This window comes from Schistocerca piceifrons, chromosome 2 (genome assembly GCF_021461385.2).
Source record: "Schistocerca piceifrons isolate TAMUIC-IGC-003096 chromosome 2, iqSchPice1.1, whole genome shotgun sequence".
Lineage (NCBI taxonomy): Eukaryota > Metazoa > Arthropoda > Insecta > Orthoptera > Acrididae > Schistocerca > Schistocerca piceifrons.
The window spans coordinates 173,428,143-173,572,321 of NC_060139.1; the positions used below are offsets into that span (position 1 = coordinate 173,428,143).

Consider the following 144,179-nt stretch of genomic DNA (forward strand, 5'->3'; position numbering starts at 1 on the left):
TCAGGTACAGATTTAAATGTCAGGAAGCCTTTCTGTCAAGTGTAGATTTAACTGTTAGGAAGAATTTTCTGAAGGTATTTGTATGGAGTGTAGCCTTGCATTCATGGACGGACAAGAAGTCTGAGGCACAGCTTGACTAAAACAAGGGATCATTTGGTAGGACACTTTGAGACATCAATAGATCATGAAGTGGGGGAAGTAAAAATTGTACATGGAGCCCAAGAAATGAATAAGTAAGCAGGTTCACAAGGATGTAGGTTGCAGTAGTTATTCGGAGATGAAGAAGCTTGTACAGGATAGAGTTAGCATGGAGAACGGCATCAAATCACTCTTTGGGTCGGGGTCGAAGACCACAACAACATTTTAACATTTAAAATCATTTTTGAGGACCAAAGTAAAGGATAACGGCCCTTCCCTGCCCGTTGGATATCCAAAAATCCAACATTGTTGGATATCCTTGTCACATCTTCTTTCATGTGATAGGAAAACACCCAAATAATTAAACTTTTTACACATTTAATTTGATGTCTGCCAATGTCCAAGTCACTTCCCTCCTCTCTGCAACATTAATATTCTATCATCTCAAAATTAATATTCAAACTTGTAGTTCTGTATTCTTCTAACAACTCCCTAAGCAGGCAAGATAAATCCTCTTCATTGTTTCCTGCAACAGCCTGGTCAGCAGCATTGAGAAGTGTGTACATACACTGGTTCCTCACTTCAGTTCCCATGCCTGCACACTTTCCAAGCCAAAGATCCAGTGTCATCTGCACACACAACTTAAAAAGTGAGAGAGACAGATAGCACCCTTACTTCAGTCCTTTAGTTATTCTGAAAGTCACTCAAGAAATCACTGTCCCCACTTTAATGACCTATTCTGCTGACTTGTACAGCTTTATAATATTTCTTAAATAAATTTTTGATAGTTCCCCTGATCACAGCACCTCAAACAATATCGTGTCACTGTGTCGTATGGCTCCTCAAGACCCACGAAGACCAAATGACTGCTTCGATTCCTTTCCAATCTCCGTGTCTTTTTTAAGGTAAAGATATCATATACGTGACCTATCTCTTCAAAAGCCACTTTGTTCTTCCATTTCAATTATAATCTTTCCCATTCTAGATTTTAAAATCCTCCTCTACAGTCCAGAATTGAACACATGACACTTATGCAACAATCATTGCTACATACTTTCTTCCTTTCTTTTTGTGTGTTCAGCTTAGACACACTAAGTTTTACTCTCTGGAATTTCCTCCCCACACTACATACATTTATTAAATGGGCTGTACCTCACTAACTCTACAGATACATTTCCAGACCATGGTGATTTCCCCATTTTAATTTGTGTAGCTGCCCTCTGCACCTCTTTTGCGGTTATTTTCTCTACCTCTTCAACATCCTGGTTCTCTCTCATCTCCCACTTTATTTTCTTGTACTCTAACCTTCTGTTAGTGAGTCTTTCAAATTCTTCTCACATTCTATCAGACTGATACTCAGCAGGTTTGCTCTTTCTTTCAACTCTTTCCTCAGCCCTGCAACAATTTTCCATGCTGCTGTCACTTTTGTGCACCCCAGTGCATTTATCGACTTCCTCCCATTTATTATACCAAATTTCTTTTTTTCTTCTTTTTCTTCTTCTCTGTTCATTCTAACATGGCATTATCCTGTTTGTCCCTTGTTCTCAAGCAATTATTATACATCGTCATTTTTAGGTTTGCCATTTCTTCAATCCTTTGGATCCACCCTTGTGGGGGCTGCTTTTCTCCTCCTTTTTTTCTGCCCCAGTGTTTCAAATGCTGCTTCATGTATCCACTTTTTAATTTCTTGGTACATGTGCTTCGCTGCTTCTTCTTCTACAACATTTGTTTTTTATTTTATTTTAAAGTGGTAGTTGCTTTAAAAATGTGCCTTGTACAATAGAGGAAGGGAAGGTATAAAAAAACTTCATGGGAAGACTGAGACACCAACAAAAAACCCTATAATGCTCCAAAATTAAAAATGTATGAAGTACAATAATAAATATGATAAAATAATGCTAGCATTTGTTTCTTCCACATCCTGCTTTATTTTTCAGCTCGATACCTCCTTCACCTTCCTCATTCTGGCATAACATTCTTACTTCTTCTGCAGAATTGCTAGATTCATTTCTCAATCCCTCCATTTCATACACAATTAACAGCACCATCTGTCAGTCTATCTACTGTAGTGTGTTTACAACCTTTTGGTATACGGGACCACCTTCCTTTCTCGATCACCTGAGAGCTACTTATCGAACATGTGACACATTATCAAAGGAGTATTAAAAGTTGCATCATGCTTCAAAGTCCACATTTTACAGAACACTATCTTATCGTAGGTTTAGTGAAATGGTTCCTGTGTGAGAGGCAGGCACAATTCCTTCTCCAATAGAACTATGTCAAAGCCGACTAACAGGCTAATGACAGATCCACTTAAGTGATTTGTTTGACCACTTACATAAATGACGTCAGCCCTGCACCCAATTAGAAGGCACTTGTCTTCAGTTATATACATTAGCATTCTATATACACACTCCCACTTGTACAAGTAACACACAACAACCTGAACTAAGCAGCTTGCAACCCAACAATTGTCAATAACTGCACAGTTGAGAGCAAATTAATTGTACTTTACAATTATCCAAATGATTATATATGATTCTAATACCAGCTTGACATTAAGGATACACTGACCTTGATCTTTTCCATTTATCTTAACTTTCAACCAAAGCCTGCCTTTACAGTGTTAACAGCAACTCAAATCATGTTTCTGGTCCAACACACAATCCTAGCATAGCTCCACCCATGCCTGAATAGATGGTAAAATTCGGTCAAGAGTGGCTCTAGTGATCCTCTCCCCCACCCTAATATATACACACACACACACACACACACACACACACACACAAAATGGTGCTGTAAATCTCTAAAATAGCTTAATAGCTTCTAACATTGCATTATATCCACAGAGTGAAAAAGAAGTAGCACTACTCAGAATGATGCAAACTTTAAACAGAATATTGTCAAAGAAGGGGGAAACATTATGGGGAAAAAAATTACAAAAATTTTACCAATGGATGGCACTGTAAATGGTAGAATATGTTAAATAAAAGACAAGAGATACATGGGTGTTCCTCAGTTTGCATCTGAGGCACTTGGCACGACTGTCAATACAGAATTGCACACTGCTGGTAAAGCTCTTTTACATGCACCAGTAGCTCTGCACAAGTTCACCAGACAGTCAAAGGTATGAAATACACATTGGTCCAATGTTTGCCAACAGTCTGGAGAAATTGATTATGAAATTCTTAAAGACAGGTTCTTTTGATATGTGGTGTAGCAGGTAGAGGAAAACAACTGATCCAGCATCAGTAGATGTGTCCACAGTGTAGCAGGAGGGGGCAAGCTGTGGTGTGCAAATATGCAGTGCATGGTGAATTGCCCAAAATTTGGACATGCCTGTGAGCACAGTGCATAAAATTCTACAAAACATCCTGCATAACTTCCATACAAAATTGACCACTTTCAGGAGTTGCTTCATGCTGACCTGCCAGTAGGACAAACATTTGCTTTAAAATTACTTGCTCTCATTGAAGTGGACAATGAATGGTCATGGAACATTCTGTGGACAGGCAAAGCCCACTTCCATATCCAAGGATGTGGCAACACACAGAACTGCACAATACTGGCAACATAAAACCCTCTCACACACCAGCCTTGTAAAGCCTTTTTTTTTTTTTTTTTTTTTTTTTTTTTTTTTTTTTTTTATGCAAAATGGCACTCCTCCACACATTGCACAGCCCTGAAGCAGCCGCTGCAGAAGCATTTTGGAAATGCTAGAGTTATCAGTCATCATTTCCCCACAGCCTGGCTATACAGACCAACTGATTTTAATCCATGTGAGTTCTGGCTGTGGGGTTATCTGAAAGCTGCTGTGCTCAGTGCTCTGATCACAAACATAGCTGAATTGAAAACACGCATTGTGCAACACATTCTGAACATGACCCGAGGCAGTCTGATCTGTTGTGGAACATGCTGTTTCTCGATTTCAATTTATGGCAGAAAATGTTGGACAGCATGTTTAATATGTCTTGCATCAGTCTAAAGGCAGTTAAAAACCAATTTCATTATTGCTTTTAACGTTTTATGGGTTCAGAACAGTTATAAACCAGTGCTGTTATTGCTTTTTGGGCAGTTTTTGGCTTCAGGGCAATTACAACCACTTCTTCCTACTCAACGTAGTACAAACTTTCCCATTTCCATTGTGTATGGGCTTACCTAACTAATAGTCCACAGGTGTTGAATGCCAAACTTGTGTAGTCATGAACATTGTACAATTGGTTTAATGTGCAACTCACACCATAGCCTTCGTATTACAATTCACCTGTCGTTTGTAGCTGAACCCATCTGCATTACAGTGCTCACAGAACTATCTAGTGGGAGAATTTACATTAATTTTTTTCCCTCGTAACACTCCTCCCTTCATTGATAATATTCTGTTCAAATTTGACATCATTCCAGCAGCAGTTCCGTTTTTACAGGGTTTTGAAACTGAACTTTAATTATAATCACGGTGTATATTCTACAAGTCCGCTGCTCGTGGTCTCGCGGTAGCGTTCTCGCTTCCCGAGCACGGGGTCCCAGGTTCGATTCCCGGCGGGGTCAGGGATTTTTCCTGCCTCGAGATGACTGGGTGTTGCGTCATCATCATCATCATTCATCCCCATCACGGTCGGAGGAAGGCAATGGCAAACCACCTCCACTAGGACCTTGCCTAGTAAAGCGGTGCGGGTCTCCCGCATCGTTCCCCTATGCTCTGTAAAGAAGCGTGGGACTTCATTTCCATTTCAATATTCTACAAGCCATCTTACAATCTGTTACGGCAGAAGGTACTTTCTTCTCTTCTTCTTCTTCGGTTATCAACCCACAGGTTGGTTGGCAGCAGCACGCCATTCCGTTCTTTTGTCAACTTTCTTCTTCATATCTGCATAGGTCTGGCACCCGATGTCATTTATTACTTGTTGAATGTAGCTTAATCTAGGTCGTCCTCGGCGAGTTCTTCCTTCAATGATTCCTTCTAATATTCTCTTAATGAAATTGTTATGCCGTAAAATGTGACCTATGAAGGTTATTCTTCTTTTCTGTATATTTCGCCAAAGAGATCTGTTTTCTTTCACTCTTCTGAGGACATCTTCGTTTGTAGCCTTGTCTCGCCAGCTGATTTTTTCCATTCTCCGGTAGCACCACATTTCGAATGCCTCTAATCTTCTCTTTTCTTCTTTTCCACTAGTCCAAGTTTCACATCCGTAAAGGGCTGTACTCCACACATAGGTTTTCATGACTCTCTTTCTTACGTCTAAACTAACATTTCTACTCGTCAGTAAGTTTCTTTTTCCATTGAATGCTATTTTGGCAAGTTGTATTCTGTTTTTAATGTCACTTTTGCTCCTTCCATCTGCTGTTATTTTGCTACCTAAGTAGTTAAATTCTGTAACCTGCCCTAGTTTCTCTCCCTTTATTGTTATTCGTATGGGTTCATTGTAGTTCAGGGCGCCACTCACCATCACTTTAGTCTTTTTCTTATTTATTTTCATTCCATACTGTTCTTTTAAGGTGTTTTCCATTTCATTGAGTGCGGCTTCTAAATCTTCTTTCCTTTCTGTAATTATGGCGATATCATCTGCATATCGCAACATATCTATTTTCATTCCGTTAAGTTTTATTCCTACTTCAATATTCTCTCTTATTTTGTCTATTGCTTCTTGGATATATGCGTTGAAAATTACTGGGGATAGTGGGCATCCCTGTCTCACTCCTTTCCTTATTCTTGCTGTTTCTTCTTTGTTTTCCTTCTTAACTAAGGCTGTTTCATTTTGGTATATTTTAAAGATTATCCTTCTATCATTGTATTTCAGACCAGCCTTCTTCAGAATTCTAAACATTTCTGGCCATACAACATTGTCAAATGCCTTTTCGAGGTCTACGAAGGCTATAAATACTTGTTTGTTTTTGGAAATTTGTTTCTCAATTATTAGTCTTAAAGATAAGATTGCTTCCCTCGTCCCTACACCGCTTCTAAAACCGAATTGGTCTTCACTTAGAGTGCTATTCAATTGGTTTTCAACTCTTTTCAAAATTATTCTTATTAGAATTAAGTACCAATATAACTGGCGCCCAACTCTCTTTTCCTGATCTTTCTGTAAGTGAGGCATGGAAAGAACAACTGTCAGTAAGCCTCCATATTAAATCTGTGATGAAGCTTTCTTTGCCTTTGTGGCAGTTTTTTAACAACTACTGAACCACGGCAGGCCTTTCTTGTCAGCTGCAACATTGCTCAGCATATGCACATCTAAAGAATGTTATACAAAACACTTGAATTTTATCCCTTGATACTTCAGATTTTCAGACCCAGAGATTATTACAATAATCTGTTACTCTGGCTACAAAAAAGTATTTTCCTATCTTCCTTAACATTCCTTACACCCTATAGTCATTTATGCTGTAACCGATTTCATCCTCAACAGTTTCAAAAATTTGAGTCTGTCACCAGGAGAGCATGATGTTACCATCACACTTTAACTGCTCGAAGTCCCAGGCTCCAGCCAGAGTGGCCGAGCCGTTCTAGGGGTTTCAATCTGGAACCGTGTGACCGCCACGGTCGCAGAATCGAATCCTGCCTCGGGCATGGATATGTGTGATGTCCTTAGGTTAGTTAGGTTTAAGTAGTTCTAAGTTCTAGGGGACTGATGACCTAAGATGTTAAGCCCCATAGTGCTCAGAGCCATTTGAACCATTTTTTGAAGTCCCGGGCATTTGTTCTAATCACGTGAATCTGGCATTTCATAGCTGATAGGTTTAAGCCCACCCCAAGATTATTATAGCACGATTAATTCACACACAATGTTCTACAAGTATTTCCTGAAATACCCTGTCACTAATTCTCCTACATCTGGGTCAGTGGTCTATAAAAGTATTCAGTTGCCATGTTTTATCCACCTTCAGTGCTTGCTGTCACCCACAACAGTTTGGATTCCGAATCTTCAATAAACTCACTTTTTACAATACTAAAAAGTGTCATAACTGGAATACAGCATTTCATTGTGATATATATTCCAAACAGAAATTATGATTTTATTTTATTTGTTATATTCCAGTTTTAGCCATATGTCCATTTGTAGTACTATGGGAGCATTACTACTGTTTAAAAATGAGCTAATTATGTGACCTTCACTACAATGGAAGCTTCTGTAGATAACTAACACCACTATAACACTTTTTAACACGATAGGACGAAAGTTTTCCTTGCATTTAATGTGGCTAATCTCCCATAGAAAGCTGCACTGATGAAATTAAGGATAAAGAATGAAAACAAGAAAATATCAAATTAGCCTTGATGCATTTCACACAGCACTAACACTAATTTAATTCTTCAACTAAAGCAAAAATTAAAATTACTTGTAAGCACTGGCACTGAGTATTATGGTACAGCACACACACAGACATCTGAACTTATTACAGCTGATTGAGATAGAACAAACAAAGAAATGAAAGCAGTATTTGCAGTTTAAGTGAATCAATGATCACTTGAAGTCATTATAAGACTATTATTTACTAATAAAATAATTTAAAAAAAGACTCTGTTCTCCATTTATGTCTTGTCCACTTTTAGTAATTATCTGTTGGATTCTTACCTCTACTATTTGCTAACATTATGGGAAAGCATAAGAAAGCAAGGGCTAATATTTAATTGCTACAAATGGTTGAAAACAAATAGTGTTATTAACTTGTTAACACAATGAGTACATTCACACAATCAATCTGGATTTCATAGTTTTTTTAAATTGTATTTCCCACATCTGAACCTCTTTTTGGCACTACCAGGTTGTAAAGCATCCCACTGTGCTAATCTTCATGAGTTTACTTTCCGAGAGATATAGCCACTGTGGTTTTTAAATCATCTGAAGCAACAAATAAATACTCTTAGACACAATTGTTAGAGATCAACACAGCCATGTTTTGCACATACAAATGCCATATGCCCCAACAATTTGTGACAAATTAAAACTAAATTTTAAAACTTCACAAATGATCAACACAAATACTAGTAATGCCACATCCACATATCAGGTTTCAGCTGCATCCTTTTATTTTTTTTTTTTTTTAGATACTGTACTGTATCTTTTTCAAAACAGAATTGCTGTATCTTTAACAATATTCCTCAGCTATTAGCAATTTTTAATTCGCAGAATGAGCAATGGAATCAAGGAACTGTTCATACAGGCAAGAATGCATAACAGGTGTGGGACCCCAGTATCTGAAGATCAGAAGTAATCTCTCATTTTTTTCTCGGTGTCATACAGCAACAGAGCAATTATATGTCTAAATTGCGGTAATTACAAGGGGTCTTATGAACAATGCAGTGAAACAGTAAGCGGTTTTCATACCTCAGGCACTATCCAGTCAATTCATTTGAACTTTCCCTCATGTCCCCGTCCATCTTCATAGCTGCTACATAATCTGTTGAAGTACTCATCTTCACTGATTAAAGTTCTTACTTTCGCTCTTCATGGTCTCCTTATATACCTCTTCTGCCATCATCACTGTTCTGCCTTAATGCAGGTCTCCACATGTAGCTTTTCAAGCAGTCCTGTCATTTGCTACCCTCTTTGTTTTCTCATAGCTGTTCCCTATCCTTACACTATCCACCATCTGGTATCTTCTTCATCCTCTTCTTCTTATTCTTCTTTCTCCATTCAGTGTTCCTTCATTAGCACCTGTCAGTAAACAATCTCTTTTCATCCATCTGTTTTTCCTCTTCCTGACTGCCTATAAATTTTCTCTCTTGCCCCTCTCTTCTCAATGCCACCTCATTTCTCTCTTTGCCTACCCATTTTCTCTATTCCATCACCTCCAAATCCACATCTTAAATGCTTCTATTCTTCTTTCTTCCTCCATGTCTCAGCTCCATGTAATACCACACTCCACATAATCCTCTTTGCCAGTCTCATCCCCAGTTCAGTGTCCATGAACCGACATAGAAGCTTCCTCTTCTTATCAAATGCCTCCTTTCCAATTCCTACATGCACTTTCACTTCCTTATTGCATCTCACGTCTGCAAGTTTGCTTCCCAAATATGTGAAAGTATTAACTTGTTCTATACCTTCCAAATTTATAGCTGGTTTTTTTTTTTTTTTTTTGCATTTATCACCATACTTTTTTCTTTTTCTTATTAATTCGCATTCTGCATTCCTCGTAGGTATTATTTAATTCTTTTAACATTCCAATCTCAGTTCTTTTGCTCTCTGCCAATAACACCACCATTCTTTCTTGTTTCCAATTCTGACTAATACGCTCTGAATATATGTTAAACAGTGCTGTGGAGACTAACACATCCACCAATATTTGAAAAATTAAACATTTTCCCCTTCTTTCCAGTCTCATTCAATCAAGTCTTTCATATTTTGTTTCTAAACTTTCTTTTTCAGCCAGCCCCTGCAACTCCACTTTATTTTTGGTTTACAACACTGTAGGAAAAGACAGATAGCTACTTACCATAAAGAAGACACGTGAACTTGCAGACAGTTACAATTAAAAGACACTTATATTATGCCTGTCTGCAACTTGATGTGTCTTCTTCAAAGTAATTAGCAATCTGTCTTTTCCTACATTGTTGATATTCCTACCGGGAGTTTCCATTTTATTTTCAGCTTCGTTAATTGTTCATTTTGTATTGAGTCATCCTATCCAAGTCTGATAAGCCTCTTTTACAGTGTGTCATCATCTTATATGTGTGTTGTTGTTTTCTTCTTCTTCTTTTGTTAAAAGATTGGTTTGATGCAACTGTCCATATTAATCTATCCTGCACAAGCCTCTTCACCTCTACATTTCTACTACAACCTACACCCATTTTAACCTGCTTATTGTATTAGAGCATTGGTATCCCTCAACAATTTTTATACCACAGGCTTCCCTCCACTACCAAACTGTAGATTGACTGATGCCTCAGGATTTGTCCTATCAACTGATCCCTTCTTTTACCCAGATTGTGCCACAAATTTCTATTTCCCAAATCCGATTCAGTACCTCATTTGTTGTGTGATCTGCCCACCTAAGCTTCATTACTATGAATCTGTATGCTTTCAGCTCATTTTCTTCATAATTTATCTGTCAAGCTATCTGGATGGAGGTCACATTAACCATTACTTTAATAAGGCACCAGATATCATAAGAAGCCAGCTACCGCCACTTTATCACAAAGCCCACACAGAACAACAAAAATTATTAAAGAATATACTACATCAATGCATAAGGAACAGAAATAAGACAAATCCCTATATACATTCTGTACATAAGGCATACTTTTATTTACATTTCGAATGTTTACATGTATACAATACACACATTTAGAATTTGTTTCCAAATTAAACAGTCTGTAGAAGCCACAAAGAAAATATCACAATACTGATTGCAAGGCAACATTATTAATCTTCTATTTAGTCATTAATAGTAACAATAAAACATAATTTTTTATATTAACATCTAAAACATATATGCACAGAAGCAACTGAGCATATCCACTCACTCACTCACAATACCTCCATTCTCCTCACATATCAAAAATTTACTGTCACTGAATTTAACAACCTTGCCATCAAATTAGTTACATACATATGGCAACATAGCAGCCACACTCAATGACCAGTAACAAGTGTACGGTACTATTATGAAGCAAAGTTCTGGAGAATATTGAGGTATTCTTTACATGCCTCACCTCACTCAACACCACTGGATTAAAAGATAAAAATTTCCTGATTGAGAGAAATAAGAAAATGAACACACCAAGCTAAGTATATGTGTATTATCTTAACCAAGAGGAAATATGAGATGAATTATACAAATGAGATATTAGAAACTAGTAACTCAAAAGAAAGAATATATGCAAAAGTGAATAACTGTGACTGGTTTGAACCAGCCTCAAATTGATAGAGCCATCTAATGTTACATAACAAACAACTCGGTTCTCTGTATGAAGCAAATGTAATATATCCCTGAGTGTGATACATTATGTGGAAATATCACTGTCTTTCCAACTGTATCATTCACATTATATTATCACCTTTCTCCCTGTCAGACATTACGTAATTCATTAGTTCACAAATATTTCAGTTCTTTTTGCAGATCAGAAGCTTCTTCACCCTTTGTGTCTTTTCCATTAGCTATAGTGTGTCAAATGCTTCCATTTATCTTTAATACAGTCGACAATTTTGTCATACTGTGTGCTTCAGTTAACAGAGTACAATGATCTGTCACATTGAGCACCACACACTGCAAGTATCATATCAACATTATAGTACTCATTTTCCATATTTATAATTCTCTCTCTCTCTCTCTCTCTCTCTCTCTCTCTCTCTCTCTCTCTCTCTCTCTCTCACTCACTCACTCACTCCAATATACCAGCCACTCTTGAACAAACACTGCCTTTTAAACAATTTTTGGGGAAACAATTGCATTCATTCTTCACACTCTTCAGAATGCAGATGTACAATTGCAGAGGAACATGTTCATCTGATATAAACAGTCTGAAATAACTAAAATCCATGCATACCTTTCGCAGCAATCTGCAACAATTTTCAGTGGAGGGGTTAACTTGCATAAATGTTATACCACGTCTTCACTGAAATATCTTATTTGATTGTGAAAGGAAAGTAATCATTTCTTTCCTGTACTATGATAAGCCCACTAAAATTTACATTCTAATAGTTTTTAAGATATTTGAGGAGCACACAAGAAAAATTTACTGTAAACCACAAATAGTCTTTTTTTCATTTTCTATATTTTTTTATTCATGGGACCAGGATCCCTTCTACACACTGTTACATAAAATCTTGAACAGAGGTCATATACAGATATATTTATATCATAAACTGGTCACTGATAATATCTTTGTAGCTTCTCCAGTTGTGAACACACACAATTAAAAAGTGACTATAAATATCTTGATATAAAATTTCTCTGTGACAGATTTCATAAAATATCATAAATAATACCCTGTCACATTAAAAATCGCTTTTACAACTCAAAATAATCATAGGAAATATATAAAAGAGGACACAACAAAATGCAAAACTTAGTATAGAAAGGAATATTAAATTACAATAAACACACATCAGTCAAATAATAAAATTTTCTTCATTTCTCCATCTAATGTCCAGAATGGGCAATCAACCTGAAACCAAAATATCTGAGCATGACACTAATTCCAAGAAGGTTCAGGTTTATACAGATAGACAAACAAATTAGTTGTAAAATCACTGGATAACAGATAAGGCAGTGAACAGCCCAGTGGTTGGTTTGAACACCACATTGTTTTACTAGCCATGGTCTTATGGGAAGTTGTATGCCCTTGTCTTCCACCATATTCTGAGCTGATTTATCCACCCAGTTACAGGGGACCTACCATTTAATTTGAACACCAAGTCACAGTGTAACTTGACCCTTTTTTATATAAACAACATTACCAGAGGTGAAAATAATAACAAACCTAGTACTAACTGGGGCTCATATCACAGACATTTGGATCTTCAGTCTGGCACTTAGCTACTGATGCATCATTGCTGACATTTGTTGTATGGGCAGAAGGCCATGGTTCAAGACATAATGAAGGCAGGCTTAAGGTCATGGTTCAAGGCACAATGAGCTAACACTTACACAGCAGAAAACTGCTTACTTGTTAATAGCTATGGAAAGGATGAGAGAGAAAAAAACAAATTCAGCAAGTATTATGTACACGACATTCATTTGCTGTATCATTCTGGTCTGAACATGAGTAGGAAACTGAATCTAACTGGTCCTCACCACACTGCAATACTTGGGGCAGTGTCAACATGGGTAACAATTTCTCCCATGATTTCAAAAACGAGGTTTTTTCATTGGGAACCACATGGCAAACCTCTGGAACATTGCTCATGACAGGAAAGAGGATCTGTTTTGTGTCTCAGTCTGGACATGCAATTTTAATCTGAAAGGAAGTTTCATTACAGCATAAGACTACACAGCAGTAAATTAGTTTCATTCTAAAAGCTTAATAATATGGCAGAAAATGTCAAACTGTAGGGAAATGTGGTTTCAGAAACAGCATGTACCATGTTACACCAAGCAACTATGTACGAAACTAAAAAAACAAACGTAATTCATGTGGACACATAAGTAACAGCTAAACAATTTATACACAAGTCTTCCGCTACATCTACTACATATTGAACTGAATGCCACTTAGAAAACCTAAGTTAAGTTACCATTAAAAAGACTGCTTACCGTTGGTTACCTCTGTGGAATGCTTCCTGAAGTGTGCGTTGCCTTGCCCCTTTGTTCACTACACTCTTTCCTTTTTTGGTAACAGTCTCCGATATTGACGTACTTCGGAGTTCGTATGCCCTCGATGTCCCTTTCCTACGATCCACTATTCTTGATTCCATGTCCCATTTCCTCTGTAGTTCCATTGCTAACTGCAGGTCCTCCTGTTCCTGGCGTATCTGCTGTTCTATTCGTGCCTGTTCAACAACCACACGCTCATCTTCGATGCCACTGTCACACACAGCATCGTCTCTAGATTCTGTCTCTACTTCAACATTGTTGTTATTATTTACAGTGAGACTATTCTCATTCTTTTTATTGTGATAAATTAATGCTTCGTGAACTCTTTTTTCGCCATCAGCAATCTTCTTAGGAGCCTCATTTGTGAAGTGCATTTTTGTAGAATCTTCTTCACATAATGATATTTTTCCTGAATCTGTGCTTGTTTTTGCTGGGCTCTCACAGCTTCCACCATAGCTACATGCTACATGTGAAATATCAGGCATCTGCAGATCCTCCTCCTCAGCTGCACGGCACACTTCAACTGGACTAACAGCAGAGTCCAAAGATGATACAAATGTTGAAATTGTTGTATTAGCAATATCTGTGGCCTGTGGAGCAGGTCTGTTTGCAGATGCTGTGGATGAAAAGCCAGAGACAGCAGTACTGTGATCAACACCTTTTGTGTCTGTACATAGTTTTTTCCTCTCTGGTCCAGATGTCAATTCACTTCTTTCAAGCTGTGCGTTATATGGGTCCAGTTTCCTGATGAAGTCTCTTCCTGAAATAAGTAGAAAGAGCTTAAATGAGTAAATACATAATGAAATAATATTTTTCATAGCAATGAAAGCTTTATTGAAACAACAGAAAGGGAAAATATTCTCCTGATGATTCTATAGTACTTTCTCGCAGAATACAGAAATAACAATTTCTTTGCTGCCCTTGTTAACTATTAAATAATGTAGAGATCTCAGCCAGCTTTAAATTTGAGAGCTGGAGCTGACAAAAGTGTGGCAGTGCAGGTATCATACTGAAATGAAAACAAAAATCAGCGGTGGCAAAGGATTTAAATAAAACTAAAAAACAACTTACACACACACACACACACACACACAAACTGGGGAGGGGGGGATCTGAACTGCAGAGAGCCATTGGGGACTGGCAGGGATGGCATTATTGTCGTAACAGTGAATGGAATAGTTCAGCATGTCATATGACTGTGGTATCATCAGACCTCACTCTGGCTCATAGTGTCACTGCCGTCCAAAACGTGTGCGATATCATCTCGTCTGACCTGGCAAGATCACGGGTGCACAATGCATATGACCGTTCATCTCTGAGTCTGTGCACGCACTAGCCATCTCAAATGCTAGTTTATCAAGGGTAAACTATTACTATCGCAATTCAGAGAACACCTTTGTCGACACAGGAACACTCCTCAAAACATGAAGATGCTTGTGTGGCCCTTCAAGTCACCTGATCTCAATCCTATTGAGCACTTCTGGAACATCACTGAGTGAGACTTATGTACCTTGGTGTCAGGTTTGATCAGCCTCCATGTTGACATGTGAGCAGCACTTGAGTGATCATGGACGCCTATAATTTCAGAATCTCGTGGACACTTTCCAAACGTTACAGAAGAAAGAGGTGATAGATGTTACCAAGTACATGTGTCTCATTCAACTGCTTTCATGTTATATGTCTGTACTGAAATTGATCTTGAAACAAAAGCTAAAATAACAACAAACATATGCAGCTAGTTGACAGTTAGTCCAAAAAAAGAGAATATATCAAAACCCCCATTCATTACTGTGAAGAAACCTGTGCAGGGTAGATTAGTAAGGAGAGATGCATCAAATCAGTCTTCAATTGAAGACCACAACACATCCCTATCACTTTTGGGTGGATGATACAGTCATCAAAAATAAATAAATAAATAATAATTAGGCCAGGCTGTTGTTTGCTCACTACATAGCAAACATGATGTTTCTAGTCTAAACTAATTTAATCAAATCTAGTATTCTGTTAGTCTCACATACTGGTAGGTCCTACAGCCAGAATAAGATATTGTATTGATGGAAAATGCTCTTAATATGCTAACATACCTTCCTTCCACTAAATTGGCAAGTAAAACCAGACGTTTCGGAATTGTCGAACTACTGACTGTTTCCTATTTTCAGATACTCATTCTATTCGACAGCAAGATGATAGCACAGTGAGAAGCAGTACACCAAATCAGAGAGACAGAGGGAGAGGGAGAGAGGGAGGGAGAGAGAGCGAGTGATAGCCCGACACAATGATAACAGCTTTCTTTCGTTTTTTGCATGGGCAACAGGACATCCTGTACGGTTCAGGCTTTGAAAAATGGAAAGTAAAATCAGAACACCATTTCTGAAAGATGTTATTGTTGAATGAACTGTGGCTATTGAAATTACAAGCAGAAAAAATGCAGGAAAGAATAGCTGTATATACAAGATATCATCTTCAGTGGATGATAACGTAGAAAGATAATTTGAGGTGCTGTCTTAGCTCTTACAGGATAAAGATAAAATGAATACTGTTAGGTCCCTGCAGTGGTGCATCAGAGCCTACTGTTTTGTTTGTCTGTTGACACAGCCTTTAATAAGAAGTAACTTGTTTTGATTTTCCTGTGGTTTTTTTTTCCATTGTAATTCTTAAACTGCCTGCATGTTTGTGTATTCATCAGGCACAGTTCCATATTTTACTGGCTGTTTAGTGTTTCTTTCTGCCATCTAAGTACGGATAGGGACTGTGTTTGCTGTGAGCCGAATTGCTGACCCTTAACTCTTAGCTCCATGCGGCAATGGTCATCACTGTTGGGGGCCAGTCATGGGTATACAAGGGACATCTAGCACAACCCACTAGTTCCTCCATCAGTCCACTAGTGTGCCCACCCCTGTTACTGACCGACTGACATTGACCCCTCAGCCATGTTCGAGTGGGAGGTTATTCCGATGTGGGTCAGACAGTGAAAGACTTTCCAGGGGGCCAATCAAAGGACCTCCTTAGGTCATCTGATGAACAGGTGTCAGATACTATATGCATCTGATAAAGCCAGACGCTTCCGCTTCCCCTGCTTCAGGGGAAGCCTCCTGGAATGGAAGATCTGGGCAGTCACAGATGGTTGGATTATTGGTAGTTGGGAGCTCCAATGTTGATGTTGAACAGGTGCTTCCAGATGTCATGAAGAGCAGATAGTGCAGCCAACTGAATGCTACTCATATATAAACGATGTGCATCGCTCTGGATCAGAAGAGATTCTCTCGATTTCAAGTAGCTAGCTGAAGTGGTCAAAACTATCAATCTTGCTTGGGGATGAATGCAGGACTGACTGCAGACCTTTGGTACAGAGCCGACTGGAGGGTCTGAATCAGAGGACACACAGTTCTGTAATTATGTAGGATGCAGATTCCTTGACTTATGCAATGGTGTGGTGGGGTTTTGGGTCCGTTTGATAGGTGAGGGGTCCACTATACACAGGAGGCAGCTATACAGTTAGCAGGGACTGTGTGGAGGGGACTAGGCAGTCTTTCAGGTTAGAGGGTCTTGAGAAATTATAGAAAGGTCTTCAGCCTAAAAATGTGCACGTAAAACATCAGGAATAGGGTATACCTAGCAAAACAATTGGTATTGTACTTGCAAATTGTCATAGCAGTGTTGGGAAAGAACAAGAGCTTCACGTGCTAATAGAAAACACTGAAGCTCAAATCGTTATAGGTACTGAAAGCTGGATAAAGTCAGAAACAAGTTTAGCCAAATTTTTTACAAAGGACCTAACGGTGTTCAGAAAGTATAGATTAAACACAGTTTATGGTGGAGTGTTTATTGCTGTTAGAAGTAGTTTATGATGCAGTGACATAGATAAAGATATTTCCTGTGAGTTAGTATGGGTAGAGGTTATATTTGGCAACCTAAATAAATTAATAATTGGTACCTTTTACTGTCCCCAAAACTCAGATGATACAGTTGATGAACAGTCCAAAGAAAACTTGAGCTTTATTTCAAACCGTACACCCACTCACACAGTTATAACGGATGGCAGCTTCAGTCTACCCTCATATGTTGGAAAATACAAGTTCAAAGCCAATGGGAATCATAAAATATTGTCCAAAATTGTACTGAATGCTTTCTCCAAAAATCTTTTTGAGCTATTAGTCCAGGAGACCACTCAAAGAGTAAATGGCTGGAAAAACATACGTGACCTTTTGGCAACAAATAATCCAGAGCTAATAGGGAGCATCATGATGGATACCAGAATTAAAGACAACAAGGCTGTTGTACCAACATTCAAATCCACCAAAAATAAGTGCAAAAAGATATATATTAAAAAAGCAACTAAAAATATGGTTGACACCTTTCTAAGAGAGTCTCCACCTCCTTCCAAACTGACTATGTAAGTGTAGACCAGGCTGGGCATAAATTCAAAGAAATAGTATCAACAGGATATGAGAGGTACATATCAAATAAATTAATAAGAGATGGTATTGATCCCCCTTGGTACAGAAAATAGGTGAGAACACCGAAGCCGAAGCAATGAAAAAAGCATCCCAAATTTAAAAGAATGAAAATATTCAAGATCAGCAATGTTTACTGAAGCTCGAAATTTAATGCAATGCAATACATTTTTAATAGTTTCCACCACAAAACACTGTCTCAAAATGGTTATGCTATTGATGACAGTGCCACTAATGTAGAGCTACCCATCACTGTTTTCCAAAATTCCTTTACCAATGAAGACAAAGTAAATACTTCAGAATTTCAATCAAGAACAGCTGGCAGCACGAATAATTTAGAAGCAGATATCCTCGGTGTAGTGAGGTGACTTAAATTAGTTAGTAAAGGTAAGTGCTCTGGTCCAGATTGCACACTAGTCAGGGTCCTTTCAGAGTAAGCTGATACAGTAACTCCACACTTAGCATTCATATACAACCGCTTGCTCAACAGAAGATCTGTACCTAAAGACTGGAAAGTTGTACCAGTCACACCACTACTCAAGAAATGAAGTAATGGAATAGGAGTAATCCACTGACTTACAGACCCATATCAATAACATCAATCTGCAATAGGATTTTAGAACATTTACTGAGTCTGAATATCATTAATTGCAGTGAAGGAAACAATTGATTGACAAACAATCAGCACAGATTCAGAAAGTATGTTATTGTGAAACATAACTAGCTCTTTATTCGCGTGAAATAATAATGAGTGCTTTCAACAAAGGATCTCAAACTGATTCCATATTTCTAAAAACAAAGATGATGTGACCTACCAAACGAAAGCGCTGGCAGGTCGATAGACACACAAACAAACACAAACATACACACAAAATTCAAGCTTTCGCAACAAACTGTTGCCTCATCAGGAAAGAGGGAAGGAGAGGGAAAGACGAAAGGATGTGGGTTTTAAGGGAGAGGGTAAGGAGTCATTCCAATCCCGGGAGCGGAAAGACTTACCTTAAGGGGGAAAAAGGACGGGTATACACTCGCGCACACACACACATATCCATCCACACATATACAGTTTCTATATTTCCAGAAGACTTTTGTCACCATTTCTCACTAGTGTCTTCTAATCACATTGCATGCCTATGGAATACCATCTCAGTTACATGACTGAATTTGTGATTTGCTGTCAGAAAATTCAGAGCTTGTAGTAATCAGTGGACACTGATCGAGTCAAACGAAAGTGATATCTGGTATTCCCCAAGAAAGTATTATAGGCCTCCTGCTGTTTCTAATCTATAGGAAAAATTTAGGGAGACAGTTTGAGCAACCATCTTTGCACATGATGCTGTCAAATACCATCTCATTACATCATCAAATGATCAAAGCCAATTGCAAAATGATTTAGATAAGCGATCTATAGGATAATTGAAATGGCCTGGGAGTCGGGACAGGTTCCATCAGACTGGACAAAAGCAGTAATCACAACAATCTTTAAACATGGAAACAGAACAGATTGTAACAACTACAGAGGTATCTCTTTAATCAGCGTTGTGGGTAAAATCTTCTCAGGTATTGTTGAAAGGAAAGTGTGAGTATTAGTTGAGGACCAATTGGATGAAAATCAGTGTGGGTTTAGGCCTCTTACAGGTTGTCAGGACCAGATCTTTAGCTTACAGCAAATAATGGAGAAGTGTTACGAGTGGAACAGGGAATTGTATCTATGCTTTATAGATCCAGAAAAGGCATATGATCGGGTTCCTAGGAGGAAGTTATTGTCTGTTCTACGAGATCATGGAATAGGAGGCAAACTTTTGCAAGCAATTAAAGGTCTTTACATGGATAGTCAGGCAGCAGTTAGAGTTGACGGTAAATTGAGTTCATGGTTCAGAGTAGTTTCAGGGGTAAGACAAGGCTGCAACCTGTCTCCTCTGTTGTTCATATTATTTATGGATCATATGCTGAAAACAATAGACTGGCTGGGTGAGATTAAGATATGTGAACACAAAATAAGCAGTCTTGCATATGCTGATGACTTAGTTGTGATGGCAGATTCGATTGAAAGTTTGCAAAGTAATATTTCAGAGATAGATCAGAAATGTAAGGACTATGGTATGAAGATTAGCATCTCCAAAACAAAAATTTACTGTCAGTGGGAAAGAAATATAAACGGATTGAGTGCCAAATAGGAGGAACAAAGTTAGAACAGGTGGACGGTTTCAAGTACTTAGGATGCATATTCTCACACGATGGTAACATAGTGAAAGAACTGGAAGCGAGGTGTAGCAAAGCTAATGCAGTGAACGCTCAGCTACGATCTACTCTCTTCTGCAAGAAGGAAGTCAGTACCAAGACTAAGTTATCTGTGTACCATTCAATCTTTCGACCAGCTTTGTTGTATGGGAGGGAAAGGTGGGTGGATTCAGGTTACCTTATCAACAAGGTTGAGGTTACGGATATGAAAGTAGCTAGGATGGTTGCAGGTACTAGTAGATGGGAACAATGGCAGGAGGGTGTCCACAATGAGGAAATCAAAGAAAAACTGGGAATGAACTCTATAGATGTAGCAGTCAGGGCGAACAGGCTTAGATGGTGGGGTCATGTTACACGCATGGGAGAAGCAAGGTTACCCAAGAGACTCATGGGTTCAGCAGTAGAGGGTAGGAGGAGTCAGGGCAGACCAAGGAGAAGGTACCTGGATTCGATTAAGAATGATTTTGAAGTAATAGGTTTAACATCATCAGAAGAGGCACCAATGTTAGCACTGAATAGGGGATCATGGAGGAATTTTATAAGGGGGCTATGCTCCAGACTGAACGCTGAAAGGCATAATCAGTCTTAAATGATGATGATGATGATGATGATGATGATCTATATGGTGCAAAAAGTGGCAACAAACTCTAAATAATGGAAAGGGTAAAGTCATCCACATGAGCACAAAAATGAACCTACAAAATTTCATTACACAAGAAATCTCACAAATTTAAACACTGTGAATTCAGTTGAATACTTAGGGATTACAATTAAAGACGTCGTCTTGGAACGATCACATAGATAATGTTGTGGGGAAAGCTAACCGAAGACTGATGTATTGGCGCAACACTTATGAGACACAACCAGTCTACTAAAGAGACTGCCTACACTGTGCATGTCTGTCCTCTTCTGGAATATTGCTGCTCTGTGTGGGACCCACATCAGACAGGATTGACAGAGGACATCAAAAAAGCTGAAACAAGGCAGCTTGTTTTGCATTATCACAAAATAGAGGAGAGACTGTCATGGATATGGGCATCTTTTGTTGTGGCAGAATCTTTTCATGAAGCTTAAATCACCAACTTTCTCCTTCAAATGTGAAAATATTTTGTTGCCAACCTCTTAGATAATGAAAAATGATCACTGCAATAAAATAAGAGAAATCAAAGCACACAGGGAGAGTTGAGTGTTCGTTTTACATACATGCTGTTCGAGAGTGGGAGATTACAGAAATAGCTTAAAGGGGGTTAGAGGAACCCCTTCCAAGCAATTAATTGTGAATTGCAGAGTAGTGATGTAGATGTAGATATGGGAGAAAATTAGCTGTGACCTTTTTTGAAGAGACATTCTTTCCCCTGAAGTGGCTTATGAAACAGGAAACCTGTAACTGGATGGCCACATGGAGATTTAAACTGTGCTCCTCAACATGAAGTCGATGCCTCAATTACTATGCCATGCCACTTGGTAAAATAGCGATTCCTGCTCACCACTACAAATCACTGGCATGACAACTCCTTAAAAATATCACCATCCATTCTCTCAGTGTTTTATCTTTAGTAACTCTCCTTGGGACAAAATATGAAAAACTTCAAAAAAGAGAAGAAAGAATAGCATTTCCCATAGGCCTATATCAAATCTTACAACACACTAAATATCAGCCCCTCTATCTACATCTTCCATCCTTAAGATGCTAGAATTGGACTGGAAAGAAGTCATCCAGAGTTGTAGGAAATGCAATTTTTTTTTTTAATTGCTTAGTATCACATGTTGAAAGAAATGATACATCTACCCCAACTCCTTGATCATCCTTTTGCACCTTACTTTCTTCCTATAAAATGCTCTACAAAATTTAACTAAAAACTTTTACGGTCTAATCAGAAGCTGTCAATAAAGAAACAACTGCCTTTTTTTAAACACAACCATCAACACCACAGTTTATTTTATTCATAAGCTTGCACTAAAGAAAACAGGGATTAAACCTCTAAAAAGCATTTCATTCATCAATCTCATTTTCCAACATTTTAATTATTCTTTCCTAGTGTAACTTTGGCAGGCACCCACTGACATGATGTGACAAGTGACATAACATGTGGCATGGCAGATAAATAGTGGTGCTGTGGCAAATACGCGACTTGACATTAATAAAACTAACGAGGCACTATATCTTCTTTGGATAATCAAGTATTCTGGCTTTAGTCAACTTTATAGTATCTTATTAGAAATTTTCTCACTAAAACTTTTACTTTTCACATAAAAAATTAAAAACCGCTGTTTTGAAATTTACATGTGTTCTCATCCAATTTTGAGGAAAATATTAAATAAAAAATTTTGATGTGTGTACACCGTATAGTCTAATATTGCAGCTTGATAATGAACTGGCCTCTTTGAGACATTGCTTTTAGTTGAAATTGTTTTTAAGACAGAAATGAGAGCCATATATCATGTCCGAAAGAACAGATACCATCTTCAACAGTTAAGGCTAACTGGCCATTGACCTCCTCCTCCTGTGCTGGATGCACACGCATTGCCCGAACTCTTACGGGACTCCATAAGACTGTCTGCCGCGAGTAATTAGTGCAATGGGCAGGGGCACAGCGTGCAAGGGATAAATCCCTGCAGTCACACTATCCTCTGTGCCCTTCGTGACTTAGATGGCTAGAGCATCTGCCACGTAAGCAGGAGATCCTGGGTTTGAGTCCTGGTCGGGGCACACATTTTCAACTGTCCCTGTTGATGTATTTCAATGCCTGTCGACAGCTTAGGGTCTCGATTTAATTATCATTTCATGTGACACATGTTTCTCTTTCATACATGATTTATGAAGTCGATTACACTCACATTTTAAATTAACATTGCACTAAGAGTTATTTTGATTCAAAAACTAGAGATTATTAGAGATTAAGTGTCGAAAAGCACAGATTCGCCTTTTAGCATCCTATGCTCATATCTAATCTTAGGTTGTCTTTCTTTCTTTTATCAGTTGTTTTGCAATTTTTTGGGACAATATTTTTTGACATTGTGAAATACAATGGAATTATTAGCAAAATAAACATTTCAAACCTTAAAAATAGATTTTACTACCACAAAACTTTTACAGCCTTATTAACAATAACTGAAAATGAAAAGCATTTAAATTCCAGTATTTAAATCAGAACGTCAACATGTTCATTAAAAGTAATTCCAGTGTTCTGTCAATCATGTGACATATACTTTTATCTACATATGAAGAATTACATTCACCGATTACAGAGGAGCTTTATTTCATCTCACAGCAAAGGGAAACCACACGTACAAGCAACGCAGTTAAATACACATACTGATCCACTGTAAGTTGCAGGCTCCAGCTTTCTAGAAAATGCTGGTCCAGTTAAAATTATTGCCAGATCACAAGATATTTATCAATATTAATGAGGTTGCTTTCCCTAATGATAGTCACACTAGGAAATGTGCCTATAGTTTATAAGCTTAATATGTTGCTCATGGTGCTCTGGATTTTTATGCTTTGAATGTTTTTACAATACATACTGCCTTGGGGAAAGCAATGGTTCTCTTGAAGTACAAAAGTAAAAATCAAAGCAAAAACTGAAATATTAGAATTTATTTGCTTTTCATTCACATGTGCTGTTAATTTGTGATTCTAAAATTTATTTCCATATGATTTTTAGTAAGATTTCTTTTGTCAATTATTTCATTGTATTTAACAATGTCATAAAAAAGTACTGTCACACACTTTCATTGCAACAAAAAACTAAAGAAAAAGAAACATAAGGAAAAAACTAAAGAAAAAGAAACATAAGATTGAATTTGGACACAGGACATAAAAATTCAAAACAGTGCTCTTATCCACTACACTACCCAGTTCACTATGTTTAATACTGCGCAAGCAGCCTGATAAAGTGGTGTCAAAAGCTTTTACAGTCATTTTCTCAAAAGCTATTGGGTTTCAGCACTTAAGCCAAAATAGGGGTCTTTATTTTCCCTCTTCTCCCAACAGGCAAATTTCTGATTGTCGGTGTGTTTCCCCCATCAGCCTTCAAGTGTTTAGAGTTGAATAGGTATTCGTTTTTCTATTTTTTCTGAGGACGCACTACATTTGAAGAATTATGGCAATATGAGAACATCTGCATCGTTACTAGAAAGTATGCAATCTAGCAGATTACTGATAGCTTCAATGGAGTGCACGTCAGGGTTAAAGAAGCTCCTGCTACATCTTTATCAACTTTTCATAATTCCAATCCACAGCTTTGTTAGCTGTTTTTAATGCAGATGGATTATTTTTATCAGTTGACATTGGGGAACATGACGGCAATTGTGATGGGAGGGTATTAAAATAAAAGATCTCTAGAACAATGTAACATCATTTTATTAAAAGAAAGTTGTTTCAGTAAAGTACTGTTTGGCGGCACATTCACAGCTCTGGAACCTAAAGCTTTGCTGGAAGAAGACCACTCTTCCTCTCATAAAACTCATAATGACATATAATGACATGTCTTGCCATAGACAGTTAACTAATGAGAAGCTTAATATATTTAACAGTGGATTATCCCATGAAAGAAGGTCTGTAAAATGTTCTTTTGGTATGTTAATGTTGAAGATCTGGATGCTGAATAGTTCAATAACTTGTGACATGTATAAAATCGATGGGATAATTCAAGTTATTTTTTGTTTCAGGACTTTATAAGCATTCATGATGGTGTACATTCTAAGTCAACTGTGCAACACCCAACCTACTGAGAACACACAACGAAAACCACAAAACCAACACTGACCTACAAACAATGCTGTAGAACTGAGTAATCCACTCTGCAGTTTCTTACATAGCCCATGTGGAGCTTTGTCTTTCCAGAACAAAGTTTGTATGTAACCATATATAGCAAGGATCTGATATTAAGAGTCATCACATCAGAAAAGAGATTTCCAGACACGTTTCACAGACAATCACCTTATGCAATTCTATTTAGTACTATATCTTCATTCTCTTCCACAAACAAATTAAATGACCTCCAATTACTGCACCTGTCCAAGATATTTCACTAGTGCAATCCTTTCCCATGGTTTAATTTGAGCTTCCCTGTCCTATAGTCACCACTGCTGTGATAAAAAATATATGCATATTTTTGTCCACTAAACCGGAGAAAATAAATTTTGAATTTGGCATCATTTCTTATTTTCCTAGGTACAAAATCAGAAACATTTGTAAACTGTAAGCAGGACAGACACGGACATGGCAAAAAGTCAGGCACCCCGCATTCATCTGGTAGTGGCACGAATCTGGCACACACTCATCTATTAAACTGTGCGTGTTCCTCATAAAGCTGCAAGGTAGGTGCATGCATTTTTCCATACTATACCATTTGCCATGACACTCCTGAGGGCCTGTTACAACATTAATAATGAGCTTGCCTCTAGAAGTTGTATCAATCAAGCCACTTTCATTTGTAAGAGCACATGGTTCACAGCATTCATAACCTAATTTTCTCATAACAACCGAAATAGTGCTTACCTTTGAATGCTGAACTCTGATTTGTACCAACACTTTTTGATATGCGTCCTTCTGTAGGTGGTGTGATTGTACATTCATATGGCCTCTTCTGCATTTTCATAAAGTTCTCGGCCAATTTCCTACAAAAGATAACACCCACATTATTTTCAATTAATCATGAATTATTTAAGGTACAGAACATAAGAAAGGAAACTGCATTAAGTGAAGAGCTTTATGGCACATATGATGAAGCGATCTACACACACTTATGTAAAGAGGTCTACATGTGATATCTTACAAGAAAAAAGACACACACACACACACACACACACACACACACACACACACACACACCACACATCCACATGAGCGCAAATGGGATGCAGGGGGTGGGGGAGGAAGAGAAGGGGGAGGGGTATTGGAAAGCATGCAAAAGAACAAACATACTGCATTTTCTCCTGCTCCTGTAGTTCAGCTATATGGCTTTGTTTCTTATGGTGGAATCTATACTATCATTTTAAGTGAGCCAAAACTGTCAACAACCTAATACATCATTTGTATATCCTTGCTTTTCACCGACCTCTGAACAAGCTGAAGCAACCAGCTAGGCAAAACTCTGAGCCGTTTTGTAACTTGGAATTTTGCGCATTCAAACCCAGCCCCATTTATTTTGCAAGTCATTCTCAGTGATTTCCTCTCTCCTGGGGATGCTAGTCCAGCAAGAAATGCAGGATGTTCTGTGGAGTTTGAAAAGTAGGAGATGCATTGACAGAACTGGAACTGTGAATGTAGGTAATGAGTTGGGCCTAGATAGAGCACTGTTCATAAAATTTAATAGTATGGCTTCAAATCCCTGCCAATACACTATTTTAATTTACCAGGAAGCTTCATTAACAATGAATATTTTGCCGCAGTATGAAATATTCATTCAGGAAATAATATCTAGGATGTCAGTACATCATTCTCCTCAACATTCTTTCTCCCATGACATTTAGTCCAGCCCAATACACATGAAAGCTTCTGTGAGATTTTGGAAAGCAGAAGACACTTAAGTCAGGACTGGACTGCTCAGTTAATAAGAACATTGTTAAAAAAAAAAAAAAAAAAAACCAAGGGAACAGGTTTCAGCTACAGTCAGGCAAGAGATATTCTGAGTAAAACCTTTTTCGTCTTTTAAATATTAACAATATGTTCGATCACTCATGTCATTTGTTCTCTAGTTTAGTGTCATGCTCTACAGACTTTTTAAGGCCATCATGTTCAACAAAACCATCTCTCACTGGAGGCACTATTGTTATTTACAGTTTATTACTGTTTGTTTGTTTGTCCCCCCCCCCCCCCCCCCCCCCTTGTAATCACTGATTACGGTTCCTGTCTCGACACTATCAATCAGAAACAACTTTCACAGAGTCCTTGGGAGGGGGGATTATCTATTTGTAGATACGAAACAGTGGGTGATGGTCCATGCTGTAAAGAGCACTTGAGGACCTAGAGTACCACTTAGCCATTAAAATGTAATCAATATTTAATCACTTTCATTACCACTATTACACACCAATTCCTCCTTTCCAAATTGATTGTATATCTTTTCATGTGTTACTCCAGTAGGTCATGTAATGCTCTTGAATGAGTATGCTGGAACTCCATCTTCTGTTGGTTGTTTGTTATCATCTATGTCATTATCTTTTATTTTAAGAAATTTAAGATTGTAAGACACCTAGTTAATGCAGCAGAACAGCTAAATCCTCTCTACAAGAAGTCTACAAGTATAAAACATATGCCATGATGAAAAGAAAAATTCCTGAGAATGTACATTTGGAGCATAGGCTTGTACGGAAGTGAAGCATGGATGTGGGAAAACTGGAAAACCAGAACACTGAAATGTCTGAGATGTGCTGGTATAGAAGGATTTTGAAAATTAGGTCGACTGAAAAAGCGGAGGTTACCCACAGAATCGAATACGAAAGAAAGATGTGGGAACACTGACAAGCAGAAGGAGCAGAATGATAAGATGTATTAAGACAGCATGCAATAACTTCAATGGCACTAGAGGGAACTGTGGAGCATAAAAACTGTAGGACAAGACAGAGAATGGAATTCACAAACACACCACTCTCTCTGTAAGTCATATTCTGATAGTTGTGGGTGACTGAAAATGGCACAAAGTTTCTTCTTTCATTCTGTCTGCACATGTCCACTCCTGAAAGCCTAGCAGTACAGAGGAATCTTGCTTGACGACTACCTCCCATAATGCGAAATTTGTATAATGAGCAAAACAAACTGTAAAAAAATTACTCACTTAATGAGCGATGTTTCACGTAACAAGTGGCGACACTTTAGTGTGACTTAACCAGCCAATCGCACATGACAGGGTAAACTTCAACAACACGAACCTCTTCCATTGTCAGCAGCGGCGTATGGACAATGTCTTTAGCACATACTGCAGTCTGGGTTTAGCACTCTTACTGCTACCACCTTAGTGCAGCTAGTCATCACATGTTTTTCTAAACTTGTGTTCACAGTGTTTTTTGGTGTACAAATTTTAGTAACCTTCATTGACATGTACCTGAAGACAAAGCCGCAATATGCCAGCCCATAAGAGAAAGAAAATGACCTTAGAAATTAAACATGAAATCACTGAAAAATGCAAAAGTGGTGTGAGCACTGCTGGTTTAGCGCACACACACGCACAATCAGTCTACATCAACTACTTGCATTATCCTCAAGAACAAGGACAGAATTAAGGAGATAGATGCTTCAAAGGGAGTGACAAGAGTATATCAACAACATTTTTGTATTCTGGATGATGTTGAAATGTTGCTCCTTATACGGATAAATGAAAAGCAATTGCAAGGCGAGACTATTAATGAGAACATCGTTTGTGAGAAGGTGAGAATGATTTTTACCAAGTTTGTTAAGAAGACACCAGGATCATCAGGGACCGGAGAAGTGTTTAAGGGAAGTCGTGGGTGGGTCGAGAAGTTTAAGAGATGAACCAGTGTCCACAGTGTTGTGAGGCATGGCAAAGCAGCCAGCTCTGGCACAAAAGCAGGAGGGAACTTCTTCAGCAATGTCAAGATCTTCATAAATTCGGAGGGTTATCTACAATGACAGGATTTTAAATGTGACAAGATGGGTCTATTGTGGAAAACGATGCTGAAGCTTACCTTTATAAAAGCAGAGGAGAATGCACTGCCCAGTCAGAAGCCAATGAAAGACCATCTCGCACTGCTATTCTGTGACAATGCAAGCCGCAATTTGAAAATTAAACCGCTGCTTGTTTACTATTCAGAAACACTATGACTCTTCAAGAGGTGTAAAGTCTACAAGAACAGGTTAAATGTCATGTGTAGTCCAACATCAAGGTTTGGGTGACACGTGGTCCTTTTTGCGAATGGAACAATGAAGTGTTTCGTCCTTCGGTGAAAAAATATTTGCTCGAGATGAATCTGCCACTCCATGTCTTGCTTGGTATGACAAAACTCCTGCCCATTCTCCAGGCCTACAAGATCACCCCCTTGAAGAATTTCAGTCCATCAAGAACCAATTTCTTGCCTTACAACACCCCTCCAGTACTCCAGCCAATGGACCAGCAGGTTATTTCTAACTGTAAGAAGCTCTACACTAAAGCACTCTTCAAGCATTGCTTTGAGTTGACTCAAGCTACCAATCTCACCCTCAGAGAGCTTTGGAAATAGAACTTTGACAACACTGCCTGCGTCAAGACAATCAAAAGGGCGTAGGAACGGGTTACCAAAAGAACTCACTTCTGCTTGGGAAAAGCTTTGTCTGGAGTGCAAGGTCAGATGTGAGTCTGAGGCATTTGTGTCAGTACCTGTGGAGCCTATAGTCAACAAGATTGTGTCTTTGGCCAACAGCATGGGACTAGAAGTGGATAACAATTATATCTATGAGCTTGTGGAAGATCACAGCCAAGAAATGACCACAGAACTTATGGAGTTGCAGTGTGCTCCACAGCAGTAAGCTGTGGAGGAGAGGAGGAGGAGGAGGCAGTAACAGCACACCAGTGATCTTCTTGTGCAATAAGAGAAATGCTGAAAGTATGGGAATCAGTTGCATCAGATACTGAAAATCATCACCCCAATAAAGCAGTGGTTACGCGTACTACAAATTTATTTGACGATAATGATGTGTTGCATTTTCGGCAAGTGTAGAAACATCAGCAGAAACAAATGACTATAGATAGCTTCCTGGTAAAACAGAATTAGTTATGTATCGTGAATAATAAAGTACATAGTACTGCTTATATAATTTTTTTTAATAAATGGGATGAATAAGATAAAACTTAGAACTGTTTCTGGATGGGACATATTATTGTATTTTACATTAATTTATATGGGATAAACTGTTCCGCTTCGTGTTTCACACTATTAGTAAGATTCTGGAACGAATTATGCTTGCTATGAAAGGCTCCACTGTAATTATCATTATCAAGTCCAATAGTATATACATTGAGTAAAGGCTCCACTGTAATTATCATTATCAAGTCCAATAATATATACATTGAGTAAGTGACCGATGTTCCATACATGAATAGATAAAGTGGGTCAAAGATATTAGCACCAATTATCGTATGTTACATATGATATGGTGACTAAGAGTACAAACACAAGACCATCAAATCTGAAAAATAGCAGTGTACAAGAAGAATGCGATCTCACTACTATTTGACATTGTTGCTTAATTTGTTTCAGTTTCTGCTACTAGAATGTAGATGACATCCTTCAGTCTTAAAAACCATACATACAAACATAAAAGTTACAGACAGAAATATGTGCAAGGTTGTCTTGGTTGGGTTCAGGAATCATTTATTGCAATCTGCAGTGCAATTTTCATTCACTTTCATAACATGTGTGTCTCACTGGACAATGACTTCTGACTCAAGTAGCCTCCTTTTTCTCATAGAATTCTCAAATTGTTAAAGTCTTTCCTCCTCTCTTAACAATATGGATCCTCTTGTGAAATAACAGAAATAACGAAGTTCTGTTGCCTTTTTCCCTGTAGCTGTCAGTTTCATCCAACTTGGAGTTTAGATTTTGAATTTTTATTGTATAATTTCCTTGTTTTGTTACATATACAAAAAAATTGCTTGGTGAGTGGCTGGAAGAATGAATCTAGATAAACACAAACGTGAGAGAAGAAAAATGTGCCATTATTATTTAGCAGAACTGTTTTACACAGCTACAGTTACTGAGGTAATTTACTGAAACAGTACACCTGAAATGCCACAATCAAGAAAAGTCACAGAAATCTGCTATAAAACCATTACAAACCATCTGCATATGTGTAAATAAGATCTAGTTATATCTACTATAAAATATTGTGTGGCCAGAATACGAACATTGGTGCTCATCTGATGTGAAACGAATTTTGTTTTTATTGTCCGACTACTTTCTCTGTCAGATTAATACATAATGACATCATCAATAATAACAGCAGTAGTGTATGGAAAAAAACAGAACATACCTTGCAGTTGGATTAAGATTACTTCCTCTCCGTACTGCACGACACAAATCATTTATACCCAGGGGAGAAGCTACAATAACTCGGGGCTCAAAAACACGACCATCTGGAACAAATACAGAATGTGTTGTTAGTGTAAAACAGCAACAATCCACACGACAGGTTCTCTTACGTTAAGAACTAACTGGTGTCATTGTAAACTAGCTCTCACCCACCCAGATAGATGTGTATGTTCGCATGCTGCTTCCAGGATTCGGGGAGGTGAGTCTGAACCCAGATTGAATCCACCTCATGAATCAACAATGATGGATGACATGCTGGCCAGCCTGGATGTGACTTTTAGGCAGTTTCTCACATTCAACTAGGTAATTACCAGGCTAGTACGCACAACTCACTCAGATATATGTTACACAAACATTTAAAATACATTCTCACACTTGAACATGAAATTATTCCACCCACAGACAGTTAGCATACACAAATTCCATCCTAGAAAGAGTGATAGCATCAGGAAGAGCATATGGCCACTAATTGTCACTGACATAGCCAAAACCATATAACAAATGCTGACCACACAGAATATGGGAAAATGCAAGGAAGAAGATTGCAAAGGAACTTATGATTAATGAAATGGAAATCTGCAGCTGTAAACCCAAATGCACTCTTTTTGATACCAGAGGCACCGTTTAACCACAAAGTCAATCATCATTATCAAGAAGTGACTCTACAATTAATTGTATATGTACAGCATAAATTAATTGCAATAAGATGACAAATGCATGAAGACAGAAGCACAGTAAAATATACTTCTTCTATGATCATGCAGTTTGATACAGCATTCTCCTTTAGGACTAAATATAATTACCATGTGTACAGACAGACAATGAGTATTATCGTTTATAAGTTACAAAACAATTATGGCAGCAAGTTCTCTTTTCATCCAGTTTCAATTGTCACAATAAATCAAAATCATCTGAGTCCAACATACAATGGAAGAAACTGACTGGGAAAAAGTTACTGTTTAAGCTACTCTCAAGCTTGCTTTTATCAGTAAGAAAAATATTACAGCCCTGTATAATAGTGATCTTTCACTAGTAAAAATCTCAGATCACCACATCAGTCCACAAATTCACATAAATTGCCATGATGGACACAAAAAGTCATTTCCTTTAAGGTCTTCCTAGATATGCCGAAGGTACTCAATAACACTACTGGTCGATAAACAATTAAAACAAATAAAAAAATTATTCTCTTGAATTTTTGATTGATAGAGCAAGAACCATGAACCTGGCTGTTGGTGGGGAGGCTTGCATGCCTCAGTAATACAGATAGGCGTACCCTACATGCAACCACAATGGAGGGGCGTCTGTTGAGAGGCCAGACAAATGTGTGGTTGCTGAAGGGGGCATCAGCCTTTTCAGTAGTTGCAGGGACAATAGTATGGATGATTGACTGATCTGGCCTTGTAACATCAATCAAAATGGCCTTGCTGTGCTGGTACTGCTAACAGCTGAAAGTAGCAAAATAACTGATGATGGTCGAAGTAAAGAGGATATAAAATGTAGACTGGCTGTGGCAAGGAATATTTCTGAAGAAGAGAAATTTGTTAACACTGAGTATATATTTAACTGTCAGGGAGTCCTTTCTGAAAGTATTTGTATGGAGTGTAGCTACACATGGAAGTGAAACATGGACGATAAATAGTTTAGACAAGAAGAGAATAGAAGCTTTCGAAACATGGTGATACAGAAGAATGCTGAAGATCAGGTGGGTAGGTCACATAACTAATGAGGAAGTACTGAATAGAATTGTGGAGAAGAGAAATTTGTGGCACAACTTGACTAGAAGAAGGGATCGATTGGTACTACACGTTCTGAGCCATCAAAGGATCACCAATTTAGTATTGGAGGGAAGTGTGGAGAGTAAAAATTGCAGAGGGAGACTAAGAGATGAATACACTAAGCAGATTCAGAAGAATGTAGGTTGCAGTAGTTACTCAGAGACGAAGAGGATTGCACAGGATAGAGTAGCATGGAGAGCTACACAAAATCCAGTCTCTGGAGTGAAGACCACAAGAACAGAGCATAGTACATTAAACTGGATGGCAAATGAAAATGACACTGGGTTCACTGCAAGGACACATTACATCTACGTGATTACTCTACAATTCACAATAAAGTGCCTGGCAGAGGGTTCAATGAACCACCTTCAGACTGTCTCTCTACCGTTCCACTCTCGAACGGCACGCAGGAAAAATGAGCACTTAAATTTATCTGCGTGAGCCCCGATTTCTTTTATTTTATCTCCCTATGTAGGTGGGTGCTAACAGAATGTTTTCAGAATCGGAGGAGAAAACTGGTGATTGAAATTTCATGAGAAGATTCCGTCGCAACTAAAAACGCCTTTGTTTTAATGATTATCACTTCAATTCACGTATCATGTCTGTGGCACTATCTGCCCTATTTCACAATAATACAAAACGAGCAGCCCTTCTTTGTCCTTTTTTGATATCATCCATCAGTCCCACCTGATGCGGATCCCACACCGCACAGCAATACTCCAGAATAGGGCGGACAAACGTAGTAGACCTGTTGCACCTTCTAAATGTTCTGCCAATGAATCGCAGTCTTTGGTTTGCTCTACCCACAATATTATCTATGTGACCGTTCCAATTTAGGCAATTGTAATTGTAATCCCTAAGTATTTAGTTGAATTTACAGCCCTGAGATTAGTGTGACTTGTTGCGTAATCGAAATTTGGCCGATTTCTTTTAGTACTCATGTGAATAACTTCACACTTTTCCTTATTAAGAGTCAATTGCCACTTTTCACACCATACAGATATCTTATCTAAATCATTTTGCAAGTCGTTTTGATCATCTGATGACTTTACAAGACGGTAAATGACAGCATCATCTGCAAACAATCTAAGACGGCTATTCAGATTGACTCCTACGTTGTTAATATACACTCCTGAAAATGGAAAAAAGAACACATTGACACCGGTGTGTCAGACCCACCATACTTGCTCCGGGCACTGCGAGAGGGCTGTACAAGCAATGATCACACACACGGCACAGCGGACACACCAGGAACCGCGGTGTTGGCCGTCGAATGGCGCTAGCTGCGCAGCATTTGTGCACCGCCGCCGTCAGTGTCAGCCAGTTTGCCGTGGCATACGGAGCTCCATCGCAGTCTTTAACACTGGTAGCATGCCGCGACAGTGTGGACGTGAACCTTATGTGCAGTTGACGGACTTTGAGCGAGGGCGTATAGTGGCCATGCGGGAGGCCAGGTGGACGTACCGCCGAATTGCTCAACACGTGGGGCGTGAGATCTCCACAGTACATCGATGTTGTCGCCAGTGGTCGGCGGAAGGTGCACGTGCCCGTCGACCTGGGACCGGACCGCAGCGACGCACGGATGCACGCCAAGACCGTAGGATCCTACGCAGTGCCGTAGGGGACCGCACCGCCACTTCCCAGCAAATTAGGGACACTGTTGCTCCTGGGGTATCGGCGAGGACCATTCGCAACCGTCTCCATGAAGCTGGGCTATGGTCCCGCACACCGTTAGGCCATCTTCCGCTCACGCCCCAACATCGTGCAGCCCGCCTCCAGTGGTGTCGCGACAGGCGTGAATGGAGGGACGAATGGAGACGTGTCGTCTTCAGCGATGAGAGTCGCTTCTGCCTTGGTGCCAATGATGGTCGTATGCGTGTTTGGCGCCGTGCAGGTGAGCGCCACAATCAGGACTGCATATGACCAAGGCACACAGGGCCAACACCCGGCATCATGGTGTGGGGAGCGATCTCCTACACTGGCCGTACACCACTGGTGATCGTCGAGGGGACACTGAATAGTGCACGGTACATCCAAACCGTCATCGAACCCATCGTTCTACCATTCCTAGACCGGCAAGGGAACTTGCTGTTCCAACAGGACAATGCACGTCCGCATGTATCCCGTGCCACCCAACGTGCTCTAGAAGGTGTAAGTCAACTACCCTGGCCAGCAAGATCTCCGGATCTGTCCCCCATTGAGCATGTTTGGGACTGGATGAAGCGTCGTCTCACGCGGTCTGCACGTCCAGCACGAACGCTGGTCCAACTGAGGCGCCAGGTGGAAATGGCATGGCAAGCCGTTCCACAGGACTACATCCAGCATCTCTACGATCGTCTCCATGGGAGAATAGCAGCCTGCATTGCTGCGAAAGGTGGATATACACTGTACTAGTGCCGACATTGTGCATGCTCTGTTGCCTGTGTCTATGTGCCTGTGGTTCTGTCAGTGTGATCATGTGATGTATCTGACCCCAGGAATGTGTCAATAAAGTTTCCCCTTCCTGGGACAATGAATTCACGGTGTTCTTATTTCAATTTCCAGGAGTGTAGATCAGGAACAATAGACGGCCTATAACACTTCCTTGGGGAACGTCGGATATTACTTCTGTTTTACTCAATGACTTTCCGTCTATTACTACGAACCGTGACCTTTCTGCCAGGAAATCACGAATCCAGTCGCACAATCGAGGCGATACTCTGTAGGCACGCAGTTTGGTTAGAAGACGCTTGTGAGGAACGGTGTCGAAAGCCTTCTGGAAATCTAAAAATATGGAATCAATCTGACATCCCCTTTCTATAGCACTTATTACTTAATGAGTAGAAAGAGCTAGTGGTGTTTCACAAGAACGATATTTTCTGAATCCGTGCTGACTATATGTATATAAATCTTTTTCTTTGAGGTACTTCATAACGTTCGAATACAGTATATGTTCTAAAACCCTACTGCAAATCGACGTTAGTGATATAGTCCTGTAATTCAGTGGATTACTCCTAGTTCCCTTTTTGGATATTGGTGTGACTTCAGCAATTTTCCAGTTTTTACATACGGATCTTTCTGTAAGCGAGTGGTTGTATATAATTGTTAAATATGGAGCTACTTTATCAGCATACTCTGAGAGGAACCTGACAGGTACACGATCTGGACTGGAGGCCTTGCCTTTATTAAGTTATTTAAGCTGATTTGTTATACAGAGGATATCTACTTCTATGTTACTCATCTTGGCAGTTGTTCTCGATTGGAGTTCAGGAATATTTACTTTGTCTTCTTTGGTGAAGGAGTTTTGGAAAACCGTGTTTAATAACTCTGCTTTAGTGGCACTGTCATCAGTGACTTCACCGTTGTTATCGCGCAGTGAAGGTATTGATTGCGTCTTGCCACTGGTGTGCTTTATGTATGACCAGAACCTCTTTGGGTTTTCTGCCAGATTTCGAGACAGAATTTCTTTGTGGAAATTATTAAAAGCATTTCGCATTGAAGTACGAGCTATATTTCGACATTCTGTAAAACTTTCCAATCTTGGGGATTTTGTGTTCTTTTTAATTTGGCATGCTTTTTTCGTTGTTTCTGTAACAACAATCTGACCCGTTTTGTGTACCATGGGGGATTAGTACCATCACTTATTAATTTATATGGTATATATCTCTAAATTGCTGTTGATACTATCTCTTTGAAAACATTCCACAACTTTTCTACACTTACATGATCAGATCGGAAGGAGTGAGGACTGCCTCTTAAAAAGGCGTTGAGAGCATTTTTATCAGCTTTTTTAAATAGATATACTTTGCGTTTCTTTTTGATGGTTGTAGGTGTTACGGTATTCTGCCTAGCAGCAACTGCCTTGTGGTCGCTAATCCCTGTATTCGTCACAACACTCACTATTTGTCCAGGATTATTTGTTGCTAAAAGCTCAAGTATGCTTTCGCAACCATTTACACTTCGAGTGGGCTCATGAACTAATTGTTCAAAATGATTTTCTGGTAAAGCTTTCAGTACAATTTTGGATGATGTTTTATGCCCGTCGCCGGCTTTAAACGTATAATTTTTCGAGCATATCGAGGGTAGATTGAAGTCACCACCGACTATAATTGTATGAGCGGGGTACTTATTTGAAATGAGACTCAAGTTTTCTTTGAAATGTTCAGCAACTATGTCTTCTGAGTTGGGGGGGGGGGGGTCGGTAAAACGATCCAATTAATAGTTTAGTCCAATTGTCAGGCATATCCTCTACCCATACTATTTCACATGAACTACTACTTCAATTTCGCTACAAGGCAAACTACCTCCAACAGCAATAAACACTCCACCACCAACTGTATTTAATCTATCCTTTCTGAACACTGTTAGATCGTTTGAAAAAATTTCGGATGATCTTATTTCCGGCTTTAGCCAGTTCTCTGTACCTACAACTATTTGAGATTCAGTGCTTTCTATTAGGGCTTGGAGCTCCGGTTCTTTCCCAACACAGCTACGACAATTTACAACTACAATACCAATTGTTTCTACAACTACCTTACTGTGTTTTACCTGCCCACTTTTAGATGGACGCCCCTTCTGTGGTTCCCTGAGACCCTTTAACCTAAAAAACCGCCCAGTCTCTTCCACACAGCCCCCGCTACCCATGTAGCCACCTCCTGTGTGTAGTGGACTCCTGACCTATTAAGTGGAACCCGGAAACCCACCACCCAATGGCGCAAGTCAAGGAATCTGCAGCCTACACGGTCACAGAACCGCTTGAGCCTCTGATTCAGATCCTCCACTTGGCTCTGCACCAAAGGACCACAGTCGGGTCTATCGACGATGCTGCAGATGGTGAGCTCCGCCCTAAATTCGGAAGCAAGACTGGCAGTCTTTGCCATTTCTGCAAGCCGTCCGAAACCAGACAGAATCTGCTCCAATCCAAAGCGGCACACGTCATTGGTACTGACATGAGCCACCACCTGCAGTTGGCTGCACCCTGTACTCCTCGTGGCAGCCCGAAGCACAGATGATGGACAGAGAGAGGAGGGAGGAGGAGAGCAACATAAGGGGAGGAGGAAGATATGGACAAAGATAGGGGGGAGAAAGAAATGAATACAGGAATAAATAAATAACATTATGTGTCGACTTAGTTTTGCTTTTTAACAAGAGCGTATGTTATGTGTTTATTGTAAAGTAACTGTTATTCCAATCATTCCATTTTATGATGTAGGCTAATTGGATTATTATTGACTTTATTTAAAAAGGCAATAAAAGTGTTGTTATTGTGTTGCTCTGTTGCTGTTTTGATGGTGTACGCATTTCTCCTCTCAATAAAAGTAATGTCTTTCCTTCTCATCCCGCATAGTAAATCTCCCCTGACCCACGATTCTGGGTGACTTCCCTGAAATCTACCCCTTTTCCTAGACCTCTCTAGTCCTTTTCCTTCATTCTTCTTCCTTCCCCTTCAACCCTTCTGAAAAAGGAGCCACTGACTCCGAAAGCTTGTCAATGACAACAGTCTTTTATGTGTTTGTGTTCTGCCGCCACTTGGTGAGTAGATTTTTTTATCTATCTAAAACACGGCTGAAAGCAAGGGGAAACTACAGCCGTAAATTTTCCCGAGGACATGCAGCTTTACTGTATGATTAAATGATAATGGCGTCCTCTTGGGTAAAATATTCCGGAGGTAAAGTAGTCCCCCATTCGGATCTCCGGGCGGGGACTACTCAAGAGGACGTCGTTATCAGGAGAAAGAAAACTGGCGTTCTACGGATCGGAGCGTGGAATGTCAGATCCCTTAATCGGGCAGGTAGGTTAGAAAATTTAAAAAGGGAAATGGATAGGTTAAAGTTAGATATAGTGGGAATTAGTGAAGTTCGGTGGCAGGAGGAACAAGACTTTTGGTCAGGTGATTACAGGGTTATAAATACAAAATCAAATAGGGGTAATGCAGGAGTAGGTTTAATAATGAATAAAAAAATAGGAGTGCGGGTTAGCTACTACAAACAGCATAGTGAACGCATTATTGTGGCCAAGATAGAGACAAAGCCCATGCCTACTACAGTAGTACAAGTTTATATGCCAACTAGCTCTGCAGATGATGAAGAAATTGATGAAATGTATGACGAGATAAAAGAAATTATTCAGGTAGTGAAGGGAGACGAAAATTTAATAGTCATGGGTGACTGGAATTCGTCAGTAGGAAAAGGGAGAGAAGGAAACATAGTAGGTGAATATGGATTGGGGGGAAGAAATGAAAGAGGAAGCCGCCTTGTAGAATTTTGCACAGAGCATAACTTAATCATAGCTAACACTTGGTTCAAGAATCATAAAAGAAGGTTGTATACCTGGAAGAATCCTGGAGATACTAAAAGGTATCAGATAGATTATATAATGGTAAGACAGAGATTTAGGAACCAGGTTTTAAATTGTAAGACATTTCCAGGGGCAGATGTGGATTCTGACCACAATCTATTGGTTATGAACTACAGATTGAAACTGAAGAAACTGCAAAAAGGTGGGAATTTAAGGAGATGGGACCTGGATAAACTGAAAGAACCAGAGGTTGTAGAGAGTTTCAGGGAGAGCATAAGGGAACAACTGACAGGAATGGGGGAAAGAAATACAGTAGATGAAGAATGGGTAGCTCTGAGGGATGAAGTAGCGAAGGCAGCAGAGGATCAAGTAGGTAAAAAGACGAGGGCTAATAGAAATCCTTGGGTAACAGAAGAAATATTGAATGAGTTGATGAAAGGAGAAAATATAAAAATGCAGTAAATGAAGCAGGCAAAAAGGAATACAAACGTCTCAAATATGAGATCGACAGGAAGTGCAAAATGGCTAAGCAGGGATGGCTAGAGGACAAATGTAAGGATGTAGAGGCTTGTCTCACTAGGGGTAAGATAGATACTGCCTACAGGAAAATTAAAGAGACCTTTGGAGAGAAGAGAACCACTTGTATGAATATCAAGAGCTCAGATGGCAACCCAGTTCTAAGCAAAGAAGGGAAGGCAGAAAGTTGGAAAGAGTATATAGAGGGTTTATACAAGGGCGATGTACTTGAGGACAATATTATGGAAATGGAAGAGGATGTAGATGAAGATGAAATGGGAGATAAGATACTGCGTGAAGAGTTTGACAGAGCACTGAAAGACCTGAGTCGAAACAAGGCCCCGGGAGTAGACAACATTCCATTAGAACTACTGATGGCCTTGGGAGAACCAGTCATGACAAAACTCTACCATCTGGTGAGCAAGATGTATGAGACAGGCGAAATACCCACAGACTTCAAGAAGAATATAATAATTCCAATCCCAAAGAAAGCAAGTGTTGGCAGATGTGAAAATTACCGAACTATCAGTTTAATAAGTCACAGCTGCAAAGTACTAACGCGAATTCTTTACAGACGAATGGAAAAACTGGTAGAAGCGGACCTCGGGGAAGATCAGTTTGGATTCCGTAGAAATGTTGGAACACGTGAGGCAATACTAACCTTACGACTTATCTTAGAAGAAAGATTAAGAAAAGGCAACCCTACGTTTCTAGCATTTGTAGACTTAGAGAAAGCTTTTGACAACGTTAACTGCAACACTCTCTTTCATATTCTGAAGGTGGCAGGGGTAAAATACAGGGAGCGAAAGGCTATTTACAATTTGTACAGAAACCAGATGGCAGTTATAAGAGTCGAGGGGCATGAAAGGGAAGCAGTGGTTGGGAAAGGAGTGAGACAGGGTTGTAGCCTCTCCCCGATGTTATTCAATCTGTATATTGAGCAAGCAGTAAAGGAAACAAAAGAAAAATTCGGAGTAGGTATTAAAATTCATGGAGAAGAAGTAAAAACTTTGAGGTTCGCCGATGACATTGTAATTCTGTCAGAGACAGCAAAGGACTTGGAAGAGCAGTTGAACGGAATGGACAGTGTCTTGAAAGGAGGATATAAGATGAACATCAACAAAAGCAAAACGAGGATAATGGAATGTAGTCAAATTAAATCGGGTGATGCTGAGGGGATTAGATTAGGAAAGGAGACACTTAAAGTATTTAGGGAGTAAAATAACTGATGATGGTCGAAGTAGAGAGGATATAAAATGTAGACTGGCAATGGCAAGGAAATCGTTTCTGAAAGTATTTGTATGGAGTGTAGCCATGTATGGAAGTGAAACATGGACGATAACCAGTTTGGACAAGAAGAGAATAGAAGCTTTCGAAATGTGGTGCTACAGAAGAATGCTGAAGATAAGATGGGTAGATCACGTAACTAATGAGGGGGTATTGAATAGGATTGGGGAGAAGAGAAGTTTGTGGCACAACTTGACTAGAAGAAGGGATCGGTTGGTAGGACATGTTTTGAGGCATCAAGGGATCACAAATTTAGCATTGGAGGGCAGCGTGGAGGGTAAAAATCGTAGAGGGAGACCAAGACATGAATACACTAAGCAGATTCAGAAGGATGTAGGTTGCAGTAGGTACTGGGAGATGAAGAAGCTTGCACAGGATAGAGCAGCATGGAGACCTGCATCAAACCAGTCTCAGGACTGAAGACCACAACAACAACAACAATTAAATAATTCACAAAACAAAGATGATGAGACATACCAAATGAAAGTGCTGGCAGGTCGATAGACACACAAACAAACACAAACATACACACAAAATTCAAGCTTTCGCAACCAACGGTTGCTTCATCAGGAAAGAAGAGGGAAAGACAAATGGATGTGGGTTTTAAGGGAGGAGTCATTCTAATCCCGGGAGCGGAAAGACTTACCTTGGGGGAAAAAAGGACAGGTATACACTCGCACGCACACCCATATCTAACCGCACATACACAGACACAAGCAGACATTTGTAAAGGCAAGGTAAGTCTTTCCGCTCCCTTAAAAACCACATCCTTTCGTCTTTCCCTCTTCTTCCCTCTTTCCTGATGAAGCAACCGTTGGTTGCGAAAGCTTGAATTTTGTGTGTATGTTTGTGTTTGTTTGTGTGTCTATCGACCTGCCAGCGCTTTCGTTTGGTAAGTCTCATCATCTTTGTTTTTAGATATATTTTTCCCACTTGGTATGTTTCCCTCTATTATATCCATATCATTAATTAAATAATTATAAATAATCTGTGTGATACAGCAGTTTTGTTCCACTACAACAACAGTTATGGGTCCAGTCATGCTAACGAAGAAAATAGGAAACTGTTTGTGTCAATTAGCCCATCTAAAGGCTCTGTACACAGTCAAATGTGTCCGATAAAATCACTTTTATCTAGCCACTGATTGGCCAAGCAAGCCTGTACACACTCAAATAATGTCTTTGAAGCAGATGCTATTTGTGTTCGTGTGTATTTTGAGAGTAGTGAGTAAATCCACAAAAGCAGACAAAGAAGTCCTGGCACTGACTGGCACTGTGTTTAAAAAAGAAGACGAAGAAGAAGAAAACAAGACTGGTCCAGGTAATGGCTTAAAATGGGAGATTTACACATGAAAATATGCTAAAGGTAATATTACTCTCAGAACCCAATGATTAAATAAACTTTCTTCAAGTGGACAATGAAACTTTTTAATACTATTAGGTCCCTCCTAAAAGAGCATACTTGCCTCTCAAGTTCATTCTCATCTAGTCACGGATGTATCAAACAAGTCCACACATGTACTAAGAAAGATTATCAATTTAACTTTACTTTTCATGCACACACTTTTTGTGTATGCTGTATTTTGGCACTAGTGGGTATGGCTACAAATGCAGATACAGCATTTCTAACATTGCCTCTGGAACTGTGTTTAAAGAAGAAGAAAACAAGATGCTGGTCCTGGGAATGGTTTAAAATGAGAAATACACAACTGGAAACCCGTTAATGGAAATGTTTCACTCAGAACATAATGATTACATCAGCTTTCTATGAATGGACAGTGAAACGTTTAATAACTTGTTTAGCATTACTTCACCCTCACATTGAAAGAAGACACAAGTATGCAAAAAATTATTCTCTTCTACTTGGTCCCCCAATGACAGGTGGTTAAAATACTGCAGCTTGGGAATATATAGCCCACATCATCCATAGAAGAACCGGAGAACTTCGATTTCTTTTATTTCATTCAACTCTGAATGTATGTCACTGTATGCATAAAATATTGATTTTGTTCATAACCTATTCATGCGTAATATGTGGCAGGGAAAGCTGTGGTATATCTACACTATTGTAATTGTCAGTGCTATTTTATTTTTATATGTGATCGTAGTTTTCATAGTAGTGGAAACTCACTATACAGTAAGATAAATCGTAATAAAACAATTTTTCACTAAACATATGTGGCGATACACCGACACAAACAACGTCCATCATCTTGTCAAACTTTCTGTCAATCAAAATCTCTCGCAAACACAATCTATGCTTGACAAATGTATCAAACTGCACCGTACATGGTTAAATATTTGGTAAGCGTAGTCTAGTTTGACAAAATGTTTTATCGTTTACGGGGACCTTAAAACTCATCTGTGTGACGAAGATGAAATATTTGCTGATACTGGCTGGTTATTTTCATACGAAAACATTAACTGATGCCAAGCTGTGTGTGTGATCTCACGGGACAGAAAACAACAGTAAAACGAGTGGTGAAAAACAGAGATGAAAGAGAATAGACACGCTATTGAGAAACTAAAATGAATGAATTACGCTTCCTGCTCATATCAGATGAAAATGGTTCCAGTAGATTCTGATTTGTGGACTATAACTGAGCCTGGTGGGATGTAACCTGGTGAAGGTTCATCAGCTTCTGATACAAAGGCATATATAACATGTCAACGTATGGCACTACCAAAAGTTGTACTTCCTAAATGCAATGGGCAGCAAATGCATTTATGAAGTTTGTCAAATCCAACAAAAGTAAGCAAAGAACTTCAAAAATTATAGGCCCCAACGGATAGCAAATTTTGCACTGTGCAACAGAGACGAAGTTACGTTCACTAAAAATGAAAAATTGTGACTCTATGGAAAATGATCTCGGACTGATATACAAAACTATATTATGTCTACCGAACACTGGCGATGAAATTGAGGATGCAGGTTTAGCAATGACTATTCAGTGAAGACTTCCAGACAAAAGGGATGCAGTAGTTACAGCTTTGTGCAATTTGCCAGATAATGATTTTAAGTGTGCTACAATTAAAAGGAGTCTTCTTGCTTAATATGCTACACATCATGAATATAATGAAGATAAACATTCAGCAACATCCCTGAAAGCTAATGCTGGTAATCAAAAGTATTGAGCAATGACAGTTGCGGAATGTGACAAATGACAGAAACAAATGTAGAAAGAAGCAACACCGAAAGGTAGTTTTGTTTGTTACAACTGCCACAAAGTCAGTCATATATCGAAAAACTGTCCTCAAAAGGGTAAATTCAAAAAGAATAAAAGAAACTAGGCATTGTTAGTATCAGTGCTGCCTGTGGCACAATTACACTGAATGGTAATAATTGGATAGCAGATTCCAGGGAAACTCATCACATGGCTTCGAATGAAAATTATTTTTCAGCGCCGGCCGGAGTGGCCGAGCGGTTCTAGGCGCTACAGTCTGGAACCGTGCGACTGCTACGGTCGCAGGTTCAAATCCTGCCTCGGGCATAGATGTGTGTGATGTCCTTACGTTAGTTAGGTTTAAGTAGTTCTAAGTTCTAGGGGACTGATGACCTCAGAAGTTAAGTCCCATAGTGCTCAGAGCCATTTTATTTTTCAGCTGTTGACAAAAATATTATATCTGTGATTATAATCTTAGTTGGTGGCAGAAAAAGAGAAGCTGTGGGGAAATGTACAGTAAGGCCAAGTATAATTAGCAACAAAGGTTTGGTGATGGAATTCATAGCAGACAATACACTACTTGTGCTCAAGATCGACCATGCAATCTTATCAGTGAGGCAGCTCATTGAAAACAATGGAAAGGTTCCTTTCTAGGTTACAGGATCTATGATTACACTGGAAGACTGCTTATTAATACTCAGCAGAAAGTTCGTTTACATTACATAAATACAAAGCCATGTGCAGTTGACAGATCAATAAACATACTAAGAAACAATGAATGTAACACAAAATCTCTAGATTTCGACATCGTTGAATGCTGCATGTCACTAAGTGTACAATAAACAAAATGGTAAGAAATGAAGCAGTCCTTGGATTAGACTGTGAAAATAAAGGTGAAATACACCCATGTCATGGATGTTTGTGGGTATATCGACACGAAAACCATTTCTGTAAACTGTATTACAAATTGAAGGAACAAACAAACACTTTATAACTTGAAACTTCCTGGCAGGAAGTTTCATATCAGCGCACACTCCGCTGCAGAGTGAAAATCTCATTCTGGACTTTATAACTTGTTCATGGCGATCTCATGGAGCCTATTGATGTTCCAAGTTTTGGAGGCAATAGCTATTTAGTGAGTATCATAGACAATGAAAGCAGATACATATTCGTACATTTCTTAAAAAGCAAGCATGTAGCATTTGAAGAATTCTTGAAGTGGATGATTCAAACAGAAAGAAAAACCAGGAAACACTTGAAGAGAATTCACATGAACAATGGCCTAGAGTTCTGCTCACACAAACTGTTACAGTTTAGCGAATCTGAAGGAATTCAGCATGAAATAACAATGACACTGCAGTAAAACAGTGTAGCTGATAGCCTCAACAGAACATTAATGAATATGGTAAGGTCACAGTTACTAAAAAGTAATTTACCGAAGAGTTCTTGGGCTGAGCTGAGAGTTGATGTCCACTGTGATAAACATAAGAAATTGTGTTACAAATAGCCACAACAACAACAAAAAATGCCACACGAATTGTGGACACGTAAAAAGCTTAGTGTGAGACATTTAAATGTGATAGGATGTGATGTTTTTGTTCACATTCCCAAACAAAGAAGTTGTTCTAAATTATCCACAAGAGCAGAAAAAGGTGTTCTTGTAGGATATTCCAACATAATAGTGGCTACAGGATGTAGATGCCAGAAACAAAACAGCCCCTGGATTCCTCCAGGGACTGTATATCCAAAGAATTTTTGAATGGCAAATGCTTAAACGAAAATAAGAAACAAAAAGTATCTATTGAACTGATGGAGCATTATCATTTCCAAGTACTGAAGATGAACTACAAATTGAAAGAGGAGATTCCAGCACTGGAGAGGAATTTTATGGTTTTTCAGGTTAGGGGTTAAATTTGGAAGAAACTAAAGGTAATCAGGAACTTGTGGAACATGCTGAAATTTCACAAAATAGCTGCAGGCCAGGAAAGGAAGTAAAAAAAGAAAAATCAGGTTTAAGCAATGCCACCCAATGACACTTCATTCCAGAGAGAAGGCTTATGGTGCAAAAGCACAAACAAACATAATGTGAGGAAGGAACATTGATGAAACATTATGGTATCATGAAGCAGTTAATTTTGATGAAGTAGTGGAGTGGAAAGTTGTAATGAATGAAGAAATTAACTCAAGATGCTTTGAAACTGTTTGAGCTACCATCTCGTGTAATTCCTGTGAAGAACAGATCGGCATTTAGAAAGAATACAGTAGTTGAGAAGCCAATTTTTAAAGCCTGTTTAGTCACAAAGGGATTTAGTCAAATAGAACTATAACGAGATTTATGCTCCTGTTTCAAATTTTGAAACAGTTTGTCTGATCATTTAAATACTCACCAGAAAAACTGGGATTCATTCAGAATGATATAGATCCATGTGTGCACAAGCTAAGTGCAAAAGCAAAAGGTAAAAACTCTTTTAGAAATTTCCTTTGAAATCAAGTATGTGGGCATGGTGACACACATGTTAGGAGTGAAATTTGAGAAAAGCAAAGATAAAACAATTAGGCTTTTTCAGATGGGGACATTAATCAACTACTTTGATAGACTCGGACTTCAAAATGTTAATGGCACCAAGACCCCAATGGAAATGAAGCTGAATTTCAACAAGAAGTGTGACGTGGAAGATAAAAATCTTCCATATCGTAAGCTTGTTGGTGGACTCCTTTACCTTTCACAGAAGACTTGACCAGACATAGCTTTCTCAGAGGCAAAATTGTCACAATATTGTTCAACATTTAATACAAACCACTGGCACGCAGCAAGAGCAGTACTAAGATACGCAAAGGAAACAGTGCATTACAAACTTGCATATTATCCCACTGGTCAAATACTTGAAGCATTCGCTGATGCCGATTAGGCTACTTGTATAGACAGTCACAAAAGTGTTACAGGATATGTAATATTACTGGCAGGATCTCCAGTGTACTTGAAGAATGAGAAACAAACTGCAGTTGCACTGAGCACAATGGAAGCAGAATGCATGTCAGTGGCAGCCTGCACAAGAGAGGTGGTATCGATGAGAGAATTAGTGAAAGTCTTAACCTGACAGGATTGACTGGAGAATGTGGTGTGATAATCAAGTAGCAATCATACACTCCAAGAAACATTTAGAGAAATCATGACCAAAACATACCGCCATAAAACATTATTTCATCAGGGAGAAAGTACTGAAAAATTGACATTTGATACATTTTGACATATAAAAATCAAGCAGACTTGTTAACAAAGCCATTGAATCACAATATTCATGAACATCATTGTAAGAAAATTCCACATTCAAATTGATATAGGCAACTTGGTTACTTTTATATATCACTTCGGGGAGGGGAGGGGGGGGGGGGTGTTAAGAGATAAACAAGTGAAGAAGAGATCCTTTATTTATTTCATTCTTCTATTTTTATTACTTGATTATCTTTTTAAATAATTTCAAAGATAATCCAAAGTGTTGTTACAGTGTTCTCTGTTTATGTTCTGATGGTGTATGCAGTTTATCTCTCAATAAAAATTACCTCTCGTTGTGCCCTGAAATGAGAGATGTCCTGCCCATTAGCCTTCCCACCCCTCCCACAGTGGTATTCCACCGTCCACCAAACCTACACAATATACTCGTCCAACCTTACACAATCCCGGCTCTCAATCCCTTATCTCATGGCTCATACCCCTGTAATAGACCTAGATGCAAGACCTGTCCCATAAATCCCACCACCACCACCACCACCACCACCACCACCACCTACTGCAGCCCAGTCACTAACATCACCTATCCCATCTGTGAAACCAGTCACGTGGTCTACAAGCTAAGCTGTAACCACTGTGCTGCACTCTACGTAGGCATGACAACCAACAAGCTGTCTGTCTGCATGAATGGCCACAGACAAATTGTGACCAAGAAACAAGTGGACCACCCTATTGCTGAACACACCAGACATGATATCCTTCATTTCAATGACTGCTTCACAGCCTGTGCCATATGGATCCTTCCCACCAACACCAGCTTTTCTGAATTGCACAGGTGGTAACTTTTCCTGCAATACATCCTATGTTACCGTAATCATCCTGGCCTCAATCTTCGTTAGTCGCTGTCTTCACCCATCCAGCCCCTTCCCTGCTCCCATTCCAGCACTACACAGCTGTCATTCCACCACCACATCCAGTCTTTTTTATTTCTCTCCTTTCCCGCTACTTCCCCCCCCACCCCTCCCCTTCCCGCCGTCTAACCTGCAGCACTCCACTGTCCACCACCCCCACCATACTATGCCTCCCCCTCCCCACCCCAGCCTCCTCGTTACCTCCACCCAGTCGCCACTCCCATCATGCACTGGTGTTGCTGCTTGCAGTGTGGTTTCAGTTGCCTGAGACTGCAGTTGTGTGTGTGAGTTGCGTTTGCGTGAGTATGTTTGTGCATATGTGTATCTATTGTTGATGAAGGCCTTAATTGCCGAAAGCTTTAATTGTGAGAGTCTTTTTGTTGTGCCTATCTGTGACTCAGCATCTCCGCCAAATGGTGAACAGCAACTTCCCTTCTCATAATATTGCAACATTATAAATAAAATCATAAATTTTACTTTTCTGGAGTTATTGGTTGGAAAACCACAAGAAATTTGCAGTTCAGCAAAAGCTGATAATCACCTGTGACGTTGATGACAAACTTAAGAGAAAACTTTGCGGTCAGCACCTTCTACACGTGCAGCATACTCAAAAATATGGAAGCGGCCTTAAATGTTGAAGCTAATGATTCCTGTGGGTCCAAATGGAAGAACATTTGTGTAACTACGTTCAATGATGTGACAGATATTCTTTTAAAGTGGTTTCAAGTAATGTTAAGTGTCATCAATTCTATAAACAGAAACCTACTCCAAAAGAAGGCTTGTAAAATTGCCATGAAGATCAGTGTTGATAATTTCGGAGCATCAAATGGCTGGTTGGATCATTTTAAAGCAGGTATTACATGACGATCTGCCGCGAATGTTACTGGTCTATAGCGACAGCCATCTAGCGGTAGAAAGGGGGAAACAACGAAAATTAGCAGACACATTATCCACGCGCCAGAGTAGAGAGCAGTTCTAAGCTGCCGTCAATCTGCGCATGCGCACCAGGCAGCAATAATTCATGCACGCGTAGATGGGGGACCGCAGTGCTTTCTGCTTGTTATTTGCTTTTCGTTCGGTGTCTGGTAGCTAATTTCAGATATTCGTGTTGGGAATTTTCCGCATTTTTTTCAGTAAGTTGCTTTTCATAAATGCAGAAAAAAATTTTTTGCCAGTAGACTTTCTTTTGCTCTAGCTGATTGTGAAAGCATTCCTTCTTTTGATTACTTCGTATTATAGAAATGAAATGGAGCAAAGAGGCGTTAAGCATCTTAATTCAGGCACACAGAGAGGAAAGGTGTATGTATGGCCCTCTATATCATAATACAGTACACTGGCAATCGTTCCTTTCTGAGTAATAAGCATTTAACGTTACACGGTGATTTTCGATTTGTATCGTAATGCCTTAGCTTACAAAAGTTCATGTTTGATTCGATTGCATCTCTTGCTTTATTTCAGCATGCCAGAAAAGAAAAACTGGCAGTGATAGCAAGAAAGTCCGTGCAGTTTCGCCCAGTGCGAAGATGAGGACTGCAAAACTGAGTAGCAAATTCCACATTGCATTCCATTTTCCAAACTTGGAAAAATAACCAAGTGCACCTTTAAGTATTGGTCCTTTAAAGTGATGCAAATTGCAGTGCGTATACCCACAAAAACTTTTGAAAAGGTGGGCCATGCTACTCTGTGGCTAAAAGACACTCTTAAAAGATTTCCCAGTTGCCAGCAAACGTAATGTTACAACCAACCTGCAATGTAACAGGGCATATATTGGTATTTTGTCAGTGATCTAGGCTGGTATGATCACAATACATATAAACAAATGAATTAATTCTTACTTTCGAGAAGGTGAGACAGGCTCCCTCATGACTGTGTGTCACACTTGCTAATTCCATCTTCCATCAAAGACAGCAGCTTCTCGAAGCAAGCCATGTCCATCCTCATGAAGTTCCGAAATTCTTGCAGATCTACGGGCCTCAGTTCTTACGTAAGCAATATAATCCTCTGCCTTCGTTCCTTCTTTTCAGCCTGGATCGAACTGAACAACGTCTGGCTTTTCGTTTTCATTGTCATTCTGCTCTAATCCGAAGATATACTGTAACTGCCAGGGCAACAGCTCCAAAAACTGTGGGTCCTCCATGTGCAAAATGAAAATTTAGATATACATGTAACTGTTTTCTACCCAAGTGTAGTAATATAAAACTAACTTTTGAAGTCTGTAATTCAGGACAGTAGTAACCTGCATAAAAGAAAATCAATTACTTAAAAAATAATGATAAAAAACAATTTCTTTTTAATAGGAACCTTGAGCTCACATAAATAATTTGAACGAATGACATTCCAGTAATATGTCACACAGTCCCTCTTGTGTTTCACGCGGTATAACGAACGACTTTACAAGAGATAAGACGCTTCTATTTGCGTTTCGCGCATTATTACCGTCTACTGCACATGTGTACTAGGTACATCCCACGTGGATGGCGTAATAGGTCTACGTGATCCAGCCTGTAGTTACAGACATGCACGCTTGAGGTGCTGGTGCATAGGTGTATGGTTTAGGCGCATTGTGTAATAGGGGCTTAAAAGATGTCATTAATTGCCGTTTCAAAGTGTAAGTGGAAAAAGTGAGGCTGTGGTCATAGAAAGTGTAAACTATTGGAAGAATGTTACATTGCGACAACTGCCACAGGGTTATGAGCCCCGAGACATTTTCAACACTGGTGAAATTGATGTCTTTCATAACTCATTTCCTGGAAAATGTTTCATTAAGTGAGTAAAATACCACAGAATTTAAAAAAGTAAACAAAAGATGGCAGCACTTTTACACATAAATAGTGATGAAAGTGACACAATGCCTCGGCTTATAATTGAAAAATTTAAATTTCACTGGTACTGTTTGGATGACAACATAAATTCTTGTGTGCTTTTTCAGGTATTTAGATGACAAGATGGGTGCAGTAGGGAGGCAAGTGGTGCTTTTTACTGTCCAGTGTCCAGTACATCCCAGAGACAATTAATTTATGAGAAATGTAAAGATGCAGTCCTTCCTCCAAATGGTCCAACTCTTCAGCAGCCTCTGAAGGTGGGCTTAACACATTCTATTAAGCTGGGTTCACACATGCTACAAAAGTGTCCCATAGTTGTTGCAGTTGCAATGCAGCTGCATGTGTGAACTCTCAGTTTTTAGTGGTGCTAGTTGAGAGATACAAGTTTTGTCATGCCACAAAATGTCAACTTGGTTGTATTTTGTTGTTACTTTCTTTCCATCACTGCTCCCTGGTTGCAGTAAATTGAAACATGAGCAATTGTCACAGCTGTTGCAGAGCAGTTTTTGTTGCACCAAAAAAGTGAGTCATATAAACTTCATGATTTGTGAGACCAATCATTGTATAAATGGTGGATTATGTGAAGGAAATAGCTCCCGAACATAAAGTGTCAGCTGTTAAACTAAAAATTAGTTATTTGAAATGCCTATATCAAGGAATACAACAAGATTCTAAAATCTTAGAAGAGTGGCGTGTCTGCAGATGACATTTACATGCCAGTTGGTGGTTAGTTTGCCACTGCAGATAGCCTCTTCATCTCTGAATGTTATTTCTTTCATAAATGTGTTTGTGGTACCTGATTCATCCCTTTGGAAAATATATTTTCAAATAGAACATTTAGGTTTCATCTTCCTGGCATTTAATTCTTGTCACAGTTCTAATGAATAACCTGCACTATGACATTTATATCAGCCCATATGATTTCACTTGGTGCCATATTAAAAGCTGTACAACTACATCGAATTTGTGCCATCCTGTGTGAATGGTAGCTCATGATCCCACTACAGAAAGCCACAAGCTGTGGCACCACATTGGGTAGCAGTGGTGCAAAAGTCAATTTCATTGCTTGAGAGGTAGGAAATGACGAGCCTGAGCATTTCACATGCTCTTCATATGTTTGTCACTGCCTGGAATTCCGTAACACAACATACTTTGCTAAACTACTGCGGTACATCAGTTACTAGTGAAAAGGCATTCTACCAAAAGATAAATGGAGTAGAATCTCTGATATTTCTGAAAATGTGACATTCCAAGACTTACTTTGTTGTGACAATGATGTCCCGACTTCCACTTTTTTTCGATCTCATTGTGACTTCATGCCAATTTTAGTGAATATTCGCCTTTCGCTATCACTGACTCCGTCACATTTCATCTTGTCTCCACCTTTTGCATCCATTTAATCCTTCTCGTAATTTTCCCCCAAATATTTGGGTGTATTTTTGCGAATTTTTCGGTCATAATTCTACATTATTTACATGATTTTTTGCATTTTTTTTCTACCACCATGGATCCCTGCTCCTTCCATCTGTGTCAATACAGAAAAGTTTCCTTACCCCTAGCCAGAACCCAGTCCCACAAACCAACACCCTCCTTCCTAGGCGCCATGACCAACTACATCCTCATCCACAGTTACTTCTCCTTTGCAGGCATTACGTAAAAACAAATCCGGGGTATGGCTATTGGCACCCACATGGCACCATACTATGCCAACCTATTCATGGTCCATATCTAAGAGGAATTCTTCCTAAACACTCAAAATTCTAAACCTCTCACCTGGTTCAGATTCACTGAGGACATCTTCGCGAGTTGGGTCTAGTGTGAGGACACCTTATCCACATTCCTCCAGAACCTCAACAGCTTCTCATCCATTTGCTTCACCTGGTCCTACTCAAACCAACAAGCCATCTTCCTAGATGCTGACCTCCACCCCAAATATGGCTACATCAGTACCTCTGTCCATATCAAAATTACTAACCACCAGCAATACTTCCACTTCGACAGCTGCTACCCGTTCCATACCAAGAAGGCCCTTCCACACAGCCTAGCCACCCATGGTCGTCGGATCTGCAGTGGCAAGTGGTCTCTTGAAATATACTGAGGTCTCAATGAAGCCTTCACCGGCCATAATTATCCTCCCAACCTTGTACAGAAACAAATCTCCTGTGCCTTATCTTTCCAGTCCCCCACCAACATCCCAAAGTCTGTAAGTCCAGCCACAGAGCAGCATTCACCTCATAACTCAGTCCCACCCTGGACTGGAGCAACTGAATTCCATTCTCTGCCAAGGTTTTGACTACCTCTTGTAGTGCCCTGAAATCATAAATGTCCTACCCACTCTCTCACAGTGGTATTCAGCCATCCACTGAACCTACACAATATATTTGTCCATCTCTTCACAAACCCTGCTCCCAACTCCGTACCTCATGGCTCATATCCCTGTAATAGGTCTACGTGCGAGACCTGACCCATACATCCTCCTGTCTGCAGGAATGGCCACGACAAACTGTGGCCATGAAACAAGTGGACCACCCTGTTGCTGAGCACGCTGCCCAACATGACATCCTTCATTTCAATGACTCTTTCACAGCCTGTGCAGTATTGATCTTTCCCACCAACACCAGCTTTTCTGAATTGCACAGGTGGGAACTTTCCCTGCAATGCATCCCACATTCCCAAAACCCTCCTGCCTTACTATCCCTTACCTTCCTCTCCTTGCCCCGGCCCCATCCTTACCCCCACCCAGTCACCACTCGCATCAAGCACTGGTGCTGCTGCTCGCAGTGTGGCTTCTCTTGCCAGAGACTGCAGGTGTGTGTGTGTGTGTGTGTGTGTGTGTGTGTGTGTGTGTGTGTGTGTGTGTGTGCGCGTGGGGGGGGGGGGGCTCATCTATTTTTGATGAGAGCCTTACTGGCCGAAAGTGACAGTCTTTTTGTTGTGCCTATCTGTGACGCAGCCTCTCCTCCACATGGTGAGTAGCAACTTTTCTTTCCAAAATTGTGATTTGTTTGATAAATATATGTAGTAATGTTTACAGTGGGAATATAAGGCTTATAGTGGAAACGACTTGCGAGTCACAAAATTGTAATTGAAAATAAACATTGAATTTGCAACATTATGCCTGGTTGGATAAGTATGTTTTACCATGTTGCTTGTGACACACATCTACTTTTATCATCTCTTTCCCTTCAGGTTAGTTAGTTGTTTGGTATTACACCTACAGATCATCCAGTTTATTTACTTAACAGTCTGTTCTTTCTTGCATTCCCATCTCAATCTGTTCTCACATCTAAGACAGGTTTTATCACAAAATTATTTTCTAGCAGTCTACAATTTACACAGACACAAAAATAAATTAACCACTAAAACATAGCCAACACAACGTATGCTTCATTACTGAATGTCACTTTGTCATTACAATGGAGAAAAATTGTTTCTAACCTTCTGGATACATTCTTTCAATGATTCTCTATATAAGAGTTAATTATATTACTAGGCATAAGGGTATTGTTCACTATGCTTGCTGTATCTCCAATAATATGCTTTTTGTGTAGTTTATCTGTTTTCTCTTGTTCATATAATGTGTAAACATTCGCTCCTTTACAGACAACTCATTGGTTCTATTCTCTCTCAATATTATAACTCTACCAAATGCCCAGTGCTCAAACTCCATTTATCAGAGAAATTTGAAGATAGTTCAATGCTTGATTGTCATTTGGGAAGTCAATACATTTTTCCTACTCAGAGATAACTACTTTTGTCAAGCTTCAATATTTTGCTTTCTAACTATAATTTCTGTTGCAACTGTTATTAATGAGTCATGACTACTGTTGTTGGACAAACAGGAAAGAATCAAAATAATTTCCCTGGTGAAACTACAGTATTTTGGTGATAACACGCTTCTTTTTGAGAGAAATGTATCATATATAAATAAAATTGTTCCTACTAAAAGCATCAATGTCAACCATCCATTGGTAAGCCTCCAATTACAGAAAAAAACATAATGCTATTATAATTCTTTGTAATTAATAAAATCCCTAATATTCATAACAATTTCAACAAATACAAAGAATTAAGTAATAAATCTGTGTAAATTCTTAAGAGTACAACATATGGAAGTTCCAGATCCCTTTAACTTGCATGTTGTATTTAACATCTACATCTGTCTTACCAACAAACAGTTTAATCTGTCAGAAATTTTCATTACATAAACGCCAATGTATGCAGAAACTCATATGGAGCACAAGATATCTCATGATTCATCACAAGTATGGTAATTAGAATGCCAATTTCAAAAATATTCACCTTAAAAGGAACAAAGGGCATATGAAAAAGTTTAACAATGAAAGGTTACAACAACCAAAATCATGATTCTCTGTGTGAAGAACTTTCAAGTTAGCAAATGTACGTAATTAAGGAGAGTTCCTATTGTGAAATTTCATAGTTCATCGTTTGCATGAAATACAGTATCCAGCGTTGGTAAGATGTGCAAGTATCAACAAAGGAATCCGACACTTAGGTGTTCAGCCTCTGTAGCCATGACACATCAAGTGTCACTTCGTAACTTCCAACATCCTTCTGTCTCAAAAGTATTGGTTATTACCTAACTCCAGATGGATGCAAATATTACATTTGAAAATGTGATATTACTATATGTAGTGTATCAAATGCAATTGTTACACCTTCAAAAAAAGGAATAACTAAAATGGAGATTAAAGATGTTCCCTGTTAGCAACATCTATACTACAGAGAATTCTTGACTAGGAATGATTAGTTATTTTTACAGGAAAAAAAAATCATGTAAATGGCCAGCACATAGCTATATACATAGCATTTGAGACAAATGTATTTGTTCTGATGCAGATGTAGACTCTTTACAGCAATACACCACCTCCCTCATTCAGCCTTCACTGGAACTAATTATCCCAACAGCCTAGTTCAAAAGCAGATTTCCCGAGCCAGCACATCCAATCTCCATACTGTTGATCCCTCTAAAAAACAACTTCAAAGCATACCACTTGTCACCCAGTATCATCCTGGTCTTGAATCATCTACCTCTACAAGGCCATGACTTCCTAAAACCATGACCTGAAATGAGATCCATTCTGTCTGAGGTTTTGACACCTAGAATAGCTTTTCATCGCCCTCCCAATCTTCGCAATGTCCTTGTCAGACCCTATGCTCCTTCTGCATCCATTTCCCTACCCCGTGACTCCTACCCCTGTGACCATCACTGGTGCAAAACTTACCCTATGCACCCTCCTATCACCACCTACTGAAGCCCTGTAACTGGCAAAACATAGACTATCTAATGGAGAGCCATCTGTGAAACGACACGTCATATACCAGCTGTTATGTAAACACTGTCAGCCTTTTACATCAGCATGACTACCACCCAGTTATCTGTCAGGACGAATGGGCATAGGCAGAGGGTGTATACATGCAACACACAATATCTTGTTGCAGAGCATGCTGTACAATATGACAGTCATGACCTCGGTGTCTGTTTCACCACATGTGCCATCTAGATTCTCAGAACTCAACATGTGGGAACTAGCACTACAACATGTCCTTGGTTCTTCCCACCTACCTAGCCTTAATTTATGTTAATGCCTTCCATCTCAGCATTTATTCACAGTAATTACTCCTTTCTTCACTCCATTTCAGTTTTCTATGTCTTTCATTTTCTGACTAGTCTATTTTTCGCTGTCCCCCTCCCACCACTGTTATATACAATGCACTTAGCTTTTCACTCTTATTCACTCTTGCACGATTTTTTAGTAGTAATATCTGTCTAGCATATTACCCTGTCTTTCATCTTTAAGCTCTCAGGTTTTCAAATCTCATCCGGTGCAGTCCCCAACAAACCATCTTTCCTTCTCATCATGTCCGGTACGTCTCGGGGTTCTGGGTGATTTATGAACTGTTTCCCTTTCCCTAAACCTCTCTAGAGCATTTCCTTCATCCCTCTTCCTTCACCTTCAACTCTTCTACCACAAGGAGCCACTGGCTCCGAAAGCTTGTGAAAGTTAAAGCCTTTTGTGCGTGTGTACCCTGCCACCGCTTGGTGAGTAGATTTTTTTATCTGTCCATTTACATTATACACAACACACACACACACACACACACACACACACACACACACACACAGAATTTTCATTTTGTGTCTGTGTGGGAGGAAGTGGCGGTTGGGGGCGGGGGTAGGTATGTTTGACCCTTTCCCCATCATAACATTTACGATGAATATAATCTTTGAAACAAGTACCTAGCCAACAAAGTGTGCTCACAATATTTATACAATGCATTATAAAGCATTTTGGCCTCTGTTTTTCTTAATCTTAATACAATGATGCAATTTGACTGCCACAGACAGTAATTTGACAAAATATAACTGAAGACAATTACCCTCCAGTGTGACCTATTGCAGTCAACAGCCATGGATTTCAAGCAAAGCTACTTCATACGTGCATTATTCTTACCTGGCATCTTCTTTGGGGGTGTACGAGGAACAATTCTAATAGGCTTAAAGTGCACCAGCTCCTGTTTAATGCTGTCTTCACTATCAATGCTGTCACTACTTCGGCTGCGGCTTCGCTCTGCAACCCAGCAAAGGAAAAAAAATCAAATATTTCACATAAAGAATGTTATTATCACACAGTTGTAATCAGAACAAAAATGGTTTTGGCAGAAAATTCTTTTCACTATGAATTCATTATAGGTAGTGTAAATATACTGATCAAGCTACTACACAAATTTTGTTAGTTTATTCTACATGTCAGGTAATATACTCAAATAATGTTGAGTATTTCCTTACTACTGTAAATGTGACATCCTTTCAAAAGATCTTTCATGCACCCACTCTGCCTTAGAGTACCACTAGTCTCTGACCAATGTGTGCCTTTTCCTTTGCTTTAGTGAGTTGGAAGAGCTGAATTTTATAGCTTGAACACATTTCATGCTCACATGTCTCTCTGGACTGTAAGCAAGTTTCATTTAATAAATAGATATTGAGGACATATACAGGAAAACCAGGGAGTAGCTATGCTGTTTGCTTGCTTAAGGCCATCAGTGTCCACCGAAATATTATCACTGTGCTGGCACCATATGGTAAAATGGGAAAGCTGCAATCAACACAAAGGTTGGCTTGAATGCTACGGTGCTTTACCTGACACAAAGAGAAAAACAGTTTGTTTGTTCATCAAATTATGAGCTAAGTACAAGCAAGTGACTTATTCAGCTTTGTCTGTGTTTTTGAAGTTTGATATTTAATATGTTGTTTGTCCATGTATTTATGAGGTCTAAACTGACAGATATGAATTATGTAGCGTAGATTTACACCATCTTTAGCAACATGCTTAGTCCGCTGTGAATGCTGTGTTTGGATGCTAGCCGAGTTCGCATCCTCTGCTCACTGCTCCATGCAGTGCTGGCTTCGGTCATATAGTTTGATGTTGTTGCCAATAGGTATCACTGCGGGAGATAGATGTGGGGATCCAAGTGATGCCCACCATGTCCCTCATATCCCCAATGTGTCCAGTGCTGTTGTCAGCCTGGTTAGTGCCCATACTGGGGCTCACCCCTCAGTCATGTATGGCTGGGAGACATGTCAAAGTATGGCAGGCAGCAGAAGACCTACAGGTTCAAAAGGCCTCCCCAGTTTGCCTTATAAGTACATTTCAGGTGCTATCTGTTGCTGATAATGATCCTGAGCCAGCTGCAGCTCTTGCCCTGTTTCAAAGAAAGCATTTTAGCCTGCACGGTCAGGGCATTCACAGAGCGAGTAATTATTGGTGGTGGGAGCTCTAATATTGGCACGTAATGGAGCCCTTACGGATAGACAGCCAAGGAGGAGAAGAAATGCACTGTGCACGCTGTGTGAATACCAGGATGAGTCATCCAAGATGTGGAATGGCTCCTTCCAGATGCCACAAAGAACACATGATGCAGCCAAATGCAGGTAGTGTCTCATGTCTGTGCCAACAACATGTATCACTTCAGATCAGAAGTAATCCTCTCCGGTTTGCAGTGGCCACCTGAAGTGGTAACAACAGGCAGTCTTGCTTGCAAGATGAAGGCAGAGCTAACCATCAACAGCACTGATTACAGACCTTTAGCACACAACTGAGTAGACAGTCTGAACCAGAAACCCAGAGGGTTTGGAGTGCTGACGCATTATCTGCGTATCCAGTAATTCTCGCAACTGATGCGTTGTGCATGGGGATCATATCAACCTGTACTGCATCAAAAACAGCCTAAAGATGATGCAATGAAGTTTATTTATTTATTTAAATGTCAATTGAGGACCAAATTGAGGAGCAAATCTCCAAGGTCATGGAACGTGTCAGTACATGAACTTACAACATAAAAAGTAATAACAGATAAAAATAAATGTTCATGAACCTGATAGAAAATCAGTCCATAAGTTTAAGCAAACGCTGTCAGCAATACAATGAGAATCATCTTAATTTTTCAAGGAACTCCTCGACAGAATAGAAGGAGTGACCCCTGAGGAAACTCTTCAGTTTCGATTTGAAAGCGCGTGGATTACAGCTAAGATTTTTGAATTCAAGTGGCAGCTTATTGAAAATGGATGCAGCAGTATACTGCACACCTTTTTGCACAAGAGTTAAGGAAGTCCGATCCAAATGGAGGTTTGATTTCTGCCGAGTATTAACCGAGTGAAAGCTGCTTATTCTTGGAAATTAACTAATATTGGTAACAAGAAATGACAATAAGGAATACACATATTGAGAGGACAATGTCAAAATACCCAGACTTGTGAAAAGAGGTCGACAAGAGGTTCGTGAACTCACACCACTTATTGCCCTAACCACCCGTTTCTGAGCCAAAAATATCCTTCTAGAATGGGAAGAGTTACCCCAAAACATAATACCATACGACATAAGTGAATGAAAATAAGCAAAGAGACTAATTTACGTGTCGAAATATCACTCACTTTCGATACGGTTCGAATAGTGAAAATGGCAGTATTAAGTCTTTGAACAAGATCCTGAACGTGGGCTTTCCACGACAGCTTACTATCTATCTGAACACCTAGGAATTTGAACTGTTCAGTTTCACTATTCATATGCCCATTCTGTGAGATTAAAACATCAGGTTCTGTTGAATTGTGTGCTAGGAACTGTAAAAACTGAGTCTTACTGTGATTTAACATTAGTTTATTTTCTACAAGCCATGAACTGAGGTCATGTATTTCTCTACTTGAAACCGAGTCAATGTTGCACACAACATCCCTTACTACCAAGCTAGTGTCATCAGCAAACAGAAATATTTTAGAGTTACCCATAATACTAGAGGGCATATCATTTATATAAATAAGGAACAGGAGCGGGCCCAACACTAATCCCTGGGGCACCCCCCACTTGACAGTACCCCACTCAGATCCCACATCACAGCCGTTATCAACATTGTGAATAATGACATTTTGCTGCCTGTTGCTAAAGTAAGAGGTAAACCAATTGTGAGCTACTCCCCTTATTCCGTAATGGTCCAACTTCTGGAGCAATATCGTGTGATCAACACAGTCAAATGCCTTTGTTAAATCAAAAAATACGCCAAGCGTTCGAAACTTTTTGTTTAGCCCATCCAGTACCTCACAGAGAAAAGAGAATATAGCATTTTCAGTTGTCAAACGGCTTCTAAAGCCGAACTGTACATTTGATAGCAAATCATGTGATATAAAATGATCAATTAACCTTACATACACAGCCTTTTCGATAACTTTTCCAAACACTGATGGCATAGAAATAGGTCTAAAATTATCTACATTATCCCTTTCTCCCTTTTTATAAAGCGGCTTTACTACTGAGTACTTTAATCGCTCAGGAAACTGACCACTCCTAAAGGAAAACTTACAAATATGGCTAAATACAGGGCTAACATGTGCAGCATAGTACTTTAATATTCTACTTGACACTCCATCATAACCATGAGAGTCCTTAGTCTTCAGTGATTTGATTATTGTCTCAATCTCCCTCTTGTCTGTATCACAGAGGAGTATTTCAGACGTCAATCTCGGAAAGGCATTTGCTAAGAAATTTATATGATTTCCTGTAGATACTAAATTTTTATTTAATTCACCAGCAAAGCTCAGAAAATGGTTGTTAAATACTGTACATATAACTGATTCATCAGTAACAAACATTATTACTGCAAACTGACTTTATATCGTCAACCTTGTGCTGCTGACCAGACACTTCCTTCACAACTGACCATGTGCCTTTAATTTTATCCTGTGAACTAGCTATTCTATTTGCATACCACATACTTTTTGCCTTGCTAATAACATTTTTAAGCACCTTACAATACTGTTTGTAATGGGCTACTGTAGCTTGATTGTGACTACTTCTAACATTTTGATATAATTCCCGCTTTGTTCTACATGATATCCTTATCCCACTAGTCAGCCAACCGGGCTGTCCATTACTGCTAGTACCCCTTTTAGAATGTTCTAATGGAAAGCAACTCTCAAAGAGTATGAGAAATGTGTTATGGAAAGTATTGTATTTATCATCTACACTCCTGGAAATGGAAAAAAGAACACATTGACACCGGTGTGTCAGACCCACCATACTTGCTCCGGACACTGCGAGAGGGCTGTACAAGCAATGACCAAACGCACGGCACAGCGGACACACCAGGAACCGCGGTGTTGGCCGTCGAATGGCGCTAGCTGCACAGCATTTGTGCACCGCCGTCGTCAGTGTCAGCCAGTTTGCCGTGGCGTACGGAGCTCCATCGCAGTCTTTAACATTGGTAGCATGCCGCGACAGCGTGGACGTGAACCGTATGTGCAGTTGACGGACTTTGAGCGAGGGCGTATAGTGGGCATGCGGGAGGCTGGGTGGACGTACCGCCGAATTGCTCAACACGTGGGGCGTGAGGTCTCCACAGTACATCGATGTTGTCGCCAGTGGTCGGCGGAAGGTGCACGTGCCCGTCGACCTGGGACCGGACCGCAGCGACGCACGGATGCACGCCAAGACCGTAGGATCCTACGCAGTGCCGTAGGGGACCGCACCGCCACTTCCCAGCAAATTAGGGACACTGTTGCTCCTGGGGTATCGGCGAGGACCATTTGCAACCATTTCCATGAAGCTGGGCTATGGTCCCGCACACCGTTAGGCCGTCTTCCGCTCACGCCCCAACATCGTGCAGCCCGCCTCCAGTGGTGTCGCGACAGGCGTGAATGGAGGGACGAATGGAGACGTGTCGTCTTCAGCGATGAGAGTCGCTTCTGCCTTGGTGCCAATGATGGTCGTATGCGTGTTTGGTGCCGTGCAGGTGAGCGCCACAATCAGGACTGCATACGACCGAGGCACACAGGGCCAACACCCGGCATCATGGTGTGGGGAGCGATCTCCTACACTGGCCGTACACCACTGGTGATCGTCGAGGGGACACTGAATAGTGCACGGTACATCCAAACCGTCATCGAACCCATCGTTCTACCATTCCTAGACCGGCAAGGGAACTTGCTGTTCCAACAGGACAATGCACGTCCGCATGTATCCCGTGCCACCCAACGTGCTCTAGAAGGTGTAAGTCAACTACCCTGGCCAGCAAGATCTCCGGATCTGTCCCCCATTGAGCATGTTTGGGACTGGATGAAGCGTCGTCTCACGCGGTCTGCACATCCAGCACGAACGCTGGTCCAACTGAGGCGCCAGGTGGAAATGGCATGGCAAGTCGTTCCACAGGACTACATCCAGCATCTCTACGATCGTCTCCATGGGAGAATAGCAGCCTGCATTGCTGCGAAAGGTGGATATACACTGTACTAGTGCCGACATTGTGCATGCTCTGTTGCCTGTGTCTATGTGCCTGTGGTTCTGTCAGTGTGATCATGTGACGTATCTGACCCCAGGAATGTGTCAATAAAGTTTCCCCTTCCTGGGACAATGAATTCACGGTGTTCTTATTTCAATTTCCAGGAGTGTATATTATCGGCACTATAAACATCTTGCCACTCTTGTTCCTTGACAAGTTTTGAAAGACTCTCTCTTGCTGTCGGATTAACTTTCCTACGTAGTTTGTAATTAAATACGACATTGGTTAGAGTACAAAAACCTTTTAGTGTTAAAATTTGTGCATCATGGTCTGAAAGGCCATTCACCCTTTTACTAACAGAATGCCCATCTAGTAATGAAGAATGAATAAAAATATTGTCTATGACTGTGCTACTGTTCCCCTGCACCCCAGTTGGAAAAAACACAGTTTGCATCAGATCATATGAATTTAGGAGATCTACCAACATCCTTTTTCTTGCACAATCATGTACAAAATTAATATTGAAGTCACCACATAGAACTACTTTCTGGTACTTCCTACAAAGTGAATCAAGAACCCTCTCTAGCTTAAGCAAAAATGCTCTGAAGTCGGAGTTAGGGGACCTATAAACAACAGCAATTAGGAGTTTAGTTTCACTAAATTCAACTAATGCTGCACAACTTTCAAATATCTGTTCAGTGCAGTGTCACGATACGTCTATGGTCTCAAATGAAATACTGTTTTTTTACGTACAGAGCCACTCTCCCATCCCGCAAGGAACTCCTTGAGAAACACCCAGCTAATGTGTAGCCTGGTAAAGGAAGCCTCTGAATTATCAAATTATTTAAGTGGTGCTCAGATATACCAATAATTTCAGAGTTAGCATCTATTAGCAGTTCACTAACTTTATCTCTAATACCTCTTAGATTTTGATGAAATATGCTAATTCCTTCTCTACTTTGAAACATTACATCCTCTGGAGGTGAGCCCTTAGTTAGAGGCACTTCCTTTAAGCAGGTATACATATCAGCTGACTTCAGTCTAAAAAAGGTGCAGCTCTAACACCAACTACTACAGGAATTTTTCCATGAGTGATACCACCACCACCACCACCACCACCACCACCACCACCACCACCACCACCACCCACTACACGGTCACCTATAAGCTTAGCCAGCCTCCCCTTCCCATACCTATTGAGGTGCAGGCCATGCCTAGTGAAACCCCATCTACTGATAGACCCAACTGGCACCACTGAGATGTGATCCATGCCCTCCGCCATCAGTGCCCTCCCCAGCCCCACATTAACGCACCTAACAGCCGCATTAAGGTGAGGCCGATCATGACGCTGAAACAGTTGCACGAAATGCACATTAGTACCACCAGTTTGAGTAGCTATCTTAACCAAGTCACCACTGACATTGTATTCCCCGTCCCTATCGAGACTGTTCCCTGCTCCACCCACTATCATTACCTGATTCTTACATAACTCCCCTATGCTTACCGAGCGAGGTGGCGCAGTGGTTAGACACTGGACTCGCATTCGGGAGGACGACGGTTCAATCCCGCGTCCGGCCATCCTGATTTAGGTTTTCCGTGATTTCCCTAAATCGCTCCAGGCAAATGCCGGGATGGTTCCTTTCAAAGGGCACGGCCGACTTCCTTCCCCGTCTTTCCCTAATCCGATGAGACCAATGACCTCACTGTCTGGTCTCCTTCCCCAAACCAACCAACCAACCCCTATGCTTTCAGTCACCTGAGCCAACCCTGCACTAGGCTTCACAATGCTGGTGACCTGGTACTCACTCCCCAACACTTCCTGCAACTGCTGGCCCACACCTCTACCGTGGGAACTACCTAGCAGCAGAACCTTCTTTCTGCTAGACTTTGCAACTAACCTAGGCCTCCTAATTGCTGAGGACTGCTGCAAATTACCTACATCTACGGCTACACGAGGCTCCTCTACACTCAACTCTGACAGTTGGTCATATCTATTGCAGGTATGCAAAGTAAAACTGTCTGAGTATCTCCTCTTCCTAGCTACCTTCTTGCCAACTGCCAGTTCCCATTCCCCACCACCCTTCACCCTCCTCAACCTATTTAGTTCCTCCTTTGCGCATTGTAACTGCACCTGAAGGACACACATCTTACGCTCCTGCTCCTCTATTAACTTGTTTCTACTACAGATTCTACATTCCCAGGAGAGGATCTCCCTAAAATGACCACTGGCTTCCCCACTGCATTCCCCCCACTGAAAGTACTTTGAACAAATCCCACACCGTAATCCACTACTCACAAACCTACGACAGAGCCCACACTTTTCACTCATGGTAAATTTTACAGTTACTGAAACTGTTAGCGACAGAATAAAATAAAATCATAAGGACAGCTGTAGGTGTCTTTATTTTTTGTCATGAATGAGACTTTGGGTGATAATCATGAAAACAAAGACATTTTTGTTGCTGAAGAATGTTCACATGAGATTGCATTAACCAACTGTGTCCTCTGGATGCCAAAACATTTTGACTCCCAGTTACATGGGGAGAAGTAACCACTGCGATAAAATAAGAAAAATCAGAGCTCAGATGGAATAATTTAGGTGCTCATTTTCCCATATATGCAGTTAGTGTGTGGAAGAGTAACAGAAATACCGGTAGTTTGAAATGATTCTATGAAATATCTGACACTTCAGTCTGAGTTGCAGAGTAATCATGTGAATGTAGATGTAATCCATGGTGATGGGCCATTGCCTTCCACCAACCTTAGGCCTGACTGACCCAACCAATTACAGTGGGATATGCAGCTAAACATGGTTCTGAATCATGGAGCAGCTCTGCACTTTTTACTTTCCCAGAGGTGGGTTAAGTGCTAAGTTTAAGATAAAAATCAAGACTTTTGTATCCATTGTCTACCACTTTGCCACCAAGTTACAACAGGATGGTATAAAAGCTTAAATTAAAAATGTAATCTGTATTAGTTTCCACCCTACAGCACAGGAGATAAAACAAAAAACCTGTGCCTCTCAACAATTTAAGATGGCAATCAGCTGCTTTTTTACAGTTAAAAGTAACATAGGATATGACATGGAATTCACATATGTGGTTACTACGTACCAGTAGAAATCACAGTAAGACTTTCTACTTACAGAGTGTATAGGCAGACAAGAAAAAAAAATCCTGGATTTTTTTCCATATTTCCCAATCAAAAATTTACTTTTTCCTGGGTGAAAATACACTTTTTCCTGGGTGAAAATACACTTTTTCTGTGTTAAGTTACAGTATACGTTCCCTCGGAGCTGTAAAACTTATCAATCCTTTGAATGGAAAAGGTTTTATACACTGCCATGGAACTTCCTAGCACTTTAGGAAACTAAACAGTGGAAAAAAAAAAAATCATCTCTGATGTGCAGCAACATGTACACCATGTATTTTCTTATTACGAAAGTATAAGTACAAATACCACCAAAACATCGCACTAGTTTCCAAAGCACTGAATTCCTGATTGCAATATGCTTTTGTCAGCTTATCGTAGCTGATGTCATGTGATCTTGCCAGCTAATGACAGCAGATATTCAGAGCATACGACATGTGGTGTAGTCAGCCAATAGCAACATCACTATTAAGTAGTGCAAACACACAAATAAGAAAAGTTAATGGTTTAAATTATTAATATAGTATAGCTACAAGCAAAGATAAGCTTTCACATATACTACAGCTCCTTTTTTGCATGTGTTACCCTTTCAAATGTATCATACACAAATGTGCCAGTGAATTTTTAAATACTGTTATAAATGGCTGGTCTTCTGGGTCTGAGAGTGGCTGGTCCTCAAAGTTTTAAGTTTTGAATGTGAGTCAAATCTCAGATTTAAGAAATTCATTGCACATCCTCATTCTTAACATAATTCATATTGCTTAAAAGGAAACTTACTTTGAAAGTAATGCTTCTCAAACCACCATTTGCAATATTTTCCCATGACCTATTAGAAATAGGTTTATTTGAACAGGTGTCAGAGAGAGCCAGAAAACGGCCCTTACTGTGCTTGTTCAGCTACTATGATGTAGGTGTTTGCTCTGTTCATATGCCTTTCATCATATTTCTGTTTGGAATTTCACAAGTAGTCACATCACATGACCCTGTGCAGCACTACAGCATGTTATTCAGAGATGACATATGGAGTTATTGTGCTTAGGGCAATTTTTTTATCAAATCCTACCCACACAAGGAATGCAAAATAAGAAAGCAGACCTTGGCATGACTATTCTTTACAACTCAAAGTATCCAAATATTTTGCAATGTGATGACAATGTAGATTTTTTTATTTGTACTCTGCAAAACTGTTATATAGCATTATTCTACTCCAAGAGTAAATATATGGCCTTATGAGGAGTTACAATGATGAAACACAGTGTGCTGCCACCCTCTAATTTACCGAAGAATGGCATTCTGTAAATTTAAGATGTAATCCACACAAATTACGAAATAATTTCAAGCCTAGAGAGGGTATCAGATACGTGTTGAAACATGTCTTGTGATCAAAAACATTTTAATGTCAATATACACGCATCAAAAAAAGTTTTGCATCATCCTGGTTTCCAGAGCTCCTGAAGACAGATGTTGACTGCGGATATTGTATCACAGACACAGTCCCTTTGACTGTTCAGAGATGTCACTAATCCCACCCAAAGATGTAAACAACCATGCATGAGCAGCCCTATTAAATGGAGGGGATCCGACAGCCGATCAGCTCCATTCATTCCACCAGGAAGGAGGTACACAGCTCGTGTTGTCTGTAGCTCAACCAAGCCCAAACGGTCAATACCGCGGTTCGATCGCGTCTACATTGTTACTTTGTGCCAGGAAGGGCTCTCAACAAGGGATGGAGGAGATACAGAGAGACGGGAAGTATCAATGACATGCCTCGCTCAGGCCGCCCAAGGTCTACTATTGCCAGAGGACGTCATGTTACGACTCAAACTGTGCGCCATAGACTGCATGATGCGCAACTTCACTCAAGATGTACGTGGCGAGATCCATCTTTGCAACCACAACACCATGCAGCGCAGTACAGCTGGGCCCAAAAACAATCCAAATGGACTTCTCAGGATTGGCATCATGATCTCTTCACCGATGAGTGTCCCATATGTCTTCAACCAGACAATCATCAGAGATGTGTTAGGAGGCAACCTGATCAGGCTGAACGCCTTAGACACGCTGGCAGCAAGGTGGAGGTTCCCTGCTGTTTTGGGGTGGCATTACGTGGGGCCGACATACGCCTCTGGTGGTCATGGAAGGCGCCATAATGGCTGTACGATATGTGAATGCCATCCTCTGACCGAGGATGGCAGCATATTGGCGAGGTATTCGTCTCATGGATGACAAATCGCGCCCCCATCGTGCACATCTTGTGAATAACTTCCTTCCGGACAATGGCATCGCTCGACTAGAGTGACCAGCATGTTCTCCAGACATGAACCCTATGGAACATGCCTGGGATAGATTGAAAAGGGCTATTTATGGATGATGTGACCCACCAATGACTCTGAGAGATCTATGCTGAATTGCCATTGAAGGAGTGGGACAATCTGGACCAGCAATGCCTTGATGAACTTTTGGACAGTATGCTACGACCAATACAGGTCTCCATCAATGCAGGACGACATGCTACTGGGTATTAGAGCACTGGTGTGTACAGCTTTGTGGACCACCACCTCTGGAGGTCTCACTGTATGGTAGTACAACATGCAATGTGTGATTTCCATGAGCAATAGAAAGGGCGGAAATGATGTTTATGTTGATCTCTACTCCAGTTTCCTGTACAGGTTCTGGAACTCTCAGAACCAAGATGACGCAAAACTTTTTTTGATGCGTGCATTTGAAAGAAAACATTTTATTCAATACTGCTGATCAGATTTGCCTGTTTAGACATCTTCATATGTTGGTACATATCTACTATTAAGAGATATTACATTATGTCATAAACAAACAGGACACTAGTAATACTCCAAGAGCACAGAATTTCATACACCACACTAAAAAGCACAATTCAGCTTAAAGTGCACATTCATATGTCCAGATTCACACTGAAGTAGGCCAGTTTTTCAATGTGGTTTTCAGGCTGCCAATTTTCTTGGAGTACCAGTACTGTATTATCTCATGTTTGGTTCTTTATTATGGCACAATGCCATACATGCCAGAAGGTGAAAAAGTGCACCTGAAATTCAGCCAACAGTTGAAACTAGCTAACAGTGTGGAACGAAACATTTCATTTCAAATAAATTGGGTCCCTCTGCAGAAAAGATCAATAAAAGCCAATTTCTTTAGCAAACCAATGAAAATAACGTTGTTATTTTACAAGACGATTAATGCTTGATTGCCACTAACATGGATAGAAAATAAAATCAGAAAACTGAAATTAATAACATGTTTTAGTCTTCTATAATAACGTGAACCTATTTTACTTCACTTCATAGCTCTCAGTCATAGAAATCTGTTTAGTTTTCATTTGACATGAGAACTGTAAATGAAGAGAAAACAGCAATATCACAAAATGTAAACATGAGTCATGTGGAAACTGCTGCCACCATCCCCCCCCCCCTCCCCCTAAAAGGCTAACTGCTATGTGCATGTGTGAATCTGGGAGCTTGGGAGTGATGGAAAAATTTTTCTGACTGGCATCTGACTGCTTGCTGCTACAGCTTATAAAGCTAACAGTAACATGTCAAGTAGCCAGGAGGAGAGAAGGTGCTGATCATATGATTTCAGCTCTGTGCACATGCATTAGGCCACTGGCAACTGATCAAAAGCAACTAATGTAAACAGTTGTGACATCATGCTCATGAAAAGCAGTTTTTTTCTTATGAAGTCATAGTTTTCATTCCAAAGCCTTTGACACAATTTGCTGTCGGCAGGCGTTTGTGTGAGCACTGTGTTTTGTTGTTGTAAACGGTGCATTTTCATTGCAATTTAAGTTTTATATTCGTGTTTTCCTCTCATTTATGTTTCACTGTTGCTGTATTTTTCTGCAGTAACAAAAGTGTTGTTAAGAGTACCAGTTCTTATCAGTCACAATTACAAAAATTTAATTAAAAACTAAAACAAAGAAAAATTCCCAGAACTGTAAAAATTTCTGGATTTTTCCCAAATTACCCACTTGACCCAGGATGTACACACCCTGACTTAGCATGCACTTGCATTGTCTAGGAATACTAAAGCTGCAAGAGATGGACTTTCAGGCGCCAAAGTGCGCCATCTGTTGAAGTGAACAATTCTTCATGTTTATAAGGAAAGGAGATGGCAGCTTTGGAGTTAGAGATTACTGCATGTCTGAAGTCTACCAAAATAACTTCCTCTGCATGTGTAACTGATTCTTACACTTGCTTTTTAATCAGCAGTATAAGTATAATTAACAAAACACAGTCATGCAAAAGCTACTCCACATGCACTGAAACCACAATTAAATACAAAAATAGGAAAAAGGCTCTTACTTTCTCTTCCAAATGGCTTCATCTTGCATTTACTATCTTTGGTGTTGTCTGGAGTACCTTGTTTCACTTGGTAGACAAATGAATCCATAGGACCTTTAACATAGGCAGTGCCTGAAGTTGAAGGAGAATGCTTGATTTCCTTCTTGGCCGATTTTGGTTTCAGTACTTCAGAGTGTTCCTGAAAAGTAAATATTTCTATTACAGTGACTCTTTCAGATCATACAATTCAGTCTACAAATTATCCCGGAAAAATGTCTGTTTTCTAGAGCGAGACATTAATGTGATGCAACAATAAATAAATGCTGAACAAAAGAAGTTTTATACTCATTAACAGCATTATGCTATTACACCTTTTGAAGTTTTCTCTAAGAGATGACTTGTTTCGTTGACTTCTGAATTGGAAATTTTGTTTTGTGTCCTAAAAGAGAATGGAACAATTGTAGTTCCTCAATCATCAATAAAGTGTATGAAATAGCATTTCAGCATCTAGTGCATTCACACATGACCCATCTTCGAATTCTTGAACCAAGGAGTTTTCAAAGAAGTGGTATATACCATATCACATTGTTATAATTTAATCAATTAATTAATTAACTAACTAATTGGATCTGGAAATACTCTGTTCATAATATCATTACAAGTGAAAACAGCAGCAGCCATACATTTATATGCATTATTACACCTTATTTACTTAAATATCAAGAGATACATTGATAATTTTACTGTGTCTACCCTCTGATATACCGTTATTATATATTCTTTCAATAAATAACACTTTGTTCACATTCATTCAGTGAATCCGATTATTCATTCTATCAGTGTTTCGAATGAATGACCCCATTCCACATTTGTTAGGTACGTAAGTTGTACGCCATCCTGAAATGTACAACACATAATACAACCGTGCCAATGCTTGCCACCTAAAATGTAAACAATATTCATACTGACAGGTACACTGCCATCGTTCTTTTTCCTTCAATAACTTGTGAACAAGCCTATATTTTGTCCTACCCTTATTTGAAGATTGAGTAACCAGAATCTTCAACACACTTTCAGTATAGTTTAATGTCCTAAACTTTAAAACTCTGAATCAAATCCACACAACTAAAAATAAATTATTTTACAGTATGATTTGACATTTGTTAAAGACTCATACTACTACTTCTTCTTTTAAGTGTTCAACCCTGAGGTTTGTTTGCAGCAGAGCCCATTCCTCTCTTCTGTCTGCCTTCCTCGTCATTTCCACGTATTTGTTACATCCAACACCATTCACGATCTGTTGCATGTATGATATCCTTGGTCGCCCACACTGATTCCTTCCCTCAATACCTCCTTCTGCTATTGTTCCAATGATGACGTCGTGTCTTAGTAGGATGTGCCCTACAAGTTTGTCTCTTCTTGTGTGGATGTGCCTCCACAGAGACCTGGTTTCCTGTGCTCTTCTAAGCACCTCTTTATTTGGTACTTTGTCTCTGCAGCTGATCATCATCATCCTTCTATAGCACCACATCTCCAGAGCCTCTAGCCATCTTCTCTCTTCCCTTCCCATTGTCCAAGTTTCACATCCATATAGGGCCACACTCCAAACAAAACCTTTCATGATACATTTCGTTATTTTCTTCACCAGATTAAATGCAATTTTGGCCTGTTGTATTCTGCTCACAATTTCTTTCTGGCTTCTACCATCCCTTGTGATTTTGCTTCCCAAATAGGTAAATTCCTCTGTCACTTCCATCTCCTCTCTTCCAATTCTCATTCTCAGAGGTTCATATTCTGCTTCTGTACTGTACACCAACACTTTAGTCTTTATCTCGTTTATTCTCATTACATACTGATTGCATAGAATCCTTTCCATTGTTCTGAGGACTTCCTCTAGATCTTCTTTTGTCTCCATAACTATAGCAATCATCTGCTTGGACATGTCTATCTTCTGCCCATTAATTTTGATTCCTACCTCAGTGGTTTCTTGAACTTTGTCTATAGCTCCCTGGATGTAAGCATTGAATATAAGAGGAGAGAGAGCACATCCTTGTCTCACCACTTTTCTAATATTTGCTTCTTGTTCCTAGTGATAGTTCCTAATCACTGCCACCTCATTCTTAGAGCAACTGAGTATCACACGGATGTCTTTGTACATCATTCCACTTTTCCTCAGCATTCTGAATGTCTCTTGCCAGATAACATTATCAAATGCCTTTTCCAGGTCTACAAAGGCAATATAATTCGCTTTATTTTTCTGTAACTGCTTTTCAATAAGGAGTCTCAGTGCCAGAATCACTTCTCGTGTCCCTAATACCCTTCTGAAACCAAACTGATCGCTCAGCATATCCTCCACGTTCTTTTAATTCTCTTATTTTTATGAGAATTTTTTATGCATGTGATACTAGGCTTGAAGTTCAGTACTGTTCACATTTTGTAGCTGCTGCCTTCTTTGGTATAGGAACAATGATGCATTTCTGGAAGTCTGTCGATCTCTCTCCTGTGTTATAGATGGACCTGATAAGTTTAAGCAGCATGATTTACATGCTGTCACCAGCACTCTTTATTAGTTCTGCAGGGATGTCATCTATACCCACTGCTTTGTTGTCCCATAGTTCTTTAAGAGCTTTGTCAAATTCTTCTTGCAGAATGTCATCTCTCTTGTCATTTCATCTACGTGCTCTGCTCTTCCCATTACTTCCTCTGAAAGAGTATTCCGGCATATAACTCCTCAATGTATTCTTCCCATCTCTTCACCATGTCTTCACCAAACAGCATTTCCCCTCTTTATTTTCTATTGTGCCTGAGAGTGTTGTTTTACCTTTGTTAAAAAATTTATTTTCTGTTCTATAGGATAAATCAGTTTTTCCATTTTGCATATTTTCTTTCACTTCCCTGCACATTTCCTCAAGAAAATTTTCTTTTCTTTTTCCTAGATTCTCTATTGACTAAATTCCATCATCTTCTGTATTCAGCTTTTCATTGTCCATCAGTTGCGTTTTTGTATAATCTTCTATTTTCTATAAGCTCAATAACATCTGCTGTAATCCATACTATCTGGGCAATAAGTTGTCAAAAAAATTCCGCCACACACAGGAATTTGTTGCGAAGATAACGAAGTGCATGTCATGTAATTAACCAAATGCAAATGCAAACTAATTTCACTTTTGTTGCATTGAATTGTGGTCTGCACTTCATAGTTTGAAAGCACAAACAATCCACATTAATAATGGATCTGCTGAACTAGTTTACTTCATTCACACAGATTAAAGCTATTACCCGGGGTTACTACAGAGGAATGCACCTTACCAAAATCATATGTTTACTTTTCAAGAAAACAAGAAAAACTGAGCCTGCTGTTGCTAAAATATAAAAGGAAAGAGGAATCTGAATGATGAGATTCCACAAAAGGCTATTACTTAAAATCAATCAAAGCAAACAAGGCAGAAAGAGGGAGAAATTTATGACACTGTTGCTGAGCTTCCCAAGTTGTTGTTCAACACACCAATTATTTCTGTCCCATTAGATCTGAGGATTCATATTAAGATTAGCACTACAATTCTCGATGACAAAGTTCCCACAGAGTATATGGTTATTTGGCTGCAATTTTATTTTTTAAAAAAGTTATTAATGTTGAGAAGAATAAGCCATATATAAACCTGAACTGGCAAGAAAAGTAGAAGGCTGAGCAAGACAAACATACTTGAGAGGTATGACAATGGCCTGATACAATATGTTTATTCTTCATCACAGCTACACTTTCATTTGTTCTACCATGATGTAGCCCGATACAAATCTCCTAATATTTATTTAAATCACATTAATTGACTGTTTCATTGGTTCTTGATAAGATATTTACATAAATAATATTTTATAACACCACAGGACACTGGTGTGATATTCTACAACATTTATTATTCTCAAAACCAGTTTTTGGCTTTTATCTCATTATCAGGCAAAAAGATAAATGTGTTTGCCAGAGAAATTTTCTGGATCAAAGATTTTAAACTAGTGCATCTGCAGAGTATCTCATTTGGTTTTCAAAGATGAAAGTTATTAAGGTTTGATTTAGGGCTAAAACTAGAAGAATTATTTCAGTAAAACTCAATGTAAAAAATACGTAGCTTGGATAAAATGTGAAACATTAAATAATGAACTACATGGAAAAATACAACAATTGTTCTGAGAAAAAAAATGAATTGAACAACACATAGTACACTTTGGTGGCATATTGCAAGGGTTTGATAGACCAAGATAATCTTATCCTGGAGTGAAACAACTGCAGTTATTCAAAGTAATTTTTTAACACAACAGCGGAAACCACAGTAACAGAAATAAAGGAAAAAAGGAGAATGTGAGTAGGAGGGGTAATTTACAAAGTGATCTGAATTGGATTGGATTTGACTTACTGGAGTACTCAAGTTAAGGGATGAGGCAGTGTAGAAATAACAGAGGAAATGGTGAACTTTAACATTCTTGAGCTGCACATTACATTTTGCACAATGGAAGGGAAATTCTCTTGCCCCGCCATTACTCATTTCAAGTGCATATCATTTTTATGAGTATCAATAGTCTCTCGGAGTCTTTCCTCTCCAAGGAATTTCAGTGCCCAGTCCCAGTTGTTTCACTATGTGCAAGCTTAGTAATCAAACCAAGTAACATTAAAGATTAATCCACAAAGCATAATCTTCAGTTTCCGGCCTGACAGACCAGAAAGGAATAACCATTAATGGATGTCCACTTCCATAACATGGTGATGTGAACTTGCTAGCCATCTTTCATTGGCGCAACAGAAAAAAAAAAATTATATATAATGTGACTTACCAAATGAAAGTGCTGGCAGGTCGACAGACACACAAACATACACACAAAATTCAAGCTTTCGCAACAAACTGTTGCCTCATCAGGAAAGAGGGAAGGAGAGGGAAAGATGAAAGGATGTGGGTTTTAAGGGAGAGGGTAAGGAGTCATTCCAATCCCGGGAGCGGAAAGACTTACCTCAGGGGGGGAAAAAAAGGAAAAAAGGACAGGTATACACTCGCACACACACACACACACACACACACACACACACACACACACATATCCATCCACACATATACAGACACAAGCAGACGTATTTAAATACGTCTGCTTGTGTCTGTATATGTGTGGATGGATGTGTGTGTGTGTGTGTGTGTGTGTGTGTGTGTGTGTGTGTGTGCGCGCGAGTGTATACCCGTCCTTTTTTCCTCCCCCCCCCCCCCCCCCCCCCCCTAAGGTAAGTGTGTCATTTACATCCGGGAGATCCTGCCCTTTGCTTGGAGCTGTGCAACTGGTTAAATACTAATCGGCAGTTATAAAAATACATTTTATTTACTGATGAGGCACAGTTTACTTAAGACAGTATAAACAATTTACATAATGAGCACTTATGGTCTGAAGCAAACCCACATGCAACAGTGCAACACAATTTCCAGTGACAATTTGCCATAAATGGAAAACTACAGCAAATACACGTCTGGAACATGTTCTATTAGATTCACCAGATAAATAACAACAAAATAAATGGAATTCGTGCTTTGCTTTAACCTTGTACAGTTTTGCGATGACTTCATATTAGCGAAGTTGCTAAATTTCGGGCAAGAGCTTTTATTAGCCATAACTCCGTAACTAAACATTTGCGCACCTATATACCTTCGTGAATCACCCTGTATGACAAATGTAAATTGCTGGAGCAGCTTATCACCTCATTAAACTCCTACCACCTCTACTATTGTCATATGAAGTGCAACACTGTTAGTTAATTCAATCAAATAAACCTTAATGTTGAAAATAAGAGCTGCAAATATGCTCCAAAACCGTCATGGCAGTAAAAAGGGCGGAGGAATACTATACAGTCCTGACAGCCTGGCGTCAAGGCTACCAAACATAATGCACCTCCACTGCCTTCAGAACTATGTGGCCACATCTTGCCAACTGTGATGGATACTAAGTAAGAGTCAGGGTGGTTCTTTTCATGTCAGTCCCACTTGAGTTAGTATCTGGAGCCAGGTGGTGTGGGACCTACTCAACGGAAAAATTCATACAGTGAGGCTACAAAACCACAAACATACTGTTGTTAACTCTCACTTTTTCTCAGCTCTCAGTTGAGTAATGCAACCTTTCTTGGCCCGTTGACTTGTGAGTAGGTCCCATGCGATGAGCTGTACCATCATTAATCTCCCTTCTGGCATACTGCATCATTTACATTTGGGTTCAGCCTTTTATGAAGTGATTCCTCTGTGTGTGTGTGTGTGTGTGTGTGTGTGTGTGTGTGTGTGGTTTTTTTTTTTTTTTGGGGGGGGGGGGGGGGCGGAGGAGAAAAGGAAGGGGGGTGTGGAGCATGTGCTCCTATAGTTACTTAGCCCTTGCAAGACATGGTCACTGTCAGCAAACTAACAGGACATTAAACACTTCTGCAAGTAGTCTCACTAGCCCGCATTTCCTGTTCAGGGGGTAAGTTATTCAATCATTGTAGTTGCCTGTGAATTAATTTCACTTGCTTCACATCATCTCCCAGAAAGGCTACCTTTGTTCACCAGATACCACCATCTAATCCACTACTCACCCCTGCAAGTCGTATACTCCTAGCTCACTCATTTGTTACATAGTTTAATTCTTAATTTCTTTGCGTGTTTTTGGTACTTGCATTGTTTAGTTCATAAATTTCGGGCGTATTATAGTATTTGAGAGTTGTAGCATCGCGTTTTAGTACCTGAATGTAAAATCGCGTAGTCTCCTTCCGCAGCTGAGCAGTGTGTCAGCAGTGCGCAAGTAGCAGCATTACTGCATTTACTAGGCAATCTTGTATTTTAATAACCGTTTAAATTTTGTGTCGATTTGTTTGCGCTCTGTGTAGATTAGTTCAGATGTTCTTTGCACAACAGTTTTTAGCATGGATAGGGACTGCAACTGCTGTGTTCGGATGCAGGCTGAGTTGGCATCCCTTCGCTCCCAGCTTCAGGCAGTGTTGGCTTCGGTCACACAGCTTGAGGCTGTTGCCAATGGGCATCACTGTGGGGTTCCGGATGGGGGTTTGTCGGGGACGGCCAGCTCGTCCCACGCATCCCCCGATCGGACTACGACTGTGGTTGCCCGGGATACTGCCCGCATTGAGGCTGATCCCTCACCTGTGGTAGAGTGGGAGGTCGTCTCAAGGTGTGGCAGGGGGCGAAAGACATTCCGGAGGGCTGAACGGAAGGCCTCTCCAGTTTGTCTGACGAACCGGTTTCAGGCTCTGTCTCAGGCTGATACTGATCTTCGGCCTGACATGGCTGCTTGTCCTGTTCCAGAGGTTGCCCCTCAGGCGTCAGGCGCGTAATGGGGCCCCTTAAGGATACGGCAGCAAGAGAGGGGAAGAAAACCAATGTGCACTCCATGTGCATACCGGGGGGAGTCATTCCAGATGTGGGAAGGGTCCTTCCGGATGCCATGAAGGGTACAGGGTGCACCCATCTGCAGGTGGTCGCTCATGTCAGCACCAATGATGTGTGTCGCTATGGATCCGAGGAAATCCTCTCTGGCTTCCGGCGGCTATCTGATTTGGTGAAGACTGCCAGTCTCACTAGTGGGATGAAAGCAGAGCTCACCATCTGTAGCATCGTCGACAGGACTGACTGCGGACCTTTGGTACAGAGCCGAGTGGAGGGTCTGAATCAGAGGCTGAGACGGTTCTGCGACCGTGTGGGCTGCAGATTCCTCGACTTGCGCCATAGGGTGGTGGGGTTTCGGGTTCCGCTGGCTAGGTCAGGAGTCTACTACACGCAACAAGCGGCTACACGGGTAGCAGGGGTTGTGTGGCGTGGGCTGGGCGGTTTTTTAGGTTAGATGGCCTTGGGCAAGTACAGAAACGGCAACAGCCTCAACGGGTGCAGGGCAAAGTCAGGACATGCGGGGACCAAGCAGCAATCGGTATTGTAATTGTAAACTGTCGAAGCTGCGTTGGTAATGTACTGGAACTTCAAGCGCTGATAGAAAGCACCGAAGCCGAAATCGTTATAGGTACAGAAAGCTGGTTGAAGCCAGAGATAAATTCTGCCGAAATTTTTACATAGGTACAGACGGTGTTTAGAAAGGATAGATTGCATGCAACCGGTGGTGGAGTGTTCATCGCTGTTTGTAGTAGTTTATCCTGTAGTGAAATAGAAGTGGATAGTTCCTGTGAATTATTATGGGTGGAGGTTACACTCAACAACCAAGCTAGGTTAATAATTGGCTCCTTTTACCGACCTCCCGACTCAGCAGCATTAGTGGCAGAACAACTGAGAGAAAATTTGGAATACATTTCACATAAATTTTCTCAGCATGTTATAGTCTTAGGTGGAGATTTCAATTTACCAGATATAGACTGGGACACTCAGATGTTTAGGACGGGTGGTAGGGACAGAGCATCGAGTGACATTATACTGAGTGCACTATCCGAAAATTACCTCGAGCAATTAAACAGAGAACCGTCTCATGGAGATAACATCTTGGACCTACTGATAACAAACAGACCCGAACTTTTCGACTCTGTATGTACAGAACAGGGAATCAGTGATCATAAGGCCGTTGCAGCATCCCTGAATATGGAAGTTAGTAGGAATATAAAAAAAGGGAGGAAGGTTTATCTGTTTAGCAAGAGTAATAGAAGGCAGAGTTCAGACTACCTAACAGATCAAAACGAAAATTTCTGTTCCAATACTGACAATGTTGAGTGTTTATGGAAAAAGTTCAAGGCAATCGTAAAATGCGTTTTAGACAGGTACGTGCCGAGTAAAACTGTGAGGGACGGAAAAAACCCGCCGTGGTACAACAACGAAGTTAGGAAACTACTGCGAAAGCAAAGAGAGCTTCACTCCAAGTTTAAACGCAGCCAAAACCTCTCAGACAAACAGAAGCTAAACGATGTCAAAGTTAGCGTAAGGAGGGCTACGCGTGAAACGTTCAGTGAATTCGAAAGTAAAATTCTATGTACCGACTTGACAGAAAGTCCTAGGAAGTTCTGGTCTTAGGTTAAATCAGTAAGTGGCTCGAAACAGCATATCCAGACACTCCGGGATGATGATGGCATTGAAACAGAGGATGACACGCGTAAAGCTGAAATACTAAACACCTTTTTCCAAAGCTGTTTCACAGAGGAAGACCGCACTGCAGTTCCTTCTCTAAATCCTCGCACAAACGAAAAAATGGCTGACATCGAAATAAGTGTCCAGGGAATAGAAAAGCAACTGGAATCACTCAGAGGAAAGTCCACTGGACCTGACAGGATACCAATTCGATTCTACACAGAGTACGCGAAAGAACTTGCCCCCCTTCTAACAGCCGTGTACCGCAAGTCTCTAGAGGAACGGAAGGTTCCAAATGATTGGAAAAGAGCACAGGTAGTCCCAGTCTTCAAGAAGGGTCGTCGAGCAGATGCGCAAAACTATAGACCAATATCGCTGACGTCGATCTGTTGTAGAATTTTAGAACATGTTTTTTGCTCGAGTATCATGTCGTTTTTGGAAACCCAGAATCTACTATGTAGGAATCAACATGGATTCCGGAAACAGCGATCGTGTGAGACCCAACTCGCTTTATTTGTTCATGAGACCCAGAAAATATTAGATACAGGCTCCCAGGTAGATGCCGTTTTTCTTGACTTCCGGAAGGCGTTCGATACAGTTCCGCACTGTCGCCTGATAAACAAAGTAGGAGCCTACGGAATATCAGACCAGCTGTGTGGTTGGATTGAAGAGTTTTTGGCAAACAGAACACAGCATGTTGTTATCAATGGAGAGATGTCTACAGACGTTAAAGTAACCTCTGGCGTGCCACAGGGGAGTGTTATGGGACCATTGCTTTTCACAATATATATAAATGACCTAGTAGATAGTGTCGGAAGTCCCATGCGGCTTTTCGTGGATGATGCTGTAGTATACAGAGAAGTTGCAGCATTAGAAAATTGTAGCGAAATGCAGGAAGATCTGCAGCGGATAGGCACTTGGTGCAGGGAGTGGCAACTGACCCTTAACATAGACAAATGTAATGTATTGCGAATACAGAGAAAGAAGGATCCTTTATTGTATGATTATATGACAGCGGAACAAACACTGGTAGCAGTTACTTCTGTAAAATATCTGGGAGTATGCGTGCCGAATGATTTGAAGTGGAACGATCATATAAAATTAATTGTTGGTAAGGCGGGTACCAGGTTGAGATTCATTGGGAGAGTCCTTAGAAAATGTAGTCCATCAACAAAGGAGGTGGCTTACAAAACACTCGCTCGACCTATACTTGAGTATTGCTCATCAGTGTGGGATCCGTACCAGATCGGGTTGACGGAGGAGATAGAGAAGATCAAAAGAAGAGCGGCGCGTTTTGTCACATGGTTATTTGGTAACTGTGATAGCGTTACGGAGATGTTTAACAAACTCAAGTGGCAGACTCTGCAAGAGAGGCGCTCTGCATCGCGGTGTAGCTTGCTCGCCAGGTTTCGAGAGGGTGGGTTTCTGGATGAGGTATCGAATATATTGCTTCCCCCTACTTATACCTCCCGAGGAGATCACGAATGTAAAATTAGAGAGATTAGAGCGTGCACGGAGGCTTTCAGACAGTCGTTCTTCCCGCGAACCATACGCGACTGGAACAGGAAAGGGAGGTAATGACAGTGGCACGTAAAGTGCCCTCCGCCTCACACCGTTGGGTGGCTTGCGGAGTATAAATGTAGATGTAGATGTAGACATACTGCGGTTAGATGCCGGTTTAGGTATGTGACGAAGCAAGCTGGGATCTCTTTACTTCCTCTCTTGTTTTGCCATCTGTCTCCTTACGTTCATTTATTCATTTTTGACTAATTACCATTAACATACATTAGTATCATCTCCATTTTCATAAAAGAGAAAGGTTGGCCCTCGGTCCTAAGAAATATAACACCAGATCTAATTTTGTGCTTAGTTTTGTGTATGTAATCAATTTCTTAATTTATTTTGACTTCCTTGTTAATACTTTTGTTATAGGGTGAAATCAGTAATTGTTTCGTGACTTTAAATGCTATTGTTGACTTATGAACAAATATAAATTCTGTACTAATTATAAATATTTGGAAGAAGAACTACTAGGATTCTTAAAGTATTTATTTGGCTCCATTCGAAAACATATAAGCAGAGCCAGCCCTTAATTAATTCCAAAATAATTACCAGGTATGTCAAAGTATTGTTTGTATAACTGTATCTGTTAAGTTCATTATTTAAACAAATAATTCGGCATAACCTCGGTGGCAGAAGAAACTAAAAAAGGAGGAAATTTTTGATGTATTCTGTTACTTGTAATTTCTGTAACTTATTTAAACACCCAACAATGTATAGTTTCTTTTGTGGCGGTGTTCGTAGCGACAAACACTTGGCTGTAGAAACGGCTTACGAAGTCACCGCCACACTTTTAATAGCGGGCCGACCGGTCCGCTGGAACAGTGAACAGAAAGATGAAAGCCCAAACACTCAGATTAAATAAAAGTCGGTACTTATCTTTATTCACGAAGATACAGAAACAAGGTCGTGAACTCCGTGTCTACGGAAATCTGTCTAGTTCAAGTCGGAGCGGCTAGGTCAGCGTCGGCTGACGACAAACAACAACTCTGCTGCGATGAACACACAACTGACTAGCAAGTACACAATTCGGTGGCGAGTATACAACTGAGCGGCGAATACAGAACTGTCCTAGCGCTCGCGACTCCAGCGCTTAAGAAGCCAGAAGCCAGCGGTGGCGCGCGCAGACTTGCGGCGATTTGCTGTCTCGCTGGCGCTGCTTATGGCGTCCGGACTTTGATGCTGCCAACCTTTTGGCAGCGGGCTCGGTTGGCATTACTGCCTAGGATATAACAGTTTCAGTACCTATTTTTGTGAGTATATATAAAGGGAAGTTATCTGTTCAATTTATCTGAGAAATAGTGTGTTACACGTACCTTATTATTCTGCAAGAACTGAGCTGTGTGGTTAGGTATTTACTGTTCATAGATGTTCAACAGCAAACTATTGTAGCAGTACGCTGATGTTTGCCTGCAAGCTATTAATGAGGCTTATCATTTACCAATAGTGAACTTGCCACATAACAACTGTGTAATATGGGGGGTTGGGGGTGGGGGTGGTGAACAGTGAAAGTAGAACTGTGAAACGCAGCTGTGCAACTGTCGGCTACATCATTTACAGTAGTCAGTGTTGAACTTCCACCTCCTATTTTTCAGCCAGTATAACGCAGTACATCAACACTGAGGACTATCAATGAAGAAATAAAGGAGGCGAACATCACAGGTATGCTGATTATGTGTTGTGCTTATGGATGAGTAATACCAGACAACTTCAGACATTCTTCAAGGAGCTATATTCTAACCAGAACAATATCAAATTCACAATGGATTTTTGGGGTAACTTCATAAGTTATTTAGAGCTAACCATAGATATTAGAGACCACATTCACATGTTAAGATCTACAGGAAGCCTTCCACCACTGACTTTGTAATAGATGCCAATTCTCAACATCCAGTAGTGACCTTGTGCTGCCTTTCATTCACCTGATACGTTGCCAACTACCCAGACAACTTCCAAAGTGAACTGAAAACAACCAAACACATAGCATCAGGCAATGGCTACTCTCCTGCTTTGATGTACCCCATTAAGAAAATAAATAAATTTAAAAAAAATAAAAAATAAAAAACTGTCTCCTCTCTTCTTTACCCTGTGCTCGACCACCCACCTCAAGAATTTAATATAAGGGACCATCAAATGAAAATTACACAGATGAAAATAAATTAAGTAAACTGATTATTATTTCAAAAGTAATCGCCATAGCTGTTAATACATTTATTCCACTGTGATACAAGATAGTTAAAGCATTCATGGTAAAATGTTTGCAGCTGCCTACAGAACCACAATTGTACCCAGGTGTCCACCTCTTTGTTCAAAGCAAATTGATGGCCACTAGTGTCTTCCTTCAGGGCCCCAAAAAATATGGATATCGCATGGTAAGAGTTCAGGACTGAATGGAGGATTTCTGTACTTTTGGAGGCCTGAAGAAAGGTATTCGTGACTGTCAATTTGCTTTGAACAAAAATTTGCACTTATTGGTACAATCATGGTTCCACAGGTGACCCCAAACATTTTTCCATGAATGCACTAATCATCAGGGTTTCACAGTAGGTAAATGAATTAACAGTTATGGCAATTACTTCTGAAATTAAAAATACAGTTTCCCTAATTTCCCCACCTGTCTCATTTTGATCTGGCTTCCCTTGTAAATTGTGAACAGTTCCATATTTAGGAAAAGTCTCTCTGTATGTAGCCAGAAAGCTTAAATCCAGGGACTTTAAAACATTATTTTTACGTGCACAATACTAAAGGACACTTTTTGCTCAATGGTAAAGACAGCGCTTCAGCTTTGGAAAAGCGTGAACTATACAAAACCACTTTCAACTGGGGAAGATTCTATGTAGGGCAGTTTTGCAGGGCAATATTGACCTACACTTACCTGTTTAGTTCGCTTGTAATATTTTACCCATTTGTAATAGTGGATCTGTTAAGGACAAGATTACCTTGTTCTGTCAAAACCTTTGAATATGTCAAAAGTTTTTTTTCATATCATTAAACTTATTTTTCATCCCAGAACAACTGTTGTATTTTGCCATGTAGTTCATTATTTAATGTATTACATTTTATGTAAGGTACATATTTTACATAAAACTGGTAGAAGCTGACCTCGGGGAAGACCAGTTTGGAAATGTTGGAACACGTGTGGCAATATTGACCTTACAACTTATCTTAGAAGATAGATTAAGGAATGGTAAACCTACATTTCTAGCATTTGTAGACCCAGAGAAAGCTTTTGACAATGTTGACTGGAATACTCTCTTTCAAATTCTAAAGGTGGCAGGCGTAAAATACAGGGAGCGAAAGGCTATTTACAATTTGTACAGAAACCAGATGGCAGTTATAAGAGTCAAGGGGCATGAAAGGGAGGCAGTGGTTGGGAAGGGAGTAAGACAGGGTTGTAGCTGATCCCCGATGTTATTCAATCTGTATATTGAGCAAAGCAGTAAAGGAAACAAAAGAAAAATTCGGAGTAGGAATTAAATGCATGGAGAAGAAATAAAAACTTTGAGGTTTGCTGATGACATTGTAATTCTGTCAGAGACAGCAAAGGACTTGGAAGAACAGTTGAACGGAATGGACACTGTCTTGAAAGGAGGATATAAGATGAACATCAACAAAAGCAAAACGAGGATAATGGAATGTAGTCAAATTAAATCAGGTGATGCTGAGGGAATTAGATTAGGAAATGAGACACTTAAAATAGTAGATGAGTTTTGCTATTCAGGAAGCAAAATAGAGAGGATATAAAACGTAGACTGGCTATGGCAAGGAAAGCGTTTCTGAAGAAGAGAAGTTTGTTAACATTGAGTATAGATTTAAGTGTCAGGAAGTCTTTTCTGAAAGTATCTCTATGGAGTGTAACCCTGTATGGAAGTGAAACATGGACGATAAATAGTTTAGACAAGAAGAGAATAGAAGCTTTTGAAATGTGGTGATACAGAAGAATGCTAAAGATTAGATGGGTAGATCACGTAACCAATGAGGAGGTACTGAATAGAATTGGGTAGAAGAGGAATTTATTGCACAATTTGACTGTAAGAAGGGATCATTTGGTAGGACATGTTCTGAGGCATCAAGGGATCACCAATTTAGTACTGGAGGGCAGCGTGGAGGATAAAAATCGTAGAGGGAGACCAAGAGATGAACACACTAAGCAGGTTCAGAAGGATGTAGGTTGCAGAAGCTACTTGGAGATGAAGAATTGCACAGGATAGAGTAGCATGGAGAGCTGCATCAAACCAGTCTCTGCACTGAAGACTACCAGTACGAAAACAACAACAACGTATTTTTATACCAAATTTTGCTGAAATAATTCTTCTAGTTTTAACCTTAATTCGAACCTTAATAACTTTCATCTTTTGAAACCAAATGAGATACTCCACAGATGCACCAGTTTAAAATATTTGATGCCATAAAATTTAGAGCCTCATATTCTTGTCTTCACAACCAACAATGGTGTAACACATGAAAACCAGTTTGTAAAATAATTCATATTGTAGAATATTACACCAGTGTTGTGCATTGTTTCATTCATAATATTTTGTCTTTTCAGTAGTAGTAGTAGTAGTAGTAGTAGTAGTAGTAGTAGTGATATTTCTCCCAACTATCGTCTTTGTATTCCAGAGGGTCTCCACTGTCTTTAGCTAGCGGGATATCCTAAAAGGCTTAACATTAGAGAGTATTGTAAGTCCTACTTTGTGTCTATATGTGGGCGGAGAGAGAGAGAGAGAGAGAGAGAGAGAGAGAGAGAGAGAGAGAGAGAGAGAGAGAGCATTTATTTATTCATTCAGGGACCATTGTTAATGATACCAGTTTATATAACACCGGGGGAGAAGCTGAGAAAGAAAAATATATCTTCTCGTAAACAAGTTTCAAACATGTACTATAACCTGGAGAATATACTTTATTTCAAAATCCAAGCAATATGAACTACTACTAACCACCATCATTTGTTCCTGTAGCTGCCTTGCTATTTTTTCATCTTCTGCAGCCTGCTGTCTTTTTCGTCGCTCCATTTCCAATATTTCTTCCTATAAATTAACAAAAAAATGTATTGATAGTCTGTCTTTAACATGACTGATTGCATTACCTTATAACAATAACTTCCTCATCAAACCACAGACAAAAAACCATTTCCTATGAAATAAGACACTGACATTAGTCTTTCTTTCTTTATTCTACAGGTAAGTAGTTAAAGCAATGGGACAAAGTTTTCTTTTTCAATCATAGTGTTTCAAAGGCAAGCATAAAGTTATAGTGGATATATTCTTAAGCTTTGACAAGAAAGAATCCTGTTACATGGACAATGTGAAATTGTGAAGATAAATACCTCATATGCTAAATTTATAAAATGAATATCTACTTGCTGCATAAAAACTGGTCACACCCACACACTTGAATTTATTATTTTGGAGATACCAATTACGATAAAAATTATGAAAACTAATGGCAGCACAAAGCCCAAGTCAGACACTCTAATAAAGAAATATATATTCAGTCAGAATGTTATTATTTCTAGAATTTAACCTTGGTTAATAATGAAACATATATATTATTTTGTTGAAGTAGAGGCCTCCTTTCCAGCAGTCTTTACCAAGTGCTGTTGGAGTAACCGTGCATCCAGGTGACTTTCAGAGTGCTCAAGTTATATTTGTTAAAGAAGCACGAGATACACATGAGAAACTACAGACTTATATTGACAATTCTGATTAACCAGCACTGACTGTATGAGCAGCAATCACAGGAAACTCAGCTTGCTCATTTCATTCATGTGATTCAGGAGGATGCATACAGTGGCACCCAATTTGACATCATTCTTGACTTCAAGAATGTCTTGATACAGCTCATATTACAACTTAACAAAAAAAATATATGTTTAGACATTACAGACTAGTTGTTAATAGTGGATTTCCTAACAAAAGCAGAATCTACCAAGACACTTTCAAAATTAAATGTGTGAGTATAGCACATTGAAGTAAGGCAGTATTGTTACAGCTATATATAATAACATTAGTAAAACTGAAACAATCGAGAAATAATCAGCACTTGGTGTAAGGAATAGAAACTCATTTTCAAAATACACAGGAGTATCATCTACTGTTCGACTTAACTAGGTAGGAAGTCATCGGAGTCAGACACAAATGTCAGATCTTTACTTGCTTTAGAAAGGGATCTATAAATGTGGAATCACCACGTAAGTTAAGCATCTAAATAACTGGATACCACAATGAATTCCACTAAAAGAACTCTTACAAAAAATGAATCATCTACAACTGAAGTTACTCAAAAAGTTTTGTGAACTCTATAGTGTTCACTGTTACCATGGGTGTCCGCAGCACTTTACCTAACAGAGGAGATGGGGAGAAGAAACTGCCACTTTTTATATAACTGAGTCTGTGAATTTGGATATATGTCATGTCACAAGAAATAATTTTTGTAGGAGAGCCAGAAAACTTATTATGTCTGAGAGAATTGACAGTTCAGTTCCCCTCCCCTTCCCTCCCCTTCTCTTCTCTTCCTTTTCCCAAGGGTCAAACTGCTCCAAGGACACCGTACATCATGCATTCATTAGATAAAAGCGGAAATGTAAAAAAGATAATTTTAACTATCAGAAGATTCAATTTATGGTCAAAGAACACCATCATCTTAGTTGAAATTAGTCAGAAAAGGCACTTGATTATGAGGCACACCTTTCCACGGTTTTGAACTTACCGCTGTACTGTGCAACAAAGAAAGGCAAGGAAAAAGCCACTCTTTTGTGTCATGCCTACGTCCAGAATTACTTTCATCGACTGTGTAAAGCTGACTATGATTGTTGTGACAATCAATTCCACATGCTATTGATCACTAAATCACACTATGGAATATAATGTATGCCGTACATGCTGTATGTTTCTCTGTCTGTTGTTGCTGTGCACATATCATATGAACACTCTAAGAAGAATGCCAGCTAGGTGACTGATTGGATTACCAATTGAATCAATAGAAATAAAATGGCTTCAACCAGTAATAATTGATTTCTGATCACTGTTAATGTGAACAATCAGGCAAACTGTTTAGTGCATCTACATACACAGCCACGAGAGAACTGATATAATGCATTAACCATTGGTAAAATATTGTGTTTAATTGATGTTGGTCTCATTTACTGACATGTTAGCTTCATTAAAAATAGCTGCTTAAAGCTGGTTGCACAACCAGAAAGGATTTAATAGCTTTAACTGGCATTTAACTTCAATCAATGCAGCTACTCCCATCACAGATCTCACCAAGTCTTCTTAGAGTGCACAAATGTTACTTGTAGTACCAAATACTGATATCACCATACAGCCATCAAAGTTGGCAATGGAATTGCAAATTTATGTCAAATGCTGAGAGCAGTTGTGTGGCATACGGCGGACCCAATGGAGCATGCCCACTGAGCCATGTCTCCAGTGGCTCCGTACCATGAGTGCCCTCTGCCATGCAATATAGGATGGCTGGTGTCAGCGACATGCCCCATTTGTGCCTGGAGCCTCTTTGCTACATGATGCTGCGCACACACCGCCTAGTCGTGCTTTAGTACACAGAGCCGCCTCCTTGATGCTATTGTATGAGCTGTGCTGTATTTCTTGGTCCACTATTTGTAATGAGTCTTCATACACTTGGGGAAGTACAAGTTAACTTGTTCATGAATCATTTATGCTCCTATCTAGCTTTTGCACAACAATAGTTGCCACATCACTCTGTAAGCCCACCTCCCCTTACCATTGTGTATGAAGTTGTACACAACACTATTCTTATACTCTGATGACATGGGGTATGTAATAAAATGGCATCTTTTGTCAAAATTGTTGTCTCAAGCCCATTTATAGGTCTAAAATTTACAGCATGTTTTAAATGATGAATTATTCTGAAAGCTTAGGAAAATTAAAGCTTAGATACAGAAGCAACACTGTTGTGCAAACTACGGATTATGAAATTAACAAAAATAGTGTATTAACATTTCAGAAAACACCTTTTATGTTTCAGATGATTGATGAAGTTGCATACTTTCCTGCAAGTGAAACAAACACACCTATGGCATACAATTTGCCATGTAAAATTGAATAGTATCTATGTGCTGGGTCTGTGGCTAACAATAGTGAGTGAAATAAATTAACAAAAGAGATATTGGGGGATCTGTTTCAGCACTGTTCTGCTGTTTGAATCTGCATTGAGTTTAGGTCAGCACAAAAATGCAGCTCTGCTCAAGAAAATGTCAATTTCCCCGCAAGTGGCAAGTGCTCCCTCTTGCTCCTCCCTTGCACACATCAACAATTGTTAAGGCCAGTTCCCACTGGTCGTAATGGCACCTTCATGTCAAGGTGTATTCACAACTGTTCATCACATCACATTACATCAAGTCCTCAACTGTTTTCAATCTATAACAACCAACAAAAAACAATAAAGAACGAATATCAACTGATATCAGCCACAAAAATCACCACATAATGAAAACACAATGGAGGATGAGGCCATAAATGTGTATTGGGAGAAAATTAGCTAGGGGTCACATGATCAACAATGGACAATGATGACAGCTGTCAAAACTTAGTTCCTGAAAAACCCTGATGGTGCCATGACATGATGGCCAGAGTGAAAGCCAACATATGAAATGCATTGTCAAATCTTTTGATGTGCCATGACTCAATGGCCATCGTTAAATGGGCATTTAGTCTGTCTAGGAAAGGCCTACAATTTCCACAATCTGACATTAGCAAAAGATATTCTGAAGAAATGTCAAATTGCTTAATGTACTGAAAGGTTTCCTTCTGAACTTCAGTGGATTATTTACAACAATCTTCATGATGGAATAAATATACTGTGGAGCCGAAATGCCTAACTCCTTAAACAGATGCGTACGAAACAATTGTGGGTAAGCACAACATATTATACTTACAGCACATTTTTGACCAATGAACATCTTCCTCCTTGAAGTTGAGTTATCCCACAGCATTATTCCACACAACATTATTGAGTGAAAATACGCAAAATATGTCAGCTTCCTGATTTGTCTCTGCCCAAGACAATGAATCTAAGTGCAAATCTGGCTGGACTAAATTGTTTTAAGAGTTCCAAAATGTATGTTTTAAACTTTAAATTCTCATCAATATGGACACCTAAAATTTTTGATGTTTCCATTCTAGTTATTTTCTTCCATGTGCAACAATTGTCATTGGCATAGTACCTTTAGATATGCAAACCTGAATAGGTTGTGGCTTTCTGAAATTGAGAATAAGATCAGTTGCAGAAAACCACTCAACAATAATTTTAAGACAATTATCTAACATTTATTCTGTTGCAGTATGTGTGTTTGAACTGATGATAATACTACTGTCATCCACAAAAGGAACTAATTCTGCTTGTTGTACATTCGACAGAAGATCGTTTACATATACGAGGACTAATACTGGACTGAAAATTGAGTCTTATGGAAATTAATTTCTCTCCAGCCAGAAGAATATCCCCTGCTTACATTGGTTGAAATATTAAGCATAACTTCCTGCAGTCTCTTAAGTACGACATTATACATTGGTTTGTTATCATCAATTCCAACCCTCAGTTTGTCCAGGAGACATGATTCAAATAGTCAACTGCTATAGATAAGTCATAGAAAATACCAACTGGTGCTATTTTGTTATTTAGTGGTTGTAATATTTGGTGTGTGAATGTGTAAATCGCATTCTCAATTGAGTAACACTCTTGAAATCCAAACCGTGATTTACTAAGGATTCTGTAAAGAATGTCTGGCATTCTTATGAAGAAATGAAACTGTTTCTCTAAAGTAAGTCCTTAACCCAGTAACATATCAAGTATTTTATAAGAACAATTTCAACATAAGATGGTACCTTTTCATCTTATCATTTTAATGTCTATTTTGCAAATATCCCAACAGCTAGATGCCCTAATCTCACTGCCCAGTTGTATCTGTACCTTGTCTCAGTCCCATCTGGTAATGCTTGGCAACATTTCTGAAGTCTGAATGCTAATAAAGATTTGAAAATGTCAAACTTCCACATAATCAAAACTGAACAACTTGCTCAACTTGTGGCTCTTCCTCAATATTTAACAGTACCATTCCTCTAATATAAATGAAGAGAACCTACTGACCAATGTTAACCATTTTTTATGGTACAGTACAGGAAATAAATATTCACCCCATTTTTTTCATAATAGTGTGGACTGTTAGAAATTTTCACTACATTATGAACAAGTGGCAACTCTACATTGATTCAACAAGAAGTAGCTTCAAAACAGTGTTCCCTCTAAGACAGCATGTAAGCGAATGAAGCAATGTTGTAAAAAGTTTGCCTTTAGGACCATATAGAATTTTGAGCTAAGTGAGGAAGAGCAATGGCCCCTGACATTACCATGATTTCATCTCATCTCAAAATTTGTTTCCTACTCTAAGTGTTTGGGTTTGTCTTTTCAGAAATCCTCAAATGAAGAGCATAACCCTGCTGTAAATAGCAAATATTGTTATTTCCAAATTAATTTATAATGAGACACAATGTTAAATATGTTTGCAAGATCTATTAAAACAGTACCAACTAGTGATATATGATTAATGCCTCTGTAAAATCTTGAATGTTGCTAAAAATTGGTTGTAGCACTGATATCCTTCTCTGAAGCTGTATTGCTTGCCACAGAACTGGAAATTTGAATTAATGATCTCCCTCAGGTATTTAGGAAAGACCTATTTCATTTGCTTGCTTACCACCATCTAACATAATGGATATTGGCATACCTATCCAAAAAAGCAGAAAGTTGTACTAAGTAATTCAGCCAATACTGCCCACGGATGTAATTTTGACCAGAGAGAAATCATGTATGGGGTTCCTCAAGGCACAAGCATACATATAGAAACAGAAGAAATGGTAAATAATATTGTTAAAAATATTATTGATTGGTCTTCTGAGAATGGTCTTACCCTCAATTTTAAAAAGACACAGCACATTCAGTTCTAAATATCTCAGTGTACTACACCAATGATAAGTGTAACATATGGAGAGGAAATAATACATAGATTGGAAACTTCCAAATTCTTGTGTGTTCATAATGATGAGAATTTAAACTGGAAAAAAAACACATTTTGGAACTCTTAAAACAACTTAGTTCACAAATCAGTGAGTTGACATGATTTACACATTTTAATACAGTAACATCATATGGAATAATGTTTCAAGCTGCACATCTTTAAAATGAAAGTCTTCATTGTTGCAAAAATGTGCTGTAAGAATAATATGTGGAGCTCACCCATGATCATCTTGTAGATAGCTGTTTATGGAGTTGGGCATTCTGATTACTGCTTCACGGTATATTTATTCCCTCATGAAGCAGTTTGCTGTAAATAATCCACTACAGTTCAAAACGAACAATGATGTACATAATTAAAACATCAGAAGGAAAAATGACTTTCATTACTAGCATGTTACAGTTGTCTTTAGCACAAAAAAGGGTGCACAACTCTGCACCAAAAATTTTTGATCATTTACCCAGTGATATAAATGTCTGACAGACAGCGAAGTAAAATTTGAAAACAAACTGAAAAAGTTTATCCTTGACAACTGCTCCTATTCTACAGAAGACTTTCTATTATTCTACTGTGCAAAAGGTGGTGGGTATTAATTCCTAACTTTCATATCAGTTGTTGTTGTTGTTGTCGTTGTTGTTGTCATCCCCTCTTACTACATTGAAAGCATGAAAATATAAACATACACTTCATGCATGATAAGCATATATTCCTGTAGTTGACTATTCTTATTATCACAGGCACTTCTCTTGATATGTAACAATTTTTTATGGTGGCTAACAATTCACACATTCTTACAGTGCACTCTACTTTCCATTGTACCGAATATTTTGTATATGTAACTACTTTTGCTTCAAAAGTGAATGTGCCGAAGATTCTTGCCACTAGTAGCTTAGATGTAGCAACAATATTGGAATTGGTGTCTCATGTATTTTACTGCTTTTCATGTTTTATTATCACATCTCTGTGGTTTTCCCTCAGCTACAGCTTATCTGGTACATTAAATAATGAAGGTATTCCATTCCATACAGGTTTCCTATGTTCGACATTCACTGTTTTGATTGGAAGCGTAATGAACTAAACTTTGCATTCTCAAGTACATATACAGCATTTTTCTACAAAACACCAGGTCTTCTGCTGTTCATTAGCCAGTTTCTTGTTCTTAAAAGAAAACAACATTCTTCAATAAATATTTCTAGGTCAAAAGAGAATTGTTAAGTTAAGAGATCTGTAATGTACTGTTTCATACCTCCCAGGACCCATGGGAAGTTAAGAAAAATATGTGATGTCATTTTTTAGTTACCGTCAATTTTTACAGCACTAAATATGCTCCCCACTGTAAAAAACCTATGTTACAAATCAATACAAACAATACGATTCACACTCATCTGATATGTATACAGACGTGTTGCCTGCTGTCAGCTTTGTGTGCCGCTGTCATGGAGTATAACGAAAATAAGCAGGACTGTCATGACTGTATATGCTAGACTGTGCTGCTTGTTATGGGCAAAGATTAATAGGCTTGGGTTTACTTTTTCAAATTCTGGACCTCCACACATAAATACAAATAATGGTATCAAATCTTACTGTTTTCATAAAATCATTTTAAACATTCACTGTTAAGTTGTTAAATTCTATATACAAGATGACCTTTACTGATCATGTAAATTACACTAAACTATTGGCCATTTTCAGGCTGTGGCCATTTTCAAATGCAATTGCATCGACGATACATGTATCATATTTGAAATCAGCATAGCATTGATGCACACATTTAGAAAATGATGTAAACTAGGCCACAGTTCTGGCAGGGTCATACTCTCTCTATCGCTAATGTTCATACCAACTGCTGTACAGTAGCTACAAACATATGTTTGTGCCGTAAGCTTGTTAGATGTGTCCACTGTATGTAAAGGTTTTTCCTATCCTTCACACCCGCAGGCACCTTTTCTTCGTGAAGTATGAGAGCTGTGTATGTATGTGTATCTGTAAAGAGAGAGAGAGAGAGAGAGAGAGAGAGAGAGAGTGGGGGGAGGCAGTCTCCCACCCCCACCCCCACCCCTCTCTCTCTCTAATATGGTCTTGTACATTACATACTACATTTGAAAAGGGCCACAATACAGGGTGTACATAAAGTCTGGGAATACTTTCAATTATTTATTGCACAAGGACTAAACATTGTACACATGTCATACATATTGCATTTTGAAGATAAACTCTGAAAGTTTTTTTTTTTTTTTTACAAAAATTCGATATGTGAACCATGAGTGACCCAGCAGACGTCAATATGGTAATTGAATTCTTGCCATATCTGTCCCAGCATGGCATTGTCGACTGTGGCAGTCGCTTCCCGTATTCTCTCTCGGTGCTCTACTACATCACATGGTACAGGCGGTACATACACCAGATCTTTAATATGTCCCCACAGAGAAAAGTCAAAGTGAGATCTGGTGACTGGGGAGGCCATTTCATGAGACAGCTGTCCCCTTCTGTAACATGGCCGATCCGTCAACACGGCACCTCCTTGTTCAGGTATCCACAAACTTCACGATGAAATTAGGGTGGTCCCCCATCCTAGTGAAAGATGAATGGAGAGTTTGATTGCATTTGAGGCATCAGCCATTGCTGCAACATGTCCAAGCAGGAATATCCAGTGACAGTGCACTTGGCGAAGAAGAATGGTTCATACAGTTTTCGACGTGACAAGGCACAAAAAACATTTGCCTTTGGGGAATCATGCTCAAATTCAATGCATTTGTGTGGATGCTTTGTACTCCAGATTCAACAATTATGCATGTTCACTTTCCCATTAGTGTGAAAAGTGGCTTCATTGCTAAAAATTACGCGATTAACAATGCCATCGCCATCCTCATTCAACTGCAAATGTGAACAAAACGCTAAACGCCTGTCTTTGTCATCGTCATTGATCTTCTGCACTAGCTCCAATTTGAATGGTTTTGTAGACAGCTTCCGTCACAGGACCTTACATACTGTCATTGGAGCCATTACGAGTTATGGGATGCACAACGCACTGATTTCTTTGGACTCCTTATGAATGCCTTTTGTATGCACTCCACATTCACTTCCCTCACACTCGGACGTCCGCTTCTCGTTGAGAGGCACAAGCAACCTGTCATAACGAATTTGTTGCGCCAGTGGTAAATGGCATTCCTTGTTGATGGCTTCTTACCGTACTTGGTTCTAAATATCCCTTGAACAGCTGTAGCACACTTGTTTTTGTCAAGCTCCAACACACAGAAAGCTCGTTATGCACCTGAACTTGCCATGTTTGCGATTAGCGCAGAACGTCAACAAATTACCAAACTACGCTGTGGTGGAATACACGAAAAAAACTTTCAGGGTTCCTCTTCAAAATGACATACGTATGACATCTGTAAAATGTTTGATTCTTGTGCAATATATGATTGAAAGTGTTCCCGGACTTTACGTACACCCTGTATATAATGTATGACGCTACACGGCCATCTTATATAAAGTATATGATAGCCTACAGCAGATATTTAATACGGTTTTATCATTCAGAAACTGCCTCGAGGCTGCGAAACCCCACTTGAAGCAACTTACTGCTTTGGTTTGAGGGCCACAACATTATAGTAAGTGTTTTCTCTAACAGATCACATACAGATGTAAAATGATACAAAAAAACTGATGACTGAAACTCAGATTCTATTCTGTGGAGAGAGTTGCATAGACTACATACAAAATGCATGATAGGAAGAACTCAAAATTCATTTCTTTCGTTGTATGCATCACTTTGTTTACAAATGGGGTTTTTAAGGCTTGCTGAAAATACCCTGGGGGTTCCAATGAATGCTGAGCAACTGCTCAGGATGGGTGAGACCATTCTGGAAATCCATATGCTAACAACACAAGTGAAAAAAAAAATTGAGTTTCAACACAAAAAGTGAAGAAGTGATTTATGCATAACCTGTATACAACCTTAAAGAAATGTCAGGGTTGAAAATTTTCTCCCCTTAGCAGTGTCTCTCAGCTATCAGGTGCTTGAAGAAAGTTTTTTTTGCTTGTAACTTCAACAGAAGAAACACTGTTTCAGGTTCCATCAACAACACCTGCCACAAGTCATCACAACAGGAGTTGCCGAGAGATACACTGTCTGACTCAAAGCTCACTTGTGCTTACACTACAATGAAGTTCTTCAAATTGTGCCAGACAGTAGTTAGGGTAGCCACCTCCATTTCCCCACTAATGCCCTGGATGGAATAAAAACAACATTATGAAACAGAGAGATTGCTGCCCACCATACAGAGGAAACAGTGAGTCACAGATAGGCACAATGAAAAGACAGATGTACATTTTAGCTTTCGGCCAAAAGGCCTTCTTCTGGAGTAGAAAACACAAACACACACACACACACACACACACACACACACACACACACACACACATTCACAAAAGCACAAAACACACAAAAAACACACACACAAAACCACTGTCTCTGGCTGTTGTGAATGTGTGTGTGTTTCCACTTCAGTTTCAACATAATGTCTAGAGCTTTTTGCATTATGGCTGTCTAAGACTCAGTGTCTCCTCTATATGGTGATTAGCAATCTATCCTTTCCAAAATACTGTTGTTTCTATTTCCCCACTGTAACTTAACTTTGCATGCCATGACAATAGCCCTCAGAAAATCTTAACACAGAAGTTTGTAACTCCTTCAAAATATGTAGTTACTGCCTGTCAGTGAATATACTTTAACAGCTTTTTTTAATGAATTACTGTATTCCATTTTGATTAACAAATCATTTTACACCATTTTTTCCAATAAATGACTTCAAATAAAGTAAAACAGTCATCAGTTGTTATTGATTTGCCACAAGTCATATTTGAGGTGGAAAGTTTTCACCCTACTCTTATCCGATAACACTGTTCAACATGGGTTCTATTTCTGATATTGAAGTATGTGCTTCTAGACCATTTTACCGTGGGAAATTCAAATATGTAAACAAAATATCGTTGTCAGGGATACTTTTTATGTAATATGTATATATATATGTATATTCACAATTCATGGCAAACACAGAGATGTTATAGAGAAATATGGGTATATTGCCACATCCAGTAGTGATAGAACAAGATAATTTCTTGTGCAACAACAGGTGGGAAGAATCAGACATCATTAGGTTATCCCCCGCCACACTTATGTCATTAAGACCACCCGAAACATCCCATTAACTCGAACGGCGACAGTCGGTCGCTGCCTCGGCAGTAAAGCTTCACGCCTCCTAGGGGCAGGTGCATCGAGTTTACAACAGTGGTGTTAGCCGCAATTTGTGTCAGTCTTAACGAGTGGGTGTTTTGGCTGACAAGTAACTGTCTGTCATATTTCCGAGCACGGTTGAATTTTTTAGTTCTTGTGTGTAAACTGATTGAGCCTGGTGCTGAAGGTAAAACGACTGCTTGTTTTTACACATCAGTGTTCCTCTATTTCCCTACTATTAATTGAATACAGGTGTATTACCAAAGTGGTATTTTTAAATTTGCAGAAGTGCCATGTCAATATAAACCGGACAACTTCTGCTACATCTGTGAGAAGTTCACTTTTGCCAGAAATAGGAAGAAAATTTCTTCAGTCATAAAGAAAGCATACAACATTACTTTGGAGTAGAGGTAAGAGACCAAGATAAAGAATGGGCACCACATTTCTGTTGTGCTACATGTTACTGCAAACTAATTCAGTGGTGGTAAGGTAAAGAGAATGTGGCGTTGTTTGCTGTTCCCATGGTGTGGAGGGAGCCTAAGGACCATGTTACTGATTGTTATTTCTGTCTAACAAAAATTCAGGGTTTTACAAACAAAAAGTCGAAGAGGCCTTCAGCGAGAATGCCAGTGCAGCATTCCGACAACCTTCCAGTACCTTCAAGAGCGCGAGGTCAAATTCCGAGTGACAGTGAAATAAGTAGTACTGAAGAAATCACAGATGATGATTCTTTGTATCACTGCACAAGTGAGTCATCGCCACATTTGTTAACACAGGCAGATTTAAATGATTTAGTACTTCCTCTAGGACTAAGTAAACAAAAGGCGCAGCTGCTTGGTTCAAGATTACAAGAGTATAATCTACTGCACCAAAGTACTAAAATCAGTGTGTTCAGGCACAGAGAACATGCCTTTATTTCTTAATTTTCAACTGACGAAGCACTGAAATTTTGCAATGACGTTGCTGGCCTGATGAAAGTGCTGAACTTCACTTAAATTTCACAGGAGTGGAGACTTTTCATAGATGCATCGAAAACAAGTCTGAAGGGTGTTTTGCTCCATAACGGAAATAAAATATCCTCTGTTCCAGTAGCTTACGCTAGTTTGACAAAAGAGAATTACGAATTCGTACAAAGGATGCTAAATTCATTAACATACAATGAACACAAATGGAAAATATGTGCAGATTTCAAGGTAATTGCTATGGTACTGGGAATGCAACAAGGCTACACAAAGTATGCCTGTTTTCTTTGTGAGTGGGATAGTCGAGACCGAAATTCTCACTATGTGAAAAAAAATGGCCTAGGCAAAGATGGAAAGTTGGCGAAAAGAATGTACAACGTGAAAGTCTGGTAGCTCCTGAATACATACTACTTCCACCGCTTCACATCAATCTTGGCCTGATGAAACAATTCGTGAAGGCCATGGAGCCAACAGGCTGTGGGTTTGCATATCCAGCTACCAAATTCCCCCGTCTTTCAGCTGCAAAAATAAAGGAAGGTGTATTTGTGGGCCCACAAATCAGGGAGCTGCAGAAAGATGCAAACTTTGAAGCATGTTTAACTGATAAAGAAAAAACCGCATGGGACTGTTTCAAGATGGTGTCGGAAAACTTCCTCGGAAGAAGAAGAGCTACTAACTACAAAGCAATGGTGAAGGATATGATCAAAGCATATCAGGATTTGGGGTGCAATATGTCTTTGAACGTACATATGATGGACTCTCATCTGGACTACTTCACAGAGAGTTGTAGTGACGTATCGGATGAACATGGGGAAAGATTCCATAAAGACATTTCTACCATTGAAAGGCGCTATGAAGGGAAGTGGGTACCTTCTATGTTGGCAGATTATTGCTGGAATATCATTCGAGATAAGAAAGATTCACAATACAAGAAAAAAAAGTGATGTGCATTACAAGGCAGTGGCTCATTGTCTGTCAATTTTCTGTAATTTCTCATGTCAAATAAATGATTCAAAGTGTATACACAAAGGTTACTGCGTTATATGTTACATCCCACCCTCCATTAATGTGATGAACTTATAACATCATAAAAATGTGAATTTGTTTGACGAATTTCACCTCAAGTTTGCTGCACTATATCAGAATCTGAAAAGAGAAATAAAATTGCAATTACTCATAAACTATCCCTAACAGAAAAAAAACCAAAAACAGTTTTCAATTCAGCACTCATACAACTAGGATCACAATATTTTTTATCACAAATAGAAAAAAAGTTGTTTTTTTTTTTTTTTTTGAACAGTGTAATTGGCTTATCAAGCCAGTTAACTTACGTTTACATCTTTGCAACTTTCTGAGCTCAGCAGATCCATCCAACTGCTTCGCAAAGAGGCAACGGACATATGCAATGATTGCAATGCCATGCATATCTCTGATCTGTGCACATGGACCCCATGTACAGGAAACAGAGTCTCCCCATTCCAGTCAGGCAGACACATGCAATAATCGTGTGGCTATCTTCATTTGTTGCACTGTTTTATTACATCTTATTGTCGAAAGATTCAGTTTCTCACGTGTTTTAAAAGATTTTTTTGTTTCCAATTGCCACAGAAGGAACACTGTTTCAAATATCAGGACAAATTCACACAATGAAATAACCAAAGGCATATTTCTAAAATCTGAAGTTTTCTTCTGAAGCATCTGAAAACTGCACTGCATTAAATTAATCTTTTCTTTACAATAATCACCTAACACAATATTGATATCATGAGTGTTCTCTTCTTCATAAAAAATCTGGCACTTACATGTTGATTTGATTGAATTTATTCAGCCAGGGATCATCCAACAATGATGTGCGTTTCATTGTCATCGTAAATGAAACTAAATAGTTCAAACCATACATACACAGATAATACATAAGTATGCTTTTGCGGATAGGGGCCATCCTGGCATTTGCCTGAAATGATTTAGGAGAACCACAGAAATCCTAAATTGAGATGTCTGGGAAGAGCACACTTCACCCTCCTGAATATGGGCTTAATGTCTTGACAATTGCCCAGCATCATTCAGTTGATTCCCGTTGGACAATGTTCTCTGATTTACACATAATTTGCTCCTGACAACTTATATTATAAAACAGGTTGACATGGACGTTGTCATTAAAAGCTATGAGACACTCCCTTTTTTGAAGAGGAGGATATCAATCTTCAAGGAAGTACACACCAAATCCATTATTTTTCTCCTCAGAGTAACTATTGATTACAATATAGTTTGTCTTCACATTTCTAGCAAATGGGGTGATCTAATGAGAAACACATGTAACTGAAAGAACAGCATCTGGCATTTTGTTGTTTGTGATTGGTTAATTCAGTAGATCAGAACAAAAGACTGAAACAAAATGACTGTCTATAATGTCTAACAGATAGGTATAACCTGAACAAAATATGATGCCTGCATTAATATTTTTGACAAACAAGTACTGAAGATGAATTTTTCCGAGACCACTGATGGGCCAAAGCTGCCCTGGCTCCTTTTAAGAGTCACTTTGATTCATAAATTGCTTGCATCAAAAAGAGCAAATGAAAGAAAGCTAAAATTGTATTTATAAATGAAATAGCTGCTTCCTCTGCTGTACAACTACTACACAGCCATTCATTGAAGTGACGAAAGTCATGGGATAACAATATGTTCACATACAGATGGCAGGAGTATCACATACACAAGGTATAAAAGGGCAGTGCATTGGTAGGGCTGTCATTTGTTCTCAGATGATGCGTGTGAAAAGGTTTCTAACGTGATTATGGTCACACAACAGGAACTAACAGACTTTAAACATGGAATGGTAGTTGGGAGCTATACGCACGGGACATTTCAGTTTGGAAATCATTAAGGAGTATTCCAGGATCCATACTGTCAAGAGTGCAACGAGAATATCAAATTCCAGGCATGGGTAACAGAAGAGATACTGAATTTAATTGATGAAAGGAGAAAATACAAAATTGCAGCAAGTGAAGCAGGCAAAAAGGAATACAAACGTCTCAAAAATGAGATCGACAGGAAGTGCAAAATGGCTAAGCAGGGATGGCTAAAGGACAAATGTCAGGATGTAGAGGCTTATCTCATGAGGGGTAAGATAGATACTGCCAACACAAAAATTAAAGAGACCTTTGGAGAAAAGAGAACCACTTGCATGAATATCAAGAACTCAGATGGAAACCCAGTTCTAAGCAAAGAAGGAAGAGCAGGAAGGTGGAAGGAGTATATAGAGGGTCTATACAGGGGTGATGTTCTTGAGGACAATATTATGGAAATGGAAGAGGAGGTAGATGAAGATGAAATGGGAGATATGATACTGCGTGAAGAGTTTGACAGAGCACTGAAAGACCTACATCGAAACGAGGCCCCCCGGAGTAGGCAACATTCCATTAGAACTACTGACAGCCTTGAGAGAGCCAGTCCTGACAAAACTCTACCATCTGGTGAGCAAGATGTACGAGACAAGCGAAATTCCCTCAGACTTCAAGAAGATTATAATAATTCCAATCCCAAAAAAAAGCAGGTGTTGACAGATGTGAAAATTACCGAACTATCAGTTTAATAAGTCACAGCTGCAAAATACTAATGCGAATTCTTTACAGACGAATGGAAAAACTGGTAGAAGCCTACCTCGGGTGAAGATCAGTTTGGATTCCATAGAAATGTTGGGACACGTGAGGCAATACTGACCCTACGACTTATCTTAGAAGAAAGATTAAGAAAAGGCAAACCTACGTTTCTAGCACTTGTAGACTTAGAGAAAGCTATTGACATGTTGACTGGAATATTCTCTTTCAAATTCTGAAGGTGGCAGGGGTAAAATACAGGGAGCGAAAGGCTATCTACAATTTGTACAGAAACCAGATGGCAGTTATAAGACTCGAGGGGCATGAAAGGGAAGGGAGTGCGACAGGCGTGTAGCCTCTCCCCGATGCTATTCAATCTGGATATTGAGCAAGCAGTGAAGGAAACAAAAGAAAAGTTCGGAGTAGGTATTAAAATCCATGGTGAAGAAATAAAAACTTTGAGGTTCGCCGATGACATTGTAATTCTGTCAGAGACAGCAAAGGACTCGGAAGAACAGTTGAACGGAATGGACACTGTCTTGAAAGGAGGGTATAAGATGAACACCAACAAAAGCAAAACGAGGATAATGGAATGTAGTCGAATTAAGTCGGGTGATGCTGCGGGAATTAGATTAGGAAATGAGACAATTAAAGTAGTAAAGGAGTTTTGCTATTTGGGGAGCAAAATAACTGATGAGGGTCGAAGTAGAGAGGATATAAAATGTAGACTGGCAATGGCAAGGAAAGCATTTCTGAAGAAGAGAAAATTGTTAACATTGAGTATTGATTTAAGTGTCAGGAAGTCGTTTCTGAAAGTATTTGAATGGAGTGTAGCCATGTATGGAAGTGAAACATGGACGATAAATAGTTTAGACAAGAAGAGAATAGAAGCTTTCGAAATGTGGTGCTACAGAAGAATGCTGAAGATTAGATGGGTAGATTACATAACTAATGAGGAGGTATTAAATAGAATTGGGTAGAAGAGGAGTTTGTGCCACAACTTGACTAGAAGGAGGGATCGGTTGATAGGACATGTTCTGAGACCTCAAGGGATCACCAATTTAGTACTGGAGGGCAGCGTGGAGGGTAAAAATCGTAGAGGGAGACCAAGGGATGAATACACTAAGCAGATTCCGAAGGATGTAGGCTGCAGTAGGTACTGGGAGATGAAGAGGCCTGCACAGGATAGAGTAGCATGGAGAGCTGCATCAAACCAGTCTCAGGACTGAAGACCACAACAACAACCTTTCACCACAAACAACACAGTTCTCAACAGGCTTCACTTAACGACCGAGAGCATCAGCATTTGCATAGAGTTGTCAGTTCTGACAGATATGCAACACTCCATGAAATAACTGCTGAAATAAATGTGGGACATATGATACACATATCTGTTACAAAAGTATGGCAAAATTTGGCATTAATAGGGTATGGCAGCAGACGACCAACACGAGGACCTTCGCTAACAGCACGATATTGCCTGCGGCACCTCTCCTGGGCCCTTGACCATATTAGTTGGACTTTACACAACTGGGAAGCCGTGTCTGGTCAGAAGACTCACAATTTCAGTTTTTAACAACTGATGGTAGGGCTTGAGACCCCACAAAGCCATGCACTCTAGTTGCCAAAAAGGCACCAGGGAAGCTTATAGTGGCTCCATAACTGTCTGTGCTGTGTTTACATGGAATGGACTGGGTCCTATGGTCCAAATCAACTGACCACTGACTAGAAAATGTTATGTTTGGTTACATGGAGACAATTGCAGCCATTCATGTACTTCATGATCCCAGAATGTTTATGAATGACAATGCACCTGGCCACGATTGTTTGGAATGAGGCTGAAGAATATTCTGGACAATTTACGCAAATAATTTGGCCACTCAGATCACCCAACATGAATCCCATCAAAAATTTATGGGATGTAATCGAGACTCCAGTTCATGTACAAAACCCTGCACCGGCAAGACTTTTGTAATTATGGATGGCCATAGATGCAGCATGGCTCAATATTTCTGCAGGGGACTTCAACGACTTGTTGAGTCCATGCCACGTCAAGTTGCTGCACTACACCAGGCAAATGGAGGTCCGACATTTAATTAGGAAGTATCCCATGACTTTTGTCACCTAAGTGTATATTTGCCATTCACAATCTCCAAATAGTATGGGAAATTCTACCTCATTTTAAAATCCCACAGGGCTTCCTAAAGACCTCAAATTGGGGTAATGGTCTCTAGTAGCAAGAATTAAAAATCAGAGCTAAACTTGTTGCCATTGGTACAGCACTGTGTATATTTGTATTTTCCTTCCCTATTAGTAGTCCAACAAGACTAAGTATTACTTCAAAATCATGAATACAATTTGTAAATAGAATATTCCTTGCCATATTTCTCTGTTCCATCACCTCACATATGCAATATGAGAAAAGCTATTACTCATCACAGCGTTTGAGGTTCTTTCTACGATTTCATCTTTGTACCAAAATACACAGGCTATGGCAGTGGTGGCTGCATGCATAGCAGCCATCCTGATCAATGGAACAGTGCATATGGTTCCTTTTTAGGTATGAATGGAATCAAGCATTGTCTTGTGTCAAAGAACTGTATACTAACACTTACACACACAACAATGGGGCCAACAACTACAATAGATGTTGATTGTTTGTATGAAAATCTCTTGACTAAATTTCATTGCTACCTTAACTCTCTGTGCTACATTTCAGTTCTCAGCACTTCCCATACACACTTACATGTATTTATTAAACATACACTGACAATGTTAATGTGGTAGCTATTCAGAGGAAGTAAAATTTTCTGTGAGTGTCAGATCCAACATTAACCTAATTAATAAGTCCACTTAGATACAGAAATGCTCCCTAAAATTCAATTTAATGTAACAAACTGTACTCTCTTCTAAAATTAATCACCGTTACAAATGCTTCCAAGAAAATAGCTAATTGGCTTACCTGTTTTACAGATTCTTGAACTTTTCTGGCAATCTCTTCATCTTCTGTGAGCAATTTCGTAGCCTCTAATCTTTTCCGTTCTTCTTCCTCCTGCATAAAAATCAAACCTTATACACAAATTTCAACATTCATCGGTAAAGGTAGACTAATGTAAAAGCAGAAAAGTCACAGTAATTCACATAAATTTTAAAGGGTACCCATTCTCAGTAAAAATGAAATGGGGAAAGAAGTTGCCTTAGAGGGGCTCAGAGATCTGTTTAGGAAAAAATTAAACAAAGAAGGATGAGATAGTATGCACACACAAAATTAATATGAAACGAAAGCACTGTCTGGAAATGCAATAGATAACAATCTTGGGCAGCAATGTGCTAAGGAAGTCTGAAGAGGGAAATTTTAAGTGCACCAGGGAAAACAAAAAAAATATATCTGACTGCAGAAGAGAGTCTAAATCAAGGGACTTTGACATGTCTTGGTCTAGTTGCAAGGTACAGAAATAGTTTCTTCCTTCTTACACTTACAGTGCATTTTATTATAATGAATGATAAATCAACACCCTCCCCCCCTCCTCTTACCCTCTTTGCACCTAGGTTTTAATAACATAACCTGTAGTGCTTAATGTCAATTAATGCTCATTTAAAATGTATGGCAAAGCGCATATCACATCAGCTAATTGTGAATTATGCAAAAAACACTCTTTAAGAGTCTCTGATAATTCTTTGGTTTTTTATTTCACACAGAAATAAATGAATCTATAAGCCACACATGGAATGGTCAACATGTCAGACTCAACAGTCCTTAATCTAGTATGTAGAGTCAATCCACATGAGGTGTCTTGCAGGCTATCACTGAATGTGTTATGTTATTTAACAGCACCAGAAAATTAGAGTCCTACTAATGAAATCTGTATTGTTCATTTTCAACACATTAACACTGCTTTTATACTTTGATATTTGTGATGTCGAAAATAAAAGAAATAACATACCACAGAGAAAAGATGGCCTGTCTGTGTATGACAGAACAACGTGTATGACAGAACAACACATTTTGTATCTACCTTATCTTGCATTACTTGAAAACTAAACACAGTCAACACTGGCTGGCCCCTCAAATATCTGCCCAGACTGTTACTGCACTGCATAATTTATGCAATTTTATGCACAGACAGATCATATGTAATCACAGGAATGTAAGATGGCATCTTACCAGCTGGTATGGGTATGAAATGGAGGACAAATATATAACAATGAATTTATGCTAACTTCTTTTGTCTCAATCACAACCATAACCTCAAGCTAGACTTATGAAAAACTCATGAGCTCAAACTTTCAAAACTAAACATACACAAATAGTTTATTCTCCTGTCACTTTTTAGTTAAAACCATCCACCCACTGGCTAAGAAAATGTAACACTTTGCAACCATAGAAGCAATACTGGAAATGTGTCCTGGCCAACACTGACATACATGATTTTAGCCCAGTACACACATTTGTTTATGGCATAATGACATGACTCAACAAGGAATTTTCTCGATTAAAATAGTGGCCTGGTGCCCACAAGTTCGCTTCTGCCCTCTTGTCAAAATATAAAATGCATTCTGTCATAATTTGTCATGCTGAAATGTGAGCACAAAAATATTATAAACAAGTGCATAGTAAAAGTCGTGCACAGATGTAATACATGCAGAGACTGGTCACTCCACGAAGGTGACTGTATTGTAGTTTTCACCACCAACAGTATGTTGCCCTTACCCTCCATCTGCTAACAGTATGACCTTGTTCAAGGCAGTGACTATCTGCATAAAGGTATTTGCAACATCTTTCAAGGAAATTTCTATAACGCTGCTTCATTCATTAACAGCTTTTTTCGTAATATTATACAGGAGTGACAAGTAACGAGAATTCCTTTCCTGCAGCCAAGGATGTAATACAGATGGAATCTCCCCCTAGGTGCAACAAGAACACATCATTTTCAATTAGCTGACCATATGAAATTTATTGTAAAGTATCAATTAGGTCAGACTGCTCCTTTTCAAAAGTGGTGTTTCATACATTCAGTGATTCTGCAGCTGTACACAAAACAGGGGTCGATAGAAGCGTCCGATCCCACACGTCGGCTTTGACCCGTGACATAAGGGTGTTGTCGTGTGTGACGTCATGATGGCGCGGAGTTTGGTTTGTGAGTGTGGCGTGTTTGTAGACGTCATTGTGTTGTGGTTTGTTGTGCTCTCTGGTGGTATGTTCAGGGTTTTCGTTTGTGTTGTGTAATGGGCTCAGTTTGCTTTTGCTCATTATCCAGAATTGTTCGAGTCTCGGCTGTGTTTGTAGTGGAATTCGCTTCAGTGAGTTAACCGTTTTGTGTGAAGGTTAATTTAGTGTTGTTCGCTGTACATCATGTGGTAATTTTAGTAAAATTAATCGGTTGTTGTTTTTGTTCAGGAACGGATATAACAGATAAAATTAACAGTGTGCAGGTCAAGGGAAGTGTTCGATCCCAATGTGTGGCTGTGTATGTTGATATTGGTATCGGGAGATATTTTTGAGCTATATAGGTCAAGGGAAGTGTTTGATCCTAATTTATGGGATTGGGAGCTGCTGTTGAACTATATAGGTCAAGGGAAGTGTCCGATTCCAGATGATATTGTGTTTAGTGGTATTTGAGGGGTTTTGTGATGTTGGTTTTTTTCGTCGTTTGTGTGGTTTTGTATGGGGGTGGGTGTCTAAATCTGTTTATATTTACTTTGCTCCCACCCAAAAACACCCCATTTCCCGCGATTGTCCCGTTAGTTTCATTAGGCTTTTTGTGGAAAGTGTGTGTGTTTGTTTTTTGATGTATTTTCATCCTCATAACGTGTATGTACCGACTTTATATGCGCCATATTGGAATTGTGGTTTGTTGGTCATTTCCGCCATATTTGTGACATCATGGGTCAAAGCAGACGGGCGGGATCGGACGCTTCTGTATTTCCCAAGACAGAACAATAGATTATGTTTCTTATGATCAGTAGTGAAAACCATGGGTATTAACAACAATAGAGACAGTGGAGGGCTGCTCCATCATCATGATCCAGGAAAATAATCAATGTGCAAACAATGATGCTTTGTTTTAATGGCATGAAGGAGCTAGTTCACCACTATTTCATTCCCTGGTGTGCCATAGATAACAATCATTATTACCATCAAATGATGAAATTAGTGTGAGGCACTGTGGAAAGCTCATCCTGTAGTGCAATGATCGACAGATTGGCACCTTCACCATGACCAAGCTCTTAGTCTACAGCGATGTGTGTGTGTGTGTGTGTGTGTGTGTGTGTGTGTGTGTTGGCCAAGGTTTTTTAGATGTGACCTTTTTTCTACAATGAAAACAGAGGTACAAGGGAACAGTTTTCAGGACACAAGAGAAATGAAACTAAGTTACTGCCCATTATCATTTTGGATAACGTTAAAAATTTGTTTCCGGCGAAGGCTGAGACCCTCTTAGAGGTGCAAATAGGTCCACAGTAATGGAGTTCATCTTTCTTTATATAAAATATGTGAAAGTATAAAAATTGTTACTTACATGTCCCCCTCTTGCATTTATGTTCATAGTACCTACATTATTGCTGCAAACTCTGTTTCAAAAGTTCTTCTTTAAGGTCTTGCACAATCTAGGCTAATATCTTCAAGTAAGACTGAACAAGCACATTATCATTCCCTTTCCCATCCTGAGCAAACAGGGGGTGGACAAAAAACAGCAGCTATCCCCTTGCAATCTAACCTAGACCCCAAGCTGCAGATCTGCCACTACAACTTCTGAGAACCTATACTTCAAATGCATTCATTAATAATTGTTTCAATAGTAAGAGAGCACAGGTAATATACACTTACCAACAACAGAAATATCAACAAGGGGCAAATAAAGATTCTGAAGAGACGGTCACCCTCCACACAGATCAAGTAATTTGCATTTTCTGGCAGGGTCATACCATATCAAATCACCCAATAAAAAATAAATTTTACACCCACCTCCTTAGATTTTCATGAAATTTGGCTCAAATGGTTCTAATACCATCCTGACAACACCTGCAAATTTTTTTTCTTGCTGTATCTCTTATAGTTTTTTTTTTATAAATTTTTAAAGGTTTTATGTTTTGCATTTTCCGAACCTTCGGAAATGATAAATTTAATTTGTATTCAAAACTTTAAAATTGCTTATCTTAAAAACTCTTTTAGATAACATCATGAATTTTTGCAGCAAGTTTATTTATTATACATATTTGAAGATGAAAATGATACTATTAAAATATATTAATATATGTATTTTTTTCAACGGATGTTTTGTTTTATAACAATTGCAATGTCTAGAGTCTCAGACCTGATAGAATGCTCAAATTTGTTTTAATTTACTCTTAAACATATAGGCTACTTGATAAAACAACATGTTTATTAATTATAGTAGATTACATTAGAATTATGTACAAAGATAGTGTACTTATGACACTTATTTATAACCCAACTGATTGCTTGAAACATTGAATTTTTTGAGTAATTTTGTCTTTTTAATAAATATTAATGCTGATTCAAACTGTTTTTCCACTTCATCCAAGAGCTTTCAGTTCTTTTGATACAGTCTTTTTTGAAGTAATACATTCTTCCAGTGCCGCTTGATTGAGGTGCGTCTACTACACAAACTATGTGCTCCAAAGGCACTATGCAAGAATCTTCTCTTTCAGGTCAATAAAATGATGCAGCTGGTCCTGAAGGATGTAGAAATAGAATTTCTGCATCTTCTTCATCATTGAATATTGTTTTTACCAGTCCAAAGTACCAGTTACCATCACAATTTGCAGCCACATAGCTATTTATGGATGGTTCAACACGAGCCCAATCAGAAGATGAATGGAAAGAAAAGACTAAGGAGGGTTTTACACTATCTGTAGTCCTTCTAATTTCAAGGTTGTTTGTTGGAAGTGGTTTGAAGTTATGAAAACTTCTTGTTCCAGGAATGGTTCGGGTTGCTGAAAAACGTTTTTCTAGTTTTAACCGTAGCAAATCAGCTTCTTTTTTGTCAATAAAGTGATAATGAATGTTTTCAATATTTTTTTCACAAAACTTGTACACATCGATTGCTGTCATTATTTGTTCTTCGTCTGAAAGCTGTAGACTGGCTTTCCTTAAAATTCTTTTAATAGTTCCTCCTAGGCCATCACAAATTGACTTCCCATGACTTGTTGCAAAAAAAGAGTGTTGGGCCTTCAAATTAAAGTCTCTCAAGCGTTCAGTCAAATTTTTAAAACTGTTTCTATTTTTGTACTGCCCAGCACAACCATCTGTAAAGTAGTGAACTGAGTCAATGTCAGTATGATGTAATGACAGCCACTTTGTAATTTCTTTTTGTACAAAGTTAACAAAATCAGTGTCATGTTCTTGGTCATCACTAATAAAACAGTGGCTGGAAACAAAAACATTGTTTTCCTGATTTCTTAGAAAAACTCCAACTGGGTGTAGAGTACAACCATCTCTATTCCAGTGGTAACTTTGGATCTCATTTTGTATAACAAAGGAATAATTTTCACTGAAATCCATCACAATAATTGCTGTTTTGGGTGGTGGGTCTTCTTTCAATCTTTTAAAGGCTGCTGATTGGGATTTTGCTATAAACGAGTGCGGGGTGAGCTTTTCCAATGACCTAACCAATAAAGAAATGTAGTCTTCAACACTGATAGACTGTTTGATCATTTCTGCCTTGTCTGTGTTAACCCACTCACTGATTACAAATTCTTCTTCTAAATCATAATCTTCACTCAGTTTTTCAGTTAAGTACTCAGTCAGTGCAGTATTTGCAGGACAGCTGTTACAATGATGTAGCATGTAGTTTTGGTTTTCCGTGTTGCACACAAGCATCTTAATTAGGTCATTATAAGATTCTTCAATTTTCACAGCATCCAGTAATAGTTTAACATTCTGGTGGATACTGCATACACATACAGTGTGTGTGCCTGCAGCACCAGCAAGGATACACCATTTAGGTCTCAAGAAACAAAATTTTGAAAATCATACTTCTACCTCAGGATTCTCCCATTTGAAAGAATAATAGAGTTCTCTCAAGTTACACAAAATGAGTCTTTTTTGCATGTACACATTTTTTTGAACACTTACTTTGTCTTTTGTTCCAGGTAGCACTCTGGAACTTTCATCCTTTTCATAAAAATCTGTTACAAGTCTTACTGTATTTTCAGAAAGAGTTTTACCTTTTTTTGGACCAGGAGTTTCCAAAATACCCTTTTCAGATTTTAGCTTTCTAGCTTGTCGCACCATGTACTCACTTACACACTTACATTAAATTCTTTCATCACTTTATTTCGACTCCAAGAATCTGGAGCCAACTTCAGAATCTGGATTTTTCTAGACCTCCCAACAGATGAAATCTTCTCTTTCATAAGAGAAATCATTACATCAAAATCCTTTGCTTTCTCAACCACTCTTGTATCTTCTTCGTCATCATCAGAACTTGGTGCATCATATTTTAATGCTTTTGAAACCGCCTTTTTTCCAGTCTTTTCAATACTGCTAAACTTCCTTTTAAAATAAGACCCTTTACTTTGTTCTGACAAGCCATGAAGCTTTATCGGTGTTAAACCTAAATTATCAACAGCAATGTTTGTTTGTACGAGGGATTCATTTCTGGATTCCAATGATTCTAATTCAACCATGACTTCATCATCTGTTTCACTTTCATTGACTTCAACTCTTAATTTTTCCTCACAAAATTACGGCATGTTGAGCAAAGCTTTTGTCCAGGTTTTATGCTAATATTTTTTGTCAGTAATTGTTTAGAAAGATCCAAGCCTACACTTCTCAACGATTTTTTGATGGGCTTTTTGTGCTTTTTTAGTGGGTCTACACATGTTGTTTGATACTTTTTAAAAACATTTAAAAAGTAGTAGCTGTGGTGTGAACATATATTCTTAAATTCACATAGATTAATTCCAGATCGTAAGTGGATCCAATCTTTTTCTTCCTCACTCAATTCAGATACCGGTTGTAACTTTTTTGAAGGTGTGTAGGTTGTCTGGAAACAGTCAGATTTTTTAAAATAACCCTATGCTACAGGTTTGAATATCTGACATACTGATTTCACTTTTGGTCTGATTACTGTTCTGGTTACTTTTATAGGATATTGGAAAAGAATCTCTGTAAACTAAGTAACAGTACTTACTGAAAGTTCGAATAAACTTAATAAAATACTATCCAACACTGTAATAATTTTTTACTTCAAAACACAGGAGTAACAAAACAAAATTCAAGTGTACATTGTTACTCTAAGAAGACAAAAACTTATCTTCGGTGTCTAAGTCACTTGGTACTTTTTATTTTTAAAATATAATTAATATTATTTTAAAAATTAGACAACTATTAAACAGGTTAAAAAGCCAACATAATTTTTCTTTTATCTGATAGCCTATACAATTAAGAGTATTTTAAAACAAATTTGAGCTTTCTATCAGGTCTGAGACTCTAGATATTGCAGTTTTTGTAAAACTAAGCATCCGTTAGCTAAAAAAACTTTTAATTTTTTTTTCATTTGGAAGATTTTAATATATCTTTATGGTAATTTTTTAACATTTAGATATAATACACAAACTTATTCCAAAATTTCATACTGATATCTTGAGTATTCTTTAATATACAAATTTTTTTAGTTGTGAGGACACGTTTAAGTTACGATTTCCGACTGCTGAAACAACGCCAAATCTAAAAACTTTAAAAATTTATAAAAAAAAACTATAAGAGATAGAGCAAAAAATTTTTACAAGTGCTTTCAGTATGATAAAAGAAGTAATTGTACCAAGTTTCATCAAAATCTGACATGGTTGGTGTCAAGGCCTGGGTGGCTTGACCCAGCATAAAGGCATCATCTGACTAACACGTAACATACGGTACTCCACACTATCCTCCCATTAGCCGCCTCCAACTTGGCACAGGCACACTGTCAACAACTGCTCAATACTGTGCACATGTATCTGGTCCTAAGCCTTAAGTTTAGCTGTAATATTTAAGAAGTAGATGTACTAAACCTATGCAAGGAAGAAAGGCAGTTTCAGACGAACTGTTACACTCACAACCATAGACATTAAAACCACATCTGTGGATGCACTGCCTTTTTGTCTTTATTTTGGAAGTCTTATTTCTGGATACCAAAATCTTCGAAACATGGGCAGTAGATAAAACGCATGGAAGAAAATAGTCACTCATTAAAGACAGCCATAATTATCCATCACTTATGTTAATTGTTCATATTCCTGAGACTGGTTATTTCAAATGCCTGTTGCTGTCTTTACTACAACGTACACATAACAATGATCTAAAAGTACATGTGTGTTCACTCTCACAACTAGCAGCGCATTTTGGCAATACTGTGCAAGACAAGCATGTGATTGTGTTAACTATTCCCTGTCTTCATTCTCTCCCACAAAATTTATTGGTCAATGTTTGCTCTAATTGGGTGCCTCCAACATAAATGGGCATTGCCAACATTTGCTTTATGCCACAACTGCAGCTTGAGGGTGACTTTTTCTGAACTGAAATCAATCCATTAGACCTACTTATGAGAATTTTCAGGCCTGAATAACCACACAGCAGGAAAAGATACAGTATTTTGATCTTTAAAAACTATGTACTTCTTAATGTTACATGGTTATAGAAGCATTAAACTTTCAGTAGTGAAGTTGTCATTAATCAGCTAATATCATGTATTAGGTTTCCAGGCTTAGTACAAAAATGATAATGTGTAGTGTACCTGCAACTTTCTTATAAGCTCTAAACTAGCATTTTGTTCTTCTTCCTGTTTCCTTCTTATTTCTTCTTCATATTTCTTTACTTCAAGAGCAAATTCCTCACGAATTTCCCCTTCAGAAGATAGTGACACAGGTGGAATCATTGCAGATATTCCTGAAAATTATGTCCAATTCAGAATAGTGCAAACTGTGTGTAATGATTTATTATTAAAAACATGTAGAATTTTGAGAGACACAAATAACATTTTCAGTAAAGCCAGTATCCTAAAACCCATTAGAATGTCACCACTGACATTCATGATTTAACAAAAGCAAAAACAGATGTGATTGTCATTATAGCCTTTGCCATTTGTACAAGCAATATGCTATGAAAATTTTACCCCAAATTCCGAACACTGTCCTGAAAATGCCATTTTTCCAAAAGTATGGACTATATTGCTATCTGATCATTTGCGTAGTCCTATTACACGCCAAGCCAAGTCTTCTGCGGGTTAATCTTTATTTCTAATATTCTAGTTAAAGTTCCAATTCTCCACTAAAACAAGTTACTAATTACAGGAACAAGCCTCACACAACAGGTACTGAAACAATTCTATTCCAAAAGTGAAGGATATACCAGCACAAGCGTTCCAAAAACAATTTACTTTTTAGAGTTGAAAAACATTTACACAGAGTTATTCAGATAACCCTCATCCTATCAAACTTAAATCCATTAGTACTGTTGTTGCTTAACAGCTTCAAATCGAGTTATACAACAGATAAACAAGGAAGACTTGTACCAAACATGTCTTAATCCAAATGATATGGCCATGCCTTACACTGAGAACGTCAAGATAATTGAAAATCTGCAAATTCTACAGTATTCCGAACTCGAAACTATTTTCATTCAAGATGCAACTCCAAAAAGTATCCCAGTCCCTGGCGAGTCACAATTTTGTTCTCCTTTACTATTAGTTTCGCCAAAAACATTTGCCAAGAAAGTAGATCTACAGCGCAATAAAGCTAATGACGTTTCTCAAGGCTACAAAATGTATAAATTTAATGACATATGCGGTACAGCTAGTTCAACCATATTTACTAAGCAGATATAGGCTAATTTTATTCGACTGTGAGTCTTTCAAGCACTACATAGCTGAATTAAGAAAAATAAAAATTAGAAAAACTATCTAAAACGACATTGATATCACGTAAAGATGCAGATATATACGTACTGTCCGCTACGCCGTCATCGTCTCCTTTCAGCTTGGCCTCAACTTCATGCGGGAATTTCTCCTGTATCAATTTCCACAGAGTCTGGTTCACTAAACTTTTGTCTTTTGCTTGTCGCAGCCAACCCCCTATTCGTTTTCGGCACATAGGGCACGTCAAGCTGTTATTTTCCACAGACTTCTCAAAACATTCCAAACACAAGTCGTGGTTACAAGGCAATGTCACTGGTTCTATCAAAATACCCATACAAACTGGACATGCAACATTCAGTAATGTCAGATTATTTAGTGAACGATGCTTCCGCACCACACGATTTTTGTTCACCCCCATGGCCATTATCGACTTAAGCAAATAACACCATAACGGAAAAAACACACTCACACACACTATTTACAGCCTCACCGCCTTTTGTTTCTTTCAAACTTGTTTATAGTTCCACCAAATAATCGGAGGGCAGCATCTGCGCCCGGCAAAGTCTTCATACATCACCAGTGCAACCAACAGCACATCGGACACAACTGCTAAAGTAAAAAAAGTACAGCTTTCAGGTGATGTAAGGGCTCTGAAAATATATATTCCAAAATAAAGGCTCGATTCTGCAAATAGAACAATAATCTGCAGTACCAAAATAATTAGTACGTGTAAAATCATTTCAATCAATAGTAAAGACACATATCGCGTTGGGAAATTTCATGAGAAACGGTTACTCGCTCCGAAAATTTCCGCTACCATGTTTTCAATTTTTGAAAACGTCTACGCACACTGATTCGCTGCCTGTCTTGGTAGTAAACAGAGATAGATACAGACTAACCAAGCAATTTAAATGTTTCATTTGCAGTTCTAAAGCGTGTAGCTCAAATGCTTAGCTAATTATAAAATACGAAATATACGTTTCTTTGAAAGAACACCAGGACGTCAGATGAAAATACAAGAGCCAAACATTTTCGCGGTATCTTGGAAGTTTTGATAAATGTTTGAGAACGGTAAATTATTTTGTCCCCAAGTAAATGCACCTCTTATTGAAGGACAAATGTGCTGAGAAGAAGATGGTCTCAACTTTAAGGCTTCGATATGATGCTTTTTAGAAGTTTTCTCCATGCCACACCAAATTCAAAATTCTGCTGTCAAATTACCTTATCAGTATACTGCGGAGAGATCGTAGTCGAGCTTCCGTATCCTATGAAAATGATCCTACATTGGGACTCTAGACACTTCATCGACTTTTGCTGTTTATTCGAACGGTGCACTGTACAAGTTACTAGCGATTCTTCCCGTTCCACTCACATATAGAGCGAGGGAAGAAAGGCTTTGTAAACGCCCTAAGCGCATTGTAATTCATCAAATTTGCCCTCGCGATTCCTGCGGGAGCGGTATGTAGAATACAGGTATTACTAGATTTATCATTTAAGCCAATCCTTGAAAATCTGCGGGTAGGCTTTCTCGGGAGATTTTGCATCTATTTTGAAGTGCCTGCCACTGTAGTTTTTTCAGTGTCTACGTGAGTGACACTCTCCCACGGTTCAAATAAGCCTGTGGCCTTCTTTGTATACGTTCGATATCTCCTGTTTGTTCTATTTGGTACAGGTCTTACTCACGCAGTATTCTTGTATAAGTTGCACAAGTGTTTTGTAAGTAATCTTTATATACTGACTGCATTTCCCTGTATTCTACGTATGAACCGAAATCTACCAGCTGCTTGCCAACGACTGAGCCTGAGTGACCCATTTCATATCCCTTCGAACTGCCACAACCAGTTATTTGTATGAGTAGACCGATTCCCCTTGTGAGTCATTAAAATTTTTGTCATAGGATATTATGCTTTTTCGTTTTGTTAAGTGCGCAATTTTGCAATTATGAACATTTAGTGCATGTTGCCAGTCTTTGTTCCACTTTGAAATCTTATCAAGATCTGACTGAATGTGTGTGCAGCTTTTTTCAGACAGCAAGCCTACTTCGTTATAGATAACTGTATCATCTGAGAAAAGTCTGAGCTTACTATTATTTTTGTCCGAAAGGCCATTAATATACAACAAGAACACACCCAGAGTTACTTCTGCATGTGTCAATGAGCCCCCATCCAAGATAACATGCTGCATCCTTCCTACCAGGAAATTCTCAGTCCAGTCACAGAGTTAGCTTGAAACTCCATACGATCGCACTTTTGATAATAAGCATAGGTGTGGTACTGAATAAAAGGTTCAAATGCTTCAAATGGCTCTGAGCACTATGGGACTTAACATCTGTGGTCATCAGTCCCCTAGAACTTAGAACTACTTAAACCTAACTAACCTAAGGACATCACACACATCCATGCCCGAGGCAGGATTCGAACCTGCGACCGTAGCAGCCGCGCGGTTCCGGACTGAGCGCCTAGAACCGCGAGACCACCGCGGCCGGCAAATAAAAGGTATTTCTGAAATAAAGAAATACTGAATCTACGCGACTGTCTTCTTTCATGGCTTTCAGAATGTCACGTGAGAAAAGAGCGACATGACAGATGATTTCGAAATCCATGCTGGTTTGCATGCAGGAGGTCATTCTGTTTGGGAGACTTCATCACATTTGAGCCCATAATATGTTCTAAGATTCTACAACAAATGAATCTCAAGGAGATTGGACAGTAGTTTTGTGGATCACTTCTGCTGCTCTTCTTGTAGATGGTCTGTGCTTTCTTCCAACCACTGGGCACAACTTTTCCCTGACCCCGTCGGGGGTCCGAGTCCTCCCTTGGGCATGAGTGTGTGTGTTGTCCATAGTGTAAGTTAGTTTAAGTTAGATTAAGTAGTGTGTAAGCTTAGGGACCGGTGACCTAAGCAGTTTATCCCCTAAGATCCTACCACAAATTTACAGCTTTTTCTTCAAGGTACCTTCGGTATTTTACGACTAAAAGGACTAAAGCACTGGAAGTCCAGTATCGAAACTGATAGGGAATACTTTTCGAGTGCTGCAGCTTTGATCAATTTTAGCTGTTCCTCAACAGCAATGACAATACTGTTTATATCACTCAACTTTGCAGTAGTGCGAGATATGAAGTGGAGCAACTACCCTAGATTTTCAGTTGTAAATGAGCATTTGAAAACAGATTTCATCATTTCTGCTTTTGCTTGGCTACCCGCAGTTTCAGTTTGTGTCTCGTCCATGAGTGGCTGGACATTTGGTGCCACTAACAACAGTACACATTGTTAGAATTTCCCTTGGTTTCATAAGGGATCCTTCGATAATACTTTGTCGCGCTAGTCATTCGAAAGCTTCACGCATTGCCCGCTTGACAACCAAACGCATTTTATTCAGCATCTCTCTATCTACAGCCCCATGCTGTGTTTTACACCTACTATGCAGTAGTCTCAGGTTCTTTATAAGTTTCTTTACAGTGATTGTAAGGCTTGTACCACCATGAACTGTTCTACTAGGTACATATCCATCAGGCGCATGGTCAACCATTCTTCTTGGCCTGAACCGCAGTTCTTCTACAGTACTTACTCCTCTCCAGAGCTAAATGTTTCGTGTCCCTAAATGAGATACAACACTTCCGCCTCTTTATCTAGTTTACTGAACGTAAATCTTCCCAAGTGTTTTAGTTGCCCTTTACAGTTTGGTAATCACTGTTGAGGCAACTGCCTCATCACCACTGACACGAGTTTCAATGTAGGTATCCCCATGAAGGTCGAATTTATTTGTTGGTGTATTTTCATCATGAGTGAGCTTCCGAAGAATCTATCCTAAGTGGGTCTCAGAGAAGGCATGTAGAAATGTTTCGCAGGATGGCATTGTCACGTCCACCACTTACAAAACTGTAATTTTCCCAAATGATTGTTTAAATTCTCTTTACTTTACCTGTTAATTCAACTTGATAAAGAGTTCAAACCGATCTCCCTTTCCTTCTATTTACACTGGGCTGATTTATCTAGAGGGTCAGCCATCAATATTTGAACCAACTTCTGGCCACTTCCAAATCTTACTGAATTTCTCTATACTGGTAACTTTTCAGGTACGTGACCACCCTGTATACAGCTTACCATAATTATTCCTCCATCTACGAAAATCGTCTAATATGCTGACGATACTTATATTTAGGTATCGACCAACAGTTTTCATGAGGCAGTGAGCGATTCATCAAGGGTAACGGATAGAATGGATAAGACATTAAATTATAGCGGTGTACAGAATTCTTCACAAAGATCCGCAATAGTTCCTTCCACAAAACAAATTATATCAGGCCGAACGATATAAGGCTTTGCAGTTATAAAGCAGCACCAATATAGTAAGATAGATTTCTAGGGATTATATTTGATTAACGACTGAAGTGGAGCCCTTGCACAAAGAATGGCGTTAGTACAAGGGAAAAAACAACAATAAAAATGTTGTGGAGAGATTATCTCACAGTTCATCTCACTTTTTACCGTACTCTGGTCAGTTCTCATATAGAGTAGGATGTTAGCTTGAAACGTCCCCTTTTTAAAAATTTATACACGACTGCGCTTAAATTGACACAATATTTTTAGCGCAACGCAATCTGACTTTCAAAAATCCCTACAAAAAAATGGCCCTGAGTAACATTAACCTATGCGTTTCACAAATCGCTTACCTCACAAAAATCTTGGTTACTCGAACTACTGCAATACAGCAAGCGTCAGTACTGCCAGCTAAATAAAAGATTCAAACTATGGAAGGCACTAACTACTGATAGGGATAGTTAGCAAATGAAAGATATTAATAGAGAACAAACAACGTATTTACCTTAATATCATCAAAAGTCATAATATATATAGGAGTTCATAACATCCATTCTTACAAATATCAAAACTCCGCCATTTCTCTCTCCACATCCACCACTGCTGGCGGCTCACCTCCAACTGCGCAAGGCTACGCGCTGTTCACATCCAGCTGCCGCTGCCCAACACTACAATGGCAGACAACAATGCAAACTAGCCACAGACTGCACACAGCACACCCAGTGATTTTCATACAGAGCACTATGTAACGTTGCCAATAAGAAAACATAAACAGCCTACTTACAAGCTTTAACATGACACCTCTTCAAAGTGCAAGGGGAGTTCAATAAGTTTTTCTGAAAGCAGGTTGATTTTATCCAGGATTCCGGTTGTTGTTGTTGTTGTGGTCTTCAGTCCTGAGACTGGTTTGATGCAGCTCTCCATGCTACTCTATCCTGTGCAAGCTTTTTCATCTCCCAGTACCTACTACAACCTACATCCTTCTGAATCTGCTTAGTGTATTCATCTCTTGGTCTCCCTCTACGATTTTTACCCTCCACGCTGCCCTCCAATACTAAATTGGTGATCCCTTGATGCCTCAGAACATGTCCTACCAACCGATCCCTTCTTCTGGTCAAGTTGTGCCACAAACTTCTCTTCTCCCCAATCCTATTCAACACTTCCTCATTAGTTATGTGATCTACCCATCTAATATTCAGCATTCTTCTGTAGCACCACATTTCGAAAGCTTCTATTCTCTTCTTGTCCAAACTATTTATCGTCCATGTTTCACTTCCATACATGGCTACACTCCAAACGAATACTTTCAGAAATGACTTCCTGACACTTAAATCAATACTGGATGTTAACAAATTTCTCTTCTTCAGAAACGCTTTCCTTGACATTGCCAGCCTACATTTTATATCCTCTCTACTTGGACCATCATCAGTTATTTTGTTCCCCAAATAGCAAAACTCCTTTACTACTTTAAGTGCCTCATTTCCTAATCTGATTCCCTCAGCATCACCCGACTTAATTAGGCTACATTCCATTATCCTTATTCCGGTATACCGTATTATTTCCCACTCTCAAAACCCTATTTTTCAACATAAACTCCGCTCAATGCGACGACATTATGCCATCTTATTGGGAGGGCCTGTACGCTCCCTTGGTGCCTCTCTACTGATGGACGTCGGAGCCAACGTCTTGCTGAGTCAATAACCTCTCGGTCATCCACGTACTATACTTCCTGTGAAACGCATCCTTCATTGGGCCAAAATGATGGAATTCGGAAGGTGCGAGATCTTGACGGTAGGGCGGATGGGAAAGAACAGCCCAATAAAGTTTTGTGAACCCCTTTCGAGTGTGCAGACATATTTGAGGTACTGCGTTGTCAGGGAAAGGAGAAGTTCGTTCGCATTTTTTGGCAACGAACACTTTGAAGTTGTTTCTCCAATTTGATGAGAGCAGCACAAAATACTTCAGAGCTGATAGTTGCACCACGAGGAGAACATCAAGCAGAATAACCCCTTCAGAGTCCCAGATGACAGTCGTCATTACTTTACCGGCTGAGAGTACAGCATTGAACCTTTTCTTCCGAGGGGAGATGGTGTGGTTCCACTTCACAGATTGCCATTTTGTTTCTGGTTCGACGTGGTGAAGCCAAGTTTCATCGCCTGTGACGATGTTCAACAAAAAATTGTCACTATCAGCCTCGTAACGCGCAAGCAATTCAATAAACAGGGTGGTCCACTGATCGTGACGGGGCCAAATATCTCACAAAATAAGCGTCAAAGGAAAAAACTACAAAGAACGAAACTTGTCTAGCTTGAAGGGGGAAACCAGATGACGCTATGGTTGGCCAGCTAGTGGCGCTGCCATAGATCAAACGGATATCAACTGCGTTTTTTTTTAATAGGAACCCCCTTTTCTTATTACATATTCGTGTAGTACGTAAAGATATATGAAGGTTGTAGTTGGACCACTTTTTTCAGTGGTCCTGTGGTTAAGGTGATGACTCACGTGACTTGGGTAACGGACTGCAGAACGGACAAGAAGCTCGTTATCTACATCTACATCTACACTTCGCAAACCATCTTAGGGTTCGTGGCGGATGGTACTTTTCGTGCCATATTTTATTCATTTCTCTTTTCCATTCGCGAATGGGACGTGGTGTATGACTATCGGTAAAGGGTTTGTGGCGGATGGTACTTTTCGTGCCATATTTTATTCATTTCTCTTTTCCATTCGCGAATGGGACGTGGAATGTATGACTATCGGTAAAACTCCTCAGAAGTGTTATGGGACCATTGCTTTTCACAATATATATAAATGACCTAGTAGATAGTGTCGGAAGTTCCATGCGGCTTTTCGCGGATGATGCTGTAGTATACAGAGAAGTTGCAGCATTAGAAAATTGCAGCGAAATGCAGGAAGATCTGCAGCGGATAGGCACTTGGTGCAGGGAGTGGCAACTGACCCTTAACATAGACAAATGTAATGTATTGCGAATACATAGAAAGAAGGATCCTTTGTTGTATGATTATATGATAGCGGAACAAACACTGGTAGCAGTTACTTCTGTAAAATATCTGGGAGTATGCGTACGGAACGATTTGAAATAGAATGATCATATAAAATTAATTGTTGGTAAGGCGGGTGCCAGGTTGAGATTCATTGCGAGAGCCCTTAGAAAATGTAATCCATCAACAAATGAGGTGGCTTACAAAACACTCGTTCGACCCATACTTGAGTATTGCACATCAGTGTGAGATCCGTACCAGGTCGGGTTGACAGAGGAGATAGAGAAGATCCAAAGAAGAGCGGCGCGTTTCTCACAGGGTTATTTGGTAAGCGTGATAGCGTTACGGAGATGTTTAGCAAACGCAAGTGGCAGACTCTGCAAGAGAGGCGCTCTGCATCGTGTTGCTGTCCAGGTTTCGAAAGGGTGCGTTTCTGGGTGAGGTATTGAATATATTGCTTCTCCCTACTTATTCCTCCCGAGGAGATGACGAATGTAAAATTAGAGAGATTCGAGCGCGCACGGAGGCTTTCCGGCAGTCGTTCTTCTCGCGAACCACACGCGAGTGTAACAGGAAAGGGAGGTAATGACAGTGGCACACAAGGTGCCCTCCGCCACACACCGTTGGGTGGCTTGCGAAGTATAAATGTAGATGTAGATGAAGCTCTAATTTCCCTCATTTTCTCGTCGTGGTCATTTCGAGAGTCCCATGTGGGAGGATTCAATATGTCGTCCGATTCTTCTTGAGCCACGTGTCCACTGAGCGCGGCAGTCGATGCTATGTTGTCGCTCGCCGCTGCCGCGTTCGAACTTGCCGCGCAGCGATCTGAAGTAGGGGGGGGGGGGGGGGGGGGGGTTCTATCGTCCCGCGCAAAGAGAGTGCTCGTGCAGTGAGGCGGTTACTCCGCTGATAGTTCGCGGGAAAAAAAAAAATGAGCAGCGAGGCGTGTCTTGCCCTGATAGAGCTCTACAAAACGAAAGTGGTGTTGTGGAATCCAAAGGACAGAGCTTACTACGTAAAAAATACACGCGAGGACGCGCGGAAGGAAGCAACATGAAGCTACAGATGCAGATATTGAAAAAGAAAGGTACATCTTTACTGGCTTCCTGCACGAAAGAGAAGAACCCTCCCTCACAGTAAAAACTTTTCGAAATAGGATGCCTACTTTTTTTATTTTCGACTCTATCATCGGGTTTAATTGTTTGAGATCATGTAACGACAATCGAAAAATATTTAATTGTACCTTCCACCACTTCTAAATTCTTCTCGTGGATAAGTCTGTTTCCATACTGCGTTCTTTGGCGATACAAATTTCTCATCCATCATATCACTTTTCTTCTCGAATTCTTGTTGTTTCCGACGTCAGTCTGAAGGCAGCCCCTGCATTTTTATTTCTGGTGTTCTCGGACGCACTGAGTAACCATCGATTACCAGCGAACACCCGCCACAGAGTGAAATCGCCTATTGAATATGTGAGCCTGCCGCGGGCAAAGATACGTTAAGTTTCCTTCACACGAACTGATAATGCGGCAGCCGCGTTTATTCGATACACGGCTTTGGAATCCAGAACATGCTTTCCGAATTTCAGAAGTAAACGTCTCCAAGACTCACATCGCCTCGTAACGTCTGCCAACGGAGTTTGTTGAGCACCTCTGTAACGCTTTCGCGCCGACAAAACAATCTCTTTGTGACAAATGTTGATGGTGTTGGGACAGCAATCAGCCACAGATTTACTTTCAGTTCCTTTATTCAAAGGGCATCATTACCGGTTTCGAATCGTTATGATTCATCTTCAGACGGTTTACATGCTTTCCTTGCAACATGTGGTGCGTTTTTTACGGATTAATTGTCCTAAAATACATAATTATAAGCAAGCCACACAGATGGTTGCGTTACAGATTTTTCATTGGTTGTGACTTACGTGAAATGTCAGTTTGGAGTGTTTGTTTTCATAACATTCATCCAACAGATGTGAATACATTCCCACTGCATTCTTATCGTTGCACATGTAAATTTTTCTCACTGAACGCTTTAGATTTGCCACAGAAAAGATGTCTACCACACACCACATGTTTTGATACATACAAAGTGCTTACAAACATATGAGTGTCAAATATGCCATGATATATAGTAGCATTTGAAGATGTCCTATGTTTGGAAAAAGATCATATGTTCACTTATGCAGGTGAAACGCCTTTTACACTAGTACAGAGAGACACTGATTTTTTGAGTTTTTGAGCGGATACTGTTACATTAATTATAAAGTTGTTCCTTTTTTTAGTATGGTATAGGTAAAAGAGTACATTATTTATTTACATTTAGCATCATGAGAATTATAGTAACATATAAATTTGCTACTTGATCTGCAGACAGGCGTAGGAATATTATTTGCTTTGGAGGGTGGAAAATAATTTTTGGAAATTTTTCAGGAAAGGGGTGTTCAGTGAGAAAAATTTACGTGTGCAACGATAAGAATGCAGTGGAAATGTATTCACATCTGTTGGACGAATGTTATGGAAACGAACACTCCAAACCGACATTTCACCTAAGTCACATCCAATGAAAAATCTGTAACGCAACCATCTGTGTGGTGTGCTTATAATTATGAATTATTTGTATTTTATGGCAATTAATCTGTAAAAAAACGCACTACATTTTGTAAGCGTGCAAACCGTCTGAAGATGAATCATAACGATTCTAAACCGGTAACCGTACCCTTTGAATAAAGGAACTGAAAGTGAATTTGTGGCTGGTTGCTGTCCCAACACCATCAACATTTGTCTTCAAATAACAGCCACGGTCTCCAACCATGTCATCATATGACAGAATTGCATCAATCTCTTGGTGGCTCTTAGTTCTATCCTTTCTATCTCTTCTGTTAATCCAAACTGCTTAGAGTCCCACACTGGTGAGCAATACTTAAGGAGCGGTCGGACAAGTGTTTGTAAGACTTTACTTCGCGCTTGAATTATATTTCCTTAACATTCTTCCAATGAATCTCTGCTGGGAATCTGTTTTTCCTTTTGTTTGTTTCATGCGGTCATTCCACTTTAGGTCGCTCCAGATGGTTACTCCTGCTATTTTATTGCTATTACAATGTCCAGTGATACGCCGCCAATAGTATAATCTTAAAGTAATGGAAATCTTCGACTCTTTGTACTCAGTACGTTACATTTGTTTACCCTCAGCGTAACCTACCAGTCACTACACCAAACGACGGCTCCTTGTAAGTCTTCCTGCAGGATTACCACACTGGACTCGCATTCGGGAGGTCGAAGATTCAAATCCGTGCCGGCCTCTCAGATATAGGTTTTCCCTAATTTCCCTAACTCTCTCCAGACAAATGCCGTGATGGTTCCTTTGAAAGAACATGGCCGACTTCTTTCCCAAGCCTTGACACAATAGGAGCTTGTGCTCCATCTCTAATAGCCTCTATGTCGACGGGACGTTAAACCCTAATCTTCCATCCTTCCTTCTTCCTACAGTTTGCTACAGCTTAGTGACATTACACCCTTTTCATTAAACAACAGCAAACTCCGCGAACGGGCTTCTGACTGGTTTGATGCGGCCCGCCACGAATTCCTCTCCTGTGCCAACCTCTTCATCTCAGAGTAGCACTTACAACCTACGTCCTCAATCATTTGTTGGATGTATTCCAAAGTCTGACTTCCTCTACAGTTTTTGCCCTCTATAGCCCCATCTAGTACCATGGAAGTCATTCTCTGATGTCTTAACAGATGTCCTATCATCCTGTCCCTTCTCCTTGTCAGTGTTTTCCACTTACTCCCTTCCTCTCCGATTCTGTGCAGAACCTCCTCATTCCCTACCGTATCAGTCCACCTAATTTTCAACATTCGTCTATAGCACAACATCTCAAATGCTTCGATTCCTTTCTGTTCCGGTTTCCTCACAGTCAAGTCCATGTTAGTATTGGGACAGGGCCGGCACCATTCCAAAATACCGAATGTATCCGGCACGTGTTGCCTCTCTAGTCGTTATTACCGTAGCGGGTTGCGACATAGAGAGAGTCCATTCCAAAGCATCGTTAGTAGACAACAACAAGGTCGCACGCAGTGTATCCGGCAAGTGTTGACTCTCTAGTCGTTATTACCGGCGCGGGGTTGTGACATAGAGAGAGAAACCCTTTCTGGAACTCGAACCCTGCTCCTCCTGGGTGGAAAGGCCAAGTGATCCCACCTAACACAATTAAACCACCAGACACACATGGAATTGATGGGAAATTAAAAATGCCGGAGCCCTTTCTCGGACTCGAACCCTGGTGCTCCTGGACGGAATGCTCAAGTGCACCCCCAACACATGAAACCTGTCTAGATGCGGGAGAGGAAGGTTAGGTTAGTGTACTTTATTTATTTTGGTCGAGAAACTGACGCAAAGATCGATCCTAATTGCGTAATTAATCACAAAGATAGATCCTAACTACACAACTATATGCAAAGCACTACAGAAGGACGGCATAAAATCGCAATACGCCGCGAAAACTGACGATACCATACAACTGCTGTTATCCTGCCAAGAAAAAAATTCGCAGAACCACTCGAAACCAGCGACAGAAACATCGAAACTCTACCCTACACCTACAAGCTGCCAGAGTCTATATTAGCTAACTTTGAGACGAGTGTATTTCCTGCTTTTCATGTATGCGTGTTTCTACTGCATTACAGACAAGTTATTATCAGAGTTTTTTTTTCTTTGTATACGTCTACGGCATTGCATGTTTCGAATTCTTTAAGTTCAATGGGCTCCATGTACAATTAATCTTAAATAGAGTGATGGTAGTACTGCTGTCTGGACGCTTCCATATGAGGTCTACTTTTTTCGTATTTGATCTTCGTGGTCCTTATGCGCAATTAATGTTAGTTGCAGTAGAGTCGTTTGGTAGTTACCTTGAAATGAGGGTCTCTAAATTTTGTGTTTACAGTTCCTAGGAAAGAACACCGTCCTCCAAGGACTTCTGTTTGAGTTCTGAAAGCAGCTCCATCGCACTTACAGGTAACAAATCTAGAAGCCATTCGCCGAAATTCTTCAACATGACCTAGAACGGATCAATCCTACCAGTGAAGTAAGCAGGACGATAGTAATACTTCACCTGAAAGTTACTGGTTTATTATTCCTACTCATCAGCATTAACTTGCATTTTTTCCGCATTTAAGGCTAGCGACCATTCATCACACAAATGGAAATTTTGTCTAAATCGTCTTGTGTCCTCCTACAGTCACTCAGCTTTGATGACTTATCGTAGACCGCTGCATCGTCGGCAGACTACTGACCCGCCAAATCATTTAAGTATAAAGAGAACAGCAGCTATCCAATTGCACTGGGCTGCATATTGGATAGAGCCACTCTCTTATCTCTGAGCCTGTTACATATGCTCGTGCCTTCGTTAACGGGCTGCGATGGGAGATCGTGTCATATACCTTCCTGAAATCTAGAATACGTAATCCACCTGTTACCTTCCTTTATAGTTCTAGATATATCACGTGAAATAAAGGCATGCCGAGTTTTGAACGAATGATGCTTTCTAAAATCAAGCTGATTCATCAACATAAACAGCTTAGCCTCAAGAATGTTTATTATATTCGAACTGAGAATACGTACAAAGATTCGGGAGCAGTCCGAAGTTAGGGATATTGGTCTGTAATTTTGCGGTCTGTTCCTTCATCTTTCTTGTATACTGGAGTGACCCGCGCTTTCTTTCTTTCCTTTATACCATTCGTTTCGATCTTCGTGTTGGACGAGAAAGAAAGAGAGAGGGAGAGAGAGAGAGGCGGGGTGATGGACCAATTCCCTGGAGTACTCCTTCTAAAATCTAACAGGAATGCCATCCGGACCAGATGATTTGTCTGTTTTTCAAATCTTGACGGTGCTTCCTTATGTCAGTTACACATCTTCCATACGGGGGTCCGTCCGAAGGTCAAGAGACTGCATGTTTGTACGGTTTTCATGCTTGAACGATGTCTTAAACGTGAAATTTTAAACTTAGGTTTGGCTTTTGCTATCTTCAACTGCCGCACCAGACGTGTCAACAAGGAACTGAATGGAATCCTTAGACTCGCTTACCGATTTTACACACGGCCTGAAAGTTCTCGGCTCCCTGCCAAATCTTTTGCTAAGTTGTGACGGTGGCAGTTACGTGCTTCACGCATTAATATTTCGGCAGCAGGCTAATGACTTACGAGGCCTCGATTCAATCTATTAAACGTGCTTGATTCGATTATTCTATTCCCTACAGCTTACAGCCATGAAATATCGGTCAAATTATACATCATCTTCGTTTGCCATTAATGTCGATGGTACTTCATTCCTAAATATACGGCTTACAAGTAGTATTGTTTAGTGCTCGTCGCAGTTATGAGTACCGGTAACTACAAGCGAGGTTCATTACAAAAGCGATTCATTACAAAAGCGATACTGTCTAACTCGAAATAGCCAGGTATCTATGACAGGGTATGCTAATACACAGAAAATTCGGTCCATAACTGATTCTTTGTCTATGTGATGCACAAAACTAATTTCATTTTGTTTTGATGTTATTTATTTATTTATTGATTTTAGTTTCAGAAGCTATCCCCGATAGCTCCGCATCGCCGTCACCACTACCATCACTGCCAAGATGGTACTTACTTCCGGAGGAGGGGTATGGAAAAGATGGTAATGATGACGATGATGATGATGTAATATTTCTCTGTGAAATAATAAATATCGACTAAAAGCACTACATATTTTGGAACACAACCTACGAGCAGCTTAGAGACAGAAGTGATGACACTTTCTGCGGGACCTGACCGTCATTTTGCAGAACAATGCTCAAGCACGTAGAGTGCAAACTGCTACTGATTTGTTTGACTGATGGGAGTGCTGAGTGCTGTACCACCTACTGAGGTCCCCTGACGTAAGTCCTCGTGAGTTCATCTCGATTTCTGACTGAAGGAAACACTTCACGGCATTTGCTTGACGACTGCTGCAACTCATCGATTAACAGACCGCGCCACTCGAACTGTCGACACATGTGACACTGCTAAGAGCATCACTGGCAAGGGTTATACACTATGCTGGGGACTACTTTGAAGGTCAATAAAACTTTGAAAGACATATTTATTTTCTACGAGCTGTAAGTAAATAGTTTCCACTGTTAAATTTACAATCGTCGTATATAAACTCTCTCCTAGTATCCACCATCTTCTACAAGACGAGTCCCTTACAACAGAGTATACGACAGAGGTGCATGTGTGTTTGATGCTTTAGAAATACGCAATGTGTTGCCTATACAGTTGCTAAATTCATCATAGCATCCACAGTGAGTAAATGATACACTGTCACTGTTGCGGCCAAAGATGCCAATACAGAGATAGAATGTATTGTACTTAAACTGCCAACAGCCTTGTTCAGTCTATTTCAGTAATGTCCAGCCTCGTACCTATCCATATATCCTCAATTTACACTATAACTTTGATGCCACTGGCTGATCTCCATGACAGCAGCAATATCTCCCTCCCTGTAATACTATTACTTGGAGTGCAATAAGACTCTCTTCACCAACTGTTCGGTGTTGTAATCAAGGAAGAAATTAACCGCATATTTACCTTCTCAGAGGAACCGAAAGTATAGGACCACTCGGATTACGTTTCGCAGACTCATCCATCATTCAATTTGATTTCGTTTGGCTCCCATACAGCTCAGCTGATGACGCCATTCTTACATGCTCTCCGTCCCACTCAGCAACTTGTGTGATGAAGACGCTCGATCTGCTCACCACACAACGAATTCAACCACTGATGGTGTTAAAGATTAATATGTTTTAGAACAGTTAGTCTAATTCTGAAGACGACGCTAGTTTGACTGTTTATGGCATTGGTCTTCCGCTCCTAGTCTGCTTCTGTCTGTAACGGCAGGCTCAATTCAACGTCATGCTTATCTGTTGAACAAAACAAGAGTTAGTTTTACACGTTACAACAAGTAAAAATCAGTGATAGTGGTCAAGGTTCATGGATGGACTTGAGAGCATCTATCTTTTGTGATGACCTTCATTATCATCCTTTAAACTGACTGGCGTGTTGTTTTAGCGTCTCTGCTTAACTCAAATAGTTAAGCCTAGACTCGGCTAGCGTCGCTAATACGTCTCTACAACACTCCTACTGCCCAAATCATCAATAAGCTCTGTCGATCACGCTATTGCGTGCGACCAGCCACCTGATTTACGTCTTTCTATGACGGCTCAAAACTCGTCTTTTCACACAACATCCTCATCGCACCGATTACGAATTATCCATGTTTGATGCGTCCCTATCGCCTAATTTCGATTGACTGGCCACCGGATAGTCGTTTTGATCGCCGTACTCACACTATCAACACAATTGAGATAACAGGTGCGTCTCGAACACTACTGCGTCGGACAGACCACCTCATAATTATCACCCGAAACACCCACAATCGCCATACGCCGATAACGCAACGGGTGGGTCCTGAACACTACCGCATCGGACGTCATACCCTGCACTCGTCTCAAGAAACGCAACACATTCGGTGGGACGCAATATCCACCTACCACATCACAACACGCTCAACACACCCCAAATCCATCCACCACAGAGCCAGATTTTATCCTGAAAGCTCTCCTGTCCAATAGCCTTGCCATAAAATTTTGTATAGGAAGTTATCTACATAAGATAACCCCTTCTATAATTAATCTAATACTTCTAAATATTGTTTGTGTCATAGCTGAAGCAAATTTTCTATACTAAGCGATCCAGTGCTCCCCATACAACAAAATTTAACATCAAACACATAATATACACACAATCCATACCAAAATAAGACAAGCACATGAAAATAGGAAAATAAATACACACAACATAAAACAAATAATCACAAAACACAAATAGAACACTGCCTATACTAATACAAATAAACATCGCCAACAAATCACACAATCTAATCTAATTATACACTACTTTGTTCCCGGCCGCGTTCTTCCGCTGCCGAGTGTGCCGCCCTAGTCATTCTTGTCTGTTTTGCGCAGTTTGCGTACGGCCAGGGTTCGCCGGACGTATTTTGATTATTTGTGTAGGTTCTGGATTGCGGTCTTCACTCGCTCTCCAGTTCTGCACTGGTTGATCCCTTCCATTTTTATTGGTTGGTTTCCAGTTATTATTACCCTGGTTCCACCTACGTTCCTGTGACGGATAATGTTTGTCCTCTATTATCGCGTCACTGTGGATTGTTTCTTCAAGTTGCATGCTTTGTGGGCTGCACTGCGGAACTTACCCGTAAGATGACAATGGTCTCTACGAGGAGTCTCAGCTTTTCTATCTAAGGCCAGCCCGCAAATATGACAATTAACAGCCTTTTCATACAAGTCATCATTTTCCTTTGATTTGGTCATGGGAATATTGATGCTGTAGAGCTTGTGAACTTGCCATGAAAGTTTTCCAAGCTCAGTGAGAAGCCAAACCGCCGGATCGCCCCCTACATAAGACTGATAGCTATTAAGTTTTACAATCATATGCGCATACAACTTGGAACACAGCCGCATAAGGTACATGTTTTTGTGTGAAGGTTGTGTGTGAGGCTAAGGGGTTCCCTTCACAACGAGTAATAGGAGCCAGCAAGCATCAAAATCGGCGTACACAACAAAAGGACAACGCTGCTGGTGGTGAGCATTTTTAAATTTAATGAAGTTATTTTTCCTCAGTGGGCATAACAACATGTACCGGGTCCATGCATGCACAATCTAATAGATGTGTCGCTAATAACTCTTGAGATGAAAAATAATTCAAACACCTTATACAAACATGTTGTTTATGTTCATTTTTACTTAACTGGGAGGAAATGAGTCAGGACATGTCTTTGATCCAGACGTAGTGATAATTATCACGTTTGGAGAAGAGCAGCATGTTGACATGCAACTCTCGCTCACATGCAAATTTTGAGAAATGGAGGGGGTCTACTACTGTATGCTTGTTCTGCTCATCTGACTTGCTTTACCTCTCCAAGCCACAAACGTGGACCGATATTGCGGTATTCTGAGCTTAAAACTTAGGTATATCCTGGATTCTTACAGGGAACTCTATTCCATCAAAGTTGTACTGTCTCTTAATATCTTTGACTTTGTAACTGCTGGGACGCTCGGGATGATGTTTGTAAGTGTAATTGTAATTTCTCTCGCAAGCCAGGACTGACCATGCAAAACACGCATTATCATACTTATTTTGAACATTAATGCACGCCTGCTTTTTCTCAATATCTATAGGGAGTTTAATATAACTGAACCCTCCATTCATTGGATCATAGACATGTATATGGATGTCGAGGTGTGGTATACTGCTGAGCGCTTTAGCGGATCCACGTACTTCCATCTCGGAAAATCGGGCCATAATAGCGCTCAAGGTGGATTCTCGGTACAACTCAGCAATCGATGTGCTCCGAGAAATAACACCATTTTCACCCCATATATAATGCAGAGTAGCCGTCTCCGCGTCACCTTGATGTTTAGGGGGGTGACTCAGTTCACTGCATAATACCGCACTGCATTTAAAGGCGTTAAATTCCGGATCTTCTAAGAGTTTGAGGAGCTCGGTCTCCAAGACGGGGAGGCACGCCTCCAAAAACCTTACAGGATCGCGATACCTCCCGCATGGAATCTCAATTCTGGTGAAAGAGATTCGCCCATCAAACGCTCTAGCAACTGCTGAGTATTCTAAGGGAGTCATTACGCCGTTATTCTGATCGAATTCGTTATCGATAGGACGGGGGAGAGAACTACCGCTAGCCATAAGGAAATTACTATTATTACTGTTGCTACAACTAGGAGTCCATCCGATAGATGAATGGACTGGTGATGGGTGATCGTAATCATCATCATTTGCGGGGAGAGGTATACGTCTCGGAACGCATACCTTGCGTGGGCGGCGAGCTGCTGCTTCTAGAGGAGGAGGGGGTGACAGCCGGTTTGAAGGGCCAGGCTGTGGCGACGGCGGACGGGCTGCGCAGCTAAACGGTTGCGACAGCGCTGGGGGAGGAGATGGGGCTAAATCTCTCTCTATGTTACAACCCCGCGCCGGTAATAACGACTAGAGAGTCAACACTTGCCGGATACACTGCGTGCGACCTTGTTGTTGTCTACTAATGATGATGATTACGATCACCCATCACCAGTCCATTCATCTATCGGATGGACTCCTAGTTGTAGCAACAGTAATAATAGTAATTTCCTTATGGCTAGCGGTAGTTCTCTCCCCCGTCCTATCGATAACGAATTCGATCAGAATAACGGCGTAATGACTCCCTTAGAATACTCAGCAGTTGCTAGAGCGTTTGATGGGCGAATCTCTTTCACCAGAATTGAGATTCCATGCGGGAGGTATCGCGATCCTGTAAGGTTTTTGGAGGCGTGCCTCCCCGTCTTGGAGACCGAGCTCCTCAAACTCTTAGAAGATCCGGAATTTAACGCCTTTAAATGCAGTGCGGTATTATGCAGTGAACTGAGTCACCCCCCTAAACATCAAGGTGACGCGGAGACGGCTACTCTGCATTATATATGGGGTGAAAATGGTGTTATTTCTCGGAGCACATCGATTGCTGAGTTGTACCGAGAATCCACCTTGAGCGCTATTATGGCCCGATTTTCCGAGATGGAAGTACGTGGATCCGCTAAAGCGCTCAGCAGTATACCACACCTCGACATCCATATACATGTCTATGATCCAATGAATGGAGGGTTCAGTTATATTAAACTCCCTATAGATATTGAGAAAAAGCAGGCGTGCATTAATGTTCAAAATAAGTATGATAATGCGTGTTTTGCATGGTCAGTCCTGGCTTGCGAGAGAAATTACAATTACACTTACAAACATCATCCCGAGCGTCCCAGCAGTTACAAAGTCAAAGATATTAAGAGACAGTACAACTTTGATGGAATAGAGTTCCCTGTAAGAATCCAGGATATACCTAAGTTTTAAGCTCAGAATACCGCAATATCGGTCCACGTTTGTGGCTTGGAGAGGTAAAGCAAGTCAGATGAGCAGAACAAGCATACAGTAGTAGACCCCCTCCATTTCTCAAAATTTGCATGTGAGCGAGAGTTGCATGTCAACATGCTGCTCTTCTCCAAACGTGATAATTATCACTACGTCTGGATCAAAGACATGTCCTGACTCATTTCCTCCCAGTTAAGTAAAAATGAACATAAACAACATGTTTGTATAAGGTGTTTGAATTATTTTTCATCTCAAGAGTTATTAGCGACACATCTATTAGATTGTGCATGCATGGACCCGGTACATGTTGTTATGCCCACTGAGGAAAAATAACTTCATTAAATTTAAAAATGCTCACCACCAGCAGCGTTGTCCTTTTGTTGTGTACGCCGATTTTGATGCTTGCTGGCTCCTATTACTCGTTGTGAAGGGAACCCCTTAGCCTCACACACAACCTTCACACAAAAACATGTACCTTATGCGGCTGTGTTCCAAGTTGTATGCGCATATGATTGTAAAACTTAATAGCTATCAGTCTTATGTAGGGGGCGATCCGGCGGTTTGGCTTCTCACTGAGCTTGGAAAACTTTCATGGCAAGTTCACAAGCTCTACAGCATCAATATTCCCATGACCAAATCAAAGGAAAATGATGACTTGTATGAAAAGGCTGTTAATTGTCATATTTGCGGGCTGGCCTTAGATAGAAAAGCTGAGACTCCTCGTAGAGACCATTGTCATCTTACGGGTAAGTTCCGCAGTGCAGCCCACAAAGCATGCAACTTGAAGAAACAATCCACAGTGACGCGATAATAGAGGACAAACATTATCCGTCACAGGAACGTAGGTGGAACCAGGGTAATAATAACTGGAAACCAACCAATAAAAATGGAAGGGATCAACCAGTGCAGAACTGGAGAGCGAGTGAAGACCGCAATCCAGAACCTACACAAATAATCAAAATACGTCCGGCGAACCCTGGCCGTACGCAAACTGCGCAAAACAGACAAGAATGACTAGGGCGGCACACTCGGCAGCGGAAGAACGCGGCCGGGAACAAAGTAGTGTATAATTAGATTAGATTGTGTGATTTGTTGGCGATGTTTATTTGTATTAGTATAGGCAGTGTTCTATTTGTGTTTTGTGATTATTTGTTTTATGTTGTGTGTATTTATTTTCCTATTTTCATGTGCTTGTCTTATTTTGGTATGGATTGTGTGTATATTATGTGTTTGATGTTAAATTTTGTTGTATGGGGAGCACTGGATCGCTTAGTATAGAAAATTTGCTTCAGCTATGACACAAACAATATTTAGAAGTATTAGATTAATTATAGAAGGGGTTATCTTATGTAGATAACTTCCTATACAAAATTTTATGGCAAGGCTATTGGACAGGAGAGCTTTCAGGATAAAATCTGGCTCTGTGGTGGATGGATTTGGGGTGTGTTGAGCGTGTTGTGATGTGGTAGGTGGATATTGCGTCCCACCGAATGTGTTGCGTTTCTTGAGACGAGTGCAGGGTATGACGTCCGATGCGGTAGTGTTCAGGACCCACCCGTTGCGTTATCGGCGTATGGCGATTGTGGGTGTTTCGGGTGATAATTATGAGGTGGTCTGTCCGACGCAGTAGTGTTCGAGACGCACCTGTTATCTCAATTGTGTTGATAGTGTGAGTACGGCGATCAAAACGACTATCCGGTGGCCAGTCAATCGAAATTAGGCGATAGGGACGCATCAAACATGGATAATTCGTAATCGGTGCGATGAGGATGTTGTGTGAAAAGACGAGTTTTGAGCCGTCATAGAAAGACGTAAATCAGGTGGCTGGTCGCACGCAATAGCGTGATCGACAGAGCTTATTGATGATTTGGGCAGTAGGAGTGTTGTAGAGACGTATTAGCGACGCTAGCCGAGTCTAGGCTTAACTATTTGAGTTAAGCAGAGACGCTAAAACAACACGCCAGTCAGTTTAAAGGATGATAATGAAGGTCATCACAAAAGATAGATGCTCTCAAGTCCATCCATGAACCTTGACCACTATCACTGATTTTTACTTGTTGTAACGTGTAAAACTAACTCTTGTTTTGTTCAACAGATAAGCATGACGTTGAATTGAGCCTGCCGTTACAGACAGAAGCAGACTAGGAGCGGAAGACCAATGCCATAAACAGTCAAACTAGCGTCGTCTTCAGAATTAGACTAACTGTTCTAAAACATATTAATCTTTAACACCATCAGTGGTTGAATTCGTTGTGTGGTGAGCAGATCGAGCGTCTTCATCACACAAGTTGCTGAGTGGGACGGAGAGCATGTAAGAATGGCGTCATCAGCTGAGCTGTATGGGAGCCAAACGAAATCAAATTGAATGATGGATGAGTCTGCGAAACGTAATCCGAGTGGTCCTATACTTTCGGTTCCTCTGAGAAGGTAAATATGCGGTTAATTTCTTCCTTGATTACAACACCGAACAGTTGGTGAAGAGAGTCTTATTGCACTCCAAGTAATAGTATTACAGGGAGGGAGATATTGCTGCTGTCATGGAGATCAGCCAGTGGCATCAAAGTTATAGTGTAAATTGAGGATATATGGATAGGTACGAGGCTGGACATTACTGAAATAGACTGAACAAGGCTGTTGGCAGTTTAAGTACAATACATTCTATCTCTGTATTGGCATCTTTGGCCGCAACAGTGACAGTGTATCATTTACTCACTGTGGATGCTATGATGAATTTAGCAACTGTATAGGCAACACATTGCGTATTTCTAAAGCATCAAACACACATGCACCTCTGTCGTATACTCTGTTGTAAGGGACTCGTCTTGTAGAAGATGGTGGATACTAGGAGAGAGTTTATATACGACGATTGTAAATTTAACAGTGGAAACTATTTACTTACAGCTCGTAGAAAATAAATATGTCTTTCAAAGTTTTATTGACCTTCAAAGTAGTCCCCAGCATAGTGTATAACCCTTGCCAGTGATGCTCTTAGCAGTGTCACATGTGTCGACAGTTCGAGTGGCGCGGTCTGTTAATCGATGAGTTGCAGCAGTCGTCAAGCAAATGCCGTGAAGTGTTTCCTTCAGTCAGAAATCGAGATGAACTCACGAGGACTTACGTCAGGGGACCTCAGTAGGTGGTACAGCACTCAGCACTCCCATCAGTCAAACAAATCAGTAACAGTTTGCACTCTACGTGCTTGAGCATTGTTCTGCAAAATGACGGTCAGGTCCCGCAGAAAGTGTCATCACTTCTGTCTCTAAGCTGCTCGTAGGTTGTGTTCCAAAATATGTAGTGCTTTTAGTCGATATTTATTATTTCACAGAGAAATATTACATCATCATCATCGTCATCATTACCATCTTTTCCATACCCCTCCTCCGGAAGTAAGTACCATCTTGGCAGTGATGGTAGTGGTGACGGCGATGCGGAGCTATCGGGGATAGCTTCTGAAACTAAAATCAATAAATAAATAAATAACATCAAAACAAAATGAAATTAGTTTTGTGCATCACATAGACAAAGAATCAGTTATGGACCGAATTTTCTGTGTATTAGCATACCCTGTCATAGATACCTGGCTATTTCGAGTTAGACAGTATCGCTTTTGTAATGAATCGCTTTTGTAATGAACCTCGCTTGTAGTTACCGGTACTCATAACTGCGACGAGCACTAAACAATACTACTTGTAAGCCGTATATTTAGGAATGAAGTACCATCGACATTAATGGCAAACGAAGATGATGTATAATTTGACCGATATTTCATGGCTGTAAGCTGTAGGGAATAGAATAATCGAATCAAGCACGTTTAATAGATTGAATCGAGGCCTCGTAAGTCATTAGCCTGCTGCCGAAATATTAATGCGTGAAGCACGTAACTGCCACCGTCACAACTTAGCAAAAGATTTGGCAGGGAGCCGAGAACTTTCAGGCCGTGTGTAAAATCGGTAAGCGAGTCTAAGGATTCCATTCAGTTCCTTGTTGACACGTCTGGTGCGGCAGTTGAAGATAGCAAAAGCCAAACCTAAGTTTAAAATTTCACGTTTAAGACATCGTTCAAGCATGAAAACCGTACAAACATGCAGTCTCTTGACCTTCGGACGGACCCCCGTATGGAAGATGTGTAACTGACATAAGGAAGCACCGTCAAGATTTGAAAAACAGACAAATCATCTGGTCCGGATGGCATTCCTGTTAGATTTTAGAAGGAGTACTCCAGGGAATTGGTCCATCACCCCGCCTCTCTCTCTCTCCCTCTCTCTTTCTTTCTCGTCCAACACGAAGATCGAAACGAATGGTATAAAGGAAAGAAAGAAAGCGCGGGTCACTCCAGTATACAAGAAAGATGAAGGAACAGACCGCAAAATTACAGACCAATATCCCTAACTTCGGACTGCTCCCGAATCTTTGTACGTATTCTCAGTTCGAATATAATAAACATTCTTGAGGCTAAGCTGTTTATGTTGATGAATCAGCTTGATTTTAGAAAGCATCATTCGTTCAAAACTCGGCATGCCTTTATTTCACGTGATATATCTAGAACTATAAAGGAAGGTAACAGGTGGATTACGTATTCTAGATTTCAGGAAGGTATATGACACGATCTCCCATCGCAGCCCGTTAACGAAGGCACGAGCATATGTAACAGGCTCAGAGATAAGAGAGTGGCTCTATCCAATATGCAGCCCAGTGCAATTGGATAGCTGCTGTTCTCTTTATACTTAAATGATTTGGCGGGTCAGTAGTCTGCCGACGATGCAGCGGTCTACGATAAGTCATCAAAGCTGAGTGACTGTAGGAGGACACAAGACGATTTAGACAAAATTTCCATTTGTGTGATGAATGGTCGCTAGCCTTAAATGCGGAAAAAATGCAAGTTAATGCTGATGAGTAGGAATAATAAACCAGTAACTTTCAGGTGAAGTATTACTATCGTCCTGCTTACTTCACTGGTAGGATTGATCCGTTCTAGGTCATGTTGAAGAATTTCGGCGAATGGCTTCTAGATTTGTTACCTGTAAGTGCGATGGAGCTGCTTTCAGAACTCAAACAGAAGTCCTTGGAGGACGGTGTTCTTTCCTAGGAACTGTAAACACAAAATTTAGAGACCCTCATTTCAAGGTAACTACCAAACGACTCTACTGCAACTAACATTAATTGCGCATAAGGACCACGAAGATCAAATACGAAAAAAGTAGACCTCATATGGAAGCGTCCAGACAGCAGTACTACCATCACTCTATTTAAGATTAATTGTACATGGAGCCCATTGAACTTAAAGAATTCGAAACATGCAATGCCGTAGACGTATACAAAGAAAAAAAAACTCTGATAATAACTTGTCTGTAATGCAGTAGAAACACGCATACATGAAAAGCAGGAAATACACTCGTCTCAAAGTTAGCTAATATAGACTCTGGCAGCTTGTAGGTGTAGGGTAGAGTTTCGATGTTTCTGTCGCTGGTTTCGAGTGGTTCTGCGAATTTTTTTCTTGGCAGGATAACAGCAGTTGTATGGTATCGTCAGTTTTCGCGGCGTATTGCGATTTTATGCCGTCCTTCTGTAGTGCTTTGCATATAGTTGTGTAGTTAGGATCTATCTTTGTGATTAATTACGCAATTAGGATCGATCTTTGCGTCAGTTTCTCGACCAAAATAAATAAAGTACACTAACCTAACCTTCCTCTCCCGCATCTAGACAGGTTTCATGTGTTGGGGGTGCACTTGAGTATTCCGTCCAGGAGCACCAGGGTTCGAGTCCGAGAAAGGGCTCCGGCATTTTTAATTTCCCATCAATTCCATGTGTGTCTGGTGGTTTAATTGTGTTAGGTGGGATCACTTGGCCTTTCCACCCAGGAGGAGCAGGGTTCGAGTTCCAGAAAGGGTTTCTCTCTCTATGTCACAACCCCGCGCCGGTAATAACGACTAGAGAGTCAACACTTGCCGGATACACTGCGTGCGACCTTGTTGTTGTCTACTAACGATGCTTTGGAATGGACTCTCTCTATGTCGCAACCCGATACGGTAATAACGACTAGAGAGGCAACACGTGCCGGATACATTCGGTATTTTGGAATGGTGCCGGCCCTGTCCCAATACTCATGTTTCATTATCACCCACGATGCTGTGCTCCAAACGTACATTCTCAGAAATTTCTTCTTCAAATAAGGACTATGTTTGTTACTAATAGACTTCTCTCGGCCAGGAATGCCCTTTTTGCCAGTGCTAGTCTGCTTTTGATGTCCTCCTTTCTCTGTCTGTCATTGGTTATTTTGCTGACTAGGAAGCAGAATTCCTGAACTTCATCTACTTCGTGACCATCAATCCTGACTTTAAGTTTCTCGCTGTTTTCATTTCTGCTACTTCTCATTACTTTCGTCTTCCTTCGATTTACTCTCAGTCCACATTCCGTATTCATTACTCGGTTCATTCACTTAGCAGATCATGTAACTCTTCTTCACTTTCACTCGGGGTAGCAATGTCGTCAGCGAATTGTATCACTGATATGCTTTCGCCTTGAATTTTAATTCCATTCCTGAACCTTTCTTTTATTTCCATCATTACTTCTATGTACAGATTGAACAATAGGAGCGAAAGACTACATCCCACTCTTACACCCTTTCTAAACCGAGCACTTCGTTCTTGGTCGTCCACTCTTATTATTCCCTCTTGGCTCGTGTACATATTGTACATTAACCGTCTCTCCCTATAGCTTACCCTTATTTTTATTTTTATTTATTTATTTATTTATTGTTCCGTGGGACCAAATTAAGGAGAAGTCTCCATGGTCATGGAACGAGTCAATACATGAAATTGTAACACGATATTAGAAACAGATAAAATGAAATATAAAAAAAACATATTCAGGTGACAAGTCGTAAGTTTAAATGAAGAAAATCAACAATGTAACACTGGAATTTGCTTAATTTTTTAGCTCTTCCAGGAGCTCCTCGACAGAATAGAAGGAGTGAGCCATGAGGAAACTCTTCAGTTTAGACTTACGAGAGTTTGGGCTACTGCTAAGATTTTTGAGTTCTTGTGGTAGCTTATTGAAAATGGATGCAGCAGAATACTGCACTCCTTTCTGCACAAGAGTCAAGGAAGTGCATTCTACATGCAGATTTGATTTCTGCCTAGTATTAACTGAGCGAAAGCTGCTAACTCTGGGAATAGGCTAATATTGCTAACAACAAACGACATTAAAGAAAATATATACCGTGAGGGCAATGTCAGAATTCCCAGATTTTTGAATAGGGGTCGACAAGAGGTTCTCGAACTTACACCACATATAGCTCGAACAGCCCGTTTTTGAGCCAAAAATACCCTTTTTGAATCAGAAGAATTACGCCAAAAAATAATACCATACGACATAAGCGTATGAAAATATGCGAAGTAGACTACTTTTCGTGTTGAAGTGTCACTTATTTCAGATACTGTTCTAATGGTAAATAAAGCAGCATTTAGCTTCTGAACAAGATCCTGGACATGGGCTTTCCACAACAGCTTACTATCTATCCGAACGCCTAGGAACTTGAACTGTTCCGTCTCGCTTATAGTATGCCTATTCTGTCTGATCAAAATATCGGTTCTTGTTGAATTGTGAGTTAGAAACTGTAAAAACTGAGTCTTACTGTGATTTAGCATCAAATTATTTCCCACAAGCCACGAACTTATTTCATGAACTACATTATTTGTTACTGTTTCAATATTACACACAAGAGCCTTCACTATCAAGCTGGTGTCATCAGCCAACAGAAATATTTTTGAATCACCTGTAATACTAGAAGGCATATCATTTATATAAATAAGAAACAGCAGTGGCCCCAGCACCGACCCTTGGGGAACGCCCCACTTAACAGTGCCCCATTGGGACTGAACATCACTACCACTCTCAATATTGCGGAAAATTACCCTCTGCTTTCTGTTCTTAAAGTAAGCGGCGAACCAATTGTAAGCTACTCCCCTTACTCCATAATGGTCCAACTTCTGCAGTAATATTTTGTGGTCAACACAGTCAAAAGCCATCGTTAAATCAAAGAAAACACCTAGCGTTCGCAACCTTTTATTTAATCCGTCCAAAACCTCACAGAGAAAAGAGAATATAGCATTTTCAGTTGTTAAACCATTTCTAAAACCAAACTGAACATTTGACAGCAAATTATGTGAATTTAAATGCTCCAGTAACCTTGTATATACAATCTTCTCGATAACTTTAGCAAACACCGATGGCATAGAAATAGGTCTAAACTTGTCAACATTATCAATGTCTCCCTTTTTATAAAGTGGCTTCACTACCGAGTACTTTAATCGGTCAGGAAACCGACCACTCCTAAAGGAAAAGTTACAGATATGGCTGAGAACTGGGCTAACATACATAGAACAATACTTCAGTATTCTGCTAGATACCCCGTCATATCCATGAGAGTTCTTTGTCTTTAGTGATTTAATTATTAACTCAATCTCCCTCTTGTCAGTATCATGGAGGAGCATTTCAGGTAACAGTCTCGGAACACTTTTTTCTAAGAGCGCTATATGATTCCCTGTTGGGACTAGGTTTCTATTTAGTTCACCTGCTATATTCAGAAAGCGATTATTAAATACTGTACATATATGCGACTTATCAGTAACACGGACATTCCCAGTACGCACTGATTCTATATCCTCGACCTGTCTCTGCAGACCAGCAACTTCCTTTACGACTGACCATATGGTTTTAATTTTATCCTGAGACTTAGCTATTCTATCTGCATACCACATACTTTTTGCCTTCCTAATAACATTTTTAAGCACCTTACAATACTGTTTGTAATGGGCTGCTGCATTTAGATTTTGACTGTTTCTAACGTTTTGATATAATTGCCACTTTGTTCTACAAGATATTCTTATCCCTCTAGTCAGCAACCCAGGCTGCCTGTTGTGCTAGTACCCTGTTTTAAACGTTCTAACGGAAAGCAACTTTCAAAGAGCATGAGAAAAGTCTTGAGAAAAGCATTATATTTATCGTCTACTGTATCAGTACTATAAACATCTTGCCACTCTTGTTCCTTTATAAGGTTTGCAAAGGTCTCTACAGCAACTGGATCAGCTTTCCTGAAGAGCTGATGACTATATTTAGGGGTGTTGCAGCACAAAAATCTTTTAAAGTTAAAATTTGTGCATCATGATCTGAAAGGCCATTGACCTTTTTGCTATCAGAATGCCCTTCTAGTAATGAGGAATGAACAAAAATGTTGTCACTGGTTGTTCTACTGTACCCTTGCACTCTCGTTGGAAAGAACACGGTTTGCATAAGATTATATGAATTAAAGAGGTCTACCAGCATCCTCTTCCTTGCACAATCACTTATACAATTAATATTGAAGTCACCACATATAACTAACTTTTTGTATTTCCTATAAAGTGAACCAAGAACCTCCTCTAGCTTTAGCAAAAATGTTGTGAAATCGGAGTCTGGGGATCTATAAATAACAACAGTTAGAAGTTTAGCTCAGTTAAATTTAACCACACCTGCACATCATTCAAACACCTTTTCAGTGCAGTACTTTGAAACATCAATTGACTCAAATGGGATGCCGTTTTTCACATACATGGCTACTCCTCCACACCGCAAAGAGCTCCTCGAAAAGCTGCCAGCCAACCTGTATCCTGGCAAAGGAAGCCTCTGAATTATCTCCTTATTTAAGAAGTGTTCAGATATACCGATAATTTCAGAGTCAACATCTATAAGCAGTTCACTAACTTTATCTCTAATACCTTGTATATTTTGATGAAATATACTAATTCCCTCATTACTCGGATACCTAACCTTTGTCAAAAGTGATTCCCTTGTTAGAGAGACTTCCATTAAGCAGGAATACATATTAGCTGACTTCAATCTAAAAAAGGTGCAGCTCTAACACGCACTACTGCTGGAATTTTCCCATGAGTGATCACACCAACCCCACCTATGCTGTCACCTATAAGCTTTGCCAACCTCCCCTTCCCATACCTGTTGAGGTGCAGGCCATGTCTAGTGAAACCCGTCCTGCTGATAGACTCCACCGACACCACTGAAATGTGACCCATGCTTTCTGTCATCAGCGCACCCCAAAGTCTCATGTTATTACGCCTGACGGATGTATTAAGATGAGGCCGATCGTGACGCTGAAACAGTTCCACGAAATGCACATTCGTGTTGCCA

General features: G+C 39.7%; 1 protein-coding gene across 1 annotated transcript; it reads right to left on the minus strand.

Annotated features, from left to right (window-relative positions):
• Positions 1-11,398: 11,398 nt before the first annotated feature.
• On the minus strand, positions 11,399-115,229 carry LOC124777378 (E3 ubiquitin-protein ligase RNF169-like). Its single transcript, XM_047252766.1, has 10 exons — positions 114,773-115,229; positions 113,564-113,715; positions 104,788-104,877; positions 85,913-86,002; positions 70,369-70,546; positions 57,574-57,690; positions 31,057-31,159; positions 25,591-25,709; positions 13,333-14,152; positions 11,399-12,244 (listed from the first exon to the last, which is right to left on the minus strand). The coding sequence occupies exons 1-10, from the start codon at positions 115,104-115,106 to the stop codon at positions 12,220-12,222; spliced, it is 2,028 nt and encodes a 675-aa protein (XP_047108722.1). The 5' UTR covers positions 115,107-115,229; the 3' UTR covers positions 11,399-12,219.
• Positions 115,230-144,179: the final 28,950 nt, after the last annotated feature.

What these genes read in the sequence shown, in the direction of transcription:
- LOC124777378 (XM_047252766.1), bottom strand. Translation starts at nt 115,106, where the DNA reads ATGGCCATGGGGGTGAACAAAAATCGTGTGGTGCGGAAGCATCGTTCA. An exon ending in AATCTTAATCCAACTGCAAG is followed by an intron (nt 25,710 to 31,056) that starts GTATGTTCTGTT and finishes TATCTTTTGTAG; the next exon opens with GAAATTGGCCGAGAACTTTA. An exon ending in TTCCACAGAGGTAACCAACG is followed by an intron (nt 12,245 to 13,332) that starts GTAAGCAGTCTT and finishes TTTTGGTTTCAG; the next exon opens with GTTGATTGCCCATTCTGGAC.